Genomic DNA, 144,179 nt, shown 5'->3' on the forward strand with positions numbered 1-144,179 from the left:
GCTGCTGGAACGGACATTCTTTAGGAGCCTGTCTTGTTCCTGTGGTTTGGAGTAATTATTAATAGTGCCCCTTTCACCCTCAAGAGTGCCTGTGTGTGTGATAAATGCTACGGTCATTCCTGACAGGACTTTTTCAGAGCAAAGCTCATCTCTTTGAAGATATATTCTTTGCATTAATCTAAGAAAAATGAACGTAGTTTCCTACAACAAACTCTTTGCCACCTTGTCTTATCGTCATTTAAGTTTGTCTTCAGAGCAATAATTAAGAGCCACATAAGTTAATGACTTACTCCCTATGGCTCTCTTATTGGTGAAAGGAAGTAAGGTAACGTCCTAGGGACTCATCTAATAGAGCAGCCCTGGGAAGGAAACATGAGGGTTTCATGTTTGTGTTTACAAAGCAATGTGCAATCACTTAAGCGCAAGACTATGTACCTGCACTGGACAGCAAGGCATGAAGACGGAGAACTTGAACTCTGGCTTTCTGAGCGCGGTTCCATGCTTGAAGTCTGAGCACCTTGTGGCCGTCTAAGACTCGAGTCACGTGCCTTCCTGTTCTTCAGGAGAGGGTGTGCTGCAGGTTAGTAACCTCAGGGCAGTAAGATTGTCAAAATATCCTTAGAGATGCTCTGAGAGTTACTCTGGTAACAGCTGTGTGGTTGCTGAGAGGAGGAACCAGTTGGCAAAACCCCAGCCCTTCTCTCTGGAAGGAGGGAGAGCCTGCTTGTCAGGGTACAGCCGGGCATCCACAGCCTGAGGAGTCTGAGGCACACAGACTCATAGCTTGAGACAGATGGGTTCTTATGAAACCTTATAATGTGGGGGTAGAGGGAGGAAGGAGGGAAGATGGTCTACCTGTTTGCTAATGCCCTGTCATCTAAACGGCTCCAGCCTGAATATAGTTCATATTCTGTCCCCAGCTGCCTGGCTTTCTCTCTGTAGCCTAATGCTGAGAAAGGAAAGAAGGTCAAAGCAAGGCAAGGGAGCACAGAAAGGTTTTCTTTCTGGAAAAAGAAAAGAAAAAAAAGTGCTTGGAGAGCCCTTCTCTCGAGGAAAACGTGCAGCAGCTGAGAGAACAGGTCCGTGGAACCAGGAGAGAACTGGCCACGGTGTTTGCTTTGAAATGGCCCTTTCACAGCCTTCTCCCAAATCTCCTCCGGGGGAGCGGATCAAGTTTGGGACGGAAAAGTTTCCCTCTTGGTGCCTTGGTGGGGTGATTAGGACCAGCTCGGCTGTCACTCCTTGGAGGATGTCTGGAAGAGTCAAAATTCTGGTATCTTAGTTGAAAGTATTCCCCAGAGATCTTGAGATCCAACTCCCTCATTTCATCTGGAGGACTTTCCGGTTCAGAGACCTTGAGTGATCTTTACAAAGATTTCGCTGAATGGCTAATCTGTGTGTGCTCTAAAAAACTTTAAAAATACAAACCGAAAGTAATTTCTTCCCACTGTGAAGAATTGTCACGAGACCTAAATGAATGACTCTGGAAACGAGTTGTACATACTTCCTGCCTAGCCAGGGAGCTTGTCCCTATGGCTGCCCCTGCTGTTCTCGATGGGGATCGTGGGCCTCCGGAGAAGCTGTGAGCTGCAACTTCAGAACCAGTTTCTTGTGTTTTTGTTGTTTTAATTCATTGATTTGAGAGAGAGATTTGTTGTTCCTCTTATTTATGCATTCATTGCCTGATTCTTGCATGTTCTCTGAATGGGGATTGAACCCTAAACCCCAGAGAGTGGGGACAATACTCCAGCCAACTGAGCTACCCAGCCAGGGCAATTTGTATTCTTTTTTTTTTCTTTTTTTTTTTTTTATCCTCACCCGAGGATATTTTTTCCATTTTTTGTACAGATAGAGTGGGAGGGAGAGAGAGGAAGGGAGAGACAGACAGAAACATCGACGTGAAGGGACACATCGAGTGGCTGCCACCCGCACGACCAACCAGGGCCGGGGACAAACTGCAACTGAAGTACGCGCCCTTAGCGGGAACCGAACCCGGGTCTCTCCAGACCGCAGGCCGACGCTCTAACCGCTGAGCCAAACTGGCCAGGGCTGTATTCTTTTTCTTAAAGAGTCCCCTTCTCCCTAATTTTTATAAACTTCAGGTCACAGAAAACCTGAATCTTGGCCTGCCTGTCCCACACAATAAGTCTAAACATCTGACGCTCCAACATTCTCGGGATCAGAAGGGGATATCAGGTAAAGCTGAGAATGACTCAGCCCGGGCCTGCTGGGAAAACAGGCTGGGACCTGAAAAAGTTGGGTCAGGCGTAATGAGGACTGTTTGTTTCTATCACCAGTAGTCCTTGTTGAGACCAGACTTGTCTTTCAGATCTACAGAACCAGGATTTTAGATCCACCAAGAGTTTTAGTTGGTCATCCTCCCCAAAATTGTAGGCTCTGAGAATGGCTTGAACACCTAAGTTTGTGAATATCCCTCCCTGCAAAGCAAAGCTACAGTGTTGGCCAATCCATTAAGCAGGTAGAAAGAATACTTGGCTCACTTGTTAGATATAATCTGCCTGGTGTGTCTCTGTGTGGGTGGAAAGGAAGCAGTGATGACTACCTATGTCAGTACTCGATTAACACAAACCTGTGCAACTCTATCCACCTTCGCTCAGTGCCCATTATGAACAAAGCTTCTGAGTTACCCTCTGAGGGAAAGAGGACAGAAAGCTGATAAGATATAGTGCCTGTCCACAGTGTTTATTTCAGAGAACATGGTATAAAAAGCTTGTCCCTCATTTGATATTAATAGCTACCATTTATTAAGCACCTACTGTAGGCTCCACATGTTATTATATTTTCTCTAGTTTTCTCACAACTCTATGTGGCAGATATGAGCCTCATTTTGTTGATGTGGGAACTAAGGTTCAGAGAGCTTATGTGATTGGTCCAGGTCAGGCATCTAGATAACCCTCTGCTTGTGGAGGCTGAAGGTCAGAGGCAGACAGAGCAAGGGTGTGCCAAAATTTCCATTTTGGGTTTCACATAGGCCTGAATTTAAACTCCTGTTCTAACACGTGTGTGGCCTTGGGAAAACTGTTCTCTCTTGGTTTTCCTTTTCTATAGATCAAACAAAATATTCTACTTTGTAACACCACTGGACAATGAAATGAGAGAATGTGGACATTGCTAATTTCCCCAGCATGTTCAGGCACAAAACGACTCACTTTGGTAAAGCATGCTCCTCCCCCAGATCCCCATGCCTCCTCCTCACCAACTTCAGGTCTTGACTGAACTGTTGCCTTCTCAGTGACACCTTCCCTGGATACCTTGTCTAAAAGGCCAACCTGTTCCAACTCTCTTTAGCCCCTTCCCTACTTTACCACTGACTAATATATTAAAAATTGTACTTATTTATTTTTAAATTTATCTTTATTGCTGAAAGTATTACAGATGTGCCTCCTTTTTTCCCCCATAGACCTCTCCTCCCCACTCTTCCACACACCCCCAGCCAGCCTTCCCCGCAGTATTGTCTGTGTCCATTGGCTATGCATATATACATATAAATTATTTGATCTATTGTTTAATTTGCAGTCTCTACCCACAAAAAGGTAAAGTTTTTGAGACCAGGAATCTTTATCTTATTTCTGTATCATCTCAAGCACAAATCTATATTGGTTAAAAGAATGAATGAAAACAAAACAAACAAAAAAATGCCACAACTTATTGGCAACAAAACATGGTTTAAATTTGGCTTTTCCTTCACTGTCTGTTTACCCTAGGTACGTTATTTAAAATGCCCTGGATGTGAAAATGGAGGAGGAGAGAATGGAAGCCACACAGACGATCTCCCAGTACCAAACAGGAATCACAACTAAAATAAAGTCAAATCCTCGGAAAAAAGCAACAGAAAAGCAGCAGGACAGGACCATATAACCAGAGACACTGGTAGGATCAGCGGAGGCAGGAGAGGGTGTTGCGTTGGGAGCTCTCAAACGGCAGCAGTCTTAGCTGTGAGCAGCACCCTTCGGGAATACAGACCAAGCCTGCTCCACAGCGCAGAGAGCCAGGACAGAACTCTAAAATAGCCACAGCCACTCACCTGGGGGCTACAGCAGAGGGAGGGCAGACTGGACTGAAACTCTGTGGGGACACCCGGGATTGGGAGGGAACTCAGACTTTTTGCTAAGTTGCGGCCACAAAGGACAGTGGCCAGTGAGCTCCTTCCCTAGCTGTGGGGAAAAGCAGCAGCCTCCCCCCCCCCCAACCTGTGAGATTCAGCCTTTCCCAGGTGAGGCAAAGAAATGCAAATTGAGGCTCATTAACAACCAGCATCTATCCCATACACTGGAAATCCTCTTATGCAGAACACCAGGGCTACATTCTAAGGCCCTGAGAAACTGAGACTACTAGACTCCAGGAAAAAGCTAGAGGATAAATAAACCTTTCCTGGGCTTGCAAATCTACCCAGGAAAGTAAGACTTGACAGTGGTGTTTTATGTGGGCCCACCCAGGCACATCCAAACTCAGTAGAGAGAGCCAAAAATAGAAGAACACCAACACCCACAGAGAAAATCTGGCAGGCTCCAAAACCCACTGAGATAGCCAAAATGGTGAAACAAAGAAAAAATCCCAAATGGAAGAACAAGAGAACTCTATCAAAGATGAGATCAATGAAATGCAGCTAAGCAAAATATCAGAGGTAGAGTTCAGAGCCATGATCTTGAGGAAGCTCAACAGCATGAATAAGAACAACAGCACCATGAGTAAAGATAGGGAAACACTGAAAACCAACCAAGTGGAAATAAAAAATGACATAGCAGAAATAAAGAACACATTGGAAGGACTAACCAGCAGAGTAGAGGAAGCTGAGGACCAGATCAGTAAATTAGAAACCAGGGTAAAAAAAAAAAATCAACCAATCAGAAAACAAAAAGGAAAAAAGAATTAAAAAACAGGAAGACTGCTTAAGAGAACTGTGGGACACCTGGAAATGTAATAACATTCGCATCATAGGAGTCCCCGAAGAAGAAAATAATGGGCAAGGGTTAGGGAATATACTTGAAGAAATAGTGACAGAAAACTTTACTAACTTGGTGAAGGAAGAAAGCATTCATATTCCAGAAGCACAGACATCCCCAAGTAAGAAGAACCCAAATAGGCCCACACCAAGACACAGTAATTAAAATGCCAAAAATTAAAGACAAACAGAGAATCCTAAAGGCAGCAAGAGATAAGCAAAGGGATACCTACAGAGGAAACCCCATACGGCTCTCATATGTCTTCTCAGCAGAAACACTACAGGCCAGAAGGCAGTGGCATGAAGTAATCAAGGTCATGAAAAACAAGGATCTGAATCCAAGACTACTCTACTCAGCAAGGCTATTATTCAAAATAGAAGGTCAAATAAAGAGCTTCACAGACAAAAAAAAAAGTCTAAGGGAATATAGTAGCACCAAACCAGCACTGCAAGATATGCTAAAAGGACTGCTGTAATTAGTAGAAGAAACAGGAAGAAAAATATAAACACACTAACAAAAATGGCAATAAATAAGTACATGTCAATTATCACCTTAAATGTGAATGGTTTGAATGTTCCGATAAAAAGACACAGAGTGCCTGACTAAATAATAAAGCATGACTCGTATATAAGAGACCAACCTCACAACAAAAGACTCACATAGGTTGAAATTGAAGGGATACAAAAAATCTTTCAAACAGATGGAAAGATAAAAAAAAAAAAGCTGGGGTAGCAATACTCATATCTGATAAATTAGATTTCAAAATGAAGGCCATAACTGGAGACAAAGAAGGCCACTACATAATATTGAAAAGATCTATCCAACAGGAAGATATAACGTTGGTAAACATATATGCACTCAGTATAGGAGCACCAACATATATTAAAAATTTTCTTAAAGACTTCAAAGGAGAAATCGACAGCAATACAATTGTAGCATGGGACTTCAACACCCTGCTGAAATCACTGGATAGATCCTCTAGACAAAAAATTAGCAAGGAAACAGAGACTATAAATGAAGCGCTAGATCAAATGGCTTTAATGGATATCTACAGAGAATTACACACCAAAACCACAGTATTTACATTCTTATTAAAGGCACATGGGACATCCTCAAAGATAGACCACATGATAGGGAAAAAACTAAATCTCTACAAGTTCAAGAAAATTGAAATCATATCAAGCATCTTCTCATTATCACAATGGCATGCAACTAGAAATCAATTGCAATGAGAACATGCAAAGACATTTGAAAACATGGAGACTAAATAGCATGTTATTAAACAATGAATGGGTCACCGAGGAGATCAAGGAAGAAATTAAAAACTTCCTGGAAACCAATGAAAATGAACACACAACAACACAAAATCTATGGGATGCAGCGAAAGCAGTTCTGAGAGGGAATTTCATAGCACTACAGGCCTACCTCAAGAAGCAAGAAAAATTTCTAATAGACTACCTAACCTCACAACGTAAAGAACTAGAAAGTAAACAGATAGCAAACCACAGAGCAAGTAGAAGGAAGAAAATGGTAAAGATGAGAGCAGAAATAAATGACATGGAGACCAGAAAACAATTCAAAGGATCAATAAAACAAAGAGCTGGTTCTTTGTAAGATAAACAAGATTAATGGACCCTTAGCTAGACTCACCAAGAAACAAAGAGTAAGAATCCAAATAAACAAAATCAGAAATGAAAGAGGAGCCCTGGCCAGTTTGGCTCAGCGGTTAGAGCGTCGGCCTGCGGTCCGGAGAGACCCGGGTTCAGTTCCCGCTAAGGGCACGTACTTCGGTTGCAGTTTGTCCCCGGCCCTGGTTGGTCATGCGGGTGGCAGCCACTCGATGTGTCCCTTCACGTCAATGTTTCTCTCTCTCTCTCCCTTCCTCTCTCTCCCTCCCACTCTATCTGTACAAAAAATGGAAAAATATCCTCGGGTGAGGATAAAAAAAAAATTAAAAAAAAAAAAAAGAAATGAAAGAGGACTAATAATAACTGACACCATAGAAATATAAAGGATTGTTAACAAATATTGTGAACAATTATAGGCCAACAAATTTGACAATCTAAGTGAAATGGATAAATTTCTAGAAACACAGTCTCCCAAAACTGTACCGGGAAGAGATAGAAAACTGGAATAGACCAATAACAATAAAAGAAACTGAAGATGTAATCAAGACTCTCCCAGCAAACAAAAGCCCAGGCCTGGACAGCTTCAAGGGGGAATTTTACCAAACATTCAAAGAAGAACTAATACCCAAACTCCTCAAACAATTTCCAAAAATTCAAGAAGAGGACTTGCAAAATTGTTTTATGAAGCTAGCATAATTCTAATTTCAAAACCAGGAAAGGACACTACAAAGAAAGAAAACTACAGGCCAATATCGCTGATGAACATAGATGCCAAAATCCTGAACAAAATACTAGCACATCAAATCCAGCAATCCATCAAAAAAATTACTCACCATGACCAAGTGGGATGCATACCAGGGATGCAAGGCTGGTACAATATTCACAAATAAATACATGTGATACACCACATAAAAAAAATGAAAGATAAAAATCATACGATCATATCAAGAGACACTGAAAAACCATTAGACAACATCCAGCACCCATTTCTGATAGAAATGCTCAGCAATCTGGGACAAGAGGGATCATATCTCAACATAATAAAGGCTATATATGAAAGACCTACAGCCAACATCATACGCAATGGGCAAAAATTAAAAGCATTTCCCTTCAGAACAGGAACAAGACAAGGATGCCCACTTTCGCCACTCTTATTTAACATAGTACTGGGAGTATTAGCCACAGCAATCAGAAAGGAAGAAAAAATAAAAGGGATCCAAATGGGAAAGGAGGAATTAAATCTGTCATTATTTGCGATGACATGATACTGTACGTAGAAAACCCCAAAGACTCCATCAAAAATTTACTAGACTTAATAAATGAATTTGGCAAAGTAGCAGGATACAAAATTAACGTCAAGAAATCAAGGGCATTCTTATACACCAATAATGATCTCACAGAAAGAGAAACTAAGAAAACAACCCCTTTACCATCGCAGCAAAATTTTAAGATACCTAGGAATAAACTTAACCAAAGAAATAAAGGACCTATTTGCAGAAAACTACAGGTCATTGAAAAAAGAAATAGAGGAGGATATAAAAAGTGGAAGCACATACTTTGTTCATGGATTGGAAGAATTAACATCATTAAAATGTCCATACTACCCAAAGCAATCTATAGATTCAATGCAATCCCAATCAATATACCAACGACATACTTCACAGAACTAGAACAAATACTTCAAAAGTTCATATGGAACCAAAAAAGACCCCGAATAGCCATAGCAGTCTTGAAAAAGAAGAACAAAATTGAAGGGATCACATTACCAGATTTCAGGTTATACTACTAAGCCACTGTAACAAAACAGCCTGGTATTGGCACAAGAACAGGCAGATAGATCAATGGAACAAAATAGAAAACCTAGAAATGGACCCAAGACAATATGCTTCATTAATATTCGACAAAGGTGGCAAGAGCATACAGTGGAGTAAAGGCAGCCTCTTTAACAAATGGTGTTGGGAAAATTGGACAATTACATGCAAAAAAATGAAACTAGACCATCAACTCACACCATACAGAAGAATAAACTCAAAATGGATAAAAAACTTAAATGTGACACATGAATCCATAAAAATCCTAGAAGAAAATGTAGGCAACAAAATTTCAGACATTAGCTCTGGCCGTGTTTGCTCAATGGTTAGAGCGTCAGCCTGAGGTCCAGAGAGACCAGGGTTTGGTTCCTTTTAAGGCCGTGTACCTTAGTTGCAGTTTGTCCCTGGCCCTGGTTGGTTGTGCGGGTGGCAGCCACTCGATGTGTCCCTTTCACGTCGATGTTTCTCTCTCTCTCTCTCTTCCTCTCTGTCCCTCCCACTCTGTCTGAACAAAAAATAGAAAAATGTCCTTGGGGGAGGATAAAAAAAAAAACAACAAAAACCAAAATTTCAGAATTTCAGACATCATACGCAGCAGAACTTTCACTGATACATCACCTAAAGCAAAAGAAACAAAAAGAAAATGAACACATGGGACTGCATCAAACTCAAAAGCTTCTGCACAGCAAAAGATACAATCATCAAAATGGAAAGGCTACCCACTATAGGGGGTGCATAATTGCCAATGATATATCAGATAAGGGGTTAATTTCCAATATATATAGAGTGCTCATACAACTCAACGAAAGGAAGACAAAGAACCCAAGTAAAAAGTGGGCAGAGGACCAAACTAGACACCTCTCCAAACAGTACATACAAATGGCTAAGAGACATATGAAGAAATGCTCAACATCACTAATCATCAGGGAGATGCAAATTAAAACAACAATGAAGTATCACCTCACACCTGTCAGAATGGCTACCATCAACAAATCATCAAACAAGTGTTGGCGAGAGTGTGGAGAAAAGGGGACTCTAGTGCACTGCTGGTGGGAATGCACACTGGTATAGCCACTATGGAAAACAATATCGTGTTACCTCAAAAAATTAAAAATTGAATTGCCACGTGACCCAGTGATCCCACTTCTAGGAATATACCCTAAGAAGTCTGAAACACCAATCAGGAAGAGTACATGTACCCCCATGTTTGTAGCAGCACTATTTACAATAGCTAAGATCTGGAAACAGCTCAAGGGTCCATCAGTAGACGAATGGATAAAAAAGCAGTGTTACATATACACAATGGAGTACTACGCAGCTGTAAGAAAGAACGATCTCTTATCCTTTGTGACGACACGGAGGGACCTGGAAAGTATTTTGCTAAGCAAAACAAGCCAAACAGAGAAACACAAGTTTCATATGATCTCACTTATTGTGGAATATAATGAACATAACAGTCTGAGGAATGGGGTAGTCTCAGAGACGTGGAAACGGGGTACAGACTGACAATCCCCAGAAGAGGGGGCTTGGAGAGAGAAACCACAGAACTCATATGCATGTATGCATAACCAATGGACATGGACAACAAAGCTGGGGACAGGGCAGGGAGGGAGGAGGAGGGGAATCAGTGGGGGTAAAGGAGAAACATCTGTAAAATAAATAAATAAATAAATTTCAAAAAATAATAAGATAAAATAAAAAATGCCCTGGTTTCCTTGTTTATTAAATGTGGGGAATAATGGTTTCTATTTATAAGACTGCTGGGATGATTGAGTGATGTATGTATAACAACTCACACATAGCAAGTGCTGGATAAATGCTTGCTATTATCACTTAAAATAATCTGACCAGTTGTTTAACTTGTCTTTGAATGAAACTCAAATCTTTCAGGACAGGAGAGGAGGAGGCTAAAAACCGTGGATGCCCTCCGTGTTTCAGCCCACTTTTCCTCCTTGTTGGACACAGTTGAATAGGTGTGAAATCGCTCAGTGTTCACCATCCAAGTCTGCTGATAGGTCCGGATTACCATTACCAAGGTCACTGACTCAAAATCCAGGGCAGGCAGGACCTGCACAAACTCTGCCTCTTGAAACTGTGTTATCGGCTGCCTGTCCTTCCAGGTTCTGTCCACAGCGTGACAGGAGCCCAGTCTTCAGCCGGGCTTGTTAACTGACTATCATCGCCTGCAATTCACCTAACTTTTTTGACACTCAGGTTTCTGGCACACACACACGGAAAATAAAACCCACCCCTCACAGCTTTATGGCCAAGATCACAGGCGAGAAACACTCTTTGGAAACTGTGAAGCGTTGTATGCATTACCTCTACAACAGGCATTAACACGTGAACCCCCAACTTTCCAGTCCCAAGAGTCGCTCCTGTCCGCACTGCTCTCCCAGGCCCCAAGGGCGCGGAGTGGAAGAGAGGATTAACCCCTGCGCGCCGGTTTGGGCGTTTCTGCGGGAGGCGGGGGAGGAGTTCCGCCCCCCGCCCCCGCCCCACCGCCGCCTCTGCGCTGCGCTCGCGCTCGCCCTCCGCGAGTCTCTCCCGCCCAGGCCCGGTGCGCTTCCCGGCCGGCAGGCACAGCACAGCGCGGCGGGCGGGCAGCCAGGATGCAGGCGGCGAACAAGGAGCACCTGTACAAGCTGCTGGTAATCGGCGACCTGGGCGTGGGCAAGACCAGCATCATTAAGCGCTACGTGCACCAGAACTTCTCCTCGCACTACCGGGCCACCATCGGCGTGGACTTCGCGCTCAAGGTGCTGCACTGGGACCCGGAGACAGTGGTGCGCCTGCAGCTCTGGGACATCGCAGGTGAGAACTGGGGAAGGAGGTCCGGGGACAGCTGCGCCTCGCAGCCTGTTCCCAGTCCGAGGCAGAAGGGTTGCGGCCGAGTGAGAAAGCCAGGTCTCCGGGGCGCTGAGCCGAAGGAGACTTTTTCTGGTGGGTTGAAAACTTAGTTTCAAAGAAAACGAAGTTTCTCGCTCTCCCTGAAACTTGCAAAGCTTTCTCCGGCGCGTGGAGCTGCTGCTTTAACTACCTCCCACACCCTCTCCGGGGATCCTTCTGCCCTGCGCGGGCCTCTCCAGGACGCAGAGGGAGACCTAGCTGGAGTTGCAGTCCGTTCCTGGCCACCAGCTCATTTTCCGGGCTCTGGCAGTCCTGCTGGTGACGCGACCCTGAGTGTCACGCCTGCCCTTCCGTACCCAGTCCAACCAAGAGGAAGCCCCTAGATCTGTTCACAGCAGGAACTGAGGGAGCTCCAGGCTAGAGGAGTTGACCAATTCCTGTCTTCGGTCGCTCACTTGATCCCAACTTTCTTCACTCCCTTTTCTACCTTCAGTCAAGCGAGTTTGAGGTTGTCTGCTTTGGGGAAGCCAGAGACCTACCTACCTTTCTGTGTACTTATGGGGGCCGAGTATTATTTCTCTCCCATGCGCCCACACTCCAAGTCTCTTTGGACCTCTGTCATCTATCAAAAGGAGTTTGTGTATATATTTTAGGGGCACTTTTGTCTAAGGGTTTATGACACTAACCATAATATTTCTTGATTTGGCCCTAAAGTATTATTCCCTGAGAAACCTGGAAAATTAGAAGCTTCTTTACAATGTTTGAAATAAAAAAAAAAAATGATTCTAAGGGTTTGTACCACTAGGTAGGCACAGGCGAGTGTGAAGATGCAAAGTGTCCACTGCAAGAGCCAGTCCCCGGACTGAGGCTGTTTGCAACCTGGTGGTGTACAACCTCTCATTACAGATCCTGGCTCTGCCGCTGGCGGACTTGCTGGGTGGCTTCAGACAAGTTCCTGCAGCTCAGTGCACCCCTGTTAAATGGAGAGGCATTGGGCAATGACTGGCAGCTCAGGAATCTTCCTGCTCAGGTTTAAGGTCCTCTGGGATTCTGGGGTGAATTACTTAAAACAGTCCCACTTCACCTTTGTCTGTTTTATGGTCTGTAGCATCGGGAACCTTTTGAAGTGCTGGATCCAAACTAGCTGCTTCTCTTTCAGAAAATAGGTTCATTTGAGCTGGTGCATTGGACTGGAAACACTTTATCATGGCTTGAAGCGAGAACAAATGTGGAAAATTTTTGAAAGGGCATTTCTGATTCTGGGGACACCAGTGCCTCTTTAAACATCAGCTGCCAGGTCTTATGATAAAATTCCTGGCATGGAGACAGATTCCTGCATTTAGAGTCATCTTCAGCAGCGTCAGTGGCACAGGGTTATCTGAGACTGAAAGATATCATCAGCCACTATCTGATTGGGCTTTTCATCTGGAAAATCCACTATGAGTCTGTGTACTTCTTGTTGCATTTTAATGTCTGAAAACTCTTTTGGATGAGTTAGAAGTCCTCAGGACTCAGGTTTAGAATTAGCTTACTGTTTGAAAGAGACTGTAGCAGTAGTTTACACTTTTGTGTCAACTATAAGTAAGGATATAACCTCAGGCATGTTGTGTAGTGTCCATGGGTCTCAGTGTCCTCACTTAACAGGGAAGAAAGAAGGTCACAGTGAATAAGAGCCTAAATTCCAGAGTCAAGCTAACTCTATCTGAATCCCTGTTTTATCCCATATGTACTGGGTGATTTTAGGCAAGTTCCCTAACCTCCTGATCTCAGTTTCCTTATCTGTAAATGGGTGAAATGCTTCCTCCCAACAAATGAGTGATGAGCAACTAACGAATACTAGCTAAAGGTGATAGTACCTTCTATCTAGGAGAGTTGCAAGGATTATTGTTACAGTAGCTATTGGTTTTGTTTTGTTTTTGTGCATGTATAAATGCTAGGCAAGAAAAACATGATATAAATGTGCTGATTAAGTTCTAGTAAATGATGATGCATATATTATATTCCATCTAGTCTCTTCCAAAATACCCAGCACCATTTTTCAGCTTTACCCATATTACAACATACTGTCATGAGCAGTTTAACTCCCAAGCTTAGAAATGCCTCCTGAACCATGGCTCTGGACTAAGGTTGCTGGAGAGCCTCGCGTCACAGAAGCTTTGGTAGATAAGAAATCTGAGGAGCGCTGGAAAGTCAGTTCTACAGAGGCAGTGGTGTGCAGCAGTGGGGGAATTTCTTTGTGTCAGAGCTCCGATGTTCTGTGGTAACCTTTGCTTGGTAGCCTCCAGCCCAAAGGCCCTGTGGGCTGAGTTAGAAGTTGGGCAGCAGGCAGAGCTGGTTGGGAGAAGTTGGGCCATTGTGGGAAAGGGTGTCTGGGGCATAGTGCTGACACGTTTCAGGCTGCATAGGTAGCCCTGTGAAAGATAAATACATGAAATCCAGCCCCAGCCGCCCAACAGTACTTTATAGTACCTTCAAATCACAGCCTGACTCTTCAAACATGGAAATGCTCCTCTCTCTCTTGTGGGCTCAACTCTGGTGTGCATCTGGAAAGAACAGGTAGTGAAAGGGGTGTGGATGAGATAGAGACCTGCCCTGTCCTGATGGCATATTAGATCAACATGCTGTAGAGGGACTCTGCTCAGTTAGACTCTTGATATTCATTTGGTTCAATGCCAAGAGGGACCCTATTTGTCCAACAAATTTCCATGCTATGTCTCTTGTGGCCACTTTGACTGGTCAGTCTGATCCTCAAAGACTCCAGAAAGTACTTTTCAGGGCTTGTGAACTTGGCCTTGAAACCAATGTGATAAATCCCACAAAACCCTTAGGAGACAGCCATCATCCTGAGTCCCAGTGATTCTACCCTGGAGGAGGAGCTGCATCAGCTGTGGGTTCAGAAGCTCTTGAGAGAAAGATTGAATCACTTTGCCCAAGGCCACCCAGCCAATAAGTGGAAGAGCCAGAGTTGACCCAGTTCCGTCTGGCTTGGAATCTATAGCCTGTGAGTGCCTGGTGCACAGGTGGCCTGGCCCACAGGGGTTATGCCCTCTTCCCCTTTAAAGGCCTTGCTTCTTTAGGAGATGGGTTAGCTTTGCCTTTTCCTTCCTACCATTCGGCTCTCCTGTGCAGACAGTGGCAGGAAATGGGATAAAAATGTATTTCTGAAAATTTGATTCTTATTTATAGGCTTTATTCTTTTCATAGATTTGTCAGAGAAACTAAGCAAAAAGTTCACACTCGGAACCCCATTTTCCCTGCTCCTCTCCAAATCCTAATGCTATTAGCACTTTCAAAGAGAGCTGTACAATTTTCTCTAGAGCTCTCGATGTGCTCTGGGACCCCGCTGCAGGGAGTGGGACAGAACAATAGTAGCTGACATTTCTTAAGCATTTATCCTTATAATTGTCCACACATGTTTACTTTTTAGTTTCCCAGTAACATAGCTAAAAATGTGGTAGTGCTGGAATTTAAACCTTGGCCATTGAATCCAGCACCCAGGTTCCTAACAGCTTTGCTCAACTTCCCACAACTTAAAAATGGAATACTTATACATATTCTAATTACCTTCTGAATTATTGATATTGTAAATATATAATACTTGACATTGGGCAAGCCATGAAACCTTGCTGGACCTCAGTTGCCGCATCTATAACACGGTGATTGATTTTCCTCTGATATCATGTCTGTACTACACTATCTCTTGGCATCTTTGTCAGGAAGTATGTGGTCGCTTATTCCACCTTCTTATTCCAAGTGACATGTGCAAGTCTCTTAGCTTCTATGTTGTGGTTTCCTGTCTGTAAACTGGGGACAACAGCAAAATCTGCATCTTAGAGTTGGTAAAAGAATGAAATGAATTAATTCATATAAAGTTGTGCCTGCTGCATAATCAATTCTGAATAAATGTTAGCTGTTATTCTTGCTGTTTTTATTGTTGTTGCAAACCACTTTCACATGCACTTCCCGTCTTGATCTTCCCAGTATGCTGAGGGCAGAGACAGAGCAGGTGGTGTTAAATCTAGTTTATTTTAGAGAAAATTAAGAGTCAGAAAAGCAAAGGACTTGCCCAAGGTCACAGGAGCCAGCGAGTGACTGAGAAGAACAGGAATGGCAGAAAACCCAATTCCAGATTTACCCAATATAGTGGAAAATAAATAAATTGGCAGATAATTTAGAGAACACTTCTTCACTATGTAAAAATTTCACTGCAAGGCTCTCCTAAATAATCAATGCCTCTCAATATTTAAAACAAGATCCAACGTATAAGAAAAATATTTTCAGCTAGGACACGTCTGTACTAACTCTCCCAGCCTAAGCCACGTGACAGGAGTATTGTAGGACATTAACTATCCAACAGGCAGAGGGAGAGAGGGGGGCAGCCTGGACCCAGAGTCGGGCCTGGGACACTGACGCCCCACACCAGGGGCTGAGACTCATCTGGGTCAGATGGTGTGTGTTTTAGAGGTTATAAAGTGCTTCCATGTGGGTTTGGGCTTGGCCATCTCTTCGTATCTATTGCAAAATACTGTAATTCTCCACGGAGTTTTAGAAGAAGGGACTGAAATATCAACATAATAGATCTAGAAATTAGAAAGAGCTAAATTTGGATCCACTATGTCTAGCATCAAAAAATAAAGATAGACAAGTATATCTAATTGGGGCCGCTCTCTGCTGGGCAGTTCACTGCCTGGCTAATTGTAGATTTTCTAAATACCATGTGGACTAAAATGCTGTGTGTTTACAGGCGAGTAACAGGTACACCGAGCAAAAGGGCGAACTTTCAAAGTAGGGTGAGAGACGTGCATGGAAAGCACTACGGGCTTCTTGCAGGACAGTCATTAGAACCTCCATCCGTCACAGACACGTGAGCACTGGGCGTGTGGGACGTCCCCTCGTCCAGATTTTAGAGGACTAGTTCAGACAGGAGGGTGCACAGCAGACGGACCAAGGAAAGCTAAGTCCTTCAAGGGAAGGAGGGGGTTGGGAGGAGCAACTCTTATGTGTGTGGTTGGTTTCTTCAGTATATTAAATGCCTGGTATGTGTTAAGCATTGTGCTGGGTGAGGGAATAACCAAATAGGATAAAGAAATGAACAAGACTTGATTCCTGATTTCAAGAAGTTCACAGTTTAGTGGGCATGATAGTACAAAAGCAAATCACTGTAATTGTGAATGATATGTATCGACATAGGTATCACCGAAAATCTGTGGGGGTGCAGAGCGGGTTCTGGCCACACCACATCCATCCAGTCTCCCAGAGAAACCTGAGCAGGCAGGGCAAAGCCTCTAGCTAGTGTGATATTTCCTGTGCTTGTACCTAGCACTAGGTATTCCTGTGAGTGACTTCAGGGCTGGACAACTCGAGACAGAAATTCAAACTCTGGCCCTCTTTAATTCTGTCTCGTCCTCTTGAGGATCTCATGTGTTCTCATGGCTTTAAACTCCATGCCCACAGCTGCAAAACTGTGCATATGACCTTGACTTTTCGTGAACTTCAGACATACAGTTCTATCTTCCTGCTGGGCACCTCATTTTATATCTCATTTATCATGCAAGATCAATACGTCAATAGTCAAGTTGCATAAAAAAAAAAGATTTTTGTTTTATTAATAAAGGAATATAGCAAATTTGTAGCAATGTAGCAAAATTGGAAAGTACAGAAGAAAACAACAGCAAGGGAATACACAATCAATATCCACAATCACCCCTCTTAATGATACGTAGTAAAGGATGCTATTTGTAAGTCTAAACTAGACATCTTTCCACACAATGCTGGACTGTCTAGTTTGTGTTCACTGTACTGCCTTTCTCCCAGTCACTAGACTTGGTGCCTCTGCCATCTTTTCTTGCTCTTTGACCTGCACACACTGTCCTTCTCCAAGTCAAACAGTGACTATGCCTCTCCTGCCACTCTCTGCCCCGGACCGGGCACAGCACTGGCAGTCACTTGACTGTTCTGCCTCCTGCTAGTCTCTTCTTCTTCCAGTTCTTATATATACCAAGGTTAAGTTTATCTTCCCAAGATATCACTTTGGTGGCTTTGCATCACCTATAGATTATGCACACCATGAGGAGAAAAGTCCAAGTGCTGGGAGGGCTGGAGACTTGGAGGGAAGACAGATCTAAGTCACAGAGCGATTAAGGGAGGAGTTTGTGAGGTGCTAGCAAGTAAGGGGTGTCTGGAGCCCTTGAGGCCACCACAGAAGGAAAACCATGCTCTAGGCTTGCTGTCAGGAACACAGTCACTCTCAGGAGGGCAAAGTGGCACTTCAATAATTTATTTGTTTTACTACATCTTATTAAAATCGTCATTTTCAAACTTGCGGATTTGAGAGGTATAAGCTCTTGCCAGAGAAGATTTATTCATTCACTTGATAGCAGAGGAATCTAGGAGGGAACGAAATGGATTAGTCTTTGCTCTTATGGAATCTGATAGTCTAGTGAGGCATAAAGATATTAAAAGATAATCATGGAGATGTGATTATTTAATCACTGTGTTGATAAGTCTCTGAATGGAAGTATCAGGTGCTAAAAGAAAGTAAAAAAAAAAAAAAAAAAAATGGGGCTGACCCTAGCCAGGGCGTGGAGGTGAGGACACAGCGAGGGCGGTGGGTAGCTGGCATTGCCAGAGATTCGCGTGTGAGGAGGGCGGTGGTGAGGTGGATGCAGCCGGTCAGGAAAGAGGGTGTGTGCTGGACAAAAGGCTGAGGGAGAGATCCTTACATTTGTCGATTCGCCGTAGCAACCTTCGCAGTTTTAACACCACAGTAATGCTGGAAACTAGGTCTTACTATTTCCAGTTTTCTCGGTGAGGAAACAGGGCCCATGTGGAGCATGGTGCCTGGTACATAGTGGTTGCTCAATAAACATGGTTTGGTATTAAGCAGTCACTGGAGTTGATATTAGGGTCATCACTCACCTGAAAAAAATGTTGAGGCTAGTTGTTTTGTGGTAGGCTTAGAGCCTTTTCGTCCCCTTTTCTGATGATTAATTTTGGGGACTCCTGCAAAGCTTTCCCTCTCTTTGATTCTGAGATGGACATTCTCAGAGGTATCTGGTGGTCCTCGTGCTCTCGGGGTGGAGTCAGGTTTATGGTATCAAGGGAAGGTCCTCACCTTCTCTGTTGGTGTGCTAAAGTAATCTTCCTCAGCCTGACAGGGGTGTGTCTGTGATGCTAGCCTGGAGTTCAAATTATTGTTTCACACATTTTTTTTCAGTTGTTGGAGAATTTGGTTAAGAAATTATGTGATCATAAATTACGCTTTGAAAATAACTCACATGTTCGCTTCTCCTATTCCCTTTTCCCTTTCATTTCCCACTGTCAGGTAATAATCAAGCCCTATCATTTCTACCTTGAAATATAACTCCTATTCCCCCTTCAGTCGTCATGTCTTCTTCTCACCTGAACTGTATCAGCTTCCTAATACCCGACCTTTCCTCAGGCTTTCCCACAGAGGTGACTCCTCAGCATGGTGTCATTCTCCAGTTAGATGTTCTCCAGTTTTGCATTCTTCAGTGGATCCTGTCACCTTCAGAAACCCACCTCCTTCAGGATGTCTCTGTTGAGCCATGTGACTGAGGGGGACACTGTTTCTCTGCTCCCATAGTATCACTTGCTTACCCCAGAATTGAAGTCCTCTGCTTCTGCACTGGAATGTATTTCCCTCCAAACTGTAACCTAGGACCTAGCATAGTACTTGGTACTTCGTTGGTACTGAGTACTTGTTCAATAAAAAGGGTTTCAGTCAACTATTTCATCATTGCTTTAATTGATGAAACACATTCTTCAGTAAAATGGAATTAATAAACTTAATTCTGTTCATGCTTGAAAGACTTCATAACTTCATGAATATGAACATATAAAAATGCATACATTTTAGAATTAATGAATATGGTAAGCATTTTTCTTAAGGTGGCATTCTGTTTTATTTTTTCACCGTGAAAACTGGGGAGTGATTTTAGAGACCATTCTTTTTCTTTTTTTAATTAATTAATTTATTTTTGTTACAGATGTTTCTCCTTTTCCCCCTACTGATAGCTCCCTCCCCCACCCTCCCCACCCTGTCCCCAGCTTTGTTGTCCATGTCCATTATTCATGCATACATGCATATAAGTTTTGCGGTTTATCTCTCCCCCTACCCCCTCTTCTGGGGATTGTCAGTCTGTACCCCACTTCCACATCTCTGGGACTGCCCCGTTCCTCAGACTGGTATGTTCATTATATTCCACCAATAAGTGAGATCATGTGATATTTGTCTTTCTCTGCTTGGCTTGTTTCACTTAGGATAATACTCTCCAGGTCCCTCCATGTCGAAAGAAGGTTTTTTTTGGTACGTGCCCCTAGTGGAAACCGAACCCAGGACTCTCTGGTCCGCGGGCCAATGCTCCAACCGCTGAGCCAAACCAGCCAGGGCTAGAGACCATTCTTAAAAATGGTGCTTCTTCATCTGACAAAGTCTTCATAATTTGGAATGAAATGTGATTCTTTTGTAGGTAAAATGACAAAACTATCTTCTTTATGATTTTTGGATATAATAGATGAAGTAGCAACTTCTTGAAAGATCATTTTCACATAAAGCCTTGAGGGTTCATTAAACTGAATCCTTTATTTTACAGATGAGGAAGCTATGACTTGAAGGGGGGGGGGTCACATTACAATTTTCTCAGGCCCACAGAAAGTTAATGGTAGACCTCGAACCAGAATGCAGGCTGCTCTGGTTTATTCATGATGACATTTGAATAATTAAAAAACTATTTTTAACAGCAGATAGTTTGGTGTTTTCAGCACTGGGGCACAAAAATGGTTGAATTTGGTAGGCACCCAGCCCTGTGGGAGTTCACACAATGAAGAGGAGAGGATGATGGTAGGGCATTGAGGGCACCCAGACTCATCCAGTCTAGCTTCAAATAAGATTCCTAATATAATTTTCCCATCATCTATTATGAGCCTTAAAATCTGGCCATTTGAACTCTTTGCTATTCCTTATTCACACGGGTGCTTATTGCTTTTTCTGTGCCTTTGCTCCTGCTCTGCTTGCTGGCTCACATGTGACTCCCTCCTTCTATTTCCACATATCTAAATCCTACCTGATGACTGAGACCCACCTGAGAGGTCCTTTACAGAGACTTCTCTATTTTTCTCATTCCAGTGGTCACTTCTTCCTCCCCTGAGACCCGTGCAATTTTTTTATTCTCTTCTAGCATGTCTTCCTTTAGCAATCAATCTATAAGAGTTATTCTGTGCTTCTCCAAATATCCTTCATGATTTTCAGCAGACCTCATTACACAATTTAACGAATGACTGTGGAGTTAGCAAAGAAGAGAAGGAGAAAACACCATGTATGAGGAGATCAAGCAAGGGCAGGTTTTGAAAGCAAAGGGAAGAGAGTTGAAGAAGTGGATAGCCCTGGCTGGGTGCTTAGTTGGTTGGAGCATAGCCCTCCCTGTACACCAAAAGATTGCAGGTTCACGTCCCCATCAGGGCATATACCTAGGTTGTGGGTTCGATCCCTGGTCAAGGCGCATACAGGAGACAACTGATTGATGTTTCTCTCTCACATCAATGTTGCTCCCTCTCTTCCCCTCCCTTCCTTTCTCTTTAAAAATCAATAAAAACATATCCTTGGGTGAGGATTGAAAAAGAAGGGGATAGTCGATCATTTCAGATGCCTGAGGGAATTCAGAATGATTGCTTTCTGCTGTCTCTATTTTGTGCCATTTGTGTTATCCTGATATATATTGAAGCTTTCTTCCTCATCAGCCTTGCATAAATCTACTCTATCAAGATCAGGGGTGGAAAACTTAGCTTCTTGTGTCATGTAGAAGCTCAACTTCACTTTATGAAAATGTCTGCGTTAGTTCAGTTTATTGGCGACAAAGGAATTATCTGTAGTGTGAGGGATTCAAACAGATTTCAGTCTAATTTATAGGGTAACGTGTAGAACAAATGAATTTAAATTCCTTGTTGGGAAGACTGTTCTGCCTACAATATAATGGCATAAGCAGCCACTGTTTATTGAGCGTCAGGCATGGCACTTTGCATTTTTATGTATCATTTTATTCACTGTGCACAATGAGCTTGTCATAGAGACAAGAGAACAGCACTTACACAGACTAGAAAACACATAAACAAGCAAAAAGAACACATAAAACTTTTTAAGATCACAGTTAGTAAGGGGTAGTGCTGAGACCGGTCTGCTTTATAAACCCTAATTTCTAACCACTCTAAGTCTACTGTTTCCTAATGGGGGACATAACAGTGCACTAGTTTTCACATGTGATAACTTGTTTAAGTTGCATTTAGAAGATACACATTTACTTTAAAGCCATAATTTATTATGTTTTTGAACCTATACACTTTTGGATAGAGCTAAGAATGGAATCAGCTATATTTTTTGCATACAGCACTTCTGCAGACATGTGGTTGGCTTGGCTTAATAACCATCCTAAATGCTACTTGTAGGCAGGAAATCCACAGTACTGAGGGACACAAGTTTCTAGTTTGAGTAGTAAAGATAAGAATAGCTATAATGTTTGGTATTGGAATAAAAATTGTCTTATGATGGGGTAGTGTGGTGTGTATGTTTTTTTTTATTTTGAAGAAAACAATACTTTAGACATGACCACTCTCATTTATTTTCACACGATTCCTGCTTTTTATTACATGCACTGCGAAAAACCTAGTTTCAAGACAATATGATTATGTCAAAAGGACTGTAGCTTGATCTAATGTTAAGACTGAATTTGTTCAAGCTAGTAGTTCCTGAGGTTTCTGAGTGATCTTAAGTACCACTGTATTTGCCTTGAAATTTTTTAATATCCTGCCGTGAGTTCACTGAGGCACCCCAGAGTACCTTGGCACACATTTTGGGACTTTTTTTAAAAAAAAAAGAACCAGCAGGGATTGTGGCTGAGTGAGATGGAGGGCTTCTAGAGTCCCAGGCATTCCTCTTAATTTTTTATTTTTTTATTTTTTAGAGAGAGAGGAAGGGAGAGGATGAGAGAGATAGAAACATTGATGAGCGAGAACATCCATCGGCTGCCTCCTACATGCCCCCGACTGGGGATCTGGCCCACAACATGGGCATGTGCCCTGACTGGGAATCGAACCAGCAACTTCTTGGTGCATGGGTTGACACTCAACCATTGAGCCACACCGGCCAGGCACATTTTGGGATTTTTTGCTTTAGACAAATCTGGAAATTCTTTAAGAGTGAAATCCTGGCCCTGGCCGTGTAGCTCAATTGGTTAGAGCATCAAACTGATTCGCCAAGGTTGTGCGTTTGATCCCTGGTCAGGGCACATACAAGAATCAATTAAGGAATGCATAAATAAGTGAAACAACAAATATTGATCTCTTTCTCTCTCCCCTCCCCCAAATCAATAAAAAGAAATAGAGAGTGAAACCCTTAGAGTCCAGAGTCTCTTTGAGTTACTTATAAAAGTATCCTTAAAAATTACTTGGAAGTAATGTCCGAAATGCTAAGTAATTTAGAGCTTTTTCCCCTAATACATTTGGGCCTACACCTCAGGTATTTTTAGGTATTTGTTAGGTTTTGTTTAGATTGTAATTAGTTGAATTAAAAACACAAGATGCTCATCATTCTATCTTGATTCATGCCAACCTCTCTTCTGTGACTTGGTTTCATTTCACCACCCCCCAAACAATATTGGACATTAAATTATTATATGATTTTTATTGTTGTTAATCCTCACCTGAGGATCTTTTTCCATTGATTATCAGAGAGTAGAAGGAGGAGAGAGAGAGAAACATGGATGTGAGATAGACATATCGACTGGTTGCCCCCCACATGACCCCAACCAGGGCCGGGGATTGAACCTGCAACCCAGGTACATGCCCTTGACTGGAATCAAACCCAAGACCCTTTGGTCCAGAGGCTGATGCTCTAACTGCTGAACCAAACCAGCCAGGGCTTACTATATTCTTATTTCTCTATCCAAGTGAATTCTTTCATTTAAGCTGAGTAACAATGAACCCCAGTCAAAATAAATTCTGACAAAAGTATCCTGGGATACAGGGATGCTCATTTTCACACACACACACGCCCCTTAAATTTATAAATATAAATTCACAATTTAATGAAAATACAGATGGGACAAAACTAGGTTTACAGTTGTGAGTATACAAAACAGAGTTTAGTCTTGTATTATTATTTATTAATTATTGTATTATTTTCCATATGAGCAACTATAAACCTACTTTTGCCCCACTCTGTATTTTTGAAATTTAACTTAAAAATAGATCACCATACTCTATCCACCCATCCTTTCTATAATGCTATTATTTATGGACACCTAAGAAACCATTGTTACTTTTATTCATCTTTTGCACATGTTACCTTAATTCAGCACGTTGCATCTAGGTGTACCTTGTTGAGTAGAGGTAAGATGTGCCTGTGAGAGATGACAACCAGGAGTAAGATGAAGTGAGAGCCGTTGTTTCTGGGAGAACTAAAGAAACTGCATAAAGAGCACGGATGCTTCTGAATTGGGGACAGATTTTTTTCAGAGTGGGTCTTAAGAGCGAACAAGTAAAGCATAGGAAGGAAATGAGTTGCATCAGAAGTCTTGCTTTCTTCCATCCACCCCTCTCCCTGCTGGGGTTCCCTCTTACCAATAATAAATCTGTATTAATTGTGACTTCATTATGTAAAGAGTACTCGTATGACCAGTTCCATTCTATTTCGCAAGCCCTTCGTGAGCATGGACTGAGAACCTCTCGGAGTGTGTGCCCTAGAGACATGAGGGGGCAGTAATTGAGTAATTCAGCGTGGGCTCAAGGACTCTACAGTGTAATTGGGGACTCAGGCTGCAGAGGTTTGCAACACGTCAAACGCAGTGCAAGGCGGGACAAGCAGGCGATCCAACGTCAGGACTGAATATAGGGGAGGACAGAGTTGAGTAATCAGAAAGGCTCTCAGAAGGTAAGGTGTGGAGCACCTTGAAGAATAAGTAGACTTAGTTAGGCCCAGAATAAGGGACAGAGTATATTCCAGTGGGAGTAGGGGTGCCAAGGAATGAGTGGGCATGAAAGCAAGAAGCAGAACTTAGCAGAGCCTAGGGAGGCATGGTTTGGGGCAGTATCCTGATCTCAGTCTGAGGATGATCCTTTACCTTGTAGACCAAGATGTGTGACCATGAAAATCCCATGGGGTCCAGAGGGCAACATAAATGAACTCTTTCTCTATTTGGCCAACACTTACTTGTTCACCTTTCAGAAGCTTCTGTCCTCAAGACTGGACCACCCAAGCTACTGTTCCCTGTTTCCCTGGGAAATGGGAACAAAGCTTCCCCATAATCCTGCCTCACAGTTTGCTCGTCCACAAAAGTCCACGTACAGCTAGAAGGATGTACTGGAATGAGGCCAAGTGTATTAAAGAGGATTTTGATGCAAAGATACAAACGGGATTCTAGGTGACCATTGATGAGAGCCTTACAATAGGAAATGCAAATCAATAGCAATAAACCAAAGAACTTGTTTGCACATATGCATAACCAATGGACACAGACAACAGTGCTGTGTGGGGAGGGGTGGGATCGGGGGGAGGGTGTCTATGGGGGGAAAAGGAAAAACGTCTGTAATAAAAATAAATTAATTAAAAAAGAAAAAAATATTCCATAAATTTCATTGAATTCTGAATATTTTGTGTTCGACTTATTTTTCTGAAGTTGATATAAATGCACACATTTAAGGCAGTGTTCTTGTGGTATATAGCAAGGCGAAAGGAATAGTATCTCAGCAAAAAATTTTTTCCTTTATAATTGGGTGTTTGGTACCAATCAGATCAAATGAATTAATACCCAAACATTGGTCATATGATGCGGATGCTGTATTTCTGAGTGCTCTGAGTTTTCAAGCTGTTGCAGTATCTGTTTTATTAGAGATCTTCCCATTCCTAACGCTGGGAAACAATTCAAATTGCTTTCAATCTCGTGTGGGTCATATACCGCGTTAGCAGCCCGTCTTCAGTTTTGGGCATCTGCTGTGGGCAGTAGTGGATTCCTGCAAGTGTCTAATTAGGGGAGGATAGGGTGGAAGTAGAGTTTTGAAAGGTGAAAGTGGCAGAGTATACAGAAACTAAAGTACAAGTTAAATTTCAGCCTTGACCACCCCTGGACCTTCCGCCTCGAGTATACATCTGCCTACTTGACATACCTGCCTGATAGACATCTCAAACTTAACGTGTCAGAATCCCAAACTACTTTTACAAAACCTTCACCTCCAAAGTCTTCTCCATCTCAGCAAATGGCAGCTCTACACTTTCAATAATTCAGGCTTAAAGTCTGGGACTTATACTTGAATCCTATTATAATCTACATCCATCTGTCATCTCTATCTCCAGATATATCTGAAAACGACCCATCTTTGCCACCTGCCCACTCCCACTTTGGTCCAAATCCTTATCTCCTGTGTGAGTTAATGTCTCCCCACTCATCACCTTGACTCCTGTCAGTCATTCCTCAGTGCAGCAGCCATTGTTAATCATATGGCTGTCAGTTCCTGTTCTTATCTGCACACAATCCTTCAGTGCTTTCTTCTCTCATCAGAATAAAAGGCAGCATCTGTATAATGGTCCCTAACGATCTACAGTCAGGTCCCTGGGATCTGCCCGACTGCACACCCAGCCACCGTCTCCTTGCTGTTCTCCAGACACTTCCTGAGGCATTTGTGCCACTGCATCTTGGTACTTGCTGTTCCCTCTGTCCAAAGCCCTCTTCTCCTAAATATCCATTCGGCTTGTTCCTTTATCTCTTTGGCTTTTACTCAGATGACACCTTCTCAGTGGGCCGTCACTATCCCTGCTGCGTAACTGTCCCTCCCCACCCACGTTCCCCTCTCTCCTTTCCTGCTTCATGTCTCTCCATAGCACTTTTCACCGGATAGTGGAGTATATTTGTATCACTTAGTTTTTTATTTACTGTTAATACTTTTCACTAGAATGTAAGCTTCATAATAGCAAGGGTTTTCAATTTTTTTTCTAGTTGTTAGAACAGTGCTTGGAAAATAATAATTCAAAATTTGTTGTTAAATGAACGGATGAGGTGGAATGAGATGAGACAATCCTGAGTGACTTTCGTGGATGTGGAAAGAAAGTGATGAATGCAAGAGACATGACAGAGAGCGGCTCTTAGTGACTTGTTAAGCCTGCCATTGTCCACTGGGTGGGCTAAAGAATTACAGGTTATTTCTTCACTCAGCAAGGAGAACTGATTGAACCCTAACTGTGTAAGAGGCGGTGTTTGTCACGGTGGCTACAGAAATGTGGTTCTGGCTGGGGGCGGCGAGTAATTTTGTAGGGAAAGATTACACACGGGTCATTTCAGGATATAACCCAAGGTGACTTGGAGAAATGGTGATTGATTGACATTTTTGTGTCAATGGATTGGTGGAGTGAAGAAGTAAAGAAAGAAGGTGGAAGAGTTTCAGAATCATTGCCAGAGAATCAGATGGGCTCTTAAAAATGAGGAACCTGCCTGGCTGGGGTGGCTCAGTGGTTGAACGTTGACCCATGCACTAAGAGATCACTGGTTTGATTGCTGGTCAGGGCACATGCCCAGGTTGTGGGCCAGGAGGCAGCCACTCGATGTTCTCTCTCATCGATATTTCTCTCTCTCTCTCCCTCTCCCTACTTCTCTCTCTAAAATCAATAAAGAAGCCCTGGCCGGTTTGGCTCAGTGGTTGGAGCATCGGCCTGCGGACCAGAGAGTTCCAGGTTCGGTTCCCGCTAAGGGCACGTACCAAAAAATAAAAAAAAATAAAAGATGCAACATTCCTTTAAAAAAATAATAAAATCAATAAAGAAAAACAAAACAAAACCCAGAAAACAAGTAACCCTTGCTCACCAGATGTCAGCCAACTCTGATCCTTGTCTGTGGCCATGTGATCATCCTATCAATTGAATATATTTCCCCCTACCCCAGATCCTTATGCAGGGTCTATATTTACTTTGAGTTTTGTCTTCCTGCTTTTCATACTATTACTCACTAGAAATAAAGGCCATATCTGTGTGGCACTTTTAATGTTATCAATTGTGTTGTGACCCCTAAAGTATATATTCTTTGGAATAGAGCAAATTGATTCCAGGGAATTATTTCTTAAGATGAGAATGGTTATGAAAACATGACATTCCAGTCTGAAACTTATTGCGACAGATAGACACACAACTCAGTAAGAAGTATGTTAATTTTCTCCATCATTGAACATCTATTGATTACTTACCAGAAATTTGTGTCTAATTCAGAGGAAGCGCATTCCTATGCAGCTAACTAGTTTATGAATACAAGATAAACATTGTATGATAGAGGAAGAAGGGATATTAATTTCTGTTCATTTCTACCATAGTATCTTGAGCTCTTACTATATCCAAAAGGCTTTGGATTTACAACATTAAAACCTGATCAACCTGCTCTGCAGGTTTTCACATGTTGGAGACAGAAGCATGAATATACAGCATGATATATATAGGTGTGAATAGTATAGGATAAAGACAATGCTGTGGGGTTGTGAGAAAGAAAGGCTCTGAGGGACAGGAAGGTGGCAGAAATGTGTGACATTTAAGGGCACAATTAGAGGATGTATAGGATTTCATTGGACAGAGTGAGAGGAGAGATGGGGAGGAGGTTTAGGCTTTGGGAACAGAGATGCCAAAAAACAAGAAATCCCGGGAATAATGCAGGACGTGTTTTCGGAAGCACACGAGTCCAGAGTGCCTTGGCCGCAGAGCACTTTAAAGGCATTGGCAGGAGAAGAGTTTGGAAAGGTGGTTGGAGCCAAAGACTCCTCATGGGTAGTGTCAATAAAGCTGTTTGTTTCTTAAGCATGTAAGACTCATCGAATGGGCTATAACAGCGGAGCACAATGATAATATTTACATTTGAAAGTAGATCCAGGTAGACCTTAAGACTTCACTTAGGGAGTGCTTAATAAAACATGTCTGGCCCTGGCCGGTGTGGCTCAGGGGTTAGAGCATCGGCCTGCAGACCAAAGAGTTGAGGGTTCGATTGTGGTCAAGAGCACATACCTCGGTTGTGGTTTGGTCCCCGGCCCAGGTTGGGATTGTATGGGAGGCAACCAATCAATGTGTCTCTCTCACACAGATGTTTCTCTCTCTCTCTCTCTGTCTCTCTCTGTGTCTCTCTCTCTCTCTCTCTCTTGCTCTCTCTTTCTCTCTCTTTTCCTCCCTGCCTCCCTTTCTCCCTCCCACTATCTGAAAATCAATGGAAAAGTATCCTCAGGTGAGGATTAAAAAAATAATAATTAAAAAATATTTCTGAGCCCCACACAAAGCCAACACAATAAAATTCTTTGGGGATCGTGGCCCAGAAATGGGTGTTATATAAAATACCTCATATGATTTCCTTTTTTTTCAGCTTTATTGAGATATAATTGACATATAACATTATGTAAATTTAGGATCTACAATGTGATGGTTTGATATACTTATACATTGTGAAATGATTAGCACAGTAGGGTTTACACCTCCGTTACCTCACATAATTACCATGTCTTTGCGTGTGTGGTGAGCATATTTAAGATCTACTCTCTTAATAAATATATGTCTTTCAACAATTGCAACTACAAACAAAATGAGCAAGCAGAACAGAAACAGATTCATAGATACAGAGAACTTTTTGTTGGTTGCCAGATGGGAGGGGTGAAAAAGATGAAGGGATTAAGAAGTACAAATTGGTTGTTAGACCGATGAACCTCAAAGGGAAGAGGGGAGGAGGGGTGGGAAGAGAGAAACCAAAAAACTTCTATGCATATATGCATGGCCATTAGACACTGACAATAGTGTGGGGAAGGCAGGAGGGGAGCAGGACCCCTGTAATACATGCAACAATAAAGATAAGTTTTAAAAAATCTACTCTCTTAGCTAATTTGAAGTTTCAATACAGTAACGTTAACTGTAGTCACCATGCTACACATTAGATCCCCAGAACTTAGTCATCTTATAACAGGAAGTTTATACCATTTGACCAACATTTCCCTATTTTCCATTGCCCCACCCTCAGTACCTGGCAACCACCATTCTAGTCTCTGTTTCTATGAGTTCAGCTTTTTTTTAGGCTCCACATATAAGATATTATACAGTATTTTTCTTTCTCTTCCTGGCTTATTTTCTTAGCATACTGCTCTCACTGCATTTACCTGTGTTGTCATAAAAGGCAAGATTTCCTTCTTTTTAAAAGATGAGTCATGTTCTGCTGTGTGTGTGTGTGTATGTATACACATCACATTTTCTTTATTCATCTGTTGATGGACACTTAAGTTTTTTCCATGTCTTCACTGTTGTCAGTAATGTTGCAGTGAACATGTGTGTGCAGATATCTCTTTAAGGTAGATATTTATTCATTTATTTTATTAATTTTTTAAAAATCCTGATATATCATAGGGCTAGAAGGGCATAAAAGCAGGAAAGGACCTTAGAGGTAGGTCAGAACATCTTCATTTTACAGTTGAGAGAACTGAGTCTTAGAGAGAGAAATAACATTTGTCTAAGGTTGACCAGTGATTAAAAATAAGAAACACATTTGTCTAAGGTTGACCAGTGATTAAAATTAAGACCCGTGTTTTCTGACCCTTCAGGTTACTGCTGTCTGCAGTGAGGTTATCCAAATTGTTATTGCAGGCATTGCATTGTTGTGTGATTCAGTTGACTGCCATGTAATAGCCCTCGAAGCTGGAAGCTGAATCACGAGCCACACGCACACTGTGTTTAGAGACTGGGAGAAGCAGACCCTGTGTGGTGAATGGGCTCGGTTCCAGTATGACACTTCTTAGTTCCTCTAGGACAAAAGACTGTATTTTGCAGCACAAAATAGAGCCTCGACTATATGCACTACTCAATAAATATGTGAAAAATGAGTGATCTAGCCTCAGGGGTGATTTTTGAACTATGATCTATTTTTTTTTTTTCAGTACATTACCTATGATCAATTCATCTGGTCTCTACTTTGCCCATATGTAGGCACTCACTGAAAATCACATGATTCTCCTTCTTTGAATGAGAAACAGCAGAGAGGCTGTCAGCTGACAGGATCGGCAGGATCAAATGTGAGGGCTGGAAATGCCGTGGTCCGAATGTGACCTCTTGCTGGAACGCTGGAAACACAAACTGTCCGAGTTTGTTGGCCCAGTGACCTCGATAAACAAAGCTCTTTTCTTTCTAGAAACATACTTTTTTATCCCTTGCTTCTCATCTGACAAACACACTCTCACACCCTCAAACATACACACGTTTTCTCTTTTGAATTCCTATGAATATGTTAAACCTACACATACTGCTTTTTTGCATATTCTTGAGAGTGACCTTTTGCCATATATTTGAAATGTAAAATCTTTCTTTTTGAGAGCTGCCTGACTCTGCTATGAAAACCTCTGGACAAGTAGATTATTGAATAACCCATGACTTTGCACTTCCTCTGATTAGTTCCCTGAAAGGAATCATAAGACATCCTTACGAAGCCTAGAGGACTTCAGAGTCTTGAATGATCACAGAGCCTCCCTGCCGCAGTATTATTGAAATGTCATGTCCACCCTGAGTAGTATCAAAGGAGTTCACTGTTTTGCATCGGAAACTAAGAGGAAAGATGGAAAGAAAAATTTAAAACTCATTTGGGGAAAAGGAAAGTTCACCTGTGGGTACTGTGTCATATGAAGAGTATTATACCTCTTCCTTTCATTGACTGGATGACTGTGATAATAAAATAAAACGTGCTTCTCTGGTATAACCCATGTGCGGAATGTTTTAGGATCACCATGTTCTGGCTCTGATGGATACTCTTCCGAGTGACACCCGAGCACACAGGCTTACACATGACTGTGGGAGCCATCGACCTTCTTCCGTTTTCTCTAAGTGCTTGTGGCTTAGGGATCATTTTCTCTTACAAGCTGCAGTGCTAATGCTAATATGAAATAACAACCTGCAAAAGCCTTTGGTAACTTGAATTAAAACTCATCATCATGAGACCCTGAGCTCCAAGTTAAGTGGAAGGTGTTCTCAGAGGTATGTTATCCTGTGTGTTCTTGGATACATGCCGGTTTCAGCATTTCATTCTAAGATATGTTGGCTTATTGAATGCATACATAACTTTGTTTTTATTTGTTTAACTTTGTAAGACTCTGAACATAAATTCTCAAGTCAGGATAAAAGGCCTTTGTCTAATCATATACTTCTGGAGTTTTTGGTTCAGAAAATATAAACCCAGTTTTCATTAGCCCCTGTCTTCAGCAGCTACTAGTGGACAGCATGATAAGCAAAAGGATTCTGTTCATTTTCATTGATCGTCTGAAATACCTGTTATTATTTTTTTATAGACTCTGGTCTGGAACTATGATTTTACTACCTATATCATATTGTCTTTTATAATTTTTAACATGCTGGAGAAAGGGAGGGAAAATGTAAGTACCAGGTATTTCTAAGGTACCGTGCTGGGTGCTTCACACATGTTAATTCATTTCATTCTTAAGACAACCTTTTTAGGCACATATTATTATTGCCATTTTGCCAATGAGGAAGGCTAAACTTAGAGTGTTTACTAATCTTGTGAATTTTCACTTTGAATATTAAGACTCACAGTAAAACTTATTTGAGCTGATTGGTCTAAAAAAGACCAATCGCCCTTTTTATTTCTTCCCTCCCTCCCTCCCTCCCTCCCTCCCTCCTTCCCTCCCTCCCTCCCTCCCTCCCTCCCTCCCTCCCTCCTTCCCTCCTTCCCTCCTTCCCTCCCTTCCTTCCTTCCTTCCTTCCTTCCTTCCTTCCTTCCTTCCTTCCTTCCTTCCTTCCTTCCTTCCTGTCTTCTTTCCTTCCTTTCTTCCTCATTCCCTCTCCTTTCCCTATCCCTCTCTCCTTCTCTCCTTCTCCCTTTCTCTCTCTCTCTTTCACTGTGCCAGAGGGCTTTTCTTATCCAAAAGGCTGTAGATTACTGAATGGTAGAGGTCATCTAGTTCATGTGTATTCCTAGCATGACACCCAGAGACTGGCATTGACACATATGTATCTGTTATCTGTTCGTTTGAGTTAAACAGGACACTTCTGGTACCTAAACCTGGAGGAGAGCTAGTACAAGACCTGTGGTCTATTAGTTGAGAATATTTAGTGTTGGTAAGTGACTATGGATTAAAAAAGCTCAGATTTGAATTTCAACTTCCAAAGTTTATTACTCTGTATAATTTAAACAAGTTACTTTGCCTCACTTAGTCTCAGTATTCTCTCTTTAAAATGGGAATAATATTTGTACCTTCATTATGATTTATGTAAATTACATTTCTGATGGTTAGTAAACATACAATAATGCTGTTACTATTACCCTTAATTAGAGTTTACTGTGGTTGCCTATTTATTTATTAATCCTCACCTGAGGATATTTTCCCATTCATTTTTAGATAGAGTGGAAGGGAGGGAAGGAAAGAGAGAGAGAGAAACATTGATGTGAGAGAGACACATTGATTGGTTGCCTCCTGTATCACCCCAACCAGGACCAGGGATTGAACTTGACCAGGAATTAAACCCATGACCCTTTGGTGCATGGGCTGACACTCTAACCACTGAGCTAAACAGGCCAGGGCTGTGGATGCCTTTTTAATATACTATGTTATTTACATATTTATTATGTTTATCATTATGATGTATCATCCCACTAAAGTGTAATCTTCATGACAGCAGGGATTTTCATGTTTTAATCACTGTGTCCCATGTATTGAGAACAGAGTTGTCTAATAGAACATTCTGTGATCATAGAAGTGTTCTGTATTGGAGTTGTGTAATACTCTAGCCACTAGCCACCTGTGGTTGTTGAACACTTGAAATGTAGTTAAATAGTGTGACTGAGGAACTGGATTTTAAACTGTGATTAGTTTTATTCATTTGAACTTAAGTAGCCATATGTGGCTAGTGGGATACTGTATTAGCACCATTCTAGAACATTACATGGCATGCAGAAGTTTAAATAAATACTTGTTAAATGAATGAATCCCCACTAGACTCAAAGATCAAGAACAAAGCTGTATGATTGTGTATTTAGCTTATTTCTTAAAGAGAAGTAATGAAGCACTTTACTGAGTGATCTGGAGGCCTTGTAAGGATGAAATATATTTGGTTTATAGTTGCAATAAGTTTTTTATTTCTATTTCTTTTTGGCAATAGGTCAAGAAAGATTTGGGAACATGACAAGGGTCTATTACCGAGAAGCCATGGGTGCATTTATTGTCTTCGATGTCACCAGGCCAGCTACGTTTGAAGCAGTGACAAAGTGGAAAAATGATTTGGACTCAAAGTTAAGTCTCCCTAATGGCAAACCAGTTTCAGTGGTGTTGTTGGCCAACAAATGTGACCAGGGGAAGGATATGCTCATGAACAATGGCCTCAAGATGGACCAGTTCTGCAAGGAGCACGGATTCGTAGGATGGTTTGAAACATCAGCAAAGGTAATGTGACTTTACATGATAAACTTATTGTAGGCAAGATACACACACACACACACACACACACACACACACACAGGCATGTAACCATCGTCATCATCATCATAACAATAATAATATGTTTTTGTCTCATGGTTGATAGTTCCCAAACTGTTTTAAGCTCTTTTGCACCTCAAGGGGTGAGATGGACAGGAACTATTATCCATAATTTAAGATAACTCTGGTTAAGAGAGGAAAGCAACCTGTTGATAATAGTTAATAAATGTTTTTGTTTATTGAGTGTTTATATGACAGGAATGTTTTACACACATTTTTTCACTAATCCACACAACAACCCTATTGGGTAAGTATGGTTTTAGAAAAAATTGAAGAAATGGGCCACACATGAAGTGTTCCTGCCTTATTTGTGTGTTAATTAACTTATTCCATCAACTATAATATGTTCTTTTGTATCACGAATTGTGCTTTGCTTTAGAATGAAAAGATGGCAGAAATCCAGCCTGCGACCTTGGGACTACAGGGCAGTGGAGTGAGAGAGTAGACAGCAAGTACACATGTGAGACCACAGTGTGGTGTGGCACTGGTCACTCTCCTGGGGGCTGAGGGGCAGGAAGTTGGCAGAGTCAGGGCTGGGAGGTGAAGAATCCGATGTGGGTGACAAGGGTGTTACACCTCCTATTATACCCCACGCTGCTGTCTGATTTGTCAAGTACATGATTCCTGCCCTACTCCCTGTTGTTTGTGTGTGTGTTTTTGTATTCAGTATCAGAGAGAGAGAAAAGAAAAACTTTAATGGTAATTTTGAAAGTTAAAAAATGCATAAATAGCCCTGGCAGGTTTGGCTCAGCAGTTAGAGTGTCAGTCTGAGGACCAGAGTCTCGGGTTCAAATCCTGATCACATACCTAGGTTTCAGGTTCGGATGTGTCTCTCTCACATCCATATTTCTCTCTCTCTCTCTCCCTCCCTCCATTCCCCTATATCTGGGGGGAAAAATGGAAAAATAGCCTTGGGTGAGGATTAACAACAACAGAAGAAATGCAGAGAAAACTGTAAATAAATGTTTTGCTGTATTTTACATTTTTTGGTATTTTCTGTATGTGTGTATGTTTTACATTATTAGGACTGCATTCTACAGTTTTATATCATGATTGTTCCCCTTGTATTTATTTGTGGGACACGTAGTGACACTCGAGGAGCACAGGCACTGAGCTGTGTTTGAGCTTCAGCTGTCAGTAAGCTAGGCATTGTCTCTGCGCGGTTCCTAATTTTGGAATTCACCTTAGGCCCAATTGTGAACATTTGTGCGCATATTGGAGAGTGGTTTGAACATATAACTTGGACGGACATCCTTCTAGTAGGCTGAGGGGGAGCTGCTGGATGTTTATGCTGGTGAGTAGAATGGTCAGATTTGCCCAGGAGACTAAGGAAATGTAGATTCCGGGTGGAAACCTGGAGCCAGAGAGACATGGTAATTATTGCCTTCCTATGGGACATAACAAGTCTTTGAACTAAGCTAAAGGCTTTAGGGATGGAAAGAAAAACTTGATTTGAGAATATCACTGCGGTGAAAACACCAGCAGGACTGAGCAGCTGCTTGGACTGGGAGATGACAGGGAGGGAGCAGGGGGTGAAGAGGGTGACACTTTCTGTCCTGGTTGGGATTAGTTTTGTTTCCACCATTTCTGGAGCGTCTCTATCCCTACCTTCTCTCTGCGCTGTCTCTGAGCTGGCCTCATGTCGAGGAGTTGTGACTTCTCCGTTCCTTGCCTTCCTTCTTGGGGTCTCAGTGCACGTTTCCCCTTTCTTTCCTGTTAACATTCCTTGCTTCTCTATTTTTTAGGATGCTTTCTTTTATTTAAGGCAGAGTATCTATCATTGTCTACCTCCTGGTGGCCACTGAGCCTGTTGGCCTGTTTAAAGAATTGATTATTGTTGTAAAGAGAGACAGGTAGAGCACAGCTCACAGGTGTGATTAAGACACAGAAATTTACGCAGATTACGTTTTTTAGGGTCTGATTCTTGGATATTAGTCTGGCGTTTTGAAAAGTTATCTTATCTCTTAGCCACACCCTCAGGTTTACTGCAGCTCTGCACAGCCTCCATATTCCTTTCTTTCAACCGAGTCACTTTTCAACCCAGAAGCAGGGTTTTGAAGAACTCTGTTCTCAACTGGTTACTTCATATCTGAAGGGAAAACCAAATGGATGACTTATATTTACATGGGGAGGGGAATCTTCCATCATTTATTCATTCGACGAATATTATTGAGCACTTGTTATATTGAGCAGGTACTAGGAAGAGAGGTACAAAACAGACAGAATCCTGACTTCATGTTTGAGAATACCAGCAACAAACATAAGTGAAATGCGTGGGCTGTTGGATGGTGAATAAGTGCCAGCAAGAAAAACAGGAAAGAAAGGAAGAAGCCTGAATTCGTGGGGAGGGTTGAAACTGCTGCTGGGACAAAGGCCCCTCTGGACACCTTCCCAGCCGCTCGGACATTCCTGCTCAACCATCGCTGCCTTGAACTCTGCTGAGAGCATGATGTTCATTAACTTAAGGCCTTGCTGACCTTACATACTGGATTTATATAATCCTCGAAATCCCTGTAAATGTAAACTTTGATGAGAAGCCTTGTCCAGAGAGAGGGCGGTGGGAATTCCACAAGCCGAGAGTGCACTCAACTGTTCACACAACCAAGAGGGTGCAAGGCCTTGCTGGAAAAGGTGAGCATGCATTCAGCACTGCTCTGTCCTCCAGAGCACTGCTGGTGAACCTGGGGCCCGTGAAAATGCCTTCCCGCCAGGCTGGCGTTCAGTCAGCCCCGGAACAGTGCTGCAGCACTGACGTGCTGCAGTGCAGACCGTTCAGAAGTCTTTTTTCAAGCGTCGGATAAAGCTCTGCTTATTTTCCCAGGATCGCATTGCTGCGTTTACAGCACAGCAGCCCAGACCACACTGCCCGCCTGGCGCTGAGACAGCAGTGTCTGGAGACAGCTGCCCGTTCATTCTTTGATTGTGTTTGGGATCAGGAACATTTCCCATAGAGACCTCTCTCTCAGAAAGTGAATCTGCTATCCGTGATTGTCCTCTTGCGTGACGTCACAATCAGTCTGATGATAAGCATCTGATTTCCTTTCTTCTGTCTTCTAAGTTTCAAATGCGCCAAAGGCGGAAATCCTGTGCGTAGCACCAGCAGCTTGGCCGTCTCTGAAGCTGGAGCAGGGTGATGGCGGAGTTTGTCACTGGGACCAACCTCCATCTCGCCGCTGACCCCACCGCTCAGGCCAACTGACCCTCTTGCTCCTCACTCTTCTGGAGTCACTTTCCATGGGAGTTTCCATGCCCCGTGCTGTTGTTGGAAAAATCATGCTCACTTCTGGCTGTGAATTAAGAGAAGAAATGAAAATTATATGCTACCATCTCTGATTTTTTTTTTTTTTTTTTACATCATCTCTTCAAATATTGAAAACAAAGGAAAGAGTAGAAATACAGTCTCTCCTTAGTCCGGTTTTCAGTCACTGCATTCTTTCCCTTTATCAATCGTGTTTCTTTGAATTCTGCCTGTAGATTAGATAGGTAATCTTTAATTACCTATCTGATAGGTAATTGGATCCTATGTCCCATTTTCCAGGAACATTTTTGATTTATGCCTATTGTCCTAGTGTTATTATTAATAAGATTCCCATTCCTGGTTTGTAATTAAAATTTACATGATCAGCCCTGGCTGTGTGGCTCAGTTGGTTGGAGTGCTGTCGTGTACACCAAAAGGTCGTGGGCTGGATTCCAGGCTAGGGCACATACCTGGGTTGTGGGTTTGATCCCTGGCTGGGGTGCATGTGGGAGGCAACTGATTGATGTTTTTCTCTCACATCAATGTCTGTCTCTCTCTCTCTCTTTCTCTCTCTAAAAATTAATACAAAACATATCCTCTGGTGAGGATTTTTAAAAATGTACATGGGCACCCTACAGATTAGGAGTTCTAATACATTACACTTTCCACATCACACCTGAGCTCTGCTAATGGCTATTTTATGCACTCCTGTGTCCAAGCCCAGTTTTTACAATATGCTTTGGTAGCTTTGTCTCTTTAGAATGAGAGCCCTGGCCTGCCTTTGTTAGTGCATCCCCAAAGCTGTGATTCCTGTGTTCTGGGCCCAGTTCAGGGGCTGATGGGGCTCTTTTATCTGCTGACCCCTTTTCCTGATGCATTCTTGGTGCCCGCTGCTGAAATCTCTACCAGTTGCTCCTTTTAGATTCATTCTCTGACTTTGGCCACCTACCTTCTAGGGTTGCTGTGAGCAAGAAGTGACATAAAATATATGGGGTCCCTGGATGTGTCAGGTCTGACCACACACACACACACACACACACACCCCATCCTCATTGTTATCATCCCTACTGTCTGTTCCCACAGCCCGTCCGCTGGTCTGGGTGTCACCGTCTGTGCGTGGCTCTGAGGCACACAGCAGCTGCACTTGGCACAAGGGTCTGTTTCTACATCTAGGCTCTTTCCAAGTTGCTCCATCCTGCTCTTATGGTGCAATGATTCATGTGTGGCTGTGTTCAGAAACAGGATACTAGGGAAACATGCGTGTAGATGGGAAATAATGGAGCAGGTGTTACCTCTCTACTAATGGGGCCAGGAACCAAACTCACAGAAAGAACTGCAGTGCCCTTTCTCCTGGTCCGTTCTCCTGGCAGAGTTCCCTTGGCAGTTTCTGTCCGACTTAAAGTGACTCTTTAGGCCCACCCTTTTGGTGTACAGGACAGCACTCCAGCCAACTGAGCCCCCTGGCCAGGGCTGACCATGTAAATTTTAAATACAAACCAGGAATGGGAGTCTTATTAATAATTACTCTAGGACAACAGGCATAAATCAAGAATGTTCTAAGATCAATGGGTGCCCCAGGAAGAAGCTTTCTGCACTTTTTTTTTTTGGTACATGCCCCTAGCAGGAACCGAACCCGGACTCTCTGGACCACCGGCCGATACTCTGACCGCTGAGCCAAACTGGCCAGGGCAGAAGAAGCTTTCTTACATTAAACTCCACTCAATTTGAGATTCTCCCCTGAAGCTAAAAAGAATGCTGACGTGTGTCCCGTAGAGAGAAGGAGTACGTACATCCAATAGTGTTCTCTACAGGAAGTTATTTTGTCAGGGGGAAGAGTGGGCGTTTCACAGTGTAGTGGCTATCTTTCGTGTGCTTTGGCTTTCCAGCAGCTATTAAACACATTTGCTATCTTTGGGGAACTTCTAGCCATGGGAAGCTCACCTCCCAGGAAGAACCTATAAAATGTTCTTCCTTTGCAGCTGAGGCACAGGCACATGGCCTAGATTCCACCGATCATACTGACTCAGAGGTGAGCCACTAGAAGAAGAAGGTGCAAAGCAGGATCCATGTTTTCTGGGCAGGGTGGTGGAGAACAGGCCTCCAGCCTTGGTAGACAGCAGAGTTTTCAGGGTCCTGTTTCTCTATACTACTGAATAATTCTACAAGCTGCCCAACATCCTTGAATAAACTATTTCATCAGCAGCTTCTGTATCTTACAACTGAGAAACTGGATTCATATACATAGTCAAATACATTTGAAAAAATCAACCTAAACCACTGCTTCCCTTGCTGCAGGACTTCTTGGGACTTTGCATTCTAATGTGCATTCCGAATCTCTAGTAATAACAATGGCCATGTTTCTTTCTGTTTGCTGTATGTTAGCCTTATGCAAAGATTTCTATGTGTATGAACTCATTCGGTCCTTAGCAGATCCTATAATGTAGGCATTATTATCATGACAATTTTAAAGAAAAAAAATTTAACACTTAGGTGACTTCCTTAAAGCTATATTAGGTTATTACCTATTTCTCTCTTTCTATCATATACCTTTTGCTCCTTCATATTTGAACATTTTTTTACATTTATTTATTTATTTATTTATTTATTTATTTATTTTTTGCATACATCTTCAGATAGAGCTGGAGGGAGAGAGAGAGGAAGAGAGAGAGAGAAACATTGATGTGAGAGAGACACATTGACTGGTTGCCACCCACACGACCCCAACCAGGGCCGGGGATAAACTGCAACTGAGGTATGTGCCCTTAGTGGGAACCAAACCCGGGACTCTCTGGTCCATGGGCTGAAGCTCTAACCGCTGAGCAAATGGGCCAGGGCTCATATCTTAACATTTTAAAATCAAGATATGTCCTATGTCAGTGTGGATTTCTAAAATGATGGTGTGTCATACACATGATAGCTTTTTTACTGTCTCCTCTCAAAGGGTACTACACCATGCAACAGTTCCTAAATGTTTTTGGCCATGTAGAACACTTAACAAAACAGTGAAACATATTTAGGAAATGCTGGCCTGGAATTTTCATGTGGAGGGAAAATTTTCTGTGTTTTATTGAGTTTAGTGAGCTTTTATTGTTATTATTAATTTTAAATGGCTCTGCAAGCTGAAATATGCAGCAGTTAAGAAGTGGCTAGTTTTCTGGAAACTGCTTGCAGAGAAGTATCACAGATCATTTCTTTTTATGGGCTTCTGGAAAATACGCACTTAGAAACATAATGTGTTTATACAAACTGGAAATGCGTAGATAATTACCCGTGGGTATGAGTAGATAGTTATTCTAATCCACTTTTTAATGGATCGAGTATTGAACATCATTTTTAAAAAATCTCTTTATTTTTAAGTTGGGTAGCAGACCATCTCTGATTATTCCCATTTTTCAAATGTCAAACCATGAAAAAATTCTTGACAGTCACGGATGTATTCGTTGATTCAACACAGTGTGTATTGAATGACGGACTCTCCGGGTCTGTGCACTGAACGAGATCTAGTGAGCCCTTTCTGAGTTCACAGCAGGCTATTAGGTGCCAGTTCTTGTTCTTAAAATGTCTTCCTATTTCCGATTGGAAATAGGTATTCCTGGTTTTAGATACCCATCTCCGAAGAATTTAGATGAGTTTGTACAGTGTGCCTCCACAGCACATTTAACCCTGCATTTTTAGCTGATCTGATTAGAGCTGGTTGAACTTGGGGACATAAAAAAAAGGGGGGGGGGGCCCAATCTGAGATCTAGTCAGGAAAGTTAGGAGGCATCATTTAAAGGAAATGTTTAATAGTCATGATCATGTACTAGTTTGTTGTACAACTATTTGAACCATTACTCTGACAGATTCTTAATGCCCTATATGAAAAATAGAACAGTTTATTTAAGTGGAGAGTAGCCTAAGTACAAGAGCCTCAAACTCAAGTTATTCATTTGCTTAAGAATTAGCAAAAATTAATAATAACATTTAAATTTTTGTCTTTAGTTATACTGGATAGTCTGAAATCCAACTGCAACTAAGACATTGTAGGGCAATAGAAATGAACCCTCAGAGAATATAACCATAGCTTGGTATGCAGAGGGAAAGGTGTTTTATGACATTCTCTTCTAGCTCCCCATTATATTTATTTCTGTAAAAATCTTTTAAGGAAAAAGACCTATGTGCCTGTCTCTCTGAATTTCAAAGAGGGAAGATGTTCTAGAGTCTCTGTTCTCTCTTGAGCTTAATCTAAAGCAGAGATGAGCTATGTGGAAAGTGTAGGCGAAGGAAGTTGGAAAAAGCAGGTCGAATCCTGGTTCCTTTTGGAACGAAAATGTTGTCTGGGTGCAGCCAGGTACCAACTGTGACTGACAGTGGTCCTGGTCTTCACTGGTAGACTGTGTCTCGTGTTCTCAGATCTAGGGAATGATTACATTCAGATTCTGCGTCTGGGCAGCATCCCTTATGGATCTCTCGCTCTCTGGCCACAGCTTTTTTCTCAAACTTCAGATTTCCTCATTTCTCTGGATCTCTACCTGCATATCACCCAGGCAACTCTTCAAACCCATCTGGTCTGAAACGAACTTTATCAGCTTTTGGAGATGTCACATCCACCCAGACATCTAAGCCGTGCACCCTTATACACAGTTACTCATTCTTCACAAGTTCCTTCTTCCTGACCATAGAAATCCCCATGGTGAGGCTGTTCTCTGCCTCTCCAGGCCTGTCTCTGGCTACTTTGTCCTTCCATTTATCCTACAGTGATACCAACCTGTTCACATCTTGGTATTCTCCCCACCTGGAACATGCCTCCCTCAGTTATTCACCTGTCTCTTCCTTTACGACTTGGCTTAAGCATCATCTGTTATTGCCGGTCAGGGAGACAGCCTCTCCTGTCTCTTGCCACATTATGTTAGACTTCTTCCTTTATGGGCCTGACCCCCGCACTGTGCTCTGAGATCCTCATTGTCTTCTACTAGCACAGTGGCTTGCACCTGGACGGTGACCACTTAGTCAATGTTTATTGGATGGAACAGAATTGTTTGTTGCACTGCTTCTCAAGTACTCTTTCAGAAGATTCTTGTGCTGTGTTACTATTTTCCCTGCCTTTTGAGGGAGCATTTCCATCCTTAGAGAACTGTGTAGAGCATAAAAATTAATTTACTGTTGTATTTCTAGGAGAACTCCCCATTATGTAACTCCTTTCATCCAGAAATCTCTCTAGACGCTTTGCACAGCAGGGGGATTGTAGTTTGCACAGCGTGCAGAGGAAGTGGAGAAGAAAAGTGAAGGTGAGGGAACAGCCCTTCCTTAATTCCTTGGGCCCCAGACTGGGAGCTGCAGAATTCTTTGCTGATAATGGTGTATAGCATCCTGCAAGACTCTGCCATTAGCTTGTGGATCTTATTATCTCAATTATTCCTCCTTCACACCCCAAGAACCATAATTTAGCAATTTTCTGTTCATTGAAATTCTCATAATCTTTAACATGTGTCTCTCATTTGTTTCAGCTACTGTCATTTGAGCCATGCACAATGGCTATCATATTTGTCTTTTTACTAATAATGAAATGGAGTTCCAGAGAGGCATTTTACTGACTTGTATTGGAGAAACCAGGCCAAGACTTCAGATCTAGTCCAGAGCTCTAGCCAAAGACAATGATTCTTGAGCAGAGTTGTACATCAGGACATCTGAGAAACTTATTAATGTTTCAGACTCCTTGGCCCTACTCTTAGAGATGATGGAGGGGCACAGAACATATGTTTTTGAAAAACAGCATTATGGTGATTTTCATATGCACACAGGTTAAGATGCATGTGTACACTTTGTTCATTTATTCATTCACTCCTGTAATTCAGGTAGCCACGTTGGCAAACCTTGGGGCACTGATGATAAAGGGCACAGTTTTCTTCCACCAAAGAGTTCCCAGTCTCCAGGAAGGACACTGATAAACATGAGTAATTATAAAGGTGTCTGAAGTTCCATAAAAACTATTGGCCTCGATGAGAACTGTGAGAGCATTAGGAGAAGCTGTTACCTCTTCTTGAGAGTAAGGCAGCTTCTTAATGTGTGATTATCTCTTTACCCCAGGTAATCTGAAATTCCACCATCCGATGCTCTGTGTGAACTTTTGTTCATCAATAGTGAGCTCTTTCAGCTTATGTTCTTTATGGAACTCCTAGTTTGGTGTGACCTCCTGAATGAAGTCTGTGTACCTACCATGCTTTTCCCCCTCATCTTTTCAGTACTTTGTAATTTTTATTTTGTTTTTTACATTTCTTTGTGTTACTTTCCAATCTTTTATTAGAGTTTCAATGTAATCAATTATAGTTTTAATTTTGAAGAGCTTCCCTATTTTAAATATTCTTTTTCATAGCATCCTGTTCCTCATTAAGAATGTAATCACTTATATTTGTGAAGATACTAATTTGTTTTCTACAGTGTTCTTTGGTCTCTTGAATTAGATATCTCATTAGAGTTATTCCCACAGTTCATTTTGTTCTTCTATTTTATGTAGATTGTTCCCCTTAAACATCAAATAATCCTTGCCAAAAATCAAAAGCATTACTAGACCATCAAAAGGAAATACTGAGCTCTGTGTGGATATTAGGCTTTTGGTTAGTGGCTGTGTTGATGGTTAGTGGATGTCACTTTAGGTTGGTAGTCACTGGGGCCTCCAAAATATCAACTATTGGAGGTATTTTTTTTCCTATAGAAATCTTCTCTTCTAGTAGGGGTAAAGATGCCAGGGTTCTGTGAGGGAGGAGTTGGTACTCCAGCTGCCGTATTGGTAGGCCTTTAGTGGACACATTTTTCAGTCCCATACCATCTACATAGGAAAGTTTTGGGGGCCTCTTGAGTCTCAAGTTTCTTCTCTTTGGTTGTATTCAGAGGATAAGCTAGTATTTGCCTAGGGGTGCAGCCTAGCTGCTGGTATTCTACGTGGAAGCATGGGGGAAGGATGTGATTGACATTCCCTGTTCTGACCTTGAACCAGTCCCCCTAATTTCAGCCACTCTCAATACATGAGTCTTGTATTCTCTGGGAATTACTGAGCGCTCTTATTGTCCATATGTCCCATTATACACCCTTAGACCATGCTGTGTACATACTAGTAAATCTACTGTTTTCCATTACTTTCAGATTTCGAAAAGTATGTTGAGATCTCTTGAATACTGATGCACATTTTCTCATTATTTTCATTCTTGACATTCTGTTTGAAATATTAATTTTTTGGAAATCATTGTTTTGGATTTTGGTAAGAAAAGGAAATAAACATACTCCCTCAGTCTGCCATGCTTAACTAGAAGGTTCCCATGCCCTTTGACCTTTTGTTGACTGTCTACTTCATTTCTGATTCAATCTTAGTTATTATGTTTTCTTTAAAAGTATGGTTATTTTATCCTCATTTTATAATGTGGAAACCAAAGTACAAAAGGATATAAGTCACAACTAGTGAGTGTCAGCACTAGGATTTTAAACTCAGGTCTGGTTGATTCTGAATCTACCTGGTGCTTTCTATCTCAGTTTCTACTTTTATTTTATTAATATTATTATTTTTAATCCTCACCCAAGGATATATTTTTTTTATTGCTTTTAGAAAGAGAGGAAGGGAGAAAAGGGGGGTGGGGGCATTGATTGCTGCCTCCCGTACATGCCCCAACCTGGGATCAAACCCACAACCTAGATATGTGCCCTGACAGGGCATTGTACCCACAACCTTTTGGTGTATAGTCATGCTCCAATCAACTGAGCCACCTGGGAAGGGCTCAGCTTCTACTTTTAAAATATGTTGTTATTGACTTTTTTAGAGAGAGAGGAAGGGAGAGAGACATAGAAACATCAATGTGAGAGAAACATCAATCAGCTACCTCCTGCATGCCCCCCACTGGGGATCTAGCCTGCAACCCAGGCACGTGCCCTGATGGGGAGTCAAACCAGGAGCTCTCAGTCCATGGGACAATACCCAATCCACTGAGCCACACTGGCTGGGCTCAGCTTCTACTTTTAAAAGAAAAAAAAATAGGCAGGGCTCTGTGTCTGTCAGGACCTCCTTCAGAACCTTCTGGGTAGGGTTGCTTCCTTGTTTCAGGAGCAGTTCTGTTACTGATACATGCTTGACTTCTTCCTCCTTGTGTTACTTCACATTTTTCAGTACTGATTTTGTTTGTCCCAGTTTTGTGGTCCTTTTTTTTAAAAAGTTTATTTTTTGGTATGTGCCCCTAGCAGGAACCGAACCTGGGACTCTGGTCCACAGGCTGATGCTCCAACCGCTGAGCCAAACCGACCAGGGCCCAGTTTTGTGGTCCTTTACCTTCTTTATTTAAAAAAAAAATTTTTTTTCTTTATTGCTTTTAGAGAGAGAGGAAGGGAGAGGGAGAAAGAAATGGAAACATCGATGAGAGAGAACATCAATTGACCGCCTCCTGCCTGCCCCCCACTGGGGATTTGGCCCACAACCTGGAGGGGAATTGAACCAGCGAACTCTTGGTACAGGGGTCGACGCGCAGCCACCGAGCCAAACTGGCCAGGCAGTCCTTTACCTTCCTTAATGTATCTTGTTTGCCATCTTTGAAGCCCCCTTAGATTTGTGGATGCTCTCCCAAGGTCGTCTTTTCATCTCCATCTGCTTTGCTGACTAGTGAGGTATTGATTCCTTGGGGGAGATGCCGGGATTGGGAAAACATCAATATCCCGTTGGACAAGTGAGAAGCCGTGCAGCAGCTCCCGAGTGGCCTCTTCACTCACCTGACGTGTTAGGGCACTATTTTACAATATGTTGTTTTTTCATTGATTTTAGGGAGAGAAAGGGATAGGGAGAGAAAGAGAGAAACATAGGTGGACAAGAAACACCCATCAGCTACTTCCTGCATGTCCCCTATTGGGGGTCAAGCCCGCAACCCAGGCATGTGCCCTGATTGGGAATCGAACCAGTGACCTTTCGGACGGAGCACACGACAATACTCAACCACTGAGCTACAACCGCCAGGGTGAAGGACACTGTTTAAAAACTAGGTTGGCCCGACATATCCAGGAATATTCTGAATAATTAGATTGTCCTAGGAATATTTTAGAGAAAGCCAAGGACAGAAAAGTCAAGTTGTAAATCCATTTTCTTGAACTAAATGAAGTAAAGTCATCTTTTGAGAATAATTTTACCTGCCAAAAGTTACTACAGAGGAAAGGACTTCTCTGTTGAGAACTTGCATAATGCTTGGTCACTTTGAATTTTTTAGTGCAGGTACAATCTTTGAGAACTACGGGGTGAGTCTTTCAACTTTCATGTTTCCAGAATAAGAGAGGGTGTCAGCAACAGGGTGCCTAGCATTACCCATATAATATATTTCTGAAACCTTGAATATAAATCCCATTCTTTAATACTATCTCACAGGGCTCATTGTGGCAGTTGTCCCCAGATGAGTCCCTTTGCAAAGGAAGAGTTCCTTTGGAAAGATAATTATCTCTCTCTTGTTCATCTGGTTGAAAGTTTTGGTGTTTCATATTTTTGTAAAGAAGGGTAGACATGAGAAGAAAAATGAAATTATCAAAGTCTAAAGAGGTCTGGTGTTACCATAGTAATAGAAACCCATACTTAACCCCCAAATTATCATGTCGTAATGTTTTCTTCCACCATTGCATGGAAACACAGGGAAATTATATGGGGATAGTACTTCAAACTCATCTTATGATCTTCTTATTTTATAGTTTCATTCATCATTCTTCAGTAATCATGGAGCACCGTGCCTCCATGTGACTGGTGCTGTTTTAGACACCAGGGCTATACCAATTGACAGAACATAAAATTCCTGCTTCTTGGAGCTTACACTGCAGTGACTGAGACAGGTAATAAAAAGAAAAATATGTGTTATATATAGTTTTTCAGATGAGCTAAGTGCTAGGGGGAAAATTAGAGAAGGGAAGAAGTCCAGACCTTGTGGGGTATAGGGGGTAGGATGTAGGAGACAGTTCAGAAAGAAGGGACTGATTTTAGCCAAGTGACCAGGGAAGGTTTCACCGTGAAGGTGTTTTATTTTTTAAAGTAAAGATTTGAAGGAGGGACAGTATGGAGCCATGTAGATTCCTGAGAGGGGAATGGTCCAGGGAGAGGATGTAGCATGTGCAGAGGCACTGTGGCAGGAACTGACAGCTAGGCTTCAGTAGAATGATGAAGGGGAGGTCAGGGTGGTGATGGGGTCCTGTTGAGTCTTTAGAGCATTGTAACAACTTTAAGTTTTGCCTTGAGTGAGATGGGAAGATGTTGGGTCTGATCAGAGATGTGACATGATTTTATTTGAACCATCATGCAGGTGGTTACGTTGAGCCTGAATTATACTGGAGAAGGCTGGAAACATCAGCTAGAACTCTATTGCACTGTCTAAGAAATAGGAACTGAGGGATGGTCAAACTCTACATGTATTTTTGAACATACAGCAGAGAGGATTTCCTGACAATTTGGATAAAGATGATGAGAGAAAGATAGGATTTGGGATTGGCTCCACAGTTTCTGGCCTGAGCTACTGGAACATTAGAGTTGACGTTTCTGAGATGGGGGTTCTGAGATGTGAAGGAATCAATGGAGAGACAGCTGACACCCAGTTTTATATAAAGTGGTCCTTCTCTGTCTGCAGGGATTTCAAGACCCCCTCCTGGAACTGCCAATAGTACTGGATCCTACATATGCAATCTTTTTTTCTATAATACATACCTATGATAGTTTAATTTATAAATCAGGCATAGTAAGAGATTAACAACAATAACTAATAAAATAGAACACTTATAATAATATACTGTAATAAAAGTTATATGAATGTGGTCCATCTCTCTCAAATATTTTATACGGTACCGACTCTTCCTGTAATGAGGTGAGGTGTTACAGTGTCTGCCTGATGAGTTTAAGTGAGGGGAATGACGTAGGTATTGTGATGTTGTGTTAGGCTACAATAAATGTTACTTGAACACAGCATTGTGATACCATGACAGTCGTCTGATAACCAAGACGGCTACCAAGTGGCTGATGGGTGGGTAGAGTATACGCCACAGGTAAGCTGAACAAAGACATGAATCATGTCCTGGGCTATGTGGGACAGCTCAAGATTTCATCCCAATACTCAGAATGGCTCACAAATTAAAATTTATGAGCTATTTATTTCTGGAATTTTCCATGTCATGTGTTGGGAAGATGATTGGGGGATTGACTGCAGGTCACTAAAACCATGGAAAGCAAAACCACAGATAAGTGGGTGACTATTGTTATGTTAAAATCTGGAAACAACTATGAGCAGATGTCAGGTAAGTAGCTGACTGTGCTTCTGGAGTTCACGAGAAAAGTCCAGCTGCAGGTACAAGGATCAAGGACTGAACCCAGTGCACGCCCACATTTAGATGAGAAAATGAGGCCACAGAGAGGGGAGGCAGTAGAGGACACAGGTATTTTGATTTTATTCAAACTTCTGATAAAAATGAGGTTAGTTCCTATCAGAGGTTTGAGCTCTGTGCCACTTCCTTAGAAACTACTCTTGTTATTTAATGTAATTAAGTAATTAGTAGTCCTCAGCCACCATTTGAGCCAATTAAATTTACCCATTTTTTCCACTTTTAGCCGCCTTGTCCACAGGACAGTGTGAGAGGTGTCATACTAGAGATAAGGAAGTAGTATCCTGATTGCTCCACCTGAAAGCTCTACTACAAGAGCAAGTGAAGTTATTTTGTGTGTTAGCTCTGCCTTCTCTGTGTTGTAGCATTTTCTCCAGGCATATCTTCATACTTGGTTTGGATGAGTTCAGACCACTCTTGAATCTGTTCTGAGTTCACTTCTCTTCTCCTTCTATCTGTTGGGTATGTTTTTTGTTTTGTTTTGTTTTTGTTTTTTAATCCTTACCCAAGGACATTTTTCCATTTTTTTTTTTTTTTGTTCAGATAGAGTGGGAGGGAGAGAGAGGGTGAGAGAAAGAGAAACATTGATGTGAAAGGGGCACATCGAGTGGTTGTCACCCGCACAATCCAAACAGGGCCGGGGACAAACTGCAACCAAGGTACGTGCCCTTAGCGGGAACCGAACCCGGGTCTCTCCGGACCGCAGGCCGATGCTCTAACCGCTGAGCCAAACTGGCCAGGGCAGGTATGTTATTTTTAAATACGGTTATCTGATATGTTCCTGTAGTTAAACTGAGTTCTCTTAGATCTCTTTCCTCATTCCTTTTTGTGGGGTCACTCATACTTGTATAGTTAGGATTTCTGTACCTGAGCTTTCTGTCCTTATTTTTTCCAGAATTTTTTTCCATCTGTGAGAAAAACCTACATGATTTTCCATTCATTCTTATGTATTTCTATTTTGCAGTTCATGAAATATTTATAGATATGCTGTGTCTTTCCTGTTGACTGGGCTTGAGGGATAAGGAAAAGATGTTAGGACTTCATAAACTATTCATGGTTCAAAATTAATCACTTTTATTTTATTTGTTTCCCACCTTTGAATGTGAATATTAACATAATATATATGCCTTATGAATAACTTAGAAAGCCACCAGAATTATAAAATAGAAAATTAAAATGATTTGTAACCAAATCACCAGTTGATTCACTAACATTTTAGTCTGTTTTCTTCTAATTAGGAATATGTATATGTATATTAAAAAGAACTTCATCCTATCCCTTTGCAGCCATATTTATAATTAGTGTCAACCCATCAAACTGGTTTGTTAGCTATATACCTCTATCTATCATCTATCTATCTATATCTATCTATCTATCTATGTATCTATCTATGTATCTATCTATCATCTATCTATCTATCTATCTATCTATCTATCTATCTATCTATCTATCTATCTATCTATTATACCAGCAGAAATAGGAAGAGAGAAAAAGAGTACCCATGGCAAGCAAGTAAAGCTAAGTTGTCTTCTAAATAATATTTTATAATGCAAGAAAGTATGCAGTACATCTTAAATGGTTCTCAGGAAAAAAGTTAAGATTTTTAAAGTTTACATTTGAAGCAGGAATTCCCTTTATCTGGCAAGTTATTTTCAATCTTTTTAATTAGGTGGACTTCTGTAAAATCAACCAGAAAATCAGAACTAAGGTTAAGTCTTAAGCTCCAAGAAGCCTCTTTTATTTCTTATTTTTCCCAGGGATTGACTTATCTGTCTCTCAAGTCAGTCCCTATGGCCAACAGTGCCCACATAACCTAGTGGAGCCCCTCCTGGTACCGTTCTCTCCTGCGCTCAGAGACGCTTTAGTTTCCAGTGTGCACACGTGACCGAAGCCAGATTCATCAGAGGCCTTCCCAGGACTTCTCCAACCCAGTGCAGGGGTCAAAGACCTTTTCACTTGGGTGGCAAAGATATGAGAATGTAATTCAGAGGCTGCTGACAGTTTTCTCCCTCTTTATATACAAAAAAATAAAAAGCTTCTGGGCAGATAGCAACACGGAGGCTGACCTGATGGTGTTTCAGGTTCTAATTTTATTTCCCGAGGTTTTTGGAATGGCCCGAATCTTTCAGCCATTCCATTACTCCTGGGAGCTCTGCCCTCCAGATGACCTAGGCAATTCAGTGGTCTCTGATCTTTACAACCAACAACTTATGGCTAATCACATTGATAGAGTACACTTGCAGCAGTAAATGATTGCCTAAATAAACGTCTTATACTTAAACTCTCAATGTGAGAAATCTTTCCCATTAAGGGAGCATTATTCTTAGGACTCCCACAAGTTTCACTACATTAGTCAAGGGCTGGAGATAGTCTCAAGAGTCACTTTTAACCCCATTTGGAAAAAGGCAGAGTATAAATTCTCTCCTCTCATAGCTGATGAAACTGAGGCCAGAGAGAAGACCTGATCTGTTTAAGCCCTGATCTGACGAAGCTGGTTTGTCGCAATATCTGGGCTAGGACCCACATCTATTAATTCTCTGTCTAAAGTTGTCCTGAATTTTAAAAACCTCAGTACAGTAGATTTTGACATAGACCAGCTCACAGTATTTTTGTTGTTGTTTTGTTTTTGTTTTTTGTTTTGGTACATGCCCCTAGTGGGAACCAAACCCAGGACTCTCTGGTCCGCAGGCCAACACTCCAACCACTGAGCCAAACCAGCCAGGGCGAGCTCACAGTATTTTTGTTGTGATTTTTAATTGGTATTAGTCCATTTTCCTTTCCCTTTCATAGGACAGTTTATTCATAAATCACTTGAGCATGTACGTGCCGACAGGCCCCGTGTACGTTGCTGGCAGCACTCCAAGTACACAAAAGTGCCACTTCTGATCTCGAGAAGTCTACTCCTAGTGAGAAGGTACATTTCTAAGGCTTTGCAATCGTGCATAGCAGCGAGCAGCGGGGATTGCTGTGGAAGCACCTTTGCGTTCCCAGCCCTGCGTAGCTCAGGTTGGAGGTGGGGCGCCGGTCAGAGAAGACACATCAGGACCTTGTCCTCACCAGTCAGGCCCATTCTCCCAACTGTGTTATTCATATTATCTCACTCTACTCTGTTGAAATCATATGAAAAGAAACACATGAACTTCATTTTCGGCTAGGCTCAGAAAAATGGAGAAAGGTAAAATTGGGGGTAGCACCACAGAGGTAAGGGTTAAAAAAAACCACAAGTATAATACAAAATCACTTCATAACTGTCTCTATTCCCCCCTCTCCCCTGCCCTCCAAAAATGCTCCCATGTGTACCACCACTACTCCTGATCAGTAGTTGACTAATTTTGCAAAGAGGAACACCAGCCCAGTGAGACAGAGCAGGAGGCAAGTGTTGTGTGATCAGAGAAGTTTATGAAACTCATTCTGTGCTTGGAGATGAGAGGGGGCAAAGGGAAACTGCTTATTTTCCTCCAACCTTCCTATGTCAACCTGGATCTGCCTTTTCTTGATTCACGTTGGTGCGGATCTGTACCCTCTGCTCCAGGTTCTGCCATCTTGCTTTGGTTCCCAGGATGCCAAACCTCTTCTCCATTTAATGCAAGAATCTCAGTCATATGCCACCTTCGGTGAGCATTTAGGACTCTGAGGAATCTTGTGATAAACAGTTTGAAATCATTTTAACTTAATATTTCATAAAATTATTTAACCATAAGATGAATTTTATCCTGTATTTTATGAAACTTCAGAGCCCACTTTGAGATATCCCACTCTAATAAAGAAGTGTGTTTGTCCCTCCAAACATTCTTTTCTTTTCTTTTTTTTTTTAAATCCTCACCGGAGGACATTGTTTTTTCCATTTATTTTCAGACAGAGTGAGAGAGAGAAACATTGACGTGAGAGACCCATCAATTGGTTGCCTCCCCCATGACCCCAACCAGAGCCAAGATGAACCACAACCGAGGTACATGCCCTTGACCAGAATCGGACCCGAGACTATTTGGTCCATGGGCTGAGGCTCCAAACACTGGGCCAAACCAGCCAGGACAGCATTCTTTTTAAAAATTCCTCACCTGAGGATATGCTTATTGATTTTAGGGAGAGGAAAGGAGAGAGAGAGAGAGAGACAGAGACAGAGACAGAGACAGAGACAGAGACAAGAGACATGAATGTGGGAGAAAAACATTGATTGGTTGCCTCCTGCACACGCCCCGACTGGAGATTGAGCCTGCAACCTTTCTGGTGCATGAAGCGATGCTCCACTGAACTAAGCCACCCCACCAGGGCAAAACATTTTTGTATATAACTTAATAAGATTAATGCAATGTTGTTTGTTTCCAAAGTGTTATGTTTTCTGTTCAGGTCGTACTGTACGCCAACACTGTCGCTGTGTTCTTTCACATATCCCGTCTCCTTTTATGCACATCGCAACAACCTGATGGGTTGGCATTCTTTTTGTCACAGATTCCAGGCAAAGAAACGGAGTTTGGGAGAGATTCTGGCGAGTGCCCTTTGGTGGCACACCTGGCGATGGGCAGAGCTAGGGTAGCTCTGCGTCCTCCTCTTTTCCTCTTAGATAATCACCTGTGCAAACAATCAAAATCCAAGATGACCAGCAGGTTCTGAAACTGGGAAACATACCTGAATTACATCTAAATGTTCAAAGTAGAATCAAATGAAATCCTTGTGAGTTAGATGTCAGTAGCTAAATACTTCCAAATGAAGTGGGTGCTTGATTTATCAGGAAAATCACTGCATAAATTGTAGAATTGTTTAACCACTATGCTAGATACACCTGAAACTAATGTAAAATAATATTAAATGTCAACTGTAATTGAAAAAATAATTTTAAAAAAACCTTATTATCTGACTGGAATTTTGGACTTTGACACCAGGGATTCAGTAGGGAGAGACAGGTTCTAGGGTTGAGGCAGAGGTCTGGTAGTTAGCTAGCATCGTGACAGTCCACATACAAACAGGTGGTTATAAAACGGATTTGTCTATTCTTATCAACATCTCCCCTTTTACACATAGTTCTTATTCCTGTATGTTTTCACTCAAGCAGTGTTTTCCTAACAATAGTGCTAGAGTGTAATTTATGCTGTCTCGAAAAACAAGGGTTTCAAACTCTGTACTGAAGAGTTGCTTAAGTGATGACAAAACAGCTGTATATATAATAAACAGATAAATTAGAGTTCTGAAGAGAAATTGTCAAGCTAGAATTGATCATTCAGTTTCATAAAAGTTTTTAAGAGGAGCCCTGGCCGATGTGGCTCAGTTGGTTGGAACGTGGTCTCATACTCCAAAGGATGTTCAATGTACTCCAAAGGCAGGTTCGATTCCCAGTCAGGGCACATACCCAGGTTGGGGGTTCAATCCTCAATCAGGGTGCGTGCAGGAGGCAACCAATTGATGTCTCTCTCTCACATCAATGCCCCTCTCTCTCTCACCTACACATAATTAAAAAATGTTCTTAAGAGGACATAACATTGAAATAATTATATGTAATATATAGTCATAAAATATATATATAATGTTACCCAACTTCTAATTTTGCCCCAAATATAATATTTCTAATCTTCATAATTCTGTCAGGTGGGTGCTAGTATCTTTATATTATAGGTGAGTCCCAAGAAAAGTGTTTTGCCTAAATTCATCTAGTTATTAAATAGTATAAGTCACCTGAAATAGATTTTGGAACAACAGGGTATAAAGAATTATTTTTAAAAGAGCAAAATCAATGCTCGAATATGGCTCTGCTGAACTGCAAAGACTTTCATAGTTCAGCTCGATTTTTATAAAGTGATTCAGTCAGTGTTTTTTTCCATTTCAACAAGAAAGAATGGTATCAAATTATAACTGGAGAACAAGATAAGAACAGGTAGTTTGACTTGTGAAGTAAAGTCTGTCGTGAATGTGTTTTCTTGTTCATTCCCGGTAGAAACGACCCACATCGGAAATTATTTTCATGTTGAAACCTGAACTTGTTGCTCTTCTGAGGGCCTTGTCATTTTTTCATTCATTTGTTCGCCACTTACCCTTTATCTTACCAGTGCCCACTGTCTGCAGGCCATTTGCTAGACATGAAGATGGAGCAGTGGAGCCCCCAGGAGCCCCAGTGCAGTGGAGAATGCTGGTTGACAAAAGCCCATTACATCCCAGGCTGGTTTGGCTCAGTGGTTAGAGCGTTGGCCCGAGGACCAAAGAGTCACGGGTTCGATTCCAGTCAAGGGCACATATCTCAGTTACGGTTTGGTCCCTGGTCCTGGTTGGGGTCATGTGAGAGGCAACCAATCGATGTGTCTCTCTTACATTGATGTTTCTCTCTCTCCCTCCCTCCCACTCTATCTGAAGATAAATGGAAAAATACTCTTGGATGAGAATTAAAAAAACAACAACACAAAAAACAGCCCATTACATACTAACCAGTGATAGGTGCCAGAATTGAGGGGTGCTTATCCCAGCCTAGGGGAGTCAGAGGTAACTTCTTATGGAAGTTGATCACTGAAGAGTGATCTGAAGGGCAGTGATGAAGAAAAGCAGACACTAGAAGGGAGCTTGTATTTATCCCAGGACCTATATGTGATGGCTCAGTACTTCATATCTGTGTGTGTTTACTTCTAAAGCTCTCATGGGAGTCTTGTGAAATGTAGTTATCATTAGCTTCATTTTACAGATGACGCAGGGAAGGCTCAGGATTCGGACTTGCCATTGGCCCCACAGTAAGTGGCAAAACCAAGTTCTAAAGCTTGACCCAAAACTCGTTCTCTTTCCGTGACATTCTGCTACTTCCTGGGACAACAGTGTCCTAGTGTTGGTTCTCAGACTTGGCACACACAGGTGTCAGAGTGAAAGCATCTACTCATAATAGAAATAAATCACAGAACATAATTTCTTCTCATAGTTAGCACTCAAATATGACTTCACTTTGAATGAAGTCCAGCAGTCGTGTGGCTGAGTAGCTCATCCTGCATGTGCCTTAATCCTCCAGTCTGTAAAATAGGCTAATAGGATATCCATGCCCCTGGGTGTAGTAAGGGTTCAGTGAGATTATATATGAAGTGTACCTGGTTTAGTGCCAGAGTAAGTAAATACTCAACAGTAAGTTAAATGTTAGCAATTATTACTGTTAATATTTTGTGTCTGGTGGGCCATTTATTTTCTTTTTTCTTTTTTCATCCATCTTCAGATACAGTAGGAGGGAGAGAGAGAGGAAGAGAGAAAGAGAAACATTGATGTGAGAGAGACACATCAACTGGTCCCCATCCACATGACCCCACCTGGGGCGGGGGACAAATTGCAACCGAGGTACGTGCCCTTAGCGGGAACTAAACCTGGGACTCTCTGGTCCGTGGGCCGACTCTAACTGCTGAGCCAAACCAGCCAGACCACATTCATCTTCTTAAACTGATGAATAAGAAGGTATTTTCACTAAAGACTGCTAAGTCTTCACTGATAGGAGTTAATTAAGTTTGGCTAAATGGTAGTTTTTAGGCTTATGTTTATTCTTTCTTCTCTTATCAAGACCGGTTATTGGGATCTCTAGTACTGTTTCACTCTAAGAGTGAAGACATTTTTTAAAAAACACTGTATTGAAAATCAAGTGTTAATAGAGGTAAAGTCTATGCATTTTCTGATTCTGTGTAGTCATTAGTGGTAAGTCGGAGATTACGTATTGGATTCAGCAATGTATCCCAGGAGTGGTGAACTCTAGAAAAGACTTTGAGAACGGTGTCTGCCTCGTGTTCATGTTGTCGAGCCTGATGTGGGCAGGGAGGGTGAAGTCATGTCCTTTGGAGGCCAGGAATTTCACACAAACGGCTAAGGTACGTGGCAAACTAGAGAGTGTGTACGTGCCACGTAGACATTTAAAATTTTAAATAAATAAACAACGTTGGGCCACACACAACATGTTGTGGACTGCTGCTTCATCGTTTCTGAGAGTTAGAAGCACAGCACTGGGCCTCAGGGTAGGAGGCAGAAGTCTCGTCCCCTCAGCAGACTCTTGCAGAGAGCAGAGAGCACGGCGCGCTAGGGTAGAGCGGTCTGGACGTGAGTCCGGCTCCGCCATTCAACAGCGCTGGACCTGTCCGCGGTCGCAAGGGCAGTGGCTGAGCATGGGCTGGAGAACCAGGTGCCAACAGTTTGACTGGCTGACTGTGTGACCCTGGGAAAATGTTTCACCTCTCTGTACTTCAGTTTCCTCACCCGAATTTTTGTGAGAATTCACTCAGTTAATACAGGTAAAATACTTAAACGGTACCTGGAATATAATAAGTTATCAACAGATGTCTTGCATAATATTGTCGAGGGGTCCTTTATGCACTAGGCACTGTGCATATAAGACGCAGTCCTTGTCTTTAAGGACACAGACAACAGGCAGTCATGAGCCTGGTGAGTGCCAGGTAGCTAGGAAATGCTGGGGAGCACTGAAGATATATTCCATAGTCCTGAGAGAAGACTCCTCAGAAGAGACGATATTTCTGGGGACAGAGGTGTGGGAACGGCAGGAACTAAGAGGTGGCCTGTGTATGCCAGGCAAGTCACTTTCCTTCTCTGTTTCCTTAATTTGCTAATGTGTCAGAGAGAGCAGGTTGCATTACTGATCTCCAATTTCCCTCCCTCTTTAATATTGGGAGGTTCTGTGTAAGCTGAACCCAAGTGGGGTTCCAGGGGCTGGAGTGAGGGGGCAGACATAAAAGAAGAGAGCTATGAGGTACGAGGCTTGGGTCTATAGAGAAGAAGGGGAAAGAGGGTTTGAAACGGACATGGACATCTAGTACATAAAGGACAACAGTGGAAGCAGGACGATGGCGGGGATGGGGGAGGTATTGTCAGAGGGACACAACCTTTGGAGCTGATTTTACTTGTGAACTTTTCTCATCCTTCCCCTGTCATGCTGACTTGTGACTCTGTCCTGTGTTGAAGTCAGTGACAGTATGGCTCGCTCCCAGTGCATATTCCATAGACTAAAGTGGGGACTTTCCGAGAGCAGGTGTCATTCGGACCTGGTTGGAATGAGCCATAGTCTTCACTTCTTCCATCCGTGGAGAAAATGGCTTGTGCAAAACCATGGGCTCTGGGTTCAGGCAGACCATCACTCGGGCAGTTGCAGATCGTTCACCGTAGACCCTAAGAAGCTGGCGAGGAGACAAAAAAGAGGAAATATGGAAGCTTCCTGGACTGGAGTTGGAAGTCAGATGCGCCCCTTACAGAGACCCTGCGTGTGTCATTCAACCTCTCCGAACCTCACTTCTTTTCTCGTGTGTAAAATGAGGGCAGCACCTCACACCTCAGCTTTATCGTGAAGATTAAGTGAAATGCCACCTCCTGAGAACAGTTTCTGAGACATGGGGCTGGGGGGTTGCTCAGTTTGGAGGGGCCCCAGTAGAAGCTCATGACCGCAGTGGGTGGAGGCAGTTACTCCAAGGAAATGAGGAGTGATATTAGATGAGGAAGAAGTGCTAAGCAGACAAAAATAAAGTGTCCACTCTGCTCACCCCATGTTAAATGTGAACTAAAGTAGAAGAAAACTAGCAAAATGTTTGGCACTTATGTGCTCGATAAACAAATGCTGAATCGGAGAGTGAGGACTTTAAAACCCTTGTTCTGTGTAAGACTTCTCAGAGTGGTGTTATATCCAGTGGGCCATCTGCTCTAATTAAAATCTCACTGAGCTGAGGAATTTAGTGCCCTAACCTCAGAGCCTCTGGTACACTTGGTGTTTGGTGTTTCGTTTGAGGTTGATATATTTAGAAAGATTAGGGGAGGATGAATTCTTTGCCAGCTTCTAACTAGGCAGATGTGAAAGTTTTCTGTGAGAATATTTTCGCACTCTGGCACCAGGGATCAGAGATTAAATAATTTGCCACCAGACAGATGTTCTGAAGAGCTAATTAAAAAACAATTACCTAAGACCTCAGATAGTTAGATTTATATGCCTCTATCTACAGAAAGATCAGAATCAATGCAGCTTAAAATCACTTTATTAAGTGATATTTCCAGAAAGTTCACTATTGAACTAGAAAGGAGTCTCTTTAGAGATACACCTAATTATACAAGTGTGTGTCTCCAACCTGCATGCACATTTCAAGAAGGGGAGACTCAAAAAATACCCATGCTGGGCCCCCTACCAGATAAATCATAATAATGTCTGGGAGGAGAGCCCTAGTAACAGGTTTTTTGTTTGTTTGTTTGTTTTTTAACTCTCCAAGTGAATTGAATATGCAGCCAGGATGGAGACCTGCTGATTTATAAATAAAATTTATTTCAATAGCTGTTTTACTCCTGGGAGACACTGTGAGGTAATGAATGTGAACAGGATACAAGGCATTAGGCCAGGCTTGGTTGGAATGACAGATTGACCAAGATCTTGTCCTGCTCCTGGCATACTTTTGTTAAAGGTTAAAGTCTCCTTTCCTTTAAACTATGGCTATTAACTCTTTAACATATTTCTGTGAGGGTTGGAAGTAAATGTAATTTCATAAATAAAGCACCTGCTAAATGCCCAGCATAGACACTCAATAATAACCACCACTTGTTTTTACTAAAAGGCTTTATTAGGGATTTCAAAGCCTGTTTCTCAGGCATGCTTATCGATATAAGTGAAAGGATTCTGAGCAGAGGCACAAAGACGAGCACATATCAACCTACAGCAGTCAGCACAACAGACCGTCTTGTCATATTGCAAGTATGAAAATAAATCCCATTCAGATTCAGTCCAAGTGTACCTCTTTCAGAAGTCCTAGAATGTATGGATTTCCTTTTTACCCAAAGATGCTCCTGGAGATGGTGTTACTACTGTCTAAAATAAATGTGAATTAAAATTCCAGGTAGTATTTCATACTTAAGTCAGCAGTTCTGTTTCTTCACCATCACCTACAAATTGTGTGCTTGGCTGTGTCTACCTGGGTGCCCAGCAGCTCAGTCAATTATATTGCCCACCCAAAAGTCTGAACCTGCAGTTCTGTCAGGCAGGGCTTGAGAAACCCTGCTGGCCTCGGACAGAAGGGGGGTGAGAAGTTTACTCTGTGTTGCTAGCCCTTCTCCTAGTGTAGGCGCTTGGCTGTGACTTCAGTGGTGTGTAGAAGAGCCAGCAATAGGAACCAGCCTGGCCTGAGGCCCTGACTACATGTTCCTGCCTTGTTTGTGTTGGAAACGTGTGCCCTGCCCATGCTGTTCTTTTTTTTTTATTTGGGGAAATATTTTCTTGGGGGAGCTGAGACAGGGTCTGGCCCAAAGCCTTTGCCCTAAACACTATAGACCTTGCTTTGTGTAGTAAGCGGATGGTGAATATTAGTGTTGACCCTTCTCACTGGGCTCACTTCCTGCTGTGTGTCCTGGGCCCAGCCACTTACCCCTTCCCAGTCTCCGTGTCCTCAGCTGCAAAATGGAGTAGAACACACACATTACCGTGTTCTGATGATTGAATGAGAAGAATATATAGATGACATTCGTTGAATGTGTCTTCTCTGTCCCTGTCCAGATATTCGTGTAAGCATTTCACATGTGCTAAGTATTAACATTATTAACTTATAATCACCTATAAAATAAACCTCAAAGTTCCCTTTTTACAGATGAGCAAACTGAGACAAGGAATATTTCCAAGGTTAAACAACCAGAAAGTGGAGGAGCTGAGATAAGAGTCTGGCCTCAAGTCTGTGCTCCAAACACCATACGTTATGGCTTTTTTTGTTTGTGTGTGGTCAATATAGTGGTATATAATGGGTTTACTCTTCTTTCTGGCTTCCTCTTGAAATCTCTGATCTGAAATCGGTATGCCCCAGCAATCAGCACCATGGTACACATGATCAGTATTTACTAAATAGGTGCTGATAGATTGAATGATCAGAGTGCTAAGTATCTGTATAGTTTTGTCTGGTAGTGGACTTGTATTGTATTGTGTTTATTGACACTACACCTGCAAAACAGCCACAATGACTACCTGGCTGACTTGGCATTCAGGCCTCTATAATGATCTGGCTGAAGATGCTGTTTCCAGATGTATGCCCTTGCTGTTGATGTAAAACTTGCTAGTGGATAAACTCAGTCAAGGACAGAACTTGTTTTATTGTGTTTAACTTTCTATGTCTAGTACTTAGTGGAAATCTAAATAATGTTAATTGCATAACTAGATGTGGCTCTATCACCATGAACTGCCACTTGGTTCCTACATGCAGTCTAAAAGTAGACAACTTATACCCCTGGACGGTGTGGCTCTGTGGTTAGAGTGTTGGACCATGGACCAATGAGTCGCAGGTTTGATTCCAGTCAAGGGCACATACCTTGGTTGCGGTTGATCCCCAGCCCTGGTTGGGGTCGTGCAGGAGGCAACCAGTTGATGTGTCCCTCTCATGTTGATCTCTCTCTCTCTCTCTCCATCCCTCCCTCCCACTCTAACAGAAGATAAATAGAAAAATATCCTTGGATGAGGATAAAAATAAATAAATAAATGAATAAATAAATAAATAAATTTTTAAAAAATACGGGAAACTTATCTGCATATATGCATTGCTCATGGACACAGACAATAGGGTGGTGAAGGCCTTGGGTGGGGTAGGAACTGGGTAGAGGCAGGCAATGAGGGGGAAAAAAGTGGGAATATTTGTAATACTGTCAAGTATGATTTAAAAAAAGGAAAATATTAAAAAAATAAAAGCAGGCCCTGGCTGGTTTAGTTCAGCGGTTAGAGCATCGGCCTGCGGTCCTGAGAGACCCGGGTTCGGTTCCCGCTAAGGGCGCGTACCTCGGTTGCAGTTTGTCCCCGGCCCTGGTCGGTTGTGCGGGTGGCAGCCACTCGATGTGTCCCTTTCACATCGATGTTTCCCTCTCTCTCTCTTCCACTCTCTCCCTCCCACTGTACCTGAACAAAAAATGGAAAAATGTCCTCGGGTGAGAATAAAAATAAATAAATAAAAATTTAAAAAATAAAAATAAAAGCAGGCATTGTCACCCCTTGGTTGTGATGGGACTAGACAGGGTCGCTCTTCCTAGTCCTGACACTGACTAGCCCTTACCACAGGTGTGAGACTTCACAAACAATTTCATCAGCTTCATCTTACCTTTTACTAAAATGATCTGGCCAGCCTGCCACTAATTGGGTTTAGGTTTTAGTTGTTTTTCTCATAATGATGATGGATTTTTATTGAGTTGTCCACACAAGCATTTCACTCTCCTCATTATTAGATTTTGCGACTTTGCATATTAATGAAAAAAACTGGCATGTCAGTATGTGAGTGGGTGTTTAAAAAATAAGACTGCAGGAGGATGTGAAGTGGAGGTGGAGTGAATGGAAGCTACACAGACGATCTCCCGGGACCAAACGGGAATGACAACTAAAATAAAGACAAATCCTCAGAAAAAAGCAACAAGAAAGCAGCAGGACAGGACCATATAGCCAGGGATACTGGTAGGATCTACAGAGGCGAGAGAGGGTGGTGGGCTGGAAGCCCATGGACAGCAGTAGTCTTAACTGTGAGGAGCACCGTTGGGGAATAAAGACCAAGCCCACTCCACAGTGCAGAGAGCCAGGATTCAGCTCTAAAATAGTCACAGACACTCACCTGGGGGCTATGGCAGAGGCAGGGCAGACTGCACTGGATCTCTGTGAGAACACCTGGGATTTGGAGGGCACTCAGAGTTTTTGCTGAGTTGTGGCCACAAAGGACGGTGGCCAGTATGCTCCTTCCCAGAGCTGTGCGGAAAAGCAGCTGCCCCTCCCCGCATCCTAGCCACTCCTAACAGAGATTCAGGCTTTCCCAGGTGAGGGAAACAAATGCAAATTGATGCTCATTAACAACCAGCATCTATCCCACACTCTGGAAATCCTCTTATGCAGAACACCAGGGCTACATTCCAAGGCACTGAGAAACTGAGACTACTAACCTCCAGGAAAAAGCTAGAGGATAACTGAACCTTTCCTGGCCTTGCACGTCTACCCCGGAAAGTAAGACTTGACAGTGGTGTTTAACATGGGCCCACGCAGGCTCATGCAAACCCAGTAGAGGGAGCCACAAACAGCAGAACACCAACACCCACAGGGAAAATATGGCAGGCTCCAAAACCCACTGAGATAGCCAAAATAATGAAAGAAAGAAACAAATCCCAAATGAAAGAACAAGAGAACTCTATTGAAGATGAGATCAATGAAATTCAGCTAAGCAAAATATCAGAGGTAGAGTTCAGAGCCATGATCTGGAGGAAGCTCAACAGCATGAGTAAGAACATCAGCACCATGAGCAAAGATAATAGAAACATTGAAAACCAACCAAGTGGAAATGAAGAATGACATAGCAGAAATAAAGAACACATTGCAAGGACTAACCAGCAGAGTAGAGGAAGCTGAGGACCAACTCAGTGAATTAGAAGACAGGGTAGGAAAAAAATCAACCAATCAGAAAACCAAAAGGAAAAAAAAACAATTTAAAAAAACAGGAAGACAGCATAAGAGGATTGTGGGACAACTGGAAATGTAACATTCGCATCATAGGAGTCCCCAAAGAGGAATAAAATGGGCAAGGGCTAGAGAATATACTTGAAGAAATAGTGACAGAAAACTTTACTAACTTGGTGAAGGAAGAAGGCATTCATGTTCCCAAAGCACAGAGAGCCCCAAGTAAGAAGAACCCAAACAGGCCCACACCAAGACACAGTAATTAAAATGCCAAAAGATAAAGACAAACAGAGAATCCTAAAGGCAGCAAGAGATAAGCAACAGGTTACCTACAAAGGAAACCCCATAAGGCTCTCAGCTGACTTCTCACAAGAAACACTACAGGCCAGAAGAGAATGGCATGAGGTAATCAAGGTCATGAAAAACAAGGATCTGAATCCAAGACTACTCTATCCAGCAAGACTATCATTCAAAATAGAAGGTCAAATAAAGAGCTTCTCAGAGGGGAAAAAAAAAAGGCTAAGGAAATATATTAGCACCAAACCAGCACTGCAAGATATGCTAAAAGGACTGCGGTAATTAGTTTCCAGATCTTAGCTATTGTAAATAGTGCTGCTACAAACATGGGGGTACATATACTTTTTCTGAGTGGTGTTTCAGGTTTCTTAGGGTATATTCCTAAAAGTGGGATCTCTGGGTCAAATGGCAGTTCAATTTTTAATTTTTTGAGGTAACACCAGATTGTTTTCCATAGTGGCTGCATCCACCTGCATTCCCACCAGCAGTGTGCCAGAGTACACTTTTCTCCACAACCTCACCAATCATCACACCTGTTTGATGATTTGTTAATGGCGGCCATTCTGACAGGTGTGAGGTGATACCTCATTGTTGTTTTAATTTGCATCTCTGATGACTAGTGATGCTGAGCATTTCTTCAAATGTCTCTTAGCCATTTGTATGTCCTGTTTGGAAAGGTGTCTATTGAGTTCCTCTACCCATTTTTTAATTGGGTTCTTTGTCTTCCTTTTGTTAAGTTGTATGAGCACTCTATATATATTGGAAATTAACCCCTTATCTGTAATATCATTGGCAACTATGCTCTCTCATACAGTGGGTTGCCTTTCCATTTTGATGGTTGTTTCTTTTGCTGTGCAGAAGCTTTTGAGTTTGATGTAGTCCCATGTGTTCAGTTTCTCCTCTGTTTCTGTTGCTTTAGGTGATGTATCAGTGAAAATTCTGCTGCGTATGATGTCTGAAATTTTGTTGCCTACATTTTCTTCTAGGATTTTAATGGATTCATGAGCCACATTTAAGTGTTTTATCCATTTTGAGTTGATTCTTGCATATGGTGTAAGTTGATGGTCCAGTTTCATTTTTTTGCATGTAGCTGTCCAACTTTCCCAACACCATTTATTAAAGAGGCTGTCTTTATTCCACTGTAGCTCTTGCCACCTTTGCCAAATATTACTTGAGCATATGGCCTTGGGTCCATTTCTGGGTGCTCTGGTCTGTTCCACTGGTTCATATGCCTGCTCTTGTGCCAGTAACAGGATGTTTTGGTTACAGTGGTTTTGTAGTATAACCTGAAATCTGGCAATGTGATCCCTCCAACTTTGTTCTTCTTTTTCAAGATTGCTGTAGCTTTTGGGGTCTTTCTTGGTTCCATATGAACTTTTGAAGTATTTGTTCTAGTACTGTGAAGTATGTAGTTGGTATTTTGATGGGGATTGCATTGAATCTATAGATTGCTTTGGGTAGTATGGACATTTTAGTGATGTTAATTCTTCCATTTCATGAACAAGGTATGTGCTTCTACTTTTTTGTGTCTTTATTGCTTTTTTCAATGACCTTTAGTTTTCTGCGAATAGGTCCTTTATTTCTTTGGTTAAGTTTGTTCCTAGGTATCTTATTTTTTTTTTGCCTCAATGGTAAATGGGATTGTTTTTTTAGTTTCTCTTTCTGTGAGTTCATCATTGGTGTATAAGAATGCCGTCGATTTCTTGACATTAATTTTGTATCCTGCTACTTTGCCAAATTCATTTATTAAGTCTAGTAAATTTTTGATGGAGTCTTTGGGATTTTCTATGTACAGTATCATGTCATCTGTGAATAATGACAGTTTCACTTCCTCCTGTCCAATTTGGATCCCTTTTATTTCTTTATCCTGTCTGATTGCTGTGGCTAAGACTTCCAGTACTATGTTAAATAAGAGTGGCATAAGTGGGCATCCTTGTCTTGTTCCAGTTCTTAAGGGAAATGCCTTTAGTTTTTGCCCACTGAGTATGATGTTGGCTGTAGGTCTTTCATATATGGCTTTAATATTTTGATATATGATCCCTCTATTCCCACATTGCTGAGCATTTTTATCAGAAAGGGATGCTGGATTTTGTCGAAGGCTTTTTCAGCATCTGTTGATATGATCATGTGGTTTCTATTCTTCATTTTGTTTATGTGGTGTATCACAGGTATTGATTTGTGAATATTGTACCAGCCTTGCATCACTGGGATGAATCCCACTTGGTCATGGTGAATAATTTTTTTGATGTGTTGCTGGATTTTATTTGCTAGTATTTTGTTCAAGATTTTGGCGTCTATGTTCATCAGGGATATTGGCCTCTAGTTTTCTTTCTTTGTAATGTCTTCTTCTGGTTTTGGAATTAGAATTTTGCTGGCCTCATAAAACAAGTTTGGAAGTCTTCCTTCTTCTTGAATTTTTTGAAATAGTTTGAAGAGAATGGGTGTTAGTTCTTCTTTGAATGTTCGGTAAAACTCCCCCATGAAGCCATCCAGAACTAGGCTCTTGTTTGCTGGGAGAGTCTTGATGACATCTTCAATTTCTTTTGTTGTGATTGGTCTGTTCAAGTTTTCTATCTCTTCACATGGGACATTCTCAAAGATAGACCACATATTAGGGTACAAACTAAGTCTGTACAAGTTCAAGAAGATTGAAATCATATCAAGCACCTTCTCAGATCACTATGGCATGAAACTAGAAATCAATTGCAATAAGAACATGGAAAGATATTTGAAAACATGGAGGCTAAATAACATGTTATTGAACAATAAATGGATTACCATAGAGATCAAGGAAGATATTAAAAACTTACGGGAAACCAATGAAAATGAACACACAACAACACAAAATATATGGGATGTGGCGAAAGCAGTTTTGAGAAGGAAGTTCATAGCACTACTTGCCTACCTCAAGAAACAAGAAAAAATTCTAATAGACTATCTAACTTCACAACTTAAAGAACTAGAAAGCAAACAAAAAGAAAACCCTAGAGCAAGTAGAAGGAAGGAAATAGTATAGATCAGAGCAGAAATAAATGACATGGAGACCAAAAAAAAAAAAAAAAACCAAAAAACAAACAATTCAAAGGATAAATGAAACAAAGAGCTGGTTCTTTGAAAAGATAAACAAGATTGATGGACCCTTAGCTAGACTCACCAAGAAACAAAGAGAGCGAACCCAAATACACAAAATCAGAAAGGAAAGAGGAGAAATAATAACTGACACCACAGAAATACAAAGGATTGTTAACAAATATTGTGAACAATTATATGGCAACAAATTCAACAATCTAAGTGAAATAGACAAATTTCTAGAGGCATAGTCTCCCAAAACTGAACCAGCAAGAGATAGAAAACTTAAACAGACCAATAACAAAAAAAGAAATTGTTATTTACCATGACCAAGTGGGATTCATCCCAGTGATGCAACGCTGGTACAATATTCACAAATCAATACCTGTGATACACCACATAAACAAAATCAAAGATAAAAATAATATGATCATATCAGTAGATACTGAAAAAGCATTTGACAAAATCCCGCACCCATTTCTAATAAAAATGCTCAGCAATGTGGGAATAAAGGGATCATATCACAAGAAAATAAAGACCATATATGAAAGGCCTACAGCCAACATCATACTCAGTGGGCAAAAACTAAAGGCATTTCCCTTAAGAACCGGAACAAGACAAGGATGCCCACTTATGCCACTCTTATTTAACATAGTACTGGAAGTCTTAGCCACAGCAATCAGACAGGATGAAAAAATAAAAGAGATCCAAACTGGACAGGAGGAAGTGAAACTGTCATTATTCACAGATGACATGATACTATAGGTAGAAAACCCCAAAGTCTCCATCAAAAATTTACTAGACTCAATAAATGAATTTGGCAAAGTAGCAGGATACAAAATTAATGTCAAGAAATCGATGGCATTCTTATACACCAATGATGAATTCACAGAAAGAGAAACAAAAAAAAAAAAACAATCCCATTTACCATTGAGGCAAAGAAAGTTAAGATACCTAGGAAAACTTAACCAAGAAAATAAAGGACCTATTCGCAGAAAACTTCAGGTCATTGAAAAAAGAAATAGAACAAGATATAAAAAAGTAGCACATACCTTGTTCATGAATTGGAAGACTTAACGTCATAAAAATGTCCATACTACCCAAATCTATAGCTTCAATGCAATTCCCATCAAAATAGCAACGACATACTTCACAGAATTAGAACAAATACTTCAAAAGTTCATATGGAACCAAAAAGACCCCTAATAGGCACAGCCATCTTGAAAAAGAAGAACAAAGTTGGAGGGATCACATTTCCAGATTTCAGATTATACTACAAAGCCACTGTAATAAAACAGCCTTGTACTGGCACAAGAACAGCAGATAGATCAATGGAATAGAATAGAGAACCCAGAAATGGACCCAAACAATATGCTCAATTAATATTTGACAAAGGTGGCAAGAGCTACAGTGGAGTAAAGACAGCCTCTTTAATAAATGATGTTGGGAAAGTTGGACAGCTACATGCAAAAAAATGAAACTGGACCATCAACTTACACCATATACAAGAATCAACTCAAAATGGATAAAACACTTAAATGTGACTCATGAATCCATTAAAATCCTAGAAGAAAATGTAGGCAACAAAATTTCAGACATCATACGCAGCAGAATTTTCACTGATACATTATTTAAGGCAATAGAAACAGAGGAGAAACTGAACACATGGGACTACATCAAACTCAAAAGCTTCTGCACAGCAAAAGAAATAATCATCAAAATGGAAAGACATCCCACTGTATGAGAGAGCATAGTTGCCAATGATATTACAGATAAGGGGTTAATTTCCAATATATATAGAGAGTGCTCATACAACTCAACAAAAGGAAGACAAAGAACCCAAGTAAAAATGGGCAGAGGAGCTGAATAGACACCTCTCCAAACAGGACATACAAATGGCTAAGAGACATATGAAGAAATGCTCATCATCACTAATCATCAGAGAGATGCAAATTAAAACAAAAATGAGGTATCACCTCACACCTGTCAGAATGGCTGCCATTAACGAATCATCAAACAGGTGTGATGATTGGTGAGATTGTGGAGAAAAGGGGACTCTAGTACACTGCTGGTGGGAATGCAGATGGATGCAGCCACTATGGAAAACAATCTGGTGTTACCTCAAAAAATTAAAAATTGAACTGCCATTTGACCCAGTGATCCTGCTTCTAGGAATATATCCTAAGAAGCCTGAAACACCACTCAGGAAAAATATATGCACCCAATGTTTGTAGCTGCCCTATTGTCCATCAGTAGACAAATGGATAAAAAAGCTGTGGAGTACTATGCAGCTGTAAGAAAGAAAGATCTCGTATCCTTTGAGATGACATGGAGGGAGCTAGATAGTATTATCCTAAGTGAAACAAGCCAAACAGAGAAAGACAAGTATCATATGATCTCACTTATTTGTAGAATATAATGAACATAACAGTCTGAGGAATGGGGTAGTTCCAGAGACGTGGAAGTGGGGCACAGACTACAATCCCCAGAAGAGAGTGGTGGGGAGAAATAAACCACAGAAGTTATATGCATGTATGCATGAACAATGGACATGGACAACAAAGCTGGGGACAGGGCAGGGAGGGAGGGATGGGGGGAATCAGTGGGGAAAAAAGGAGAAACATCTGTAACAAAAATAAATTAATTAATTAAAAAAAAAGAAATACAAGAAAATAAAATGACTTAAAACATAAATTAAGTAAGAAACTTAAAAATACGACTGTGAATCCAACTTCACTACTATGAAGGAGGGCCCTTTTTAATGCTTAAAACTAGATTTTCCTGTCATAGAAATATACTTTTCTCTTAACATATGAAGGAGAAAGGAACTAAGATTCATATAGCATCTTTTGGGCCTAATGCTGTGGTAAAAACTTTTATTTGTTATTGTACTTGATCTTTGAAACAATCTTCAAAAGGAATATAGCTTAGTAAGACTCAAGCTTTGATGTCAAGAAGACGGGTCTGAGTTCTGGCCCTCCAACCCACCCACTGTGTGATCTTTGGGAAGTCTCTTAATCTCTCTAAACTTCAGTTTTTTCCTCTCATAGGTATGATATCTCATGTTTGGCATTTGAAAAGGGATTTATTTGATTGCCTCCTTTCCCAACATACAAGCAGTACTCAAATGGGAACCAAAGTATTGTTTAGTGATGGGTGGGCAAGCACTCCATAAACACCCAACTGTGGGGCTTATTTGGGGAGCTTTGCTGGCCTAGGAAGCCAAGGTCTGGAAGGCTATGTCCGGCTACATGCACATCCTCACTTTCCTTGAATCTGAGACATGAGAGGAGCTGGCCCTGGCTCCCAGATGGTCACATAGACAAGTGGCTGGATTAAAGAGCAAAGCATTGCGCTGGGTATATCCTTACCTTGGTCAGACAACTGCCTGTGAACAAGTAGTTGAAGTGTGACACCTGGGCATGACACCAGGAAGAGGAGGAGTGTCAGAAGGCATGCCAAGTATGGGCAGTGACTTGAAGGCAAAGGAACCCACACAGCGGAGCAGGTGGCAGAAGTAAGCTGTTCTCTATGGACCAGCTACCACTGTGTGAGGCAGACACTTGAGCTGAAGGTAGATAGGCCCCTCCACTCCACCTCACCAAGAAATTCACTAAGAACAGAAAACAAATTCTAGGATTTTATTTTATTTTTATTTTTTCTTTATTGCTTTTAGAGAAAGGAATGAGAGAGAGAGAAACATCCATGAGAGAACATCGATTGTCCACCTCCTGCATGCCCCCCACTGGGGATGGGGCCCACAACCTGGGCATGTGCCCTGACCAGGAAGCAAATTGGTGACCTTTTGGTGCATGGATCGACGCTCAACCACTGAGCCACACCAGCTGGGCAAATCCTGGGATTTTAAAAGATTGTGTATATAAAGTACATAACACGTTCACAGTGAAAGCACCCATGATCACTACACCCAGTGAAGGGAGCGATGTTTTATTGGATAAGTATTGTCATCAGAATGATTGTACAGATGGGAAAGTAGAGACTCAGAGACATGGATTCTTGTCTCCTGAAAAAACAGTAAGAACAACATCACAAACAAGCACAACCTTGTTTTAGATGTAGAACCCTCCAGAAGCATTCTTGTTTAGGCTCTGTAAGGGGGAGAAAATAACCAGGCTGTTTGTTGCCTGGAACTTGAAAAGTTACCTTCAGCTTTCATAGCAGGTGAACTCGGGGTGGAGCTTGAAGAATAGAGAACATGCTAATGAATATTTTCATCTAATGCTGTTAGGCATTAGCCCTAAATACCATTTGGAAACCATCACTACACTACCTCTTACATTTTCCATGTAATATGACTTCATTCAGTGATCTCAAAATATATCCGCAACTTGGATATACCTACGAAAATGAAAATAAATTGTTACGCTTAAGTTGGACAGCAAGGTTTTGTGGTAAAATGACTTGGTGAGGAAGTCCTTGTCGCTTCACATTGACTGTGAGGAAACACATCAGAGGAGTTCTGAAAATTGTGATAAAAACAGTCAAATGTGACTTTACTGAAGATGATTTTGTGTTCAGTACACTGAAAATATTTTGCAATATGTGATCATGTAAGAGCATGTGAAAAAAAAAATTGCCCTCTAACTTAAATCCAACCTACTAGGTGAGCCTACAGAACTATTTCTCCTATGTGACAAAACAAAATAAATATTTTTACCTCTGTGAAGGCCTGAAAAGTAAAGTTCTTTGAAGGAAGAAATGAAAATGAGGGGACTAGCAAGAGGATTCATGGGTAAGGTACAGGAAGGGATGTTTCAGTGAATCGCCGGAAACACTGCCGTAGGCCTCTGCTCCAGCTTTATGTAGATGATTGAATAAGAAGAGCTGTTTTGTTTTGTTTTCCCCTTTAGGAGAACATAAACATCGACGAGGCCTCCCGATGCCTGGTCAAGCACATCCTTGCCAACGAGTGCGACCTGATGGAGTCCATCGAGCCTGACATCGTGAAGCCCCATCTCCCGGCGCCCAGGGTTGCCAGCTGCTCCAGCTGTGCCAAATCGTAGTGGGCGTCTTTGCTGCCATGTGATGGGAGTTGTCCCGTTATCTCATCCATTGTGCCTCGATTGTTACCCTTTGGGGTAAATGTCTGATAGGAACACACACGTGGCAAGCCAAAGCTCATGCCTGTATCTTTCCTATACGAGAGAAATAGCAGATGTTCTTTTTGTGTTTTCCCCAGCATCAGCACCATGTTTACAAGCATTTAAGATACTTAGTCTGTTAAGAAATTCCGTTTTGTAGCTGACCACAATTCTGCAGGGCCAGAGTGGGCCCTGGTATTTGCTCCTTTGAATCACCCAAGGCCTCAGGTGTTAAGGAGGAGGGGGAGCAGAGCAGACTGGCTGGCGGGTTCAGCGTTGGCTTTTGCTTTGCCACTGGTATCTCTGCCCAGATTTCAGTACAGTCTCTGCTACTCTGACTGGCCTCTTTAGTAGAAATGGTCATTTCTCCAGAGAGGACCCCCATTCCCAACAGACATACGAGTCTTCTCTGACCGAGCTTCTTGGTCATGTACACAGGCTGTTGTCACTCGCCACGTCCTGAGTGTTGGTCCAACTGAAAAATGTACGAAAAAGATCTGCCCCCTGCTGTTAGCTTTTTCTGACTCACGCTGTGGGACTCTGTACATGTAAAATATATTGTATATATTTTCACTCGTGAAAAATAAAACATTAACAGACGCTGTTTTCTTATTTCTGAAAGTGCTTCGAGTTTCTTAGTATTGTGAACTTTTTTTCTTTTTGACTGTTTTCGTGGTTCTCAAGACTCATTTCTAAAATTCTGTTTCAAACAGGAGATGGGAAATGTGCATTTAAAGGGACTGCTGGGCTCTATTAAAACTGGAATGAGTCTAGTCCCTCTGTATCTACTGTTCATATAGACATGTAGGCCAAGAAAGTATTGTATACAAATTTCTTCGGGTAAGCAAAGAAATACATCCTCATATATTCCGATCAAGAAAGGTGCCAGGCCACTTGACCCAGTGATCCCACTCCTAGGAATATACCCTAAGAAGCCTGAAATACCAGTCAGAGAGAATATATGTACCCCCATGTTCAGAGCAGCACCATTTACAATAGTTAAGATCTGGAAACAGCCCAAGTGTTCATCAGTAGATGAATGGATAAAAAAGCAGTGGTACATATACACAATGGAGTACTACGCAGCTGTAAGAAAGAAAGATCTCTTATCCTTTGAGATGACATGGAGGAACCTGGAAAGTATTATCCTAAGCGAAACAAACCGAGCAGAAAAAGACAAATTTCACTCACTTATTTGTGGAATATAATGAACATAACAGTCTGAGGAATAGGGTAGACCCAGAGACGTGGAAGTAGGGTACAGACTGACAACCCTCAGAAGAGGGACTGGTGCTGGGAGGGAAGAGATAAACCAAAGAACTTATATGCATGTACGCATAACTGATGGACATGAACAACAAAGCCAGGGACAGGGTGGGGGGGATGGGGAGGAGGGTGTCAATGGGGGAAAAAAAAGGAGAAACATCTGTAACAAAAATAAAATAATAATAAAAAGAAAGGTGCCAGGCCAATCAACATACAAAAACGCAGCTAAAACATGCATGGCAGTACCCTACTTTACACAAGGGCTATGCTGCTGATATGCTGCAGGTGGCTACTACTTTATAATGGCGTTATTTTCCAGAGATGTTCTTCATATACTCACAGGAGCTTTATCTTTCGTAACAGATGTTTTGGTGTGTTCTACCCATATTATTTTGGCATTCACTGCTTTCATAAGCACCAACCACACAGCTTCCTATTATAAGTGTGACCTTTCCCGTGAGGGCATTCTCTGATCTCTGGAGCACTTGACCCCTGAGGCACTCAAACCAGGGTGCCAGGGAGCTAACTTCTCCAGGAGCAGCCCTCAACCGCTGATAGCAGGAATTGTGGGATGAATACTTGAGGTTTTTTTTTGTCCCTCAGGAAAGACAGTTCTGAGGCGTGTGCTATGCAATGTCTCAGAACTTCCCAGTGGTATGAAGTCCCTGGTTCCTGTGGGAAACCTTCCATCTGACTCATGTTTCATTAGCTTCCTTTCCTTCCACCCTCACTTCCCCACTCCTTCGCTGGTGCCGCCTGATATTCTTGTTTCAGGGTATTATGGGGGAGCCCAAGCCCAACCTCAGTTAGGACAGAGATGGCCCAGGAAGCAGCTCCTCAATACCTGCCAATTTCTTGAAACAAATCATCCACCAGGTGGTAGCAAGGATCCCCTTGCTGGCGCATAATGTGGTGGGACTAATCGCTGGCCAGATGTAGCCCCATTATTAAGACTCCTATCAGGGACAGAATATAGGTAGAGAGAAATTCTACTGCTCTTGTGTTTAAAAGATATGGGATTATGGAGTTACTTAATCTCCAAAGAACTTCTGTAGAGGGGAAAAAAATTACAGACTTGGTCAGCCAACATTCAATTCAGGACTTGAGATGAAAGCTTGAAGACCTCCAACCAACAATCAAAATAAGCCTCCTTTCCTTTAGCTACGGGCTAGACTAGGCTGAAAATCCAGCCTAAGTTTGATTTTAGGAGAAGCAGAGGTATAAAGGAGGCTGAATTCACAAAGCTAGCAAGTCTCCTCCACTAAAATCAGGATCCTTATTGGGAAGGAGCCGGACCCTGAAATATAGGAGGAGATATTTGGATAGATGCTCTTAGGAGTCTGGAACCCAGAGATTCTTCTGAAACTCTGGCTCAGAAAAAGAGGCCCTTACACTTTCCAGCGGGAAGACAGCCACTTGACTCGTAATAGCCCCACCTCAGTAGGATGCTTTATTTATTTATTATGGGTTGTTTTTTTATTTAATTTTATTTTTGTTACAGATGTTTCTCCTTTTTTACTCCATTGACACCCTCCTCCCCATCCCCCCCCTGCCCCGTCCCCCGGCTTTGTTGTCAATGTCCATTGGTTATGTGTACATGCATATAAGTTCTGTGGTTTATCTCTTCCCACCCCCCACTCCCCCCTCTTCTGAGGGTTGTCAGTCTGTACCCTACTTCCGTGTTTCTGGGTCTACCCTATTCCTCAGACTGTTTTTATTGATTTTTTTTTAGAGAGAGAGATAGAAACATCGATGTGAGAGAGAAACATTGATTGGTTGCCTCATGCACGCCCCCTACTGGGGATCAAGCTCGCAACCTGGGTATGTGCCCTGACCAGGAATTGAATCAGGACCTCACAGTCCATGGGATGATGCTAAGTCCATTGAGCCCCATCGGCTGGGCAAGTAGGATGTTTTATAAGACGGTACTTAGCCTTCTTAAGTTCTGCTTCCATCTCCCCTCATTGCTTCTGGACAAACAACTAGAGTCAATTCTCAGTATGACCTGAGCAGAAGGGTATGACCTATGTTGCAGGATGAAATGAATTATTAATTAAATGAACTATAGAACCTGGCGAGTAAGTACTAGTAGGACCCTGAGAACATTCGAAGAAATTGATCTTGAGATGCTGGATCAGCCAGGACGGAATGTAAGATCAAATAATAGATAATCTATTTCTATGAAAATGTTCTTTCATGAGTTAATTTTTAACATTCTGGCAAGTGCTCTTGGAGCTGATCCCAATGTGCTACTGGAATAGCTACTTAAAGGTTGGAAATAATATTGACTTAAAATAAATGATGTGGAGATGCCAGAACTATACAAAGTATTGGAGAAGAGCTCCAAGGTCTCAGAGAGGTGGGCATGTTACAATGTATTTATTTTGTGATGCCAGAAAAAGTACCAGCTAATTATGTTCCCCAGGAGGGCCCAAAAGACACTCCTTTCACTGAAGCAATGAGGAGTGTCCCTCAAAGAGGAGGACAGTGAGAAGCTCAGTGGTGACTGTTCTCTGTAGACCAGGTTTGCCATTGCTGCTGTTTTTCACTTGGAATGACACCCTACGCAGTTAAGATGTGGTACTACTACTATTAAAAGATGTTAGTATGTTTGTTTTGTGTGCCTGATAGCTAGATAGGAAATGTGGAAGTAGGAGTGAAGCCCCCACTATGCCTTGTAACACTACACGTAAGAAAGTGAGCTTCCTCTTTTTACAACTTCAGGATCTATGGAGTTAAAGGTTTAGAAAGTTCTAACCGGGGGACACAGTAAGGGTCCCACTAAATCTACAGCTTCGGCTGCCACCTGATTATTTTTGGCTCCTCATGCTCACAGGCCAGAAGTTAGAGGAGGCAGTTGCTCTGCAGGCAAGGGCAGTTCATCCTAATTACCAAGAGGACATGGGGTGGCTGCTAAGTAATGGAGCTGGGAGTAGTATATCTGGAATCCGTGGGACTCAGTGAGGTCAATTGCGAAAGGGCAATTGCAGAAACAACATCTAGGAGGATGAGTAACTGGGTTACAAGGACAGGTAACCTGAGACTCATACTCTCAGGGATAAAAGACTGCATTATCGCACCATGGGATGGACTAGAGGCAGGTTGGTCAAGAGAATGGAAGTGGTAAAGGATGGAAATGATGAATATCAATTATGGTCTCGAGATTAAGTACAACAGTGGAGACTGTAGCTTGTCCCACCAAAGGCCCTCCTGTGACCTCCACTGCTCCCCAAGTGACTTCCTTAAAAATATCAATGAAAACACAGAATGAACTAGCCAAGGTGTGGACTAGACAACAGCAGAGGAAATGTCAGGTTCCCCTTGGCATATGGCTAAAAGCTTTCTCTGGATGGTATTTGTCTTGCATGCTGGACAGATCAGAGTGTTATAAAGTTAACATCTCCAATAGCTGTCTCATCTAAAACTGACATAAATTGGTAGTTAAATAGTCCAGCTTCCTCACCCCTCAGGCAGGATAAATCTGAGGCTTGCTCTACACACTCTCAGGTGTTCCAGTGCGATTGAGGCAAAGTTTCACACAATGGTAACCTGCTCATTAGCCCATTTGGTTCCTTTTCCTTCGCTGTCTTACCTCTCTACTCCTCAAGCAGGGCTTCCAAAGATCACCTCCCAATTAAGAGAGTTTTATTTTCGCATGAACTTCAACTGCTAGTTGTACTTAACACATCAGTGCATCCAAACAATAACTTTCATTACAATGTAATCTCTAATCTACTATGTTTTCCTAAATATCCACTGAAATGTGGTTCTGAGATATGTATTGTAAGATCAGAACTACGTGTCTTCTAACCCTCGTCTACAGAAAATTGTTATTTATACAGTCTTCAAAATGAATATTCATTGATACACTAATCCCTTTATTCCCTCAACAAATATTTATTGAGCAATTACTATATTCCTCACATTTGGCTAGACATTGTTATGGAGATACAAATGACTAAGTCACGTTGTCAGGTCTTAAGGTGTTATTATCAGGAAGAAGACTGTAACATATAAACAACTAACCAAATATCAAGAGAGAAGTCAAATGTCCAAACCAAGATATCTCTTCTGAAAACATAATTTGTTTCTAAATGCAGGGATTGTGCTCCAATTGCATTTAAGGAAATAGAATGATATGTTCCTACTATTCTCTTCCTATCATCCCAACACTATCCACACTAGGCTGTTTTATACAGCTACTCTTGCTTTTTACATTATTATTATTATTATTATTATTATTTTGCCTAGAAATTATATTTATTCTTGAAGGATCAGCACAGTGGCACAGCCTTGTAGTCTTTCCACCTCTGTAGGTAATTCAAATTGCTTTGCACACTTGCACAGCTCTTTTTTTAAAAAAAAAAAAAATTTGTAATTAAATGTATTGGGGTGACATTGGTTAATAAGATTACATAGGTTTCAAGTGTACGGTTCTTGGATACATGATGTGTACACTGCACTGTGTGCCCACCCCCCAAAATCAAATCATCTGTCACCATATATTTGACCCCCTTTACCCTCTACTACTTCCACCCCCTTCCCTTTGATAACCACAATACTGTTGTCTGTGTCTATGAGTTTTTGTTTTTCTTTTCTTTCTTATGTTTTACATTCTCACCCTAAGATATGTTTATTGACTTGAGAGAGAGAGAGGGAGAGAGGGAGAGACGTGAGAGAGAAATGTCCATTGGTTGCTTCCTGTATGCACCTGGACCAGGGATCAAAATCAGCAACCCAGGTGGGTGGCCTGACTGGGAATTGGATCTGCAACCTTCTGGTATATGGAACAACGCTCCAATCAACTGAACTACCTGGCTGGGGCTAGAGACAGAAAGATGACTGGTTACCTAGGCTCGAGGGGACTGACTGCTAAATGGTAGTCTGTTTCTTTTGCAGAGTGGTGAAAATGTTCTAAAACTGATTGTAGTGATGCTTGCACAACACTGAATGTACTAAAACCCATTGCATGGTATATTTTATTTTATTTTTAATATATGTTTTTATTTTTTTATAACCCTCACATGAGGATATTTTTCCATTGATTTAGTTTAGATAGAGTGGAAGAGAGGGGGAGAGAGAGAGAGATGAAAGAGACCCATTGATTGGCTGCCTCCTGCATGACCCTGACCAGGATCGAACTTGCAACCCAGGTATGTGCCCTTGACCATGAATCAAACCCACGACCCCTCAGTCTGCAGGCCGACACTCTACCCACTGAGCCAAACCGGCCAGGGATGAGTGGTATATTTTAAATGGTTGAAATGTATGGTATGCAAATAAATAATAACAAAACTGTGACATTGAAAAAGTGGAGCCACAGGAGAAATCAGTATGACATTTTTTGTTTCCCCCAATGCATTATTTTAGTCCTGCCATGGAGGATGGTCCTGATGTTATTCCACAGGAAGGATTCTTCAGAGGTAATTCTTTCCACCACTGATAATCTGCCTAGTTAGTCATCACTTCTGAATTCATGACTTGCTCTCAGATATTGGAACTAGCATAAATTCAGCTCCATCTGTACTGTTTCTGTGTGAAAATGTCCTTGGATTTATGTTCTCCCCAAGCACCAGAAAATTCCTCAATATTGGAAGACAAAAGAGCCTGAGAAATCCCAATAAGAAGGGCAGAAGCACTGATGGACTCACCCTATAACTCTCAAAGATGAGGGCCAAGTGCCTCTGGGAAGTGTGTACTCACTGTTACACTACAGTGGTGAGTCTGTAATTTTGCATTGCAACAGCCCACTTATTTTGTTCAATTTGATTGATTTTTAGAATCAGTGTTTATATTATTGATATTAATACCCAGGCAGAGGCCCTAGAATATTCTCAAGTGCAATGCTCTCACTGAACTATAATGGTAAACATCAGACTCTAAAATTCAAAATGCCAACTGGCCCAGATTAGAACAAAATTTTCTTTCAAAAGAGCTTAAGGAGAACTTATGAAAGTGTTTTTGCTCCAAATGTGAAATATCAAGGACTTGCTAATACTTGCAATATAATACAGTGTTTTCTATTTTGTCTTGAACTTTTAAGAAGTCACCATATGTCAAATGTGTAACATCAATTTGTATTCATTGAACTTCTTAATCAAACAGTTACCAAGTGACTGCTCTGATCAAGTTGCTGTGTTTGGTGCACGGAATAGTTCACCTGTCAAGGTTTCTACTAAAATGCATAGTGCTTAATATATGTTCGTTTCTTCCCTTTGTCTGTGATAGTTGTTGTCAAGGAAACATGAAGAATAAAAGTCATGGGTCCCTGCTCTTTAAGTTTGCTATCTCCTTGGGGACACAGAGTGGGTTAACAAGACAGGCAAAACAAGCCATTGTGGATCAAGAAAAGATGGTTGTTTTTGTTCCTACTACACAGCACTCTTCATTTTTACTTTATTATTATAATTAATGCTAATAGTTAATTTTTCCATAGGTCTTATATCACATCTTTCCCAAACAGAATGTCACTTCATTATCATGTGATTCTGGCAGGACTTCTAAACAGTGTGTCTGCCCTTCTGGCCACAATGAGCTCATCAGAGGACCTCGTTCCTCCTAAAGGGACAGATCTAGGGCTGTGCTTGTGAGCCAACTGAACCATTCAGAGTTTTATCCTTTGCCTTGCCCCACCCCCACCAAAGCTTTAAGAAAGGGCACCACAGGAAATGATCATCATATTCTCACCCCATGTTACATGTGACGGTTAGGTGAGCATAGACCAGTACACAGAGAGGTGAAGAGTCAAGTAGCGAGAGAAAGGAGAGCAAGGAGAAAAAAAAACAAAAACACATCATAGGTCCCTAAGTGTGGCTGTGCATGAGTCCTGACTTAACCTTTAACTTCCCAGTTACATGAGGCAATGCATTCCTCGCTGGGCTCTCTGTTCATCTGTTTGGGGTATATTGAGTTGATTTTCTGCCACTGGTAACTCAGACTCCCCTGTCTAACATGTCCACACAGTCATTAACAGTGCAGTTAGACTTGCACCTAGTATATCTGTATACATGGTCCTCAAGGTCCATGTTCTTGACCATAATGTTGATTTGCAATAATAGCTCCTGCTTCAATGGGATATTTTTATAGGCGCTGGAAGCTTTGCTTCAAATACTCTACTAGTAGGGAAATGCCTGACGATATGGCTGATGGAAGAACAGTTGCTTTTTGCTAATAATAACTAAACAGTCAATATCCCAAGAATAAACAGGCAAGAGTAGCAGGGCTTCTGGCTAGCGGAAGAGACAGAAAACGTGATGGGCTAGCCATGGAAGCTACTACAGGAGTGGCTCATTGTACTGGGTAGTTGGAGGAACCTTCCCAGGTACGGCAGCAAAAAGCCCTTGGAAGGCTCAGTACATCTTTCAAGATAGAGGAAGAGGGCAGGACGTCTGGTGGAGACAGAACTATGGAGGTGAAGTGAAAGCTGAGGATGGAGTTAATTGGCAGCTGTGGCAGGACACTCCCTGTGTAAGTACAGTAGTCCCCTGATCTCAGTTTCCCCTTCCAGACTTTTCTTACTCTCCATCAACTATGATCTGAAATATTAAATGGAAAACTCCAGAAATAAACAATTCATATTTTTCGTGCTGAGTAGCATGATGAAATCTCGCGATCTCCTGCTCCATCCTGCCTGACTCACCCTCTCTTCCAGCATCTCCACGCTCTTCACGGAGTTAACGCTCTCCACCTGGTAGTCCTTTAGTAGCCATGTTGGTGATGCCTGACTGCTGCTGTGTTTGTGCTTAAGTGACCTTTGTTTTGTTAATACTGGCTCCAATGCGCAAGACTAGTGATGAGGGCAATTCGGATATGCCAAGGAGAAGCAGTGAGGTGCTTCCTTTAAGTGAAAAGGTGAAAAAACATCCTATGCCAAGGTTGCTAAGATCTACGGTAAGAACAAATCCTCTGCCTGTGAAATTGTGAGAAGGGAAAATAAATTCGTGCTGGTTTTACTGTCGCACCTCAAACTGCAAAAGTTAATGGCACAGTGCATGGCAAAGCTTAATTTGGACGGAAAGGGCACTGAATTTGTGGGTCGAAGACATTGCCATGGCTTACAGACCTTCTACAAGTCGTGGGAGGGTCGCCTAGAGTCACCACGCCTGCATGCTTCACCTCACTTCATCCCATGACGCAGGCATTGCATCGTCGAACGTCATCCCGAGAAGGGTGAGTTCAGTACTACAGGGTCTTCTGAGAGAGAGAGAGAGAGAGAGAGACCATGTACACATAACTTATATTACAGTATATTGTTACAATTTTTCTCTTTTATTATTAGTTGTTGTTAATCTCTTAATTGTGCCTAATTTATATACTAAACTTTATCATAGTTATGTACGTGTAGGACAAAACATGGTATATGTAAGGTTTCGTAGTATCTGCAGTTTCAGCCATCCCCTGGGGGTCTTGGAATGTATCCCCTGTAGATAATGGGGAGACTGCTATAGTGTAGAAGCTATCAAGCTGGGGCTGAAACACAGGTGAAGACCATAGTGAGGATGTCTTCTATTGTAAGCATCTGGGATCGCCACTGGTTTTAAACAGGGGAGTGACCATCAGCTCTAGATTTTAGAAAGTTAATGTGACTATGATATGAAAGCTGGGTTGAAAGTAGCACTGGGAATGGAGCATGTTAGAATACAGTTACAATAATCCACATGAGAATTGGTAAGAACCATAATCCACAAGAGGATTAGCTGTGAGACTCTAAAGTTGCAGCAGATATTTTTAAAAAGTATAATGAAATGTTTTTCACTATGTTTACAAACTTGACTGATGAATGATGACAACCTGTTTTAGAACATGGTCATTGACCCTGAAAGAAAGCCCATAACCATTAGCAGTCACTCTCACTTGTCACCCACTCCTATCCCTGACAATTACTAATCTCTACTTTCTACTATGAATTTGCCTATTCTAGACATTTTATATGAATTGAATCATACAATATGTGGTCTTTTGTGAAAGGCTTCTTTCACTTAACATTCATGTACACGTTTTTGTGGACATGTGTTCTTGTGGATATATGGCTAGGAGTGGAATTTCTGGCTCATACAGTAACTCCATGCAATAAGTATTGGAGGTACTGCCAAGTGTTTTTTCAATATGACTGGATCCAACCAGCAGTGTAAGAGGCTTCCAATTTTTCCACATGCTCACCAACACTTGTTATTGTCTCTCTTTTCAGCAATAGCTATCCCAGTGGATGTGAAATATTAATTCATTGTGGTTTCGATTTGCATTTAACTGATTTCAAAGGGTGTTGAGATTTTTAAATGTGTATATTAGCCATTTGTATATCTTCCTTGAAAAAAATATCTGTTCAGATCATTTTCCCATTGTAAATATTGCCCTTTGTCTTTTTATCATTGAGTTGTAAAATATTTCTTTTCTTTTTTTTTTATCCTCACCTGAGGACATTTTTGCATTTATCTTCAGATAGAGAAGGAGGAAGAGAGAGAGAGAAACATCGGTGTGAGAGACACATCAACTGGTTGCCACCCACACGACCCCAACCGAGGCTGGAGACAAACTGCAACCGAGGTACACACCCGTAGTGGGAACCAAACCTAAATCTCTTTGGTTTGTTGACAGACGCTTTAACCGCTGAGCCAAACTGGACAGGGATAAAATATTTCTTTATATAATTTTATGTAGAAATCCCTTGTCAGATATGTTCTGTAAATCTTTTCTCCCATTATGTGAATTGTTTGCTCCCTTTCTTCATGGCATCTTTTTAAGCATAAAAACTTTTAATTTTTAATTTTTTAAATTTTTTATTTATTGTTTTGTTACAGATATTTCTCCTTTTTTTACCCCATTGGCACCCCCCTCCCCACCCCACCCCTGCCCCGTCCCCGGCGTAGTTGTCCATGTCCATTGGTTATGCATACATGCATATACGGTCTGTGGTTTATCTCTCCCCCCACCACCCCCTCTTCTGAGGGATGTCAGTCTGTGGCCTACTTCCATGTTTCTGGGTCTACCATATTCCTCAGACTGTTATGTTCATTATATTCTGTATAAAAGTGAGATCATGTGGTATTTGTCTTTTTCTGCTTGGCTTATTTCACTTAGGATAATACTTTCCAGGTCCCTCCATGTCATCTCAAAGGATAAGAGATCTTTCTTTCTTACCGCTGCATAGTACTCCATTGTATATATGTACCACTGCTTTTTTATCCATTCGTCTACTGATGGACACTTGGGTTGTTTCCAGATCTTAGCTATTGTAAATAGTGCTGCTATGAACATGGGGGGTACATACATTCTTCCTGATTGGTGTTTCGGGCTTCTTAGGGTATATTCCTAGAAGCAGAATCACTGAGTCAAATGGAACTTCAATTTTTAATTTTTTGAGGTACCACAATATTGTTTTCCATAGTGGTTGCACCAGTCTGCATTCCCACCAGCAGTGTATTAGAGTCCCCTTTTCTCCACACCCTCGCCAACACTTGGTGTTTGATGATTTGTTGATGGCGACCATTCTGACAGGTGTGAGGTGATATCTCATTGTTGTTTTAATTTGCATCTCTCTGATGATTAGTGATGTTGAGCATTTTCTACATATGTCTCTTGGCCATTTGTATGTCCTGTTTGGAGAGGTGTCTATTCAGCTCCTCTGCCCATTTTTCACTTGGGTTCTTGGTCTTCCTTTTGTTGAGTTATATGAGCACTCTATATATTTTGGAAATTAACCCCTTATCTGATATATCATTGGCAATTATGCACCCCCTATAGTGGGTAGCCTTTCCATTTTGATGATTGTATTTTTAGCTGTGCAGAGCTTTTTACTTTGATGTAGTCCCATGTGTTCATTTTCTCCTTTATTTCTGTTGCCATAAGTGATGTATCAGTGAAAATACTGCTCCATATGATGTCTGAAATTTTGTTGCCTACATTTTCTTCTAGAATTTTTATGGATTCACGGGTCACCTTTAAGTCTTTTATCCATTGTGAGTTTATTCTTGTGTATGGTGTAAGTTGGTGGTCTAGTTTCATTTTTTTGCATGTAGCTTTCCAATTTTCCTAACACCATTTATTAAAGAGGCTGTCTTTACTCCACTGTATGCTCTTGGCACCTTTGTCAAATATTGAGCGCATTGCCTTGGGTCCATTTCTGGGTTTTCAGTTCTGTTCCACTGGTCTATATGCCCGTTCTTATACCAGTACCAGGTTGTTTTGATTTCAGTCGCTTTGTAGTATAACCTGATATCTGGTATTGTGATCCCATCTACTTTCTCCTTCCTTTTCAAAATTGTGTGGCTATTCAGGGACTTTTTTAGTTCCATATGAACTTTTGAAGTATTTGTTCTAGTTCTGTGAAATATGTCATTGGTATTTTGATGGGGATTGAATTGAATCTATAGATTGCTTTGTACAGTATGGACATTTTATTAATGTTAATTCTTCGAATCCATGATCAGGGTATGTGCTTCCACTTTTTTATATCTCCCTCTATTTCTTTTTTCAATGTTCTGTAGTTTTCTGCAAATAGGTCCTTTACTTCTTTGGTTAGGTTTATTCCTAGGTATCTTAATTTTTTTGCCGTGACGATAAATGGGATTATTATTTCAGTTTCTCTTTCTGTGAGTTCATCATTGGTGTATACAAATGCCATTCGATCTCTTGATGTTAATTTTGTATCCTGCTACTTTGCCAAATTCATTTATTAAGTCTAGGAGATTTTTGATGGGGTCTTTAGGGTTTTCTATGTATACTATGTCATCTGCAAATAATGACAGTTTCACTTCCTCCTTTCCAATTTGTATCCCTTTTATTTTTTCTTCATGTCTGATTGCTGTGGCTAAGACTTCCAGTACTATGTTAAATAAGAGTGGCAAAAGTGGACATCCCTGTCTTGTTCCTGTTGTTAATGGAAATGTTTTTAGTTTCTGCCCATTGAGTATGATGTTGGCTGTAGGTCTTTCATATATGGCCTTTATTATGTTGAGATATGATCCCTCTATTCCTACATTGCTGAGCATTTTTATCAGAAATGGATTCTGGATTTTGTCGAATGCTTTTTCAGCATCTATTGATATGATCATGTGGTTTTTATTCTTCATTTTGTTTATGTGGTGTATCACATTTATTGATTTGCAAATATTGTACCAGCTTTGCATCCCTGGAATGAATCCCACTTGGTCATGGTGAATAATTTTTTTGATGTATTGCTGGATCCGATTTGCTAGTATTCTGTTCAGGATTTTGGCATCTATGTTCATCAGGGATATTGGCCTGTAGTTTTCTTTTTTTGTAGTGTCTTTTTCTGGTTTTGGAATTAAAATTATGCTGGCCTCATAGAACATGTTTGGAAGTCTTTGTTCTTCTTGAATTTTTTGAAATAGTTTGAAGAGAATGGGTGCTAGTTCTTTTTTGAATGTTTGGTGAAACTCACCCATCAAGCCATCTGGGCCTGGGCTTTTGTTTGCTGGGAGAGTCTTGATTATCGCTTCAATTTCCTTCATTGTTATTGGTCTGTTCAAGTTTTCCATCTCTTCCCGGTCCAGTTTTGGGAGACTGTGTGTTTCTAGAAATTTGTCCATTTCGCTTAGATTGTCAAAGTTGTTGCCATATAGTTGTTCATAGTAGCTGTTAACGATCTTTTGTATTTCTGTGGTGTCGGTTGTTACTTCTCTTTCATTTCTGATTTTGTGTATTTGGGTTCTCTCTCTTTGTTTCTTGGTGAGTCTAGCTACGGGTCCATCAATCTTTTTTATCTTTTTGAAAAACCTGCTCTTTGTTTCATTGATCCTTTGAATTGTTTTTTTGGTCTCTATGTTATTTATTTCTGGTCTAATCTTTACTATTTCCTTCCTTCTACTTGCTCAGGGTTTTCTTTTTGTTTGATTTCTAATTCTTTAAGTTGTGAGGTTAGACAGTCAATTAGAAATTTTTCTTGTTTCTTGAGGTAGGCCTGTAGTGCTGTGAACTTCACTCTCAGAACTGCTTGCACTGCATCCCATAGATTTTGTGTTGTTATGTGTTCATTTTCATTGGTTTCCAGAAAGTTTTTAGTTTCTTCCTTGATCTCCTCGGTGACCCATTCATTGTTTAATAACATGCTATTTAGCCTCCATGGGTTGAAATGTCTTTGCATGTTCTTGTTGCAATTGATTTCTAGTTTCATGCCATTGTGATCTGAGAAGATCCCTGACATGATTTCAATATTCTTGAACTTGTAGAGATTTAGTTTGTGTCCTATCATGTGGTCTATCTTTGAGAATGTCCCATGTGCACTTGAGAAGAATGTGAATTATGTAGTTTTGGGGTGTAATTCTCTATAGATATCTATTAAATCTATTTGGTCTAGTGCTTCATTTAGAGTCTGTTTCCTTGCTAATTTTTTGTCTAGAGGATCTATCCAGTGCTGTCAATGGGGTGTTGAAGTCCCCTGCTATGATTGTATGATTGGGAAGCTCTTTATTTGACCTTCTATTTTGAATGATAGCCTTGCTGGGTAGAGTAGTCTTGGATTCAGATTCTTGTTTTTCATGACCTTGATTATTTCATGCCATTCCCTTCTAGCCTGTAGTGTTTCGTGTGAGAAGTCAGCTGAGAACCTTATGGGGTTTCCTTTGTAGGTAACCTGTTGCTTATCTCTTGCTGCTTTTAGGATTCTCTCTTTGTCTTTACTTTTTGGCATTTTAATTACTATGTGTCTTGGTGTGGGCCTGTTTGGGTTCTTTTTACTTGGGACTCTCTGTGCTTCTTGAACTTGAATGCCTTCTTCCTTCACCAAATTAGGGAAGTTTTCTGTCACTATTTTTTTGAATATATTCTCTATCCCTTGCTCATTTTCTTCTTCTTCGGGGACTCCCATGATGCGAATATTACCTTTCCAGTTGTCCCACAGCTGTCTTTCTGTTTTTTTAATCGTTTTTTCCTTTTGTTTTTCTGATTGGTTGATTTTTTCTACCCTGTCTTCTGATTCACTGATCCGGTTCTCAGCTTCCTCTTCTCTGCTTTTTAAATCTTCCAATGTGTTTTTCATTTCTGATATGTCATTTTTTATCTCTATCTCTTCTTGATGGTTTTTAATTTCTAATTGGCTCATTTTCAGCGTCTCTATGTCCTTACTCATGCTGTTGAGCTTCCTCAAGATCATGGCTCTGAATTCTAGCTCTGTTAACATGCCTAATTGCTCCACATTGATCTCATCTTCGGTGGAGGTCTCTTGCTCTTTCATTTGGCCTCTGTTTCTGTGTTTCACGATTTTGGCTATCACAGTGGGCTTTGGAGCCTGTCAAATTTTCCCTGTGGGTGTTGGTGTTCTGCTGTTTGTGGCTCCCTCTCCTGGGTTTAGACGAGCCAGGGAGGACCTACGTTAAACACCACTGTCAAGTCTTACTTTGCTGGTTAAAGTTGCTAGCCCATGAAATGTACTGTTATCCTCCAGCTCTTTGCCTGGAGGCTAGCAGTTGAGGTTACTTGATGAGTTTTGGATTGTCAGTTGATTGAAAAACTCCCACAGGTGCTCAGCATAAGGGGATTTCACGAGGGTGGGGCAGGTGCTGGTTGTTAATGAGCCTCAATTAGCACTTCAATGGCCCCCAGGGTGGGGTTGGATCTCCGAGGGAGGGGCTGTTGCCTCTCCCCAGAGCCCTGGGAAGGAGCAATATGCCCACCGTCCCGCGTGGCAGCAACTCAGCAAAAGCTCTGAGTGCCCTCCAAATCCTGAGTGTCCCTACACAGTTCCAATCCAGTCTGCCCTCCCTCTGCCGGAGCCCAAGGTGAGTGGCTGTGGCTGTTTCAGCCTCTGTCCCGGCTGCGCTGTGGGGCCGCCTGGGAGTGTAACCTGAGGGTGCTGCTCCCAGCTAAGGCCGCTGCCGAGCTGCCAACCGTGGGCTCCCAGCCCCGTCTCGCACCTTTGCAAGCCTACCGGGATGGAGTCAGTGTCCCTCATTATATGGTCCTCGCAGCTGCTTTTCTGTTGGTTTTTCCCGTCGATTTGTCTGTGTTATAGTTGTAATTCCAGTTTGGTTCTGGGAGACGGTCTGTGTAGCTTCCGTTCACTCCGCCGCCATTTTGGAATCCCAAAAAACTTTTATTTTGATACCATCTGATTTACCCAGTGTTTCTGTTGTGCTTTATGTGGTTGATGTTATATCTAAGAAGGCATTGCCTAATCCAGGGTCCTGAAAATTAATCCTATTTTTCCCTGAATGTTTCAAAACTCTTAGCTCTTATGTTTATGTTCCCTTGTGAGTTAATTTTTACTATGATGTGACAGAGGGGTCCAACTTCATTCTTTTGCCTGTGAATATCCAGTTGTTCAAAGCAGCAATTGTTGGCAATCCTATTCTAGCACCTGATTTTGACTGGAGACCTCGTTGATGCCTGACCCCCAGAGCTGGGACCCATTTTGCAGCCAGCCTCATTGCCCTCAGAGGCCTCTCCCTCCCTATGGCCGAGGGGATGCTGCTCCACTGCAGGGGAATGTTGGAAGGATAGAGAGTGGAGATTTGTGCACAGAAGAGGGAGCATGTTCAGGAGTAACACTCTCCGTACCTCCTACCTGCCTCTGGGTTGGAGGTGGTGCAGAATGCTCTAGCCCACGTGATAGGTGAATTTGGGAGAAAATAGACATCAGATGATCATATACCTCCTGGACACATCAGTGGGGCTAACGAACCCAAACCCAAGCCCCAGTGATCTCCCATTTCTTCCAACGTGGAGATTTCTCTACCAAGGAGAGGATAATCTTGGGCCCATGGGGTAAAAGAAGTTTCCTAGATTGAGTATTTATTTTACTATTCCATTGGCCTGCCCTAATTTAGTCCACTTTTTAACTGTGTTGTTTTTATTCTGATGTTGGAGTTGTAAAATGCTTTAAATATTCTTAACACTGAGACGTTTATCACTTTTATGAATTGCAAGTACGTTCTCCTAGTATGTGGCTTGCATTTTCACATTATTTTTAGTGTTTTTGAAAGACTAAAAGTTTTAAAATTTAATTGTTTTACGGAAAAGACTCAGAACACCGGAGGAAGCGAAGAGGTTCCTTCATTTACGCATGCGGACCCAGAGGAGGCAGTCTCCAAATTCTGGGCCCCTACCTGCAGGGCATGCCTAGCTTTATAGCAGGCTGGGTGGACATTCTTTAGATGCAAGAGTGGTAAGCAATTTACAGAAGCAGGGAGCAAAAGGTCTGGTTATCTCTAGGAGGCAAAGGGGTCTAGTTATCTAAGCAAAGGGCCTAGATATCTCCCGGGAGGTAAAAGGGTCTAGTTATCAACTGGGAACTTGCTTTTTATAAAATGTCAGTTTACTTCTATCATTCCCCCCTTTTGATGCTATTAGCTGCTATTTCTGCCTATTGCATCATGATGCAGATCAGACCTTTGTAGGAGTTGATATCTGCACTGATGTTGGAGGGCCAATATTTTGGCCATGGACCACCTGGTTACAGGGGATTCTAAAGTTTGGACTATGGTCCATATTATGCATGGTCCAAGGTTTACTCCTAGGAGAATGATGACTATCTGTCCAATTAGTGGAAGTAGCCATCAGAGCCAGCCCTGTGAGTCTATTCCCCAATTCCAATTTTCCAATTCTTTGGCTCTGCGTTTTATGTTTTATCTGAGTTCTTTGACCTTTTGTGTTACAATTCCAGACTGGTTTACAAAGTAGCAGCATGATTTCCATGAGAACATGCAAGTTCCTCCTGCAAGTGGTATCCTTTCTGCAGGCTTGCTACATTAACATACAGGGGCTTAAATTGGGCAAGGTCTGCTAAGCAAAGCATACTAAGTATCCAAAAGCACAGACAAGCCCAAGATATGTTCCCCGAGAGCCAGCCACTCCCAGGTGTTCCATTCTGTTGGAGCTATAGTCATCAGTCCAATTCCTAAGATTAGAACAAAACTTCCCACTGCAGTCAGGTACCATCCCGGGCAATTGTCCATTTCTCTGAGCCTCCATCAATGCCTGGTTTCTTTTTCAGCTTTAGGGTCAGCAACTGTGGTGGCTGGTCCTCTGGGTCCTAGTCCATCCTCCTGGAGTCCTCTGGGTCCGTTGCCCTCTTGGCTCAGCTATGATGGATCCAGGGGGTGATTCCTGCAACCTTAAGTGCAATAGTGGTTGTTAGTATGACAAAGTGGGGCCCGGTCCATGTGTGTTGGAGGGGTTCCTTTTTTCAGTCTTTAATCCATACATAGTCCCCTGGTTTATGTGAGTGGGCTGGCCCCCTTGTGGTAAGGGTCTTTAACCAAATCCGACCTGATGTATCTGGCTAAGTGTTTCCCCTAGCTTCTGGAGGTACTTAGTCTGCTCTGCTTCCCCTATAATCTGAAGCTCTCTTCTAGGTAGGGGTAATATGGCTGGCGGCCTCCCATAAACTAACTCAAATGGTGTATACCCTGTGGTGTTAGGGGCGTTTTGCACACTGAACAATGCTAAGGGTAACAGGTCTGGCCACAGCAGGTCGGTCTCCTGATGAAACTTTGCAAGGGTTTCTTTTAGAGTCCGGTTCGTGCGTTCTACTTTTCCTGAGCTCTGAGGGCGATAGGCAGTGTGTAGCTTCCAAGTAATTTTTAATTGTGTTGCTAGTCCCTGGAGCACTTTTGCAACAAACGCTGGCCCCTTGTCACTGCCAGTGGTCATAGGCAACCCAAAGCGGGGAATAATTTCCCTGAGGAGGGTCTTGACTACCTCTCTGCTTTTTTCTGTTCTGGTGGGGAATGCTTCTACCCATCCAGAGAAAGAACAGACTAATACGAGTAATTATCTGGATCCCCGGCTTGGCCTGATCTCAGTAAAATCAATCTGTAGGTCCTCAAAAGGCTGTTGCCCTCTGTGTTATATTCCGGAAAGCCTTTTCGAGTGACCTGCTGCATTGTTCTTGGAACAGGCCAGGCATTGAGCCGCTGCCACTGCATAGAGTCCAGACATGTTAGGGAAGTAGCAATACCTCTGGAGTAAGGCCTCTAGAAATGATTTCCCTAGGTGTGTGAGGGCATGGCATGCTCCTCTTCACTTGTCTCGAGGCAGTCATGGTCTGGTTCTCCCAGCTCAGCAGGGAGGAACGTAGCCAGGTTTATTCACCGGACAGTGCTGACTTTCACTCGGGGATTCTCATGGAGAAGTCCCTGGTACTGTGTCAGTCTCAGGTTGGAGAGACATTTGTGTCCCTGTCCAGCCAGAAAGCTAGATATTGCGTGGGGAACAAATATGTTGATCTCTTGCCCAAGTGTTAGTTTGTCTGCCTCCTGTAAGCGAGTGACAGCTGCAGCTGTGGCCCTCAGGCAGGGCGGCCAGCCTGCTGCTACATCATCCAGTTGCTTAGACAGGTAAGCAACTGGCCTTTGCCATGGTCCCATTGGATGTGTAAGGACCCCTAATGCTATTTTCTTCTTTTCATGCATGTAGAGGTCAAAAGGCCGACTGGGGTCTGGCAGCCCTAGGGCTGGCACGTGCCCAAGATGATCTTTTATAGCCTGGAAGGCTTTCTCCTGTTCAGCTTCCCATACGAGGGGTGCTGTGCCTGGGCCTTTCAGCACTTGGTAAAGTGGTTCGGCAGAATCCGGCCACCCCTAGGAATTCTCGAAGTTCCCTTCATGTGACTGGAGTTGGTAGGGCCAGAACACGTTTCCTTTGGGAAATGAGGAGTCCCAGATATCTTACCTGGGCCTGGCATGTCTGTGCTTTCTTCCATGAGGCCCGGCACCTGCCTTTGTTAGCAGTTCAAGGAGCTGACAGGTGCCCTCCCAGCACTGGTCCAATGTGGGGGCAGCTAGTAGGAGATCATCCACATATTGTAGCAGCACTAGGTCCATTTCTGTATCAGTAAACGGTTTTAAGTCTCTGGCCAGGGCCTCTCCGAAGAGAGTGGGTGAATTTTTAAATCCTTGTGGCAAACTGGTCTAGGTCAGTTAGGTCTTTGCTGCAGTGTGGGGTCTTCCCATTCGAAGAGTGGTTGGCTCGCCTTCACAAGTCGGAGGCAGAAAAAGGCGTCCTTCAAGTCCAAACAGGTGAACTGGCCGCCTCTGGCGGGAGCTGGCTAAGGAGCGTGTATGGGTTCGGTACCAAGGGGTGCAGTGCAATCGTGGCCTTGTTCACTGCTCTCAGCTCCTTTACCGGCCTGTATCCGCTCCCATCTGGCTTCCTCACTGGCAGCAAGGGAGTGTTCCAGGGGGACTGGCCTGGGACAAGTGTACCTTCCCTCAGATGCTTCTGGATGACCTCTGTGATGCCCAGCCTGGCCTTCCTGGGGTGAGGTACTGGCGGATCTGTTTTGGTCTGGCTCCCGGTTTTAGTTCTATAATTATAGGTGGATGGTTTCCTGCCAATCCTGGTGGGTTGTCTTCTGCCCAGACCTTTGGGTATTTCTTTTGAAGGTCAATCCCCCTTCCCTCTGTGGGCTCCCGTTGGCCTTCCTCCGCTTATTTATATAGTCGATATTCTTCTTCCTGAAGAACTAAGACTGCCGTGAGGTGTGGGGCGCCAACTTGTAAGTGAGCCTCTCCTGATGGGCGAAAGGAGATCTGGGCTCCTGGCTTAGAAAGCAGGTCGCATCCCAGGAGCAGAACCGGGCACTCCGGCACGACAGGAATTCGTGCTTTACCTGGTGGCCCTGAGATCTACATTTGGGCTTGACAAACTGTCTGGGACCACTAGGCTGTCCGGTGGCACCAATGATAAAGATTTCGCACCCTGAGGGAGGCGCAACTGCAGTTGTTACTACTGAATGTTCTGCCCCAGTATCTACCAAGAAGGGGCAGGTTTGGCCCTCTACTGTCATTTAGACTATGGGCTCATGGGGGCCGAGGAGTAGTGAGCCTGGTCTCCCCTAGTGCCAGACTGAGGCTGGTAGGCACCTGGGTCTCAGGTCCCGAATGTCTATCGGCCTGCCTTTTCTTCTTTCGGTTGGGACACTCTCTTTTCCAGTGTCCCCTTTCTCTGCAGTATGCACATTGGTCTGCTTCCACATTCAAGTGTGCAGGCTTGTTTTTCCCTTCTGGTCGCTGGCCTTTCCCGGGTGGCAGGGGCTTTCCTAGCGTGGCTGCTAGGAGAGCTGCCTTTCTCTCCATTCTTTTTCGAGCCTCCCACTCGGCCGCCTCCTCTCTGTTATTATATACCTTGTTGGCAATCTCTGTAAGTTGGCTTATGTTCATTCTGGCAAAGCTCTCGAGTTTCTGAAGCTTCTTCCTGATGTCCGAGGCTGATTGGAAGACGAACGCCGTGTTGACCATTCTCTGGTTGTCTGGCCCTTCAGGATTGAACAGGGTGTATATCCGATAGGCCTCACACAGACATTCGTAGAAATCCCCAGGGCATTCATCAGGCCACTGAGTCATGTTAGCTACCTTTGACATGTTAGAAGGACGTCGGGCCCCTGCCCGGACTCCGCGGAGAAGGGCATCCCTGTATCCCTGAAGCGCAGCCCTTCCTTCTCCTGAGTGGTGGTCCCAGTCAGGTTGGGCCTCAGGTGCTGCTGCTCTTGCCCATTGGGCTGGGTCTCAAGTGCCCATGGGCGCCGTGGTCTCCAGGTCTCGGTGGGCTTCCTGGAGAATGCGCCTTCGCTCCTCAGTGTTGAACAGTGTGAAGAGGAGCTGTGGGCAGTCATACCCACAGGTGGGACGATGCATCTGCGTGATAGACTCCATAAGGTCGATCAGGGCTTGCGGTTTCTCCGAGTAGGACAGAGTATGGTGCTTCGAGTTTAAGAGGTCAGTGGTGGTGAAAGGTTGGTAATAAACGATGGTCCATCCTGGCTGCTCTGTACCATCTGGCCCAGTTTGTGGCTGGGTCTCCCTGAGAGGCATCTGGAGTGGCTGCCATTGCCGGCACCTTGTCGAGACTGGGGAGGCCAGGGGCCCTTCTGGGGCCAGTGCTGGTGAGACAGAGGGTGGTAGAGTGTCGATTTCAGGGGCCCCGGGGACTGTCTCAGTAAGTGGATGGGCAGTTCTTCCTCTGGGTCGCCTTTGAGAATGGGGGGCGGGGGGATCGGCGTGCCTCCTCAGATTGAGCCACGAGGATGTGGGCAGAGGCTGCCTGCGTTTGACAAGGTGAGGTCTTTTTTTTTGTTCTAGTCATCTCTGCCAATTTCGGCTTCTGCCCAGCACAGCGTTGGAGCCACTTTGGCATGTCCTGAGCTAGTAGTTCCTGCCATCTATCTACATAGATGTACTGGTCTGGGAGTCCTGGCCTCCCTGGTACTATCAGATGTACTGCCCGAATGATTCCTAGGTTGAGGGTTCCCTTGGGGGCCAGCCTACCCCAAAACTAGGCCATTCGGCTGAACAGAAAGTTTCCAGTTGGCTCGGGGTCATGCTCTGATCCTGGCCCCAGAACCGTGTACTACAACATGCAGTCGAGTACTGTCTATGGGCCTCCTCCCATGGTTTCTCCTCCCCTCACGATGCAGACAGACAAGGGGTGGGGATTTGTGGTTCACCCGCCAGCCGCTCCCCTCCTGGGGATTTAGGTGCCTCTTAGCTTTGGCAGGTCAGTACAAACCCTTGACTCGGATCAGGTTCACAGGGAGGAACTGTGTCCCCCAGAACCGGATACTGCCCTGAGCTGTATGAGGTCACCACGGTACCGCAGGTTTGTGGCTCACTCAGACTCTGTAGGTCTGCACCACTGGAGCCTCACAGACATTCACACTCATTCACACACTGACATTCAAACGAGTTTAAACATTCCCTCTCATTAGGGCTTGCCCTACCTGGTGTCCGAAAGGCCTGAGAGGTGATCAGTCTCTCCTTCCACCTCAAGGGTGGGCCTGTACTCAGGCTCCTGGTCCCTGGGGCACTTACTGGTCCTGAAGCTGCGCAGTCCCTGAAGCTGGTCTTGTTCATTTCCCCTGGCAGCCCAGGTGGGGTGTGAACCTCGCTGGCAGCTGGCTGCAGAGCCCGGACCGGGCAGGGACGTGAAATGGCCGGGGCACACACGTCCCTCCATCACAGGGCTCCATGGAGTGCCCGCAGGGCCACCTCACCAGTAGCAATTGCCTGCTCGTGTGAGTCGTGTTATGGAAAAGACTCAGACAGAACACCAGAGGAAGCAAAGAGGTTCCTTTATTTACACATGTGGATCCAGAGGAGGTTCCAAATTCTGGGCCCTGAGCCGCAGGGCATGCCTCGCTTTATAGTGGGCTGGGCGGACATTCTTTAGATGCAAGAGCCATAAGCAATTTACAGAAGCAGGAAGCAAAAGGTCTGGTTATCTCTAGGAGGCAAAGGGTCTAGTTATCTCCTGGGAACTTGCTTTTTCTAAAATGGCAGTTAACTTCTATCAATTGAAGACTAAATATTGTTTTTTCTTTTATGTTTCATGTGTTTTGCATTCTAAGAAATGTTTGGATAGTCCAAGTTTATACAGTTTATTTCTATATTTGCTTAGAGTTTTAGCTTTTATTTTTATTTTTTAATTTTGTAATTTTTTTGTTAATCCTCACCTTGAGGATATTTTTCCCATTAATTTTTGGAGAAAGCAGAAGGAAGATAGGGAGGATAAAGAGAGAGAAATATTAAAACATTGAGAAACATTGAAATGAGAGAGAAATATCAATTGGTTGCCTCCCGCATGAGCCGGCAGCAAAGAACCCAAAACCCAGGTGTGTGCCCTTGACTAAGAATTGAACCTGTGACCCTTTGGTGTGCAGGCTGGCGCTCCAACCACTGAGCCATGCTGGCCAGGGCTAGCTTTTATTTTCAGACTTAAGATCTAATCCAAAATAGTTTTGCAAAGGGCATGAGGCAAATGTGTAGAGGAAGCAAAGCAAATCTGCGACACAAAGTTTTTGTTAAAATAGATAGTTAAAACAAAACACTCTGTAGGATGTAGTGCTGTGCATAGATGATAGAAACCCTGCTGATATTACCTGAAGAGGTGGAAGGCATTTCACCAGACTGGGCCACTCGGTACATCTTGGTGGGAAAGGAGTGCGGCAGAATCCTCTGCCAGTGTCCCTACATACATAGATATTCGTAGCTGCCTTATTGGTAATTGCCCAAAACTGGAATCAACCTGAATGTCCTTAGGCAAGTGCTTCACCAATCTGTGTTATAGCCTTACCATGGAATACTCTTCAGCAGCAAAAAGGAGCATACTATTAAGAAATATGCTGAGTGAAATAGCCAATCACAAAAAGATACATATGGTATGATTTCTATTATAGAATTTTTTGATATGACCAAATTTTAGAAATGGAGGACAGATGAGTAGTTGCTAGGCTTAGGGATGGACACCAGGAAGAGGAAGGTGGGGGAGGTAGGAGGGATTATCAAAGGGCCACAGGAGGAGCCGTGTGGTACTGGAATTGTTCAGTATCTTAACTGGGATGGTGGAAGCAAAAACCTACACAGACGATAAAGTTGTAGACAGTTTAACACACACAAATAAAACAGGAAATCTGAAAAAGATTGCTGGACTATATCACTGTCAATATGCTGGTTGTGATATTATATTACAGTTTTGCAAGCTGTTACCATTGTCAGAAACCAAGAAAATTTTACAAGGAATCACTGTATATTATTATTATTATTTTTGGTATGTACCCCTAGTGGGAACTGAACCCGGGGCTCTCTGGTCCACAGGCCGACGACGCTCCAACCACTGAGCCAAACCAGCCAGGGCATGTATATTATTTCTTAAACCTGTATATGTATCTATAATTATCTCAGTAAAAGCTTCAATTAAAAATGAGAAAATTGAGCCAAGGATTTTAATAGGTATTTATTTCATGAAAGATATACATAGGATATGTAAGTGTGTGGAAAGATAGCTAACATCATTAGTTATTAGAAGAATGCTAATGAAAACCACACGAATGTGTTGGACAAAATCTGGAGCAACAGAACTCTCATACATTGTTGGTTGAAATGCAAAATGGAGGAGCTACTTTAGAAAACAGTTTGGCAGAATTTTTTATAAAGTTAAGTATCCAGCTGTCATATGAACCAGATAGCTTACCTGTAGGTATTTCCTCCAAATTAACGAAAACGTGTCTAGATAAAAAAGCTGTACATGAATGTTCGTAGTCGCTTTATGTATAAAAGCCCCAAATGGGAAACAACCCAATTATGCATCTACTGATGAATTGATAAACATAGCATGTTTTATTTATAGGATGGAATACTACTCAGCAATATTCTCAATGAATGAACCATTGATAAATGAATTAACACAATAGATTTGAAAATCATTATGTTAGATAAAAACAGCCAGACACAGAAGATTACATTCTGTAATGATTCTATCTATATGACATTTTAGAAAATAAAAAACCATATTGACACAAATCAGTTCAGTTGTTACCAGAGGCTGGGATTGACTAGAGAGACACGGGGACACTTGAAGTTGTTAGGGTAGTGGTTACATAATTATATGTATATTTGTCAAAGAGTATTGAACTGTACGCTTAAAATGGGTTAAATGTGTTTATATAAATTATATTTCAACAAAGTCGATTTTAAAAAATGTTCAGGAAAACCATGAGTACATTATTTTACAATTACATGGGGGATTTCTGAACTGTGTCTTATTAATGCTCAGTTTGCTTTAAACCTCAGAATTAGAAGTGATCTTAGGCATGGATAGCTGGGTCACCCTCTTGTTTTACACAGGATGATATAGAAGTTTAGAGAAAAACATCTTTTCCAAGGTCTCACAGATAGTTAATACGAAGCTTAGGCTATCCCTGTCAGTTTGGCTCAGCGGTTGGAGCGTCGGCCTGTGAGTCTCAGCTACTCTGTCTACCTGCAGTCCCCCATCTGGGGCATTTTGTATACAGCACTCAGTGCTGTATATATTGTTGAATTAATACTGGAGCCTGGGAGAAAGAGCTAGGAGAAAGGGGAAAAGAACACCTGGTACCCTAGTACCGCAATGTGACTGCATATAAACGAAAAGGAAGGAGTCTTATCAGTTCTATTTTTAAAACTTCAATTTAATTCAATTAATTTAATTTCAGATATATATCTCAGTTCTAGAATTTTTATTTAATTACCTTTTATAAAATCAATTTTAGCAAAATTTTTAATCTTTTTCTCATTTCTTATCTCTGCCCCTCACCTTAGTCATGTTAATTATAGTTAATGTCCTCATTACCTAACGCCAGCAGGGGGATAACGTGTGGATCTGTTTCTGCTGTTTTAATTTTCTATTGGTTTTTGGTCGGGTGGTTTGTATGTTATTGGCTAGTTAATTTAAAAAAAAAAAATTTATTCGCTCTTTAAAAATATATAGACTCTAGATGATGTTATTTTTACTCTTTTGTGTCTAAGCAGTTAGAGTGGTGGCCTTAATCGAATCCTGGGCAGCTCTGCGTCAAGGCTTAGGTGCAGTCCTCTACGGTCCCATTTCTGCCTGGTTCTCTCCATCCTCCTAGGGTGTTCAACTGGGAGCCTTATATATTCCTTACTTCTCTTCCCCTTGAGTGCAGACATCTCGTCTGTGTTTTTGAAACTGTCATAATCTCTCGCTCAGCTCGTTAGAGGCTTCGCACTTGCAGTCTCCTGCGCATGCGGCCGGGTAGTTAGCGCAGATCCCCAGGAGAAAGCTGGCGTGTGTCTGAAGCCCCGCAAGACACCTCCAAATACTCGCCAGATTCAAAGCCTGAATTGTCAGCTTCCTGTGCATGCCCAGAAGTCCCCCAGGGTAGAGGAAGTAACAGGGGGTCAGTCCATGAGATTGAGGCTCTTTCTTTCCAGAATTTTAGTCCCTAATTTCTAATTGCATCAGAAACTTTCTGCTACTTTCTAACAGATATTTTCTATATTTTATTGTGTTTTTTTCCTTCTGTTATCTCTAGTTGGGAACATTGGCCCGCCATTAGGTATCTATTTTACCCTGAAATGTAGGTCTAATCCAATGAAGTAAAAAGTTCAACAAGAAAAATATCTACAGTTAATAAACTTGCAGAAAACTGAGCCTGAGATTTAGGATTTAAAAGATAAATCTGGTGACTTCCTATTTTTTCCATAAATCAATAGTTTGTTTTTTTCTAAATTAACAATAATATTTACCATTTTGTTGACATGTATTATATACCTGGCAGGGTTTCAAAAACTTTATATACATTCATCTCTTTGAATCCTCTCATCAATACCATGATGTGGGTCAATTATTACCATTTTTCAAAGAGGTTATTGAGACACAGAAAGGTCACATGGCTAGTGAGAAGGAAAGCAGAGGATCTGAGACTGAATGTTCTTTCAACCACGGAGCCAAACTACCTCACATGTGAACCACTTTCACAATGAACTGCCTGTTGTGCGAGTCACAATTGCTCTCCCAATGACGGAGTAAACTTCCTAGGACTCATTCATATGTTATAATATAAAATCACCCTTGAGATATAGTCCTCAGGACATTTGTATTTATTGGTCACATTGGCTAAAAGCTGTGTTATGAAACTCAACACGCAGGTCTCTAATGAGGGGTTGTTGATCACATTTTCCTGGAATTCATCCATCAGAGATGAGCAATTATAGACAGATGGGCTGTTAACGTTGATTGCCCAAAGGATGGTTCTAGTTCACAGGGCCCTGTGTTTTTGTAATGAAGTACGTGAGTGAATCCTTGGGCTTCCTTGACCCACGTGTGGATGAACAGCCGTGGAACAGTCTAAGCAGGGGGGCCACAGACAGCCTCTCAGAACTGAAACGAGCACAGTATTTTACCACTTGTCCAGAACTGGTGTGTCTTATTCAGAATTACCATCAGATGTGGGAATAAAGACACGTTCTGAGTTACATGGATACATGCCTATCCCAGGGTTCCAAACAACCCTCTGCGTGCAGACACACACACACACACACACACACACGTATATGCATGTGCACACACGATGGTCGTATTAGGAAAACTCCAGGGGTATGAGGTGAGGGGATGAGAAATGCTGATTTTACTGCAATGACTCTGAGAGATTAGGATTGTGTTTTGTAGAGAAAGTATGTCAATATAGAAAAATAAGTTATCTTTATTCAGACATGAATTTGTAGCCTATGGATACCACATTGCTCAACTTCTTAAGCATAAGGCACAGGATCCAAACAAGGATTTTCTAATGGGCTACTTAGGCAAGGTTATGAAATACTTAACCTTAAGAAACCTTAGTCCTCTGAATCAGAAGAAACAGGCCATTCCAGGGAAAGAGATAAGCATTTACTCCTATGAAGTAAGTATAGCCCCATTTCATCAGAGAGTAACTAGAGTCTCAAATAAATTAGGCAATTTGCCCAGGTCTCAGAACTATTGCATGTTAGAAACAACAATCTGTTTTGGGTATATGTAAATTGAAAAATGTTGTCTTTGTACCAAAGCCCACCGCTTCTCTAGCCATGAAAACAAGTGAGTAGACCTCACTGAACTACAGTTATGGAAAAGGAGGTATTATGTTTGTTTCCTGTGGCTACCTTCAAGATGTCTTTTTATCTTGGTTTGTCAAAAGTTTGAATATGTTGGACCTAGGTGTGTTTATTTGATAGATGATTCTTATTTAAAAATTTTATCAATCTGCTTAGGGTTCTCAGTGGGTCCTGGAACTTTGACTTGTAACTAATTTTGATAATTCTTACCTTTAAATCTTCAATATTTATTTTTATGATTCAGTTGTTTTTCTCTTCTTGTCCTGGCAGTTTAATTACATGTATGTAAGACCATTGATATTGTCTTACAGCTCTGTGATGCTTTATCTTCTTTTTGTTTATCTCCCATTATAACTGCTGACCTATCTTCAAGTATGTAGATTGTTTCATCAGCTGTATCCTGTCTACTGATGAACACACTGAGGAATTCTTCACCTCTGATATTGTGTATATTTTTCTAGCAATTCCATTTCACTCTTTTTTATAAGTTTCATCTTTCTTCTAAAAGTCCCCCATAGCTCATTTAACATTAATCAGACTATTTTAAAGTTTCTGTCTTATAGTTCCAACATAAAATTATCTCTGATATCCATAATATAGATTGTCTCTTAGACAATGGGATATTTTCTTCTTGTGTTTGTGTGTGTTCTGTCATCATTTATTGAATTTTGGACATTGGGTGTATATGAAAAGTAGAAGTATAGGTAAATTTATTTTTTTTATTAATTAATTTTTGTTACAGATGTTTCTCCTTTTCCCCCCACTGATTCCCCCTCCCGCTCCCTCCCTGCCCTTTCCCCAGTTTGTTGTCCATGTCCACTGTTCATGCATATAAGTTCTGTGGTTTATCTCTCCCCCACCACCCCCTCTTCTGGGGATTGTCAGTATGTACCCCACTCCCACATCTCTGGGACTACCCCATTCCTCAGATGGTTATGTTAATTATATTCCACAAATAAGTGAGATCATATGAAACTTGTCTTTCCCTGTTTGGCTTGTTTCACTTAGGATGATACTTTCCAGGTCCCTCCATATAGTCTCAAAGGATAAAAGATCTTTCTTTCTTACAGCTGCATAGTACTCCATTGTGTATATGTACCCCAGCTTTTTTATCCATTCGTCTACTGATGGACACTTGGCTGTTTCCAGATCTTAGCTATTGTAAATAGTGCTGCTATAAACATGGGGGTACATATATTCTTTCTAATTGGTGTTTCAGGCTTCTTAGGATATATTCCTAGAAGTGGAATCACTGGGTCAAATGGAAGTTCAATTTTTAATTTTTGGAGGTAACACCATATTGTTTTCCATAGTGGCTGTACCAGTCTGCATTCCCACCAGCAGTGCACTAGAGTCCCCTTTTCTCCACACCCTTGCCAACACTTGCTGTTTGATGATTTGTTGATGGTGGCCATCCTGGCAGGTGTGAGGTGATACCTCATTGTTGTTTTAATTTGCATCTCTCTGATGATTAGTGATGATGAGCATTTCTTCATATATTTCTTAGCCATTTGTATGTCCTGTTTGGAAAGGTGTCTATTGAGTTCCTCTGCCCATTTTTTAATTGGGTTCTTTGTCTTCCTTTTGTGGAGTTGTATGAGCACTCTATGTGTATTGGAAATTAACCCCTTATCTGATATATCATTGGCAATTATGGTCTCCCATACAGTGGGTAGCCTTTCCGTTTTGATGATTGTCTCTTTCGCTGTGCAGAAGCTTTTGCGTTTGATGTAGTCCCATGTGTTCATTTTCTCCTCTGTTTCTATTGCCTTAGGTGATGTGTCAGTGAAAATTCTGCTGCGTATGATGTCTGAAATTTTGTTGCCTACAGTTTCTTCTAGGATTTTTATGGATTCATGAGTCACATTTAAGTCTTTTATCCATTTTGAGTTTATTCTTGTGTAGGGTGTAAGTTGATGCTTTAGTTTCATTTTTCTGCAAGTAGCTGTCCAATTTTTCCAGCACCATTTATTAAAGAGGCTATCCTTACTCCACTGTATGCTCTTGCCACCTTTGTCAAATATTAATTGAGCATATTGCCTTGGGTCCATTTCAGTATAGGTAAATTAAATCTATGCTCTGCAATGGACTTTTCTCCTTTCTCAGATTGTAATGTGACATATTGAATGATTCTAATTAGAAATTTTAATTTGCGCTGGTTTGGGTTTTGTTGTTGTGACCCTAAGTCACACTGCACCAAACCCTTCCAATCCATCCACTTGTGTGTTTAGTATCAGAGGGCTTTTCCCTCGTGTTCCTTCCAGGAATCCCTGCATTTGCATCCCACCTCAGGGTTATTTCTCCACGTTCAGGGTCCTCTCAGCAGTAGACTGCTAATCGCTTGTACTTGTGGCAGGACTGAGGGGAGAGTTTCAAATCTCCTTGTCCAACCTCAGTTTTAGGTAACCCTGTGGACCTCAAGGTGGGGATATGAATCTTTCTCAATATTTCCGCTCTTTCAAAATGGCAAACCCTGTCTTTAAGTGTAGTGTGTCTCAGGCAGCAAAGACTTCCTTGCTGCTCCTGCAGTGGTAACAGAGGTCTGCTTTGGACAGCTGCAGGGTCCTAAACCCCAGGGCGCTCCCTGCTCCTTTGCCAAGGCTACATGGCTCCTGCTTCTGGCACTCTCCCAGGAACAAGAGATCTGGCGAGCTCTTGTGCATATGAGAGCTTTCGTTTATCCTTCCACCACAGGCAAGATGGGTTTTCTTTCTCTCTCCTCCAAAAGCAGTATATCTGTGCCTAATTCCAGGTAGGCGCTGGGGTTTGTGTGGAAAGTTTTCCTGCCCCTCTCCTAGTGGATTAAAGCTTTTGACTCCTATGAGAGAAGTGTCCTGGAAGGCAGGGAAGACCTTGTGCTTATTCTCCTTGGGCGGCAACCACAACCTGCGTGCTTGCACCACCACCAGGGCTGCTTCCCCTCTCCTGCCTGCCCACAGTCTTTCTGATGAGCTTCTAGTCGCGTGAGAAGGAGCTTTTGAGTGTTTACTTGTGAACTCTTCCTGAGTCTTTTGGGCTCCCAGTTATTTTAAACGGTTATGCGAGCACACATTTGGCCTTTAAAAATCCGTTAACATGTGCCTGATGTTTTCTTAGTAACTTTATGGCTAACACTTTTCCGCCCATGTTCTATAAACAGGGATATAGTTCAAGTGTTCTGCCTCTCCTTAGAGGAACTTATCACCCATTAACATTCAATTTAGGTCTTATTGTCTTGCAATTTCAGCTATCTGATGGGCTCCAGAAAAGTTACAATTTTGTAGATTGGTTGTTGTTTTTTCTTATTTCTTTCTTGTTGTTTTGGTGGGAACAATGTTATCTTTCAGCTTTCACCATCTAGAGTGAAAGTGGAATTTTCTTCCATTTTGATATTCTGATGTCTGGTAACCAGAGAGTGACCTCAATCTTCAGGTTTTCTTTCTCTCTCTCTCTCTCTCTCTCTCTCTCTCTCTCTCTCTCTCTCTCTCATACATGGTAGGGCAAAAGTAGGTTAACAGTTATGAGTACACAAAACAGTTTATTCTTGTATTATTATTTATTAATTATTGTTTTATATTCCATACAAACAACTATAAACCTACTTTTGCCTAACCCTGTGTGTGTGTGTGTGTGGGGGGGCATTACCTGTCATATAGAACATATTCATATTTCTAATGTCTGAGAAAGATCTTAAAAATAGGTCAGGCACACATTGCTTTCTAGTGCCCTACTCAAGGTATCATTATGTGAACTGAGAAAATTGCCTCACTGTATTCATTTTTATTAAATTAGAATTAATTGGAGCTGGATTTAAAGGTTCTTTACTGCAGCTGGTCCCTCAAATTTCTTGATTTTATAATTTTTTGATATAGACAGAAATACATTGTTTAGAACAGCCTGATTGCAAAGGTTAGCTTTCCATTTTAGGGAAAGAATGAATTTGTAATAATATAAAATACTCATTTGGGTCCATATATTTCTGTAATAACTTTTCAGAAAATAATGACTTTTAATATGAAAAATGTCACTTTATTTGGTTTTGGTCAAATATTATTAGTTTAATGAAAAGGAAGAAATTTATGGCTGAAATCAAATGACTTCTCATAGGGCCTAGAAATTCCAAATCCTCTGTTTCAATACCATTTTGCATTCTAGTCTTAAAATGTACTGTTTTAAAATGATGTTCTTTAAGGTTATAGAAGTCATTGCTATATTTCTAGATCCCCAGATCAGACGATACCTTTTTATAAAAGAAAAAAGAACAGAATTTTAAAAATGGCTCCAAAAATTGAGTATAAATGATATATTATATATCCAAAGTAAGTATGACTCAATTAGCAGCACCCAGAGAGTTTATGTAAACCCACTCATGCTTTAAAATGTATATGTGATAAAATAGGGGGTATATCTGCCTCTAGATCTAACTGCATACCATATTTCCAACTTCAGTCTTTGATCATATTTTTTAACCTCAAATCTAAATACTGACATTTCAGTTGGCCCTTTTGTGGAGGATTTTGGGAGATCTGAGTCTTTGGGGGCTGATTTAATCCAAGTATTCTTTCTTTTGATAAACAGTGGGAAGATGTTATTTGAAGTTAGATGGAAATTTTAAGTATAATTCCTCAAAAGTGAAGTGGGGAGAAAACAAACATCTCTGGGGATTAGCTGTTGTGCGAAAAGCACTAAGTTCCGTGGCCCGAGTCTTCTAACAGTAGAGATGTAGAAGAGAGAACGAGATCATGCAGACACCCGCTGTGGACTGCAGAGCACCACACTCGCCTTGGTGGTGGCACTCACTGGACTTGAGAAAGTCTAGTATTGTGGGAGGGGTTACTTGCAGGTGTTACAACAGTTATTTGATTTGAATAAATCTGCTTGTGTAGGAGCAGCTCAAGCAGTAGCAGCCCCAGTCGGGAGTCTGGCTACCATGGCTCTGCGCATGTCTGTTCAGTTGGTGCGCAGTGCGTCTCAATGCTGGGGGGAGGAGAGAACCAACAGCCACTGGATGCGGGGCGGATGCGGGCAAGGTGGGTGCAAAGTTGTTTTATAGTCTGGGTGTTCCTGTTCACAACTTCATGGTGATGTTTAATTGTTCCCTTGCCATCCGTATGTCTGAAAATTGGTAATGAGATGTAAAAGCTTGGTCAGATTCCAGTTTACTTTTTCAGAAGGAATATGTGGTAAACGGACCTATGGTGATCCCCAATAAGGAGGCCTTGTGTAATCTCTAATGGTAACTCTGTGGGTCCCTGGAGTCTTTTTTTTTTATTATTATTATTATTTTTTTTTGGTACCTGACCCTAGCAGGATCCGAACCCAGTACTCTCTGTTCCACAGGCCAACACTCCAACCGCTGAGCCAAACCGGCCAGGGCTTTTTTGTTGTTGTTGGAGTCTAACATCAAGTTAATTAAGGGCGATTCGATTAAGCAGCTACTGTATGTTTATCATATTTTAGGGAAAACAAGTGCTAACTTTCATGAGAAGTGTAGAGATACTTCTAGAGAAGAGATTTACAAAACAAATAAAATAGAGACAATAACTTACTAAATAAATAAACAGACCAAATCTTAGCACTGTAAAGTTAGTATGTAACTGCCAAATCTATTTCTTTAAATATTTTGACTCTTTATTTTATTTTATTTTTGTTACAGATGTTTCTCCTTTTCTACCCCATTGACACCCCCCTCCCGCCCCAGGCTTTGTTGTCCAGGTCTATTGGTTATGCATACATGCATATAAGTTCTGTGGTTTATCTCTTCTCACCCCCACCACCCCCTCTTCTGAGGGTTGTCAGTCTGTACCCTACTTCCGTGTTTCTGGGTCTACCCTATTCCTCAGACTATTATATTCATTATATTCCATATATAAGTGAGATCATATAATACTTGTCTTTCTCTGTTTGGCTTGTTTTGTTTAGGATGACACTTTCCAGGTCCCTCCATGTCATCTCAAAGGATAAGAGATCTTTCTTTCTTTACTGAACTTTCCTCCTTTTTTCTGTTACATTTAGTAATAGAAAAATAGAAGGGTAGGTCTATCTGACAATGCCAAGAGAGTGGAAACTTGAAATGAAGAAAACATTCTAGGATAGAACATTTTAGAGGACATTAAAGAGAGCAAAATTGTACATATGTAATGTATACCGAGCTAATTAGTAGAAAATGTACCTGACTTTAATGTTTAAGACTTATGATGGTGAACGAGTTTTTTTTATATTGTTTAGCCAATTGCATTTCTTTTTTTTTTTATTTATTTTTTCTTTATTGATTTTTAGAGAGAGAGGAAGGGAGAATGAGAGAGAGATGGAAACATTGATGAAAGAGAACATTGATTGGCCACCTCCTGCATGCCCCCCATTAGGGATTGGGCCCACCTGGGCATATGCCCTGATGGGGAATCGAACTGGTGACCTCTTGGTGCATGGGTTGACGCTCAACCACTGAGCCACACCAGCCGGGCCAATTGCATTTCTTTATGTAAAATTCTTTCTTGTATACTTTGTCTTGTTTCTACTGAATTGTTAATTCATCTTTGTCTTCCAGATTTATGACAGTTTTTTATATATTAGAAACCTTGGGCCCTTTCCTATTATATGTATTAGAAATATTTCTCAAATTTGTTGTATATACTTTTCATAGTATTTTCCCCAGTACTTTAACCACTTTGTATGGTACCTCTTTAAATGATAAAAATAGATCTTTGCCATACCAAAATTATTAAAAAAAAAAAATCCAATTAAAAAAGATGCTGTTTCAGAGTGGACTGAACCCAGACTTCCTGACTTGAAGACGTACAGTCATATGAAGAAGACAACCAAGTGAGGCTGACAGGTTTGCTCACACTGTGACACCTCTGCATGGCGCCCGATGGGCTCCCAGAAGAGTGGATTGGCAGGTCTTCTTCATGTGCTTCGAGTCATCCATGAGAGGAAAGCAGACTTCACACCTGTGCTGAATCATATGGAGAAGAGTTCTCTAGAGCCTAGGGAAATTTCTCATATACACAAAGGGCAGACAAATCTCCAGAATGGGTTCCATCTACAAGCAAGCTAAGATAAAATATTTTCATTTGAGTTTCTTTTCCTGCAGGCAAATTAAGGTTATGTAAAACAACGACAACAAACAAACAAAATAAAGTTCCTTTCCATTGCCTCAGTGTTCCTACTTTGCTCTCGTATAGTAGATTACTAGTTACAATCACTCTTCTTACTGAGGCAAATACATATTGCAGTTTGATTCTTAATGGTCATTAAATAAAGGGATGTCTTCATTTATGGTATATAAACAGGCTAACATCTCTAGACATTTGGGTTGTCTTTTCCAAATGTGTTTGATGGATATTCTCATTTTGTTCAACACTACAACTCATGCCAAATTTGCTATTTGCACTTCATTTCCAAAGCTTCTCCCAGCTGCTTTGCCTTGGGTCTTTTGTCACGGCATCTGTGATAGTCCACCACTGGTGACCCTCTTGATGCTGGTTGGAACCAGACAGAAATAGATGCCCATCTGGCCTTTCCTCTTCACAGGTGCCCGATCTGAGGCTGCCTACTTGATGTTTCTCAGCCTCAAGTTCCTCATTTATAAAATCAGTAAAACTCACAATGTCACAAATTTACTGTCACAACGGTGATTATTCCTATCTACACTATCATCATATCATTATAGGGTATTGATAGTACTGTTAAGGTTTGTGAACAATACAATAAATTAGTGTCCCCATACTCAAGCCCAACTTCCTTTCCTCGATTCCAAAGCCTTTTTATTAAGCTCATTAAAGATATTTTCATGCACATTTGCATTCTAGTCTCTAACATATTATCTTATGTAATTTGATATGTCAGTAATTTTTCAGGAGGACAGATTGCTTAGGTTGGATCAATGGTTTCCCTTAGTCTATGACAAGCAGGAGTTTTTCATGGAGGGACATTTGGCCAAGTCTGGTGAAATTTTTGCCGTTACAGATGAAGAGTGCTATTGGCACCTAGTTGGTATAGGCCCAGGGTGCTGCTAAACACACTAAGATACGTAGGATACACACACAAGGAATGATCTGGCCCAGAACAGTGCCGAGGTTGAGAAACCCTGTCATAGTGGAAAATATCTCTGTGGAGTCAGGTCTAGGCTCCAGTCCTAACTTAGTTGTTCCCGTGCTTTGTGATCTTGGAGAAGTTCCTTGACTTCTCTGCACCTAGTTTCTATCTCTATAAGATAATGATATTATTTCTGAAACTAAATAAAATAATAATTGTAAATTGTAAATAAATTAATAATTGGAAATCATTTATTTCAGTGTTATTTCCTTGTACTCCCAAAGTTCTGTCTGACATAAAATGTTAGGACTAGACCTAGAGAGGTAGATGAAAGCAGGTATCCTTGTCTTAATAAGACCCAGGGAATCTTTGGATCTTAATTAGACTTAGGGATCGGGCTGTTTTCTAGAGACAAAACAAGGGACAGTCTTAATCAAAAGTGTGCTTACGGAGAGAAAAGAAAAAGAAATATAAGGTTTCTCCTGTTTGTGGCCATTTTAAACTACTCTTGCCTTTGCCTCTCAAACGTACCACTTTAAGAGAGATGGAGGCATGCCAAGCATGAACAGAGAAGGGGTCGATTCCACTCATTTCCTGAGCTCAGTAAGTATCCACAAAATTGAATATTTGCGTAATTGATTTCATAGAATCACAAAAGCTTATTTTAACCAAGATTGCTTTAGTGAGGCTAGCATCTCCAAAGGAGACAGTGAGCATCCAGAGAATCAGGGCACGGCCAGTGAGGGGGCACACACGTGTGCACACACTGCAGGTCACCGGCCCCTCTCAAGGCCCTGGGCCAGCGCTGGCAGTGAGCCAGACCGGGCTCTTGGGACACAAGGCAGTAACACTGTTGACACTGCATTGGAGCAGTTGGTGGGTAGGAGCTGAGGAGCCTGTCCTGGGGCCTGTGAGCAAGGATGTCGCCTTGTTCACTGAAACAGTCTCAGGACCAAGCACAGTCCCTGGCACAAGGTGGTGCTTAGTAAATATTACTGAAAGACCTCACAGAAACTCCAAAACAGCGTACTCCTGAGTGGGTCTGGTAACATGTACACCGAACCCTGAGGTGAACACTCCACACAAAGACCAAGGCAGTTGTCTCCGAAAGGGGCAGGTGGTGTGCGGAGGCTTTGGAGCTGCAGAACTCATGACCGTCTTAGGGACATTCTTTTTTTTTTTTAATGACATTTTTCCATTTTTTATTCAGACAGAGCAGGAGGGAGAGAGAGGAAGAGAGAGAGAGAAACATCGACATGAAAGGGACACATCGAGTGGCTGCCACCCGCACGACCCAACCAGGGCCGGGGACAAACTGACGGAAACAAACTGCAACCGAAGTACATGCCCTTAGCGGGAACCAAACCCTGGTCTCTCTGGACCGCAGGCCAACGCTCTAACCACTGAACCAAACTGGCCAGGGCCTTAGGGACATTCTTGAAGGAGAATGCCTCCTCCAAGAAGTGGGGCTTAGGTTTCCCATAAAAGGGATAATTGCAAAATCAAGTGAATCCCAGACCCTGGATTCTTAACCACTATGCAGCGATGCTGCTATACTATTCTGGGAGCTGCTATCAAGGTCACAGCTGCTCCTTGCATATCAAATGGACTCTGAGAAGATAATGTTTATGTAGGACTGTCTGAAGATCATGCTGTCTGTCTGTTCCTCTAGGTACTATCAAACTTATCTCTAGATTACAAATGACAAGCAGGAATGTCCCTAGGCTTTCTGGTTAGGGCCTTCTTGTTGTGTGCTGTCTTGTGGGCATTGTTAATTACATTAAACAGTGTCTTCTATGTGAGGCCCCAGAGAAATGGGTCTTTGATTTTTAATACTAGAGATAATTGTGCTTTTCCTAATGCCTCTGGTTTGCCTTCCTCTTTTTGTATCAAATCATATCAATATATCTCCTTCTCTGTTTTGGCTGCCAACAATGTATGGCCACTCACCTGGAAAGTTATAGGACCTTACACTGCAGGTATACAGTGAGGCACAGATTTGCCAAGCAATATTTTCCACTTGAGAGGATGCTCCAAGGAATTCCCTGGCCTCCTGTTGTTTCTCCATCCTGTTCATGGGAAGCATCATGGTAATCGAGCAGGGGCTGGAGATGAAGAGCTGTTCAAAGGTTCTAAGCACTGCGCCCTGGCTGGTTTGGCTCAGTGGTTAGAGTGTCAGCCTGCGATCCAGAGAGACCTGGGTTTGGTTCCTGCTAAAGGCATATACCTCGGTTGCAGTTTGTCCCCGGCCCTGGTTGGGTCGTGTGGGTGGCAGCCACTTGATGTGTCCCTTTCACACCGATGTTTCTCTCTCTCTCTCTTCCTCTTTCTCCTCCCACCCTGTCTGAACAAAAAAAATGGAAAAATGTCCTTGGGTGAGGATTAAAAAAAAAAAGGTTCTAAGCACTGGACTAGGGCAGGACTGCACAGATACAGAGGACACATTCCCCAGCCTCAAGGATTCATGGCTTTGTGGTAAAACACGCAGATTTAATTTTTAAAACTTGCATTCAAATCACATTGGGAACTTGATGGAGCGCTCCATATTCTGCCAAGGGAAGTTGAGAAGGTTTTACTGCAGGCAATGGGGTAGGATCTTGGAGCCCAAGGAAATGATGTTTCTTATACACTGGATGCCACGCTCGTCTTTAGTGAATCCTCCCACTACCAGGCAGCTGTGCTTCCCCCCACCTTTTAGACAGATGATGAAAGCAGGCTCAGTGAAACCAGGACTTTGCAGAAGGCCACACAGGGACAGTGCTCGGAGGCTGAGATTTGAACCTAGATCTGTCCTCAAACCTGATCTGTCCCTCGTGCATTAGGGCTATAAGGCCTTCAGATGAGAACGTGTGCTCTATGTTTTGTTTGGGGAAGTAGGGCAGCAGGTACCACCCAGGAGTACAAGTGAATGTTTGTGTCCTTTGTGCAGGCAGAGGAATGGGCTGAAGGATTTCCCAGGTTGTTTGAGAGCTTACTTTCTGAGCATGCTCGTCCCAGCGGACGGACTTGTGATCATTGCTCCTATTGGTTGAAATGTCTCGCAGCTGTACACTGAAGATTTTAGATCAGGGTCACTGAAGCAGTGAGGGACAGGATCAGGTGGTCTCGCTCTTCCTGGATACCCAGTGTCTGGCCCATGGAGAGCAGAATATTCATTAAATATTCACTGGGTGAACACATGAGAAATGTATTAGATTTGGTAGTTCCACATTCCCCAAATCAGCATCCAAATTTTAGGTACTCGTTAAACATTTTGAGTGAAGAAAAGAACACACTCTTTAGAACTGCTTTTAGTCCAGAAAGACTTCTTGACAATCCTAACTCCAACTCTACCTCACCCCAAAATATACACATAATTTGTACAGGTGATGACACTACAGTATTGTACGTCTCCTCCCAGAGCACCCATGGACAGTCCTGCTCAGCTGGGCATCTTCCCCGTCCCTCTGGAGGCTTCCTGAAGGCAGAGGCTCCCTTAGTCACCCTTATATTCATGACACCCAGCCGAGTGCCTGGTATAAGGCGGGGTTGTTTGGCTAAGAGAACAGAAGAAATAATTGATCAATCAATTAACTTATTTTATTAATTAAACTAATTAAATACTTTTAGTTATCTTTGATTATCCTATCAGATGATTCACAAACTTTTTCAGGGGACTCACAGTCCAGACAAAAGCTGGAAAAAAAAACACTTTTTGATGCTCTTAAAGAAAAGTATTACACATAAGCTGCCCTCTCGCTCCCACAGATGAAAAAAATCACAAAAGTTCTGAGATGGCACCTAAGAAGCAGCGTGAGGGCTTTCAAAAGCAAAACAAAACAAAACGACTGGTATTCACCATCAGATCCCCGGACCCTCCTCTTTTCCTCCTGTTGCTTCAGAGCCTCCTCTTCGAGCTGCTGCTATCTAAAGGTCGGATTTCTCACTCCGGAGGTTTTCTGCATTGTTCACCCTCTACTTTCCTTCATTCTCCCAGGAAGCTGCATGATTTTTACCTCTTATTCCGCAACATCCTTTGACCAAGTTTTCCCAACTCACAAGCTGTTTTATATTTTCATCCTAATTATCATTCTTTTAAAAATAAGCCATGTATGTGAGCATCTTCTTACTTTTTTGCATTGTTTGACTTTTTCTATCATAAAACCTCTTTCATGCTAAAATGTTTCCCCCACACTCTGCAGATGGATGGTCATAATATAAGTGATGGATGTTTCTCTTCCTAGTTACTAAACATTTACTAAACTGCTTGGCTCTGTGCCTTCAAACAAGCTGTTCCTCCTGCCTGGAAAACCTGTGCCCACCTCCAGCCTCAGAAACCCTGCATATCTTTGTGTGTGGACACCTCTCTCTCTGTGAAGCACCCTGTCCTCCTGGACAAAGTTAGTGTCTCCTTTATATTCCTTCAGTTCCTCGTGTATCTCTCCATTCCTGGACTTTCACCCTGGAATGTCTCCCCAAATGTACTCTAGGCAGCTAGATAGCAAAGACTATGTCATGTCCAGTAGTCGCTCAGTAAATCCCAGTTGAGCTGAACTATCAGTGGGGTTCTTAGCATTAAAACCATATTTGAGGATTTCCTGGGTGATATTTATTTACATTTTGCTGTTTTCTAAAATTCATACTGATATTCTAAGTGACCTATTTGCTTCACTGAGGTTTTGCAAAGCCAGGGAGTTAAAGTATTATGTGTTTTATTTATCTAATATATAACACTTGAGGCTGATGGAATGCATAAAACTACCCAAAGATGTAACAACTCAAGGACACATTTTCTCATGCTGGTCTTGGTTCTTCAGGACTCAGAACAGGATGAAAATAAAAGGTCTGTCAAATGAGAGAGGCTGCTCTTCCATATTCAAGGAACGTTCTTCCTTTAGAATACCCGAACTCTCACAGGTGTGACCTTCTGCGGCGCCAGAAACTCCACACACTGCAATTCTCACAGCAACCATGGGAGGCAGTGTGATATCTTCAGCCTTCATAGTTTATGAGAGTGCGGTCAAGACAGAGATATGATGACTTACCCAAGTTCACATAGAACGGGAGATAGGAGATTTACAGGGAGCTCTGATTTCAAAGTGGGTCTGCTCTCTCCTATCCCAGTGGCCGTTTCTTGCTGTGTGTGCAGCAATGACATAAGAATATCTTTCTTGCTCTGGCCTGTCTGGCTTAGCAGTTAGAGCATTGGCCCGCGGACCAGAGACTCCGAGTCCAATTCCCACTAAGGGCACATACCTTGGTTGCAGTTTGTCCCGGCCCTGGTTGGGGTCATGCGGGTGGCAACCAGTCAATGTGTCTCTCTCACGTGGATGTTTCTCTCTCTCTCTCTTCCTCCCACTCTATCTGAAGATAAATGCAAAAATGTCCTCAGGAGAGGATAGAAAAAAAAAAAAAAAAGAATGCCTTTCTCGCTCTGGCTGGTTTGGCTCAGCAGTTAGAGCATCGGCCCACAGACCAATGCATCTCGGGTTCAATTCTGGTCAAGGGCACGTGCCTCAGTTGCGATTTGTCCCCGGCCCTGGTTGGGGTTGTTCAGGAGGTGGCTACTCAATGTGTCACTTTCACTTCAATATTTCTCTCTCTCTCTCTCTCTCTCTCTCTCTCTCTCTCTTCCTCTCTCTTCCTCCCTCTCTATCTGAAAAAAGTAGAAAAATGTCCTCAGGTGAGGATAAAAAAAGAATGCCTTTCTCCTCTCATTCATTCAGATCTCTTTTTTTGTTTTCCCAGTGGCTTTGCTGTGGGGAGAAAATGCTTAAACCCTTTTCTCTAACAGAGCACCTGGCTGAGAGCTAAAGTGGCTGTTTGTCCTTGGCAGATCTTTGTATAATTAAGGCTTTTGATAAAATGCATTTAAATTCTCTGGCTTGGTTTCATGGTCCCAACCTCCTGATCTCATTTGTTTTAACTTTGCCTTTCTTTACTGATATGGTTGAAGTTCCTGCTGGGTTTGATAAATGCACCTTTCTCACCAGACACAGTTTACTGGTGACTTTCATATTTGTTTGGTAGTTTTCTCAGAGTCAGTGGTGGGAGGTATATAAAATTCATTTAACCCCCACCCTTCGTTTGTCAGCCAGAGGCCCAGCCAGCATGAGTCCCGCACACTGAGAGCATTCCATGCTGATTTGGGAGGTCGCCTCATTTCTTTCAGGCCACTGCAGAGTTTCATTGATTAAAAAAACAGCTTTGAGGAAAACTGCCCAGGGCATAGTTGTCAATGCAGTATTGATAGTTCAGTGTCAGGAACTTTAGAGGAGAAAGGAAATCAGAGAGCTGAACACCACCCTTCTCTCCATGTTATAAAAAAGAGACTATCTGGTAGGATTCACATGCAGATATGTGGAAGCATGTGAACAGGATCTAAATAAGCTTTTGAGTCAAAGGACGTCGGTTTGAAATCCACTTCTATTACCTGTTTGTATTCATGGTTGTATGATTCAACACAGGCATTAAAATTCAGAGAAATGTACACCAAAACATTTGGAAAGTTTTCAGTCATCCTTTCTTCAACCTTTTTCTTCAACATCTAACTTTTTCTCATCACTTTCTAGAAATTCTGACAACACAAATATTAGAACTTTTCTATTGTCCTACAGGTCTATGAGACTTTTTTTCAATCTCTTTTCTCACTGTTGTTCAAAGTGTATAATTTCTATTTATTCATCTTCATGTTTTCTGAATTTTTTCTCTATTTTTTAATATGTTTTCATTGATATTTTATAAACAGAAGAAGGGAGAGAGAGAGAGAGAGAAATCTCCATGTGAGAGAGAAACATTGATCGGCTGCCTCCTGCACACTCCCTACTGGGGATCGAGCCCACAACCCAGGCTTGTGCCCTGACCAGGAATTAAACCAGGACCTCTCAGTCCATGGGATGATGCTCAGCTCACTAAGCCACATCTGTACTTTTTTATTCATTTCCATTTCACTGTTTAGTCCAATTAATGAATTATTTATTTCTGTTGGTCCTTCCATACATCTTTCAATTCTTTGCTGAACCTTTTTTATATTTTCATTTGTTTCAAATACTTTATTTTAAAGACTTTGTCAGATAATCCCAACAACTCTGTCATCTCAGCCTTGGCATCTGTTGATTTTTCCAGTGTGAGTTGAGATTTTTCTTGTTCTTCATGTGCTGCCTAATTTTTGAATTGTAGAATTGCATTCTATTTAAATATTATGGAGAATTTTGATATTTTGTTTCAAATAAGTTCAGGCTGCAAGTCAATCCTGCCCTCTGGGGGACTAATGTCCCCCTGGAGTTCTAATGTCTATTGAGTTTTCAAGCCTTTGCTTCTATCTGTCCTGTGTGTGCTCCACCTAGTGTCCAGTCTGTGTCCTGAGCAGCGATGCATCTTGGTTCAGTTCTCAAAGATTTTGCCTCTTAGAATCAGATCTATGAGTACACAGCTTCAGGTCCAGACCAGGAGGTTATATACAGTTTCCATGGGGTTACTTTCCTGAGATTCTTCCTATCCTTAGTTTCTTTGGTAATTTCTAGATCCCTGGGGCTCACCTTTTTGTCCTCTAGCCAACAGATGAGATTATAGTTACCCTACATGTTAGGCACATCGCGAGGTGCAAAATTTAAGGGGACACCAAAAGAAAGCCATAATCAAGAAAAATAAAATGTTAATATACCACTTAAAAAATCAGATTGATGAGGGATGGTAAAATGGCAGCGGAGTGAATGGAAGCTACACAGACGATCTCCCAGTACCAAATGGGAATTACAACTAAAATAAAGACAAATCCTCAGAAAAAAGCAACAGAAAAGCAGCAGAACAGGACCATGTAACCAGGGACACTGGTAAGATCTGTGGAGGCATGAGAGAGTGACGGGCTGGGAGCACAGAGAGAGCATCAGTCTGAGCTGTGAGCAGCGCCCTTGGGGAATAAAGACCAAGCCCACTCCACAGCACAGAGGGCCGAAACAGAGCACTAAAATAGCCACAGCCACTCACCTGGGGCTCCAGCAGAGGGAGGGAAGACTGGATTGGAACTCTGTGGGGACACCTGGGATTTGAAAGGCACTCAAAGTTTTTACTGAGTCACGGCGACAAAGGACGGTGGCAACTTTGCTCCTTCCCAATGCTGTGGGGAAAAGCAGCAGCCCCTCCCTCTGAGATTCAGCCCCTTCCAGGTGGGGCAAAGAAATGCACATTGAGGCTCATAAACAATCACCATCAATCCCACCCTCTGGAAATACTCTTATGCAGAACACCAGGGCTACATTCCAAGGCCCTCAGTAACTGAGTACTCCAGGCAAAAAGCTAGAGGATAACTAAACCTTTCCTGGCCTTGTAAATCTACCCAGGAAAGTAAGACTTGACAGTGGTGTTTAACGTGGGCCCACACAGGCACATCCAAACCCAGTAGAGGGAGCCACAAAGAGGAGAACACCGACACCCACAGGGAAAATTTGGCAGGTTCCAAAACCCACTGAGATAGTGAAAATGGTAAAACAAAGAAACAAATCCCAAATTAAAGAACAAGATAAGTGTATCGAAGATGAGATAAATGAAATGCAGTTAAGCAAATTATCAGAGGTAGAATTCAGAGCCATGATCTTGAGGAAGCTCAACAGCATGAGTAAAAACATCAGCACCATAAGTAGAGAATTAGAAACATTGCAAACCAACCAAGTGGAAATGAAGAATGACATAGCAGAAATAAAGAACACATTGGAAGGACTAACCAGCAGAGTAGAGAAAGCTAAGGACCAAATCAGTGAATGAGAAGACAGGGTAGAAAAATTCAACCAATTAGAAAATCAAAAGGAAAAACAATTAAAAACAGAAAAATAGCTTAAGAGAACTGTGGGACAACTGGAAGCATAACAACATTCACCTAATAGAAGTCTCTGAAGAGGAAGAAAATGGGCAAGGGTTAGAGAATATATTTGAAGAAATAGTAACTAAAAACTTTCCTAACTTGGCGAAGGAAGAAGGCATTCAAGTTCAAGAAGCATTGACAGCCCCAAGTAAGAAGAACCCAAACAGGCCCACACCAAGACATATAGTAATTAAAATGCCAAAAATTAAAGACAAAGAGAGAATCCTAAAGGCAGCAAGAGATAAGTGACAGGTTACCTACAAAGAAACCCCCATTAGGCTCTCAGCTGACTTCTCAACAGAAACACTACAGGCCAGAAGGGAGTGGCATGAAGTAATCAAGGTCATAAAAAACAAGGATCTGAAACCAAGACAACTCTATCCAGCAAGGCTATCATTCAGAATAGAAGGTCAAATCAGAGCTTCCCAGATAAAAAAAAAAAAAGGCTAAGAAAACATATTAACACCAAACTAGCACTGCAAGATATGCTAAAAGGACTGCTGTAATTAGTGGAAGAAATATAGAACCACACTAAAGAAAAATGTGAATAAGTAAGTACATATCAATAATTACCTTAAATGTAATAGATTTCATGCTCCAATAAAAAGACATAGAGTGGCTGACTAAATAAGAAATCATGATTCACATATATGTTGTTTACAAGAGACCCACCTGACAACAAAAGATTCACATAGGTTGAAAGTGAAGAGATGGAAAAAATCTTTCAAGCAAACTGAAAGGAAAAAATGCTGGGGTAGCAATACGCATATCTGATAAATTAGATTTCAAAATGAAGGTCATAACTAGAGACAAAGAAGGCCACTACATAGTATTGAAAGGATCTATTCAACAGGAAGATATATCCTTGGCAAACATACATGCACCAAATATAGGAGCACCAAAAGTATATTAAAAATGTTATGGAAGACTTCAAAGGAAAAATCAACAGCATCACAATCACAGGAGGGGACTTCAATACCCTGCAGACATTACTGGATTGATCCTCTACACAAAAAATTTGCAAGGAGACAGACTCTAAATGAAGCACTAGACCAAATGAATTTAATAGATATTTACAGAGAATTACACCCCATAACTGCAGACTTTACTTTCTTCTCAAGTGCACATGGGACATTCTCAAAGATAGACCACATGTTAGGGCACAAACTAAGTCTCTACAAGTTCAAGAAAGTTGAAATCATATCAAGCATCTTTTCAGATCACAATGGCATGCAACTAGAAAGTAATTGCAAAAAGAACATGCAAAGACATGTGAAAACATGGAGGCTAAGTAGCATGTTATTGAAATGGGTTACCGAGGAGATCAAGGAAATAATTACAAACTTCCTGGAAACCAATGAAAATGAACACACAACAACACAAAATCTATGGGATGCAGCGAAAGCAGTTCTGAGAGGGAAGTTCATAGCACTACAGGCCTACCTAAGGAATTAAGAAAAATTTCTAATAGACTATCTAACCTCACAACTTAAAGATCTAGAAAGGAAACTAAAAGCAAACCCCAGAGCAAGTAGAAGGAAGGAAATAGTAAAGATCAGAGCGGAAATAAATGACATTGAGACCAAAAAAAAAAAACTAATCCAAAGGATCAATGAAACAAAGAGCTGGTTCTTTGAAAAGATAAACGAGATTGATGGACCCTTAGCTAGACTCACCAAGAAACAAAGAGAACCCAAATACACAAAATCAGAAATGAAAGAGTAGAAATAATAACTGACACCACAGAAATACAAAAGATCATTAAGAAATATTACCAACAATTTTACAGCAACAGATTCCACAATCTAAGTGAAATGGACAAATTTCTAGAAACACACAGTCTCCCAAAACTGGACCACAAAGAGATAGAAAACTTAAACAGACCAATAACAACAAAAGCAATTGAAGATGTAATCAAGACTCTCCCAGCAAACAGAAGACCAGGTCCGGAAGGCTTCATGGGGGAATTTTACCAAACATTCAAAGAAGATATAATACCCATTCTCCTCAAAATATTTCAACAATTCAAGAAGAAGGAAGCCTTCAAACTTGTTTTACGAGGCCAGCATAATTCTAATTCCAAAACCAGAAAAAAAATTACAAAGAAAAAAAAATTACAGGCCAATATTCCTGATGAACATAGACACCAAAATCCTGAACAAAATACTAGCAAATCGGATCCAGTAATACGTCAAAAAAATTATTTAACAAGACCAAGTGGGATTCATTTTAAGGATGCAAGGCTGGTACAATATTTGCAGATCAATTAATGTGATACACCACATAAACAAAATGAAGAATAAAAACCACATGATCATATCAATAGATGCTGAAAAAGCATTCAACAAAATCCAGCATCCATTTCTGATAAAAACGCTCAGCAATGTAAGAATAGAGGGATCATATATAGACATAATAAAGGCCATATATGAAAGACCTATAGCCAACAATATACTCAATGGGCAGAAACTAAAAGTATTTCCCTTAAGAACAGGAACAAGATGAAGATGCCCACTTTCACCACTCTTATTTAACATAGTACTGGAAGTCTTAGCCACAGCAATAAGACAGGAAGAAAAAATAAAAGGGATCCAAATTGGACAGGAGGAAGTGTAACTGTCATTATTCACAGATGACATGATATTATACATAGAAAATCCCAAAGACTCAATGAAAAATTTACTAGACTTAATAATGAATTCAGCAAAGTAGCAGGATACAAAATTAACATCAAGAAATTGATGGCATTCCTATACACCAATGATGAACTCACAGAAAGAGAAACTGAAAGAACAATCCCATTTACCATCATAGCAAAAAATTAAGATTTCTAACAATAAACTTAACCAAAGAAATAAAGGACTTATTCACAGAAATCTACAGGACATTAAAAAAGAAATAAAGAAAGATATAAAAAAAAGTGGAAGCACATATCTTGTTCATGGATTGGAAGAATTAACATCATTAAAATGTCCATACTACCCAAAGCAATCTTTAGATGCAATACAATCTCCATCAAAATACCAATAACTTACTTCACTGAAGTAGAACAAATGCTTCAAAAGTTCATATGGAACCAAAAAAGTCCCCGAATAGTCACAGCAATCTTGAAAAAAAAAAAAAAAGAACAAAGTTGGAGGGATCACATTACCAGATTTCAGGTTATACTACTAAGCCACTGTAATCAGAACAGCCTGGAACTGGCACAAGAATAGGCAGATAAATCAATGGAACAGAATAGAGAACCCAGAAATGGACCCAAGGCTATATGCTCAAGTAATATCTGACAAAGGTGGCAAGAACATACAGTGGAGTAAGACAGCCTCTTTAATAAATCATGTTGGGAAAATTGGACAGCTACATGCAAAAAAATGAAACTAGACCATCAACTTACACTATACACAAGAATTAACTCAAAATGGTTAAAAGACTTAAACATGACTCATGCCCTGGCCAGTTTGGTTCAGCAGTTGGAGCATCGGCCTGCGGTCCCGAGAGACCCGGGTTCGGTTCCCGCTAGGGGCATGTACCTCGGTTGCAGTTTGTCCCCGGCCCTGGTTGGGTTGTGTGGGTGGCAACCACTCGATGTGTCCCTTTCATGTCGATGTTTCTTTCTCTCTCTCCCTCCCTCCCACTCTATCTGAACAAAATATCAAAAAATGTCCTTGGGTGAGGGTAAAAAAAAAAAAAAAAACATGACTCATGAATCCATAAAAATCCTAGAAGAAACGGTAGGGAACAAAATTTCAGACACCATACGCAGCAGAATTTTCACTGATACATCACCTAAGATACATACAACAGAAACAAAGGAAAAAATGAACTCATGGGACTACATCAAAAGCTTCTGCACAGCAAAAGAAACAACCACCAAAGTAGAAAGGCCACCCATTCTATGGGAGAGCATAATTTCCAATGATACATCAGATGGGTTAATTTCCAAAATATATAGAGTATCCATACAACTCAACAAAAGGAAGACAGAGAACCCAATTAAAAAGTGGGCAGACGTTGATGTTTCTCTCTCTCTTCCTCTCTCTCCCTCCCACTCTATTTGAACAAAAAAATAGAAAAATGTCTTTGTGTGAGGATTAAAAAAAAAAGGGGCAGAAGAACTAAATAGACACCTCTCCAAACAGGATATACAAATGGCTCAGAGACTTATGAAGAAATACTCAACATCACTATTCATCAGAGTGATGCAAATTAAAACAACAAGGTATCTCCTCATACCTGTCAGAGTGGCCACCACCAACTAATCATCAAACAACAAGTGCTGGCGAGGATGTGGAGAAAAGGGGACTCTAGTACACTGCTGGTGGAATGCAGACTGGTGCAGACACTATGGAAAACAATATGGTGTTTCCTCCAAAAATTGAAAATTGAACTTCCATTTGACCCAGTGATCCCACTTCTATGAATATACCCTAAGAAGCCTGAAACACCAATCAGAAAGAATATATGTACCCCATGTTTGTAGCAGCACTGTTTACAATGACTAAGATCTGGAAACAGCCCAAATGTCCATCAGTAGATGAATGGATAAAGAAGCAATGGTACATGTACACAATGGAGTACTATGCAGCTGTAAGAAAGAATGATCTCTTATCTTTTGAGACGACATGGAGGGACCTGGAAAGTATTATCCTAAGCGAAACAAGCCAAATAGAGAAAGACAAGTTATCATATGATCTCACTTATTTGTGGAATATAATGAACATAACAATCTGAAGAAGAGGGTAGTCCCAGAGACGTGGAAGTAGGGTATGGACAGACAATCCGCAGAAGAGGGTGTGGGGGGTAGATAACTTATATTCATTTATGCATGACCAATGGACATGGACAACAGAGCTGGGGATAGGGTGGAGAGGGAGGAGGAGAAGGGTGTCATTGGTAATAAAGGAGAAACATCTGTAACAAAAATAAATTAATTAATTAAAAATAAATAAATAAAATAAAATGGTTTAAAAAATCAGATTGACGCAACAACCCATAATGAACAAAAGAGTACAATTTTAAATAAGGACAGAATCTGGCTGTACACTTTACAACCCTGCCTGATTCATCTTACCCTAGTTCCTGACCTGCTGTGCTCTATACTTCCACAACTGTACCCCCATGTGGTGCCAAGTGTCAGGAAGGCAGATGGGCAAAAGTGGTGAGCACCAGGGGTGTGAAGGCACTTTGAATTCTGATCTTCTTCCTCAACCTGTCAGCTCCGATTTATTTTTCTGTCCTAACTCAGCAGCTCTAGGCATTGTACCCAGGTTTTATAGCTGTACTTAGTAGGGGAGGCAGGGTGGAGGGTGATTCTTACTTCATTTTAACTAGAACCAAAACCATAGTAGAGTATTCTTGAATTGCAATAATGGGCTAGGTGAGAAGCAAGAGATGGGCAAAGAAATCAATTTTAGGGAAAGAAAAAACCTAACAAAAAGGTTCAAAAAATGTTGTCCCGTTATTCTTTCTAGTATATCTATGTGTCTTTGAAAATAAAATGAACTTTGCACACTTTCCAGGAATTACCCACGTGCTCCTTTCCTTTCCTTCATCCTCCAGGGGAAAGGCATCGTTTGTGTATGTGTGTACAGGTGTGAGCAAATGAGCATGAGTGTGTATATTCCTACCTCAGAGAGAGAGACACAGAGATGGGGGCAGTTTAAATAAGTGTTCTGTGTATGTAGGCATGTGTCCTGGCTGGGAATCGAACCAGCACCCTCATGGTGCATGGGTGCACACTCAACCACTGAGCCACACCGGCTGGACTGTGTCACTGTTTTGATTTCCTCCTCTCTTCTTGTTTTTGGGAAATTACCAGGGGATAAACCTCTCTCATGGGTACAGCATCTGCTAGTAGTGACCATACTATAAACTGTCCTATTTATAAGGGGAAAAAAAGGGATATTTAACATAAAAGGTAGACCATTGGCTTTAAGCAAGGTGGGTTGAGCTTAGTGCTGCAGTCTATACCTCTGTCTTGAAAGAGAAGGAACAATGTATTTAAATGCCCTGTTTGAAGTCCTTTGTTTGAGATTTCTGTTGTTGGCTCTTGGGCGAGGACTGTTTTGTGTGTTGAAAATGACCAGCTTCAGGCAGAAGATTGCAAAAAGCAGTGCAGGATGTATTTAACTATCGTTTGATCACTGAATTTGGAGAGTAGGAGCTGTGTACAAAAACTGTCAACTGCTGCTTCACTTCATGGCCTCAGGTCATTTTATACAATTAAAAAAAAAAGAAATGAAAAAAATATTTTTTTAACCTACGTCTTGGCCCAGAGGGTGGATTTCTCTGAAATTCTGGAAAACCCAAATATGTCTACATCCTGACATTGCTCCTTTCCCCCTTATTTCCTTCCTTTCTAGAAGCACTGATTTGGCACCTTCTTCATGCCTGTCACTTTCCTAGACACTCTAGACTCTATGAAAGTGGGTGAGATAAACACTGATCTATCTGGGAGCATTATCACCTATTCAAAACTATAGGCATGAGCACATGAACAAGTTGAAACAATCCCAGAATGATACACATTCAGGTGTAGCAATGTCTCAGAGAAATGATCCTTCTAGATTATTCCTGATCTCTTTAGAGTTAGTGTCTCTCAGAGTTACTTTTGCACAGGCTTTCTCTTTAAAAGAAAAAAAAAAGACAGAAATTCATTTATTGCTCAGGGTGTGAGGGTGCATGGTGGGGGATCACTTATAAAAATGTATGTGTTGGCAAGCCACTTGGGTCCCCTCCCCCTTGAAGGAGTCTGTTTATCTTTCCAATAAACTTTCCTATTGCTTAAAAAAAAAATGCATGTGTTACTTGTGTTTCAAAGGTTGCTGCTACTCGAAACTCAGCTATTACTTTATCACATTGAATTTTCCTATGTTCCCCTCTGTGGAGACATTTCTGTTCATAGCCTCTGAGCCAAGTCAGGTGACAACTCACTGTTTAATATGTCCTGATATCTGGGTCAGGCATTCTCAGAGCCACAAGAGAAGACACCGAGTGTCCTGTGTTACTGAGCTCTCGCTTATTCCCAGCCAAGTCCCATGAGGTCTCCTCTCTCTTCTCTGGCTCTCTCTTAGGGATGACGCTGTAGGCAGCCAGCACCCCCTCAGGTCTGCTCACCTAACAGCTTCTGTCTGCTCACACTAATTAGTGTGAAAGAGTTGACACAAATCTACCTGGGGATCCCCAGTCTCCTCTGTGCGCTCCCTGGCTTCCCCAGGCACTGTGCCTGGGAGTTAACCTCCTGTTATATCATTCAGGGGGAGGGTGTCCCATGATGCCATCCTTGGCATGACTGATTTGGGGTGCTCCGAGGAAACCTGGAGGCTGATTGTGTCAAAGAGGGATAATGAGCACAGGCAGGAAGAGAGCCCTCAGGAATCACCTTAGGATACTGCCAGGCTTCTCCCACCCCAGCTTCTCAGCACATCCCAGGGAAGCAATTAGCACTGGGAGTCCGGTGCAGCAAGGCGGTGTATGGGGACCGGCTGCTCAGTGCAGGGAGGAGCCAGCCGGTGGCTCCCACACAGAGCTGGCTGTGTCTGGGAGAAGGGGAGGCCTGGGAGGAGCTGCCTTCTGCCGGAAGCCCATGGCCTTGGATTTGATGCAGATATTGAACAGACATGTGATAAAAAGGCCTTTAAAATTTTAGAATCTGGACCAGCTATTCAATTTGTTTCAAGGGGTCTGTTATATGTGTCCCTAAACCACACTCCCTTCTTTATGAGTTTTGGTGGATTTTAGTTTCCAGAATCGGGCTTTCCATTTTAATGAGGCAGAAATAAAAGCCCCACCACCGAATGGTTTGTAACAGCTCCCAACAGCCTCAGGGAGGGACTCAGCTCTCAGGTGTCAAGGGGAGGCTGCACAGGCTTCTGGGGCCTGTCAGCCACGCACAGCACAGCCTCAGAAGGAAAGCAGCCGCACTGTGGAAGTCTCCGTAGGAGAAACAATGTTTAGAAAATACATTTAGCTTTCTTTTTTTCTTATTTAGGTGCTGTTTCTGTTGTTGGAACAGGGACACAGAAACACATCATTCTCAGATTTATATATTTGTTTGTATATTTATTTATTTATTCATTTATTTATTTTTGGTATGTGATCCTAGCGGGAACCGAAACTGGGACTCTCAGGTCTGCAGGCCGACGCTCCAACCGCTGAGCCAAACTGGCCAGGGCTAGATTTATTTACTAACTAAAATAGTTCTCTCCAACAGGAAGATATAACCTTGATAAACATATATGCACCCAATATAGGAGCACCAAAATATATTAAAAATCTTCTGGAGGACTTCCAAAGAGAAATTGACAGCAATACAATCATAGCAGGGGACTTCAACACCCCACTGACATCACTGGATAGATCCTCTAGACAAAAAAATTAGCAAGGAAACGGAGACTCTAAATGAAGCACTAGACCAAATGGATTTAATAGATGTCTACAGAGAATTACAACCCAAAACTACAGAATACACATTCATCTCAGGTGCACATGGGACATTCTCAAAGATAGACCACATGATAGGATACAAACTAAATCTCTACAAGTTCAAGAATATTGAAATCATGTCAAGCATCTTCTCAGATCACAATGGCATGAAACTAGAAATCAATTGCAACAAGAACATGCAAAGACATTTCAACCCATGGAGGCTAAATAGCATGTTATTAAACAATAAATGGGTTACCGAGGAGATCAAGGAAGAAACTAAAAACTTTCTGGAAACCAATTAAAATTAACACACAACAACACAAAATTTATGGGATGCAGTGAAAGCAGTTTTGAGAGGGAAGTTGATAGCACTACAGGTCTAACCTCACAACTTAAAGAATTAGAAAGCAAACAAAAAGAAAACCCCAGATCAAGTAGAAGGAAGGAAATGGTAAAGATCAGAGCAGAAATAAATGACGTAGAGACCAAAAAAAAAAAACAATTCAAAGGATCAATGAAACAAAGAGATGGTTTTTCGAAAAGATAAACAAGATTGATGGACCCTTAGCTACACTCACCAAGAAACAAAGAGAGAGAACCCAAATACACAAAATCAGAAAGGAAAGAGGAGAAGTAATAACCAACACCAGAGCAATACAAAAGATCATTAATAGTTACTATGAACAACTATATGGCAACAAATTCGACAATCGAAGTGAAATGGACAAATTTCTACAAACACACAGTCTCCCAACTGGACTGGAAAGAAATAGAAATCTTGAACACACCAATAACAACTAAGGAAATTGAAGAGGTAATCAAGACTCTCCCAGCAAACAAAAGCCCAGGCCGAGATGGCTTCACTGGGGAGTTTTACCGAATATTCAAAGAACTAACACCCATTCTCCTCAAACTATTCCAAAAAATTCAAGAATGAAGACTTCCAAACTCGTTTTATGAGGCCAGCATAATTCTAATTCCAAAACCAGAAGAAGACACTACAAAAAAAGAAAACTACAGGACAATATCCCTGATGAACATAGACACCAAAATCCTGAACAAAATACTAGCAAATCAGAGCCAGCAATACATCAAAAAATTATTCAACATGACCAAGTGGGATTCATTCCAAGGATGCAAGGCTGGTACAATATTCTCAAATCAATAAATGTAATACGCCACATAAACAAAATGAAGAATAAAAACCACATGATCATATCAATGGGTGCTGAAAAAGCCTTTGACAAAATCCAGCATCCATTTCTGATAAAAACGCTCAGCAATGTGGGAATAGAGGGATCATATCTCCACATAATAAAGGCCATATATGAAAGACCTACAGCCAACATTATACTGAATGGGCAGAAACTGAAAATGTTTCCATTAAGAACAGGAAAAAGACAGGGATGTCCACTTTTGCCACTCTTATATAACATAGTACTGGAAGTCTTAGCCACAGCAATCAGATATGAGAAAAAAATAAAAGGGATCCAAATTGGAAAGGAAGAAGTGAAACTATCATTATTTGCAGATGACATGATATTATACATAGGAAACCCTCAAGACTCCATCAAAAATCTACTAGACTTAATAAATGAATTTGGCAAAGTAGTGGGATACAAAATTAATGTCAAGAAATCGACGGCATTTTTATCCACCAATGATGAACTCACAGAAAGAGAAACTGAAATAACAATCCCATTTACCATCGTGGCAAAAAAATTAAGATACCTAGGAATAAACTTAATCAAAGAAGTAAAGGACCTATTTGCAGAAAACTACAGGACATTGAAAAAAGAAATAGAGGGAGATATAAAAAAGTGGAAGCACATACCTTGTTCATGAATTGGAAGAATTAACATCATTAAAATATCCATACTACTCAAAGCAATCTATAGATTCAATGCAATCCCCATCAAAATACCAATGAGATACTTCACAGAACTAGAACAAATACTTCAAAAGTTCATATGGAACAAAAAAGTCCCTGAATAGCCACAGCAATTTTGAAAAAGAAGGACAAAGTAGGTGGGATCACAATACCAGATATCAGGTTATACTACAAAGTGACTGTAATCAAAACAGCCTGGTACTGGCACAAGAACAGGCATATAGACCAGTGGAACAGAACTGAAAACCCAGAAATGGACCCAAGGCAATATGCTCAATTAATATTTGACAAAGGTTTCAAGAGCATAGAGTGGAGTAAAAACAGCCTCTTTAATAAATGGTGTTGGGAAAATTGGACAGCTACATGCAATAAAATGAAACTAGACAATCAACTTACACCATACACAAGAATAAACTCACAATGGATAAAAGATTTAAATGTGACACGTGAATCCATAAAAATTCTAGAAGAAAATGTAGGCAAGAAAATTTCGGACATCATACGGAGCAGAATTTTCACAGATACATCATCTAAGGCAACAGAAACAAAAGAAAAAATGAACACATGGGACTACATCAAACTAAAAAGCTTCTGCATAGCAAAAGAAACAATCATCAAAATGGAAAGGCATCCCACTGTATGGGAGAACATCATTGCCAATGATATATCAGATAAGGGGTTAATTTCCAAAATATATAGAGTGCTCATACAACTCAATAAACGGAAGACAAAAAACCCAATTGAAAAATGGGCAGAGGAGCTGAATAAACACCTCTCCAAACAGGACATACAAATGGCCAAGAGACATATGAAGACATGCTCAACATTACTAATCATCAGAGAGATGCAAATTAAAACAACAATGAGGTATCACCTCACACCTGTCAGAATGGTCACCATCAACAAATCATCTAACAACAAGTATTGGCGAGGGTGTGGAGAAAAGGGGACTCTGATACACTGCTGGTGGGAATGCAGACTGGTGCAGCCACTATGGAAAACAATATGTTGTTACCTCAGAAAATTAAAAATTAAATATCCATTTGACCCAGTGATCCCGCTTCTAGGAATATACCCTAAGAAGCCTGAAACACCAATCAGGAAGAATATATGTTCCCCCATGTTCATAGCAGCACTATTTACAATAGCTAAGATCTGGAAACAGCCCAAGTATCCATCAGTAGATGAGTGGATAAAAAAGCTGTGGTCCATATACACAATGGAGTACTATGCAGCTGTAAGAAAGAAAGATCTCTTATCCTTTGAGACGACATGGAGGGACCTGGAAAGTATTATCCTACATGAAATAAGCCAAGCAGAAAAAGAGAAATACCACATGATCTCACTTATTTGTGGAATATAATGAACATAACAGTCTGAGGAATACGGTAGACCCAGAAACATGGAAGTAGGCCACAGACTGACTTCCCTCAAAAGAGTGGGTGGGAGGGGGAAGAGATAAACCACAGAACTTATATGCATGTATGCATGACCAATGGACATGGACAAATAAGCCGGGGACGGGGCGGGGGTAGGGTGGGGAGGGGTGTGCCAATGGGGTAAAAAAGGAGAAATATCTGTAACAAAAAAATAAAGAAATTTATATATAAAAAGAAAGAAAGAAAGAAAGAAAGAAAGAAAGAAAGAAAGAAAGAAAGAAAGAAAGAAAGAGAAAAGAAAGAAAGAAAAGAAAGAAAGAGGTTATTAGGTTAAAATGAGATCATTGGGATGGGCCCTAATCCATCCAATATGACTGGTGGCCTTTTAAGAAGAGGAGACAGGACAGATACACACAGCGGGAAGACCTCGGGCAGACATGGAGAAGATGACCATTTGTAAGCCAAGGAGAGAGGCCTCAGAGGAATCCAAGTGTATCAGCCTTCTAGCCTCCAGAACTGTGAGGAATTAAATCTCTGCCTTCTGTGGTACACTGGTTGGCAGTCCAAGTAAACCAGTATAGCAAGGATTTTGGCGTGTCTTCTAGGGTTTTCTCAATGCCCAGTAGCTGTCCAGGAATCCTGCGGAATTGCTCTGTCCAGAGTGGCTGGTCCCTCTTCCTGGCTTAAAGAGAACTGAAGACGCATACAGGCCGATGCTAGCTTTTTAACTGTCTGGCTGCTTTGCTGCTGAATGGTGCAGAGGAGATGTGCTACACTATTGAGCATTTCCTGATCCGTGGCCCCAACACATCTTTGATGATCTGGGTCCTACTCCCATGAGTATTCTCTTCATCAGAAGTTGCTCAAGGCTATGCAATTCAGGAATAAAAACAAAATAGCATTGAACCTCAAAAATAATTAATTAATTAAAAAAATTAAAAAAGAGGTCAGGATCTTAAACCCTTCCTCTCAAGAGGCTCTCAAGTCCCTGGGCACATTTTGCTACATTCTCCCCACACCTCAGTTCTGCTTATTTAGGATGTTAGGTGCCTATTTGAATAGTATTTACCCAAGGGACCTGTTAAATAAGGCTCTGTAGAATGAATACATCTGATTTATAGTGCTTTGCTGCTTCATCATAAAAAAATAAGCTGAATTTTTTTAAATAGTAAGTTTTCTTGCTTAAATCCCAATTAGTCTCTATAGTCATACACAACCAAAAAAGTAAAATGATAAAAATTTCCTAGTTTCTGCGCACCTTAAATTGTCACTAACACTGTCTTCTAAAAATAAGATATTGGATAATCCCCAGCGATCCTCACCCCAGACACCCCCACTGTCCATAGGAAACAATCCAGATTTGTCTTTAATCTGGCTCCAACGAAAAAGCGAAGGAACGCACACAAAATAAACAAATTGCTAGTGTTCCTTTAAAGTTCAACTCCAGTATTCACTATTATTTGTGTACTCCCAGATAAACTGATTCATGTTTGTTTCTTGGATTCTTTATTATTTTGTTAAGTTTGTGTAGCCTACTTGTAGAAGTAAAGCTGGTGGCTCTTCCTTTTTCATCTTAACAACTACAACGCATAACAGAGTGCCTGCATATAAATGAATGAAATCGATTTTTGGAAAGTGTTGCTGATTGCAGAGTGGAGAATGTCTTGAATGTGCCTTTAAAGTTTCACCCACTAACATCAGGAGAACAAAGTGAAAATGATACATCATTTAAGCAAGAAATAATGTGTCTGGACTAACGAAACAGTAGTGGGGATGGGGAATAAGAGAAGTTAGAAAGTATCGGCAGGGCTTGGCGTTTAATTAGTTTAAAGGTATACGGAGAAGGAAATTATTCCCAAACTAATGACAGGAAACATTAAGTAAGTGCTGGTGATTTTATCTAATAGAACAGAAAAAAACACAAGTTCAGGGTGCTCAGAATTTTTTAAAATTCTTACTAAGTGCAGAGAATATGTTTTCCCATTAAATAACTCACCATCTAGTTGCGAGTCAAGATATACATCTAATTTAATAAAGAAAACTGTGAAATGGCTGAGAAAAAGTATTAAATGTATAAACAATGGGGAGTAAACGTTATGGAGAAAAGTGTACCATGTACATCCCAGAGGAGAATGAAAGTCAGTGTTGCCGTCTGATCTGGAACCAACTACACCACTGCTCTGGGCTAGGGTTCCAGAGTGGCAATACACACTTCCATTGAATTGACATCTTGACACAAGGAATTTTGTTGATAGTCTGGAGCTCAGTAGGCATTATTTAGTATGTGTTCGGCTTGTCAAAAACCCAGCTCACACTGGCTTTTGCATAAAGAGAAATTTCTTGTGTCATTAACGGAAAAGACCAGAGACAGTGGGATAGAAATAAAGTTTAGAGATAGAGTTTCAGGCAAGGCTTTAAAAAAATTTATTATTAAAATAAAAGGCCAAGTCATAGATTAGCAGAAAATATTGTATATTCTCTCTATGTGTGTACAAATACAGTATTCGATTCTATGAATATAATACATTTTGTGCTTTCACCTTACATTTTATATAGCTTTCCATTTTTTTACATATTTATAAATGAGTATTCTTACCGTTCATTAATAGAAACCAAACAATTCAATACACAAGAGCAAAAGACAAACACACTTCACAAAGAAGATATATGATATATGGTAAAAGTATATATAAATTGTTATATTCATACAGTAGAATGCTCATGTTTCCTTATGTTATCATGAGAATTAAGTAACAAATGTTTGTAAAATTTATTTTTTATAATTTTTTAATCCTCACCCAAGGATGTTTTCCCTTTTTTTTTGTTCAGATACAGTGGGAGGGAGAGAGAGTGAGAAACATTGATGTGAGAGGCACACATCAAGTGGTTGCCTCCCACATGACCACAATCAGGGCCAGGGACAAATCGCAACCGAGGTACATGCCCTTGACCAATGAGTCATGGGAATCGAACCCATGACTCATTGGTCTGTGGGCTGATGTTCTAACTGCTGAGCCAAACTGGCCAGGGCTGTAAAATTTTTTATGATTATATGTTATAATAAAAATATTTAGTAAACCATGACTTTTTAAAGGTTTGAAAAAGAATGTTGAGCTGGATATATTGCAGGGCACTTCTGAATTTCTTAGCCAGTTAACTATTTAAATTCATATATCTTTGGCTTCAAAAACAACAAATTGGTGATATATGAATGCTTGGCCTTCAGAAAAATCAGCCATACATCTCAACTCAAACTGATTTTTATTTTTCTTTCTTTCTCTCTCCCTCTCTTCCTTCCTCCCTCTCTCCTTTCATCCCTCTGTTCTTTATCTCTCTCTGTTTCATTATATCAATTATCTATCTATCTTTTATATGAATAAACATATATAATTTATGGAAATATCTGTAAATAGAAAAATACAATCAGTGGGGAGAGGGGCTTGAGATTGAGTTCAATTACCAATGGTCAGTGATTTAACTGGTCATGCCTATGTAATAAAGCTTCCAAAAAACTCAAAAAGACAAGCTTAGGAGAGCTGCTGGGTTGGTGAACATTGGACGATTCGGAGAGAAGGGTGTGCTGGGAGAGGCTTGGGAGCTTTTACCATTCCCTTACACCTTGCTCTCTGCACCACTTCAGTCTGGCTGTCCCTGAGTTATAGCCTTTTTAAAAAGTAGTAATAGGTGAATGATGACAGATTCATAGGATTGATAAAATAGCCTAAATAATCAATCTTATCCTAAGAGTTTTGTCATCATGAAGAAGAATAAAATCACAGAGTATTTAAGAAACAGGTCCCTAGACTCCACACCTGTTTTTGTCACTTACTAGTTCTGTGAAAATATATCTTACTCTCTAATTCTTCACCTGTAAAATGGGGGAATTAAACGTATCTCCCTCATAATGTGTTGTGAGGATTATGTAGGTTCACACGTGTAAATAACTTAAATGCATCTTACACGTTAGTACTCAGTAAATACTAGCTATTACCATTCTTAATACTGTTGTTAAGACTTTACATGGAAAGCCTTTTGAGTGTTATTAGCAGGGAACGGCATTATATGATTTACATTTTTTTTTTTTTACATTTGTTTATTTTTAATTATTTTTCAATTACAGCTTACATTTAATATTATTTTGTATTAGTTTCAGGTGTACAGAATAGTGGTTAGGCAGTTATATACTTTACAAAGTGTTCTCCCCTGATATTTCCCAAATAGCACCTTACATAGTTATCACATTATTACTGACTATATTTCCTGTGCTGTACTTTATATCCCCATGACTGTTTTGTGACCATCAATCTGTACTTCTCAATCCCATCATCTTTTTCACCCAGTCCTCAACCCACCTCTCTTCTGGCAACTGTCAGTCTGTTCCCTGTATCTATGAGTCTCTTTCTATTTTTTGTTTGTTTATATTGCTCTTTAGATTCCACATATAAGTGAAATCATGTGGTATTTTTCTTTCTCCATCTGGCTTATTTTACTTAGTATAATACCCTCTAGGTTCATCTATGCTGTTGCAAATACTAAGACCCTGTTCTTTTCTATGACTGAGTAATATTTCATTGTACAGGGTGGGAGCAAAAGCAGTTTTAAAGTTGTGAGTATGCAAAGCACTGAGTTTATTTTTGTATTGTTATTTATTAATTATTGTATTATTTTCCACATGAACAATTGAAAACCTACTTTTGCCCCACCCTGTATATATGTACCACAGTTTTTTTATTCACTTGTCTATTGATGGGCACTTGGATTGCTTCCTTAGTTTGTCTGTTGTAAATAACACTGCAATAAGCATAGGGGTGCATCTATTCTTTCAAATTAGTGTTTTGGGCTTCTTTGGATATATACCCAGATGTGGACACACTGGGTCATAAGGCAGTTTCATTTTTAATCTTTTTTAGGAAATTCCCTACTGTTTTCCACAGTGGCTACATGAATCTGCATCCCCACCAACAATGTGCAAGGGTTCCCTTTTCTCTACATCCTCACCAACACTTATTGTTTGTTGATTTGATGATAGCCATTCTGACATGTGTAAGGTCATATCTACTGTGATTTAATTTGCATTTCTCTGATTAGTGACATTGCATATCCTTTTATGTATCTATTGGCCATCTGTATGTCCACTGTATGTCTTTTCAGATCCTTTGCCCATTTTTTTTCATTCAATTGTTAGTATTTTTGGTTTTGAGTTGTATGAGTTTTTTATAAATTTTAGATATTAACCCCTTATCAGATATATTTATAGGCAAATATGTTCTACCATTCAGTGGGTTGTCTTTTCATTTTGTTGATGGTTTCCTTTTTTAGTTCGGAGTAGTACCATTTATTTATTTTTTCTTTTGTTTCTCTTTCTGAGGAGATATTTCAGAAAACATATTACTAAGAAATGTCCAAGATTTTACTGCCTATGTTTTCTTCTAGGGGTTTTATGATTTCAAGTTTTACATTTATGTCTTTAATTCATTTTGAGTTTATTCTTGTATATGGTGTAAGAAGGTGGCCAAGTTTCATTTTTTTTCATGTATGTGTCCAACTTTCCCAACACTATTTATTGAATAGACTGTCTTTCTTCCATTGTATATTCTTGCCTCTTTTGTCAAATATTGGCTGGCCATATAAGCGTAAATTTTTCTGGGCTTTCTATTCTGTTCCACTGATCTATATGTTTGTTTTTATACCAGTACCATACTGTTTTGATTACTTTAGGCCTGTAGTATAATTTGACATCAGGTAGTGTAATCTTTGTTCTTCTTTCTCTAGATGGCTATGGTTATTTAGGGTCTTTTATGGTTCCATATAAATTTTTGGATTATTTGTTCTAGTTCTGTGAAATACATCATTGGTATTTTAATGGGAATTGCATAGAATCTATAGATTGCTTTGGATAGTATAAACATTTTAACAATGTTAATTTTTCCTATCCGTGAACATGGTATATGCTTCCATTGATTTGTCTGAGGTAAGGGAGAAAATAGAGGAAACCGGAATATTTAGAAGCCTATTCCCAGGGTCCAGGTGAGAGACATTATGCCTTAGAGCAGGCTGGTGGTGTTGGTAGAGAAGGAGATGAAAGACTGGATCTAGGTATATTTCAGAGGAAAAGCTGGGAAGATGTGCTGACAGATTGGATATATATAATTCTGTGAAAGAAAAAGGAAATCATGGATGACTCTAAGATGTTTGGGGAAAGGTGGTACCATCTACAAAGATGGAGAAAACGGGGCATGGAGCAGGTGTATGGGTGGTCATGTTGGTGGAAAATTGAAAATAACGGTTAGTCATCCAAGCAGAGGTGTCAGGAAGCAGCTGGACACATGAATCTGAAATTCAAGGCAAAAGTCTAAGCTACTGATGATACACATTTGGAAACATTACTGAATAGAAAGTGTTCCGGTGACATGGAAAGCACACAAGGAGTGACTGTAATGTGGTAGAGAAGAGGGACAAGGCACTCAATGTGAAGCACTCCATGCTTTAGAGGTGGAGGGGACCAAACCAACCCAGCAGGAAACACACAAGCAGAGGCCAGTGAAGCAGGAGGAAAGTCGGCAAAATGTAATATCCCCTTCAAATAGAAGAATGTGTTTCAGGAAGTGGGAATGACTATGACAATGTTGCTATTGGGAGAAATAATATGAAGGCTGAAAATCTGTGGATATAGCTGGTATCTGAGGGACAGAGGCCTGACTGGAGTAGGTTCCAGTGGGAAACAGTTGAGGAAATGGAGACAACACCGACAACTCCCTTGAGGAGTTTTACTCGAAAAGGAACAAAAACTGGGTGATTGTGGAAGAGGGATATGAGGTTAAAGGGAGGAGTTTCTTTTAAGATTGGAGATATTTCACTGTGTTTGAATGCTAGTGGAAAATCCAGAGAAAGAGAAAAATGATGACACAGGAAAAAGAATGGACAATGCTAGAGAAGACTCCTTGAATGAGAAGGAGGGGTGCAGTGCTCAGGTGGAGGGCTTGCCTTTGCACAGTAACAGGAAATGTGTGCAGATCCAGGAGACTGCGGACATGGAGGACGGACAGGAAAGTTCTCTTCTCAGCGCTTCCCCCCTTTCCGTGAAGTAAGCAATGGGGTTACTGTCTAGGAGAGAAGACTTGACGGGATGGTGACAATTTGAGAAAGAGGAAACCCTTTGGAATTGTTGTCACCTTCCTCTCCACTGTTTAGATATATTTTAAAAAATCATTGGCCAATTTGGTTTTTGAACATTTTTAAAAAGTTATATTATTTTTTAAATTAATATAAATTAATTTTGGGGTGACATTGGTTAACAAAGCCATACAGGTTTCAAGTGTACAACTCAACAGACCATTATCTGCACACAGCATTACCCAAAGGAAAGCCTCTTTTCATCTACTTTATCCCCTCTTTACCCTCTTACCCCCGTCCCCATTTTCCTCTGGCTATCACCCTACTGTTGTCTGCATCTATGTGTAATATATATATATTTCCTTCTTTTTCTTTTTCTTTCTTAATCTCTTCACTTTAGCTTTAATATAGAAAATAAATGAAAGGAAAAAAATAAAATGGTCTGGGTAACATGAAATTGTCCAATGCTGCTGAAAGCAGGGGTCCTGAACAAATGCAGATTTCAGAGGAGGATGCAAAGGAGCCAGTGTAAGACCAGGATATGCGAATAGTGCTGCTACAAACATGGGGGTACATATATTCTTTCTAATTGTTATTTCAGACTTCTTAGGGTATATTCCTAGAGGTGGGATCACTGGGTCAAATGGAAATTAAATTTTAAATTTTTTGAGGTAACACCATACCTTTTTCCACAGCGGCTGCACCAGTCTGTATTCCCACCAGCAGTGTATTAGAGTCCCCTTTTCTCCACACCCTCACCAACACTTGTTTGATTTGTTGATGGAGGCCATTCTGACAGGTGTGAGGTGATACCTCATTGTTGTTTTAATTTGCATCTCTCTGATGATTAGTAATGTTGAGCATGTCTTCATATGTCTCTTTGCCATTTGTATGTCCTGTTTGGAGAGGTGTCTATTGAGTTCCTCTGCCCATTTTTTAATTGGGTTCTCTGTCTTTCTTTTGTTGAGTTGTATAAACACTCTATATATATTGGAAATTAACCCCTTATCTGATATATCATTGGCAATTATGCACCCCCCTATAGTGGGTTGCCTTTCCATTTTGATGATTCTATCTTTAGCTGTGCAGAGCTTTTGAGTTTGATGTAGTCCCATGTGTTCATTTTCTCCTTTGTTTCTGTTGCCTTAGGTGATATATCAGAGAAAATTCTACTGTGTATGATGTCTGAAATTTTGTTGCCTACATTTTCTTCTAGAATTTTTATGGATTCATGAGTCACATTTAAGTCTTTTATTCATTTTGAGTTTATTCTTGTGTATGGTGTAAGTTGATGGTCTAGTTTCATTTTTTTGCAGGTAGCTGTCCAACTTTCCCAACAGAATTTATTAAAGAGGCAGTCTTTACTCCACTCTATGTTCTTGCCACCTTTGTCAAATATTAATTGAGCATATTGCCTTGGGTCCATTTATGGGTTCTCTGTTCTGTTCCACTGGTCTATATGCCTGTTCTGGTGACAGTACCAGACTGTTTTGATCACAGTGGCCTTGTAGTATAACCTGAAATTTGGTAATGTGATCCCTCCAACTTTGTTCTTCTTTTTCAAAACTGCTGTGGCTATTTGGGGTCTATTTTGGTAACATGAACTTTTGAAGTATTTGTTTTAATTCTGTGAAGTATGTCATTGGTATTTTGATGGGGATTGCATTGAATCTAAAGATAAATATTTTAGTGATGTTAATTCTTCCAATGCATGAAGAAGATATGTGCTTCCACTTTATTATATCTTCCTCTATTTTTTAAAAAAAATTTTCTTTAGTTTTCTGTGAGTGGGTCCTTTATTTCTTTGGTTAAGTTTATTCCTAGGTATCCTAATTTTTTTTTTTTTTTTGCTGCAATGATAAACGGGATTGTTTTTTCAGTTTCTCTTTCTGTGAGTTCATTAATTTTGTATTCTGCTACTTTGCTAAATTCATTTATTAGGTCTAGTAAATTTTTGATTGAGTCTTTGCGGTTTTCTATGTATAGTATCATGTCAACTGCGAATAATGACAGTTTCACTTCCTCCTTTCCAATTTGGATCCTTTTTATTTTTTCTTCCTGTCTTATTGCTGTGGCTAAGACTTCCAGTACTATGTTAAAGAAGAGTGGCAAAAATGGGCATCCTCATCTTGTTCCTGTTCTTAAGGGAAATGCTTTTACTTTTAGCCCATTGAGTATGATGTTGGCAGTAGGTCCTTCATATATGGCCTTTATTAAGTTGAGATATGATCCCTCTATCCCCACATTGCTGAGTGTTTTTGTCAGAAATTGGTGCTGGATTTTGTCAAATGCTTTTTCAGCGTCTATTGATATGATCATATGATTTTTATCTTTCCTTTAGTTTATGTGGTGTATCACATTTATTGATTTGCGAATACTGTACCAGCCTTGCATCCCTGGGATGAATCCCACTTGGTCATGGTGAATAACTTTTTTGATGGATTGCTGGATTCTATTTGCTAGTATTTTGTTCAGGCATCTATGTTCATCAGGGATATAGGCCTGTAGTTTTCTTTCTTTGTAGTGTCTTTTTCTGGTTTTGGAATTAGAATTATGCTGGCCTCATAAAACAAGTTTGGAAGGCATCCTTCTTCTTGACTTCATTGAATGTTCAGTAAAATTTCCCCGTGAAGCCATCCGGACCTGAGCTTCTGTTTGCTAGGAGAGTCTTGATTACATCTTCAATTTCTTTTGTTGTTATTGATCTGTTCAAATTTTCTATCTCTTTGCGGTCCAGTTTTGGGAGACTGTGTGTTTCTAGAAATTTGTCCATTTCACTTAGATTGTCGAATTTGTTGCTGTATAATTGTTGATAATATTTGTTAACAATATTTTGTATTTCTGTGGTGTCAGTTATTATTTCTCCTCTTTCTGATTTTGTGTATTTGAGTTCTCTCTCTTTGTTTCTTAGTGAGTCTAGCTAAGGGTCCATCAATCTTGTTTATCTTTTCAAAGAACCAGCTCTTTGTTTCATTGATCCTTTGAATTGTTATTTTGGTCTCTATGTCATTTATTTCTGCTCTGATCTTTACTATTTCCTTCCTTCTACTTGCTCTGGGGTTTTCTTTTCATTTGCTTTCTAGTTAAGTTGTGAGGGTAGATATTCTGTTAGAAATTTTTCTTGCTTATTAGTAGGCCTGTAGTGCTGTGAACTTCCCTCTCAGAACTGCTTTCACTGCATCCCATAGATTTTGTGTTGTTGTGTGTTCATTTTCATTAGTTTCCAGGAAGTTTGTAATTTTTTTCTTGATCTCCTCAGTAACCCATTTCAATAACCTGCTATTTAGCCTCCTTGTTTTCTTTTTTTTTTCCTTTTTCATATTTATTTTTTATTGATTAATTTTTGTTACAGATGATTCTCCTCTTTCCCCCACTGATTCCCCCCTCCCCCTCCCCTCCCTGCCCCTTCCCCAGATTGTTGTCCATGTCCACTGTTCATGCATACATGCGTATAAGTTCTGTGGTTCACCCCTCCCCCACCTCCCCACTCCTTAGGGGATTGTCAGTCTGTACCCCGCTTCCGCGTCTCTGGGACTACCCCATTCCTCAAACTGTTATGTTCATTATATTCCACAAATCAGTGAGATCATATGAAATTTGTCTTTCTCTGTTTGGCTTCTTTCACTTAGGATGATACTTTCCAGGTCCCTCCATGTAGTCTCAAAAGATAAGAGATCTTTCTTTCTTACCGCTGCGTAGTACTCCATTGTGTATATGTACCACATCTTTTTGATCCATTCGTCTACTGATGGACACTTGGGCTGTTTCCAGATCTTAGCGATTGTAAATAGTGCTGCTACAAAGATGGGGGTACATATATTCTTTCTTTTTGGTGTTTTATGCTTCTTAGGGTATATTCCTAGAAGTGGGATCACTGGGTCAAATGGAAGATCAATTTTTAATTTTTTGAGGTAACACCATATTGTTTTCCATAGTGGCTGCACCAGTCTGCATTCCCACCAGCAGTGTACTAGAGTCCCCTTTTCTCCACACCCTCGCCAACACTTGTTGTTTGATGATTTGTTGATGGCGGCCATTCTGACAGGTGTGAGGTGATACCTCATTGTTGTTTTGATTTGCATTTCTCTGATGATTAGTGATGATGAGCATTTCTTCATATGTCTCTTAGCCATTTGTATATCCTGTTTGGAGAGGTGTCTATTTAGTTCCTCTGCCCATTTTTGATTGGATACTTTGTCTTCCTTTTGTGGAGTTGTATGAGCACTCTATATGTATTGGAAATTAACCCCTTATCTGATATATCATTGGCAATTATGGTCTCCCATACAGTGGGTAGTCTTTGCGTTTTGATGATTGTATCTTTCGCTGTGCAGAAGCTTTTGAGTTTGATGTAGTCTCTTGTGTTCATTTTCTCCTTTGTTTCTATTGCCTTAGGTGATGTGTCAGTAAAAATTCTGCTGTGTATGATGTCTGAGATTTTGTTGCCCACAGTCTCCTCTAGGATTTTTGGATTCATGAGTTACATTTAATTCTTTTATCCATTTTGAGTTTATTTTGGTGTAGGGTGTAAGTTGATGGTCTAGTTTCATTTTTCAGCAAGTAGCTGTCCAATTTTCCCAGCACCATTTATTAAAGAGGCTGTCCTTACTCCACTGTATGCTCTTGCCACCTTTGTCAAATATTAATTGAGCATATTGCCTAGGGTCCATTTCTGGGTTCTCTATTCTGTTCCACTGGTCTATATACCTGTTCTTGTGCCAGTACCAGGCTGTTTTGATTATAGTGGCTTTGTAGTATAACCTGAAATCTGCTATTGTGATCCCTCCAACTTTGTTCTTCCTTTTCAAGATTGCTGTGGCTATTCGAGGCCTTTTTTGGTTCCATATGAACTTTTGAAGTAATTGTTCTAATTCTGTGAAGTATGCTGTTGGTATTTTGATGGGGATTGCGTTGAATCTATATATTGCTTTGGGTAATATGGACATTTTAATGATGTTAATTCTTCCAATCCATGAACAGGGTATGTGCTTCCACTTTTTTATATCTTGCTCTATTTCTTTTTTCAAAGACCTGTAGTTTTCTGCGAATAGGTCCTTTATTTCTTTGGTTAAGTTTATTCCTAGGTATCTTAATTTTTTTGCCACAATGGTAAATGGGATTGTTTTCTTAGTTTCTCTTTCTGTGAGTTCATCATTGGTGTATAAGAATGCCATCGATTTCTTGACGTTAATTTTGTATCCTGCTACTTTGCCAAATTCATTTATTAAGTCTAGTAAGCTTTTGGTAGAGTCTTTGGGGTTTTCTATGTACAGTATCATGTCATCTGCAAATAATGACTATTTCACTTCCTCCTTTCCAATTTGGATCCCTTTTATTTTTTCTTGCTGTCTGATTACTGTGGCTAAGACTTCCAGTACTATGTTAAATAGGAGTGGCGAAAGTGGGCATCCTTGCCTTGTTCCTGTTCTTAAGGGACATGCTTTTAGTTTTTGCCCATTGAGTATGATGTTGGCTGTAGGTCTTTCATATATGGCTTTTATTATGTCTAGATATGATCCCTCTATTCCCACACTGCTGAGCGTTTTTATCAGAAATGATGCTGGATTTTGTTGAAGGCTTTTTCAGCATCTATTTATATTATCATGTGGTTTTTATTCTTCAATTTATTTATGTGGTGTATCACATTTATGGATTTGTGAATATTGTACCAGCCTTGCATCCCTGGGATGAATCCCACTTGGTCATGGTGGATAATTTTTCTGGTGTATTGCTGGATTCGATTTGCTAGTATTTTGTTCAGGATTTTGGCATCTATGTTCATCAGGGATATTGGCCTGTAGTTTTCTTTCTTTGTTGTGTCTTTTTCTGGTTTTGGAATTAAAACGAGTTTGGAAGTCTTCCTTCTTCTTGAATTTTTTGAAATAGTTTGAGGAGAATGGGTATTAGTTCTTCTTTGAATGTTCGGTAAAACTCCCCCGTGAAGCCATCCGGGCCTGGGCTTTTGTTTGCTGGAAGAGTCTTGATTACATTTTCAATTTCTTCTGTTGTTATTGTTCTGTTCAAGTTTTCAATCTCTTCCTGATCCAGTTTTGGGAGACTATGTGTTTCTAGAAATTTGTCCATTTTGCTTAGATTGTTGAATTTGTTGCCGTATAATTGTTCATAGTAGTTGTTAACAATCTTTTGTATTTCTGTGGTGTCAGTTGTTATCTCTCCTCTTTCATTTCTGATTTTATGTATTTGGGTTTTCTCTCTTTGTTTCTTGGTGAGTCTAGCTAAGGTTCCATCAATCTTGTTTATCTTTTCGAAACACCAGATCTTTGTTTTATTGATCCTCTGAATTGTTTTTTTTGGTCTCTATGTCGTTTATTTCTGCTATGATCCTTACTATTTCCTTTCTTCTACTTGCTCTGGGGTTTTCTTTTTGTTTACTCTCTAGTTCTTTAAGTTGTGAGGTTAGGTAGTCTATTAGAGATTTTTCTTCTTTTTTGAGGTAGGCCTGTAGTGCTATGAACTTCCCTCTCAGAACTGCTTTTGCTGCATCCCATATATTTTGTATTGTTGTGTCCTCATTTTCATTGGTTTCCAGGAAGTTTTTGATTTCTTCCTTGATCTCCTCGGTGACCCATTCATTGTTTAATAACATTCTATTTAGCTTCCATGTGTTCAAATGTCTTTGCATGTTCTTCTTGCAATTGATTTCTAGTTTCATACCATTGTGGTCTGAGAAGATGCTTGTTATAATTTCAATCTTCTTGAACTTGTAGAGACTTAGTTTGTGCCCTAACATGTGGTCTATCTTTGAGAATGTTCCATGTGCTCTTGAGAAGAATGTGAATTTTGTAGTTTTGGGGTGTAGTTCTCTGTAGATATCTATTAAATCCATTTGGTCTAGTGCTTCATTTAGAGTCTCTGTTTCCTTGCTAATTTTTTGTCTAGAGGATCTATCCAGTGATGTGAGTGGGGTGTTGAAGTCCCCTGCTATGATTGTATTGCTATCGATTTCTCCTTTGAATTCCTCCAATAGTTTTTTAATATATTTTGGTGCTCCTATATTGGATGCATATATGTTTATCAAGGTTATATCTTCCTGTTGGATAGATCCTTTCAATATTATGTAGTGGCCTTCTTTGTCTCTAGTTTTGGCCTTCAATCTGAAGTCTGTTTTATCATATATAAGTATTGCTACCCCAGCTTTTTTTTCTTTTCCATTTGCTTGAAAGATTTTTTTCCATCACTTTACTTTCAATCTATGTGAGTCTTTTGTTGTGATGTGGGTCTCTTGTAAACAGCATATAGATGAGTCATGCTTTCTTATCCAATCAGCTACTCTGTGTCTTTTTATGGGAGCATTCAGTCCATTTACATTTAAGGTGGTTATTGATATGCAGTTATTTATTGCCATTTTTGTTTAGTGTGGTTCTATTTTCCTTCCCATTTTTCCTGGTAATTACAGCAGTCCTTTTAACATTTCTTGCAGTGCTGGTTTGGTGCTAATGTATTCCCTTAGCTTTTTTTTGTCTGGGAAGCTCTTTATTTGACCTTCTATTTTGAATGATAGCGTTGCTGGGTAGAGTAGTCTTGGATTCAGATCCTTGTTTTTCATGACCTTGATTACTTCATGCCATTCCCTTCTAGCCTGTAGTGTTTCTTGTGAAAAGTCAGTTGAGAGCCTTATGAGGTTTCCTTTGTAGGTAACTTGTTGCTTATCTCTTGCTGCCTTTAGGATTCTCTCTTTGTCTCTAATTTTTGGCAGTTTGATTACTATGTGTCTTGGTGTGGGCCTGTTTGGGTTCTTCTTACTTGGGGCTCTCTGAGCTTCTTGAACTTGAATGCCTTCTTCCTTCACCAAATTATAGCCTCCTTGTTTTCAAATGTTTTTACATGTTCTTGCTGCAATTGAATTCTAGTTTCATGCCATGGTGATCTGAGAAGATGCTTGATATGATTTCAATCTTCTTTAACTTGTAGAGACTTAGTTTGTGCCCTAATATGTAGTCTGTTTTTGAGAATGTTTCATGTGCACTTGAGAAGAATGTGAATTCTGCAGTTTTGGGGTGTAATTCTTTGTAGATATCTATTTAATCCATTTGATCTAGTGCTTCATTTAGAGTCTTTGTTTCCTTGTTAATTTTTTGTCTAGATGATCTGTCCAGTGATATGAGCAGGGTATTGAAATCCCCTGCTATGATTGTATTGTTGTTGATTTCTCCTTTGAAGTCCTGCAAAAGATTTTTAATATATGTTGGTGCTCCTATATTGGGTGCATATATGTTTTCGAAGGTTATATCTTCCTGTTGGATAAATCCTTTCAATATTATGTATTGGCCTTCTTTGTCTCTTGTTATGGTCTTCAGTTTGAAATCTAATTTATCAGATATGAGTATTGGTACCGTAGCTTTTTTTGCTCTCCGTTTGCTTGAAAGATTTTTTACCAACCCTTCACTTTCAACCTATGTGAGTCTTTTGTTGTGAGGTGGGTCTCTTGTAAAAACATACATGTGAGTCATGCTTTCTTATCCAGTCAGCTACTCTGTGACTTTTTACCAGAGCATTCAAACCATTCACATTTAAGGTGATAAAGGATATATACTTATTTATTCCCATTTTTGTTTAGTGTGGTTCTATTTTTCTTTCCATTTCTTCTACTAATTACAGCAGTCCTTTTAGCATATATTGCAGTTCTCGTTTGGTGCTAATGTATTCCCTTAGCCTTTTTTTTTTTTTTTGGTCTGGAAAGCTC

General features: G+C 41.1%; 1 protein-coding gene across 1 annotated transcript; it reads left to right on the plus strand.

Annotated features, from left to right (window-relative positions):
* The first annotated feature begins 10,958 nt into the window (after nt 1-10,958).
* RAB38 (RAB38, member RAS oncogene family) lies at nt 10,959-71,221 on the plus strand. Its single transcript, XM_036258687.1, has 3 exons — nt 10,959-11,217; nt 33,422-33,702; nt 70,997-71,221. Exons 1-3 carry the CDS (start codon nt 11,016-11,018, stop codon nt 71,147-71,149), a joined length of 636 nt encoding a protein of 211 aa, XP_036114580.1. The 5' UTR covers nt 10,959-11,015; the 3' UTR covers nt 71,150-71,221.
* Nucleotides 71,222-144,179: the final 72,958 nt, after the last annotated feature.

The sequence above is a fragment of the Molossus molossus genome, unplaced genomic scaffold, assembly GCF_014108415.1.
Source record: "Molossus molossus isolate mMolMol1 unplaced genomic scaffold, mMolMol1.p scaffold_m16_p_13, whole genome shotgun sequence".
Lineage (NCBI taxonomy): Eukaryota > Metazoa > Chordata > Mammalia > Chiroptera > Molossidae > Molossus > Molossus molossus.

Coding starts and splice junctions, on each gene's coding strand:
- RAB38 (XM_036258687.1), top strand. CDS start 11,016: ATGCAGGCGGCGAACAAGGAGCACCTGTACAAGCTGCTGGTAATCGGC. Junction 11,218..33,421: donor GCAGCTCTGGGACATCGCAG/GTGAGAACTGGG, acceptor TTTTGGCAATAG/GTCAAGAAAGATTTGGGAAC. Junction 33,703..70,996: donor GGTTTGAAACATCAGCAAAG/GTAATGTGACTT, acceptor TTTCCCCTTTAG/GAGAACATAAACATCGACGA.